Source organism: Microtus oregoni, unplaced genomic scaffold (genome assembly GCF_018167655.1).
Source record: "Microtus oregoni isolate MIOR12 unplaced genomic scaffold, Mior012 000006F_ref0000085, whole genome shotgun sequence".
NCBI lineage: Eukaryota > Metazoa > Chordata > Mammalia > Rodentia > Cricetidae > Microtus > Microtus oregoni.
In genome coordinates, this window is record NW_024543065.1 from 10,864,885 (window position 1) to 11,009,063 (window position 144,179).

Sequence of the window (144,179 nt, forward strand, 5' to 3'; positions counted from 1 at the left end):
ATTCTGAGACTGAGCGTGCAGCACAGAAATTCTTTTCATCCAAGTTACAGCCAAATCCGACACGCAGAGCACTACACAGTGTGAAAACACATCTCTGTATGTCGGCGGGAATCCGCCATGCTCTTCCGCCTGCCTAAGCCTGATTCTGCAGTCTGCCCAGGTGCAGGCGGGGAGCACTGAGCCATCTGCACCATCTCAGAGCACTCTCCTTCCGATCCCAAGCGGGAACACAGACATCCAGTCCCATAAAATCCATTGAAATACCTTAAAGCCAGAGTTCACGCTGGCAGCACAGCCCCAAGAAGCTGCGCTTTAAAATGACACAGCGTTTTTTTCTGCTGCTGTTGCCAAATCAGGAAATCTCTCTACAGCACACCACCAACAAACAGCAAAAATCTGTGTTAAACTCTCTCTCCCTTATTTTTAAACCTTCTCAGGTTTTTAAGTGGATTTAGTCCATCATGTCGGGAGCCACTCTGTTGTAGTAGTAGTAGGAGAGCAGTGGGGCTGCGTCCCCAGCACCTGGCCGCCCACATGGCTAGCTTTAGCTTATGCCCCGAAATAACAACACACAAACTGTATTCATTTAAACACCACTTGACCCATTATATTTAGCCTTTTCTCAGCTAACTCTTGCACCTGGACTAGCCCATTTCTTATAACACCAACTGAAGGTGTAAGTCACAAACAATGCCACACCAGTTTGGAATTATGATTAATAGTGTGGTATTTATTTAAAGGGGAAAAAACTTACAGATCACCGTCCAACAGCCCTCTATGCAACCATGAAGGGAGTCTAGTCACCGGCAGAGCAGGAAGTGAAGAGAGAGAGGAGAGGGAAGTGGCCACTTTTTTAAAGAGAGAGAGACCATGCCCCAATAGGCTGGTATCTCAGTGGCTATAGGCTGGAGGAGTGGGAGGACCTCCCGCAACAACCTAAAAAACAACTTGGGAAGGAAAGGGTTTATTTCATCTTACAATTTCCAGGTCAGAATCCATCACTTAGGGAAGTCAGGGTGGGAGTTCATGGAACAAGCAGGCCTAAATTGAACATATGTCCTTTATACCCATAGATTAGTGCTTCTCTTAGTCCTCATTAGAAAAGTTTCTTTTTGTAGTCAGTGGTGATTATTATAGAGACCTACAGCTGGTCAACATACATAAATTAAAGACTCCAAGTCTAGGGCATTATTGGGAGAGAAGAAAGAATGCGAGAGCAAAAAGTAGAAGATTTCAACAGCAAAACATTATTTTCTGGTCATTGCAAGGCTATTGCACACACTAACTCAAAGAAGCTGTGACTATATATACAAGTCCTACACAAGATTAATCTAGACAAAAATCCATAATGGATAGGGGAGGGAATTGTGAAGCCCCACCCGATCTGAGGAGATATTGGTAAGTGATGCTTGTGAAGGAGGCAGATTCAGTCTTCAGAAATTCAGCTCAGAGAGGCTATCATACTAGATGGTCTTACACTCATGTTCATACAAGCAACAGTAAATGGACTCCATGGTTCTTTTTGAAAAGAATACATGAAATTGGGAGACAACGGTGGTAGGGTGGAGGAAACTGAGGAAAAGGAATAGGAGTAGATTTGATCAAAACACATTATGTGCATGAGCGTAACTCTCATACAATAAAGAAATTGAATCGCCATTTTAAGTAGGGGCTGCTGTTTTATCTTTGAACCACTAGGTGGGATACCTTACATGCAGGAAGAACACAAAATCTAAGGTTACGTAAATCATTAGGACTTCTTTCCTAACAACCCTTGAGTAGCACATCTCATCATCTATCTTAACAAGTGACGGACCAGGGCAACAATTTATAACCAAACAAGGAAATAGTGTTGACATGAGTGATAAGACTAGATGCCATAGAGTTTAAAACATTCATTGCACGGAACTAAGATTGTTGCAAAGAGAGGGCTGCTTATTTGTCCCAACCACCTGGCTAGCTTAGCCCCGAAATAATCACACAGAAATTGTATTAATTAAAACACTGCTTGGCCCATTAGCTCTAGCTTCTTATTGGCTAACTCTTATATTAATTTAACCCATTTCTATTAATCTGTATATTGCCCCATGGCAGTGGCTTACCAGGAAAGATTCTAACTGGAATCTGTCTCAGGCAGAGGATCCATGGCATCTCTCTCCTACTCCACCTTTCTTCCTCTTAGCATTCAGTTCTGTCTTCTCCACCTACCTAAGTTCTGCCCTATCAGTCCAAGGCAGTTTCTTTATTCATTAACCAATACAAGCAACACACAGAGGGGACTCTCACATCATAAGATCCAACTGAAAAACAATGATTTGTTTAAAATAACATATTGGGTTAAAATTAGAACCAGACTCAGGACCTAGCTATTAAAATTGTTTCATCTAACACTTTTCTTTGCAAGGTTGTTGCTCTGTGTCTGTAGGCCAGTTAGGAGGGTAAGCCATAGATTTTGGGCAGATGGAAGAGGTTTTAGAGAACAGTTGGGCCTTGTCCTCCACACAACAGCTGCAGTACTAATGCCACCCCCAGCAGGAGGTGCACAGGAATTTTACTTTATTCCTAAAGTAAAATTTTTGTCAGTCTAGGAAGTTACCAGTAGGTTGCACCTTATCATCCTGTCACCGCCATTGAAATTTAAGCATTTTATAACATTTACAAACTAAAATATTTTCATTTATATAAAAATTAATTTCACTTATGCAAAAATTATAGAATTACTTTAAGATCCTTATCATGCTGTTATGCTTGAAGTTAACATGTGAGCCCCACTTGTCAAGGACCAGATAGCTTCTTGGAAAGCTGGGAGTTTGTAGATGTTAAAAATAGCAACAAAGCCTCCTACGAAAGTATGGTGGCCTGTGCGTTTTGTCTATATAAGCCCAGACAACACACCTCTAAGGACCACTCAGCTGGAAAGGTCCAGGGAGTGATCTTGACCAAATTCCATCCATATGAAATTTTAATATAAACTTGCTTTAATTTGTTCAAAATGCTAGAACTGGTAAAAAAAAAAAATCAATTTTTTTCCCCCTCTGGTAAATGTTAGGATTAACATTACACAGAAACAAGTCTCCCATACAAAATGAAAATTTATGCATAAAGGGTCTGGAGAGATGCTTCAGTTGGTGAAATGCTTTTTATGCAAGCTTTAGACCTGAGCTGGGCTCCCAAGGATGCATATAAAAAGGCCAGGCACAGCAACATGCATATGTAAACTAAGCACTGGGAAGAGAGAGTTGAGGGGTCCCAAGAACTCACTGGTCAGCCAGATAGCCTAGCGGAATTGTCAAGATACACATTCAGTAATACAGAAAGGAAGAAGGAAGAAGATTCAGGATCTGACCTTTCACCGCCCACATGCATGCACATACACACACATTCATTCATAAACTTTCTGGAAGAGAAGTTATTTTCCTTGTTATCTCTTGCCTATGAATTTCATGAAATAGTACAGGATTACCGACCTACCAAAATGTGATTTAAATGAACATGAACTTTGAAAGAAACACACAAAACCTAGTGCTGAAGAACACAGAGTAGCAAACCTTTCAAAAGAAGCATCGATATGCACAAACCTATAATCATTTCTCTGGAAAAGAATTGTTATGCAAAAAAACCAGGAGGATTTTCTTGTTTACTCTTTGATGTGATCTAAAAGTCAGTTGTTCTTCCTTAGGATAACTCTTTATCAACATAACAAAGAAATAATTCAGAATAATTTCAATATTGAGTATTCATTCAGTATTTGTAGCTAGTCTTCATTTCTTTGGAAGGGGACAATATATTTATATTTACAATTTTACTTTAGAAATACTGTTTTTATATAATGTTTACTAAGTGTAGCAGGGTAAAAATTTTAGTGGTTATATGTAAATAGTGGGAGCTGTCTTAATGAGGTATTTCTTACTTCAGAGAGAAGTCACATATGGTTTGATAACAAAATTTGAAATGATAAATTTTAGTTCTAAAATAGTGATTTCATGTTTCAAGTTGGATGACCTAACTTATTAGTCTATTTAAACTCTGTTCAAATTCTAAATAGCTATATAACTTTCAAGAGAATTGAAAGAAGATTCAGTAACTTCTGGAAGACCTGATGTTGATGAGATTAGAGTTGGTAAAGAAGAGCCATCTCTGGAATCACTAGCCCACTGTGACAGTTTTTGGGAAGTTGTGAAAGCACAATGAAGTCCCGCTGAGAAGTGATCATAGGTAAACCTGGATTAAGCCAGAGTAAAAGGTGAGTGAAAAGGGGGAGACTTGTTTTACACATTTAGAGACCACCTGGAGCCTGGCTCTCAGGCCATCATTCTCAAATTGCCCTTGGTACAGATAGTATAGCAGGAACTGAAACCAGCATTAAGCATGACTGAAAAGCACATTCACTTAATTGTTATAGTTGGGGTCATAGAGAATATTATACAAATATATGGATTACACATGATGGGATGGGAACATTACTATTTATTATTTTTTTTCTAAAGCTTTAACCAAGAAAGAGCAAAGAATGGAAGTGCAAGAAAGAAATAACAAAAGAAGGAGAAAAAGTAAGTGTTGTTCTTTTGGTCCCTGCCCTAGTCGCCCACTCCTTTTAACTCCTGACCTCCGCCCCGCCATTGCTCTCTTCCTGTTTCCACACATGGGGCTCTGCCTCTCTCTCTCTCTCTTCCTTTCTTTCTCCTCTCTCTCCCTTCCTTTCTTTGTCCTCTCTCTCTCTCTCTCTCTCTCTCTCTCTCTCTCTCTCTCTTTCTCTCTCTTCCTCCCCCTCTTTAATAAACATTTATGGCTATTTTTGTGTTTGTATGTCTGACCCGCTGCGTGCCTGCCCTCCCGCTGGTGAGAAGCTGTAGCCGCTTGCTCGGGTGCCGGACCCTAGAGCCGGCGCCCGGCACTGCTGGGACCAGCCAGAGTTTGCTGCGGGGCGGGGGACCCCAGGGATATTTTTTAAGAACAAGAGAAAGGAATATAATAGAAAGGAGAAATACGTAGAGCATGACCATAAAAAGACAGTCAAGCTTGTAAGTTACAAGGAACAACACAATTTATACCCCCAAATCCAAGAAAACTAAGTAAAGCACTGTCAGCATGTATGAGAGAGTTTAGAACAGCAATATATTGCTGAAAACAAGGTAGGAGAAGAAAATCAATGTTTTCCAATATTTGAGGAAAAGAGAAATAAGATCAAAGAAAGAAATGTAAAAGTTAAGAAGGCATTTGGCAAGGCAAAGACAACCCTCATCTCTCCAGTATAAAAGAGCCCTACAGTCTAGTTCTCATATGCAGTCAACAACAGTTGCTTCACCATTTTGTGGGCCATTGGTCCCCCCCATCCAATAATTCATAAACAAGTAACCAATCCTGACACTTAGATTCTCATCCAACAGCCTAATGTCCTTCCTTTCCCATCCACACAGGGTGCCTTTGTTGAAACCGTTGCTGTCTTCACTATTCTTTCATATGTCTTTACAAACCTGTAGGGCTCAAAGAAGTTTTCATTGTAACACCCATGTAATGAAGCCCATTTACAGAGAGTAGAGAGGGTCAATGAAGACCCACCAGTGTCCATTCGTCCAGTCCAAGCAAGTATAGGTTTATCTCAAGAATCATCATCAGAGGGTGTAAACGGAGATTCCTTGTTTGTTTCCTGGCCACCCAGACCAGAATAATCACAATAAACTATATTAATTACAACAGTGCTTGACCAATAACTTAGCTGTATTTCTAGCTAGCTCTTGCATCTTAAATTAACTCATTTCTATTAGTCTGTGTCGCACCATAAGGATGTGGGCTGCCGGGTAAGTTCTGGCATCTTCTCCTTCGGCAGCTACATGGTGTCTCCTGACTCTGCCTATTCTCTCCCTATTCTTTCTATACATATCTGTTCAGATTTTCTGCCTGGCTTTACTCTGATAAGCCATTGGCTGAAACAACTTTATTCATCAACCAATAAAACCTGCACATATACTGAAGGACATCCCACATCAAAAGGGTACACTAAAGAAAACACATATAATATCCGATATATCATGTGAAGATTTCATAGCTGTTATAAGTGATTTCCTGAAAGGAGCGATGCTGGGGTGGGTAGAAGGCACCATCTGATCATACTCGGTGTAATTATGTGTTCTGCTTCCTGTTTCTGAGTCAGTTCCATGGGCCTGCTACATCTTTCTTGGCCTGACAGGTTCAATGGAACTGACTCCATCCAAAGACTTGGCCAAGGTCCAAAGGAGAGTGAAGTCATGCTCTTAATTCCTGCTCAAGCTGCTTGGCTCTCGGCCAGCGCAGGAGTTAGTGGCATGGGTTATGTCTCTATTTTAGCCACACCTGGCTTCTCAGAGAGCCCTAGGCTAAGCAAACAATTTCATCCCCAGTACATACTTCTTTATAGAAGAGAACTGTATATATACCACCCTGGGGCCACAATTTTCCATGCCTAAGACAAGGTTAGTTTTTTTCATCTGCATTGATTTTATCAATTGTACCCTCTTTGAACAGTTTTTCAGAGCTGAAATTCTTCCAGAAGCTCATTGGCACAGCATTTGGATTTTGGCCAGTTTGTCCCCTCAGGAACTTTGCAATAAGTCTTGCCACAATTCCTTTTGATTGACACAGATATACCACTTTACGTTTCCTTAATCTCCTCTAGATTACCTTAGCACTTTACAAACTTGATTTATATGACAAACTTGATTTACACACTGGCCAGTAGTCAAATCCTCCACAGCCATTCCTACCTTTTAAATATCATGACCTACCACAAGTTTAAACAAAGCCATTGAAGCTCCATAGCAATCTCCAGGTCCCTATAGAATTAACATTTCCCTTAATTCTCCACTGAACACAGTTATATAGTGTCTGGTAAAATGGACATCAAACACTGTTTCTTGCTTGTCTGTTCAACAAAAGGTTATAAACTATATACATGTTGTAAATACAATGGTGTGGTCTAAACAATGGTATTGTGAATTCATGGTATGGCCTATTAAATCACAGTTAAAGTATAAAGCAAAGCAATATAACTCAGTAAAAGATATCCAACTCAATTTAACTTGAATAAAGCATGAATTGGCATTAAGCATAGGGCATAATGACATGTTATTTTGAATAACACATATTTATAGTACAAATTCATGAGAAAATACAGATTCTAAACTCAGATATGATCACTTTTGCATTAAAAAATGAAGCAAAAAGAAGTCCAAAAGTCAATTTAAAATCTTCGGCATAAATGCTTCTGCATTTTAAAACAGTTTGTTAATCACACGTATAAGTATTATTTGTATTTCCTTAATGTCTCTAAACATTTCCCTCCAAAAAGGAATTCAACTTCCCCTTCATCCACAGTGCTTATATTGACTCCATTTTGTTTTAAATCCAAGGCATAGAAATGTGATTATGTAGGATAATCCCTTTCATAAAGGCACGACTAAAAGATGCTTCATACCCATTCAGAAATAATCTTGGTACCAATAAGATTAAGACTTTATAACAGATTAATCTACCTCTTAAGAACTTCCCAACTTCCCATCATAGCGGTTAAGATGATTTAGTGAGAAAAGGTGCTTACTACCAAGCTTGACCACCTGAGATGAAAAAACAAAATCTGTTCTTGCAAGTTGTTCTCTGACTTACACATGCCTCTCTCTCTCTCTCTCTCTCTCTCTCTCTCTCTCTCTCTGTGTGTGTGTGTATGTGTGTGTGTGTATGTGTGTGTGTGTCTCTTTCACACACACACACACAAATAAATGTCACCAACCAATCAATAAACAATAACAAAAATCATCAATCAACCATTTTTTCCCATTTGGTCTTTGATATCTCAGGATGTGATGACTTTCACCAGAACAGCAAACCTTCTGAGACAGATTGGAGGCCCCCCTTCTCCAGATCATGAAGGGTGGGCATTAAGCATTAATAAAATACCGTTTAAATTACCATGGATATTAACGATACATCCTTCTTGTAAGCACTCCATCAAATGTTTATTTTCCTATAAATATGCAAAGTGTTGGGAGATAAGGTGATTTAACTCCCTCGTGGGCATCTGAGAGTTTCTACTCTGGTACCCTCATTGCTTTGAGCAGTCAGTCAACTGACAGCCCTTGTGACACTACCTGATATTTTGAACAATCCAAGAAAGCCTTAAGGAAGGCACATGAAAACAACTGCTTGTTAAAGCACAGTTCCAGCTCTGGAAAGTGTGGCTCCATTATTACAAACAACTAGAACATAATTTTGTCTTCACAAGTCTTGGGGAAATTTAGATGACCCTTTTCTTTTGCAATGACAAAATACTATGATCAAGTCAAATTATATAAGAAGGCATTTAATTTGGGTCTGATGATTTCAGAGGTTTAGGTAGAGCCCATGACAATGGAGCAAAGGCATTGCTATGGGAACAGTTGTGAGCTCACATCTTGATCCACAAATAGGAGGCAAAGAAAGACTGGAAATGATGCAAGTGTTTTGAAAACTTAAAGCCACCCCCCACCAGTGGCACATCCCTTCCAATAACACCACACATCCTAATCACACAGAGGAGGCTATTGGAGATCTTCTCATTCAAAGCACCACAACTTTACTATCATTTCTACCAAGAAGAGAAGAGGGCCCAGAAGCGCAAGATGGACAATGCCGTATTGACATGAATACAATCCCTCATTTTTACGAAGATCTGTTCTAATACAAACGGCCTTTTACTGACTGTATAAGAAGGCTGTTGGGCTCACTTTGTGTGCTTTTTGTGCTGTCTCTGTGACCGTAGAGCAAACTGTTCCCAAAACCTGAGACTTGCAGGAGATCTGTAATAGAGGTGCCAATTGATGCTTCTAAGAGCTGCTTGCCACTGCTGCTGGCTGCTATCAAAAGTCAAGGGTTATTCAGGCCTGATGGTGCAGGGTTGTAATGCAAACATTCAGGACTGCATGAACAAGGTCATTCTGAACTACAATGTTAGATTCTATTAAAGATAGAGAGCATGGCTTATTAAAAACCTGCCGTGTATTCATATGTCAGTACTGGAAGATGTTCTGCATGCCTATACTTGACACCTACCCTAGCAGAGCAAACATATCCCAGTCAGTTGACAGTGATATTGCCATTATGAGAAGTTAAACTTTAATTTTTGAGCTATGGCGTCTACAATTTTTACTGTTGCATAATCCAAAAAGACTAGACATAAAAATAACTTGCTATATATACAACTGTACCCTGAGTAAATGAGTAGCTGTGAACAAATTTCTGGGATATAGAGTGAAATTTGAACTTCATGTCAAATTCCTTCCTTTTCCTTCCTTCATTTGTTTGTTCTTCCTTTCTCTTCATTCCCACGTCCTATTCTTAGTCCATGTAAAGAAAAGCTTGATAAACCCAAAAGTATATGTTCAAATAGTCCTGACTGCCTCACCAAGTGATAGGTGAGACACTTGCCCTCTTCCTGAAAGTATTTGGGGCCTGCCTATTTAACAGTAAGCTCTGTATAATTTTGGGCCTGTAGTAGTTGCATCAAGTCAACCTCTGAATCTAAATTGATAGCACAAGTCTATTTCATACTCCACTTATAGCACTGAACTGTCTGTTTTATATGACAGTATAAGTCTCATAAGTAGTGAGAATTCTCGAGCCTGCTGGATCCATCAGGTCTGATCTTTTCCCATAATGAGTTTATGTGAACTGATCCCATAACTTTCTTCAGTTTAGGGTTTTCAAAGTACAAAGTAACATGGCAGCATGCCTTATACTTACAAGTGTTGAGATTATAGATCTGCATCACCACCCAGCTTATGATGTTATACCTTGAATATTTTTTTTCATTTTCATGAATTTATGCATTGACTTTAGCACCATTTCTTTTTTACAACATTTAATATTGAGCAAATATACAAAGAAAGTATATATATATACATATATATATATACATATATATATATATACACACACATTTGACATATTGATTTTCAGTAAGATCTTAGCTAGTTTGTGTCTCAGAAAGGAAAATTATGTCATTTTATTTTCAAAAGATGACAACAATAAATGTAAACCATGTACCAAAATTTCCCAGTGAAATATGAAGTAATTCATGATGTTACTCTCTTAGTCTGTTGTGCTCTTTTAAAAAAAAAAACACTAGTTTTTCATGAATGCTAAAAGCTACAGGAGAATGTAGAGAAGGTGAGACAAGGGTCATTAAAATACTTGTGCAGTAAATCTGTTGGTTTTGAATTAACAATCTACTAACAGCATAGGAAAAGTTAATGGTGGTCATAAATATATATAGCATTTATAAAGTAAATACTGGAACTGTTGACATCTTCAACTAAGATGAAGTTTGGATGCAAAACAAGGCTGAGTTGAAACCAGTAATTCCTCCATATTTTGGCTACAATGAATGGTTAAACATAGTTTCGAACTACCAAAATTAATGTTTATAAACATTTATGAAATAAAGCAGTATTTGGTTATATAAGACTTAACTGCAAGCACAGGCAAATCAAGAGCATAAGTAATTAAAGAATTCATGATAATGTCACAGTTTATTGTCTTAATTCAATATACACAACGAAAAGATTAAGTCACAATGCTAAATTGCATCACACATAAATTCAACATGGTGCTGTATGCCTGTTATTCAGATATGGAATACTGAGGAAGGAAGCTCATGCATCTAAGTCTAATCTGGACTACATAGTGAGATTCTTCTTAACAAATAAATATACAATAAAACAAATAATTAACAACCAAATATCAACACTTATCCAAGTGCAGTGGCATAGTTTATAATCCTAGCACATGGGAGATGGAGGCAGGAGGATCAGGAGTTCAAAGTCATTCTTGCCTATAAATAACTAACAACAAAATGAGATATTTATCTAAGCGTGCTGCCACAGTCTATAATCCTAGGACTAGGGAGGTGGAGGTAGGACAAGAGGACTTCAATCATTCTTGACAGTTAAAGCCGGTATGAGCTACATGAGACCCTGTCTCAAAAAGAAAGAAATGAGAACAAACTGTACATTTAACCAGAAAGATTGTAGCAGAACCTTTATCAAGATGTCCAGAATCATGCTGAATTCCATGTATAACATGATTTGAGTAACCAACTTAGACGTAGAAAGATGAATCATGGTGTCTATACACCAAGGACACTGTGATTCATTATTATCTACAGTACAGTCCAGGAAACAAATTTGGTGTGTGACCTCATACACATGCCAGTAAAGGTCAGGAGAATGACACGTTTCCCAGCTAAAGTACTCCTGAAAGAAAGAGACCAAATCCCAGCATAGCAGCCTTTTTCTGGTAGGACCCTTCTAAGTGATTTACATATATCTTTCAGAATAGATAGATTTTACCTTTAGATATTTACCATCTAAATGGACAATCATAAAACACTGTACAATGTTTTCTGTCTAGTGTGTGCTTCATCTCCATAGCATTAATTCTATAGAAATTTAGGAAAGGAAAACTTGTCTAAAGAAACATAGGAGTACTGAAGGTAAAATTGTATACATTGTAGTCACCACTTATCAATAGTTATGACCACTGTGTTCAATGCCCTGTGATAAAAACTTCCTGAATCATTCTACAAAACTACAGCAATAAAAATGCTTGCCATGCAAATATGAGAACCTGGATTCAACCAGCAGAATCCACATAAGAAGTGCTAGGGAAGTAGAAGTGGGCTCTCTGGGCCATCTAGTCGTGCTATGTCCATGCTTTCCAGGTTTAGAAGAGACCTCTTTCAAAACACTAATTTATCTAACATCAACCTTACCCAAATACACACACACACACATGACACACCAAGTATAGCAATATATGTAGTATACATGAACATATAAATAAAAATGCATTTAAGGCTCAGAAAATTGTTAAACAGCTTTATTAGTTAGGGTTCCCTAGACGAACAGAACATACAAAATGACTATATTTTAAAGGGGGTATATTCCATTGGCTTAAAGTCTGACCTAGAAAGGCCAACAATGGATGGCTTTATACCAGAAAGGCTGAGACCCTGGCAGTGGTGACGCCACAAGGCTGAATCCTGCAGCAGTCTCAACCTGGCATGCAAAGCCTGGGGCATTCTTTGAGATACATGGGCCTTTAATCTATGGGTTGCTTTGGGAGCCCAAAGAAACTAGGTTCCAATCTCTACAAAGGAATATTAGCAGCACAGCGCCAGTATGGATACCCGTGGGAAAGGCAGTTGTATGAGTGGCAACAATCGAGCAGAGCTGAAAGTTGGGATTGAAGGCATGGAGGCAAAAAGTGTAAGGCTTTCCTCTCAGACCTCTTTTTGTCTGTGCTTCTACCAGAGGGTGCTACCCTCATTCAGGGTGGGTCATCCTACTTCAAATAACCTGCCTAAGAAAATTCATCAGAGCTGTGTCCCGTGGCTCATCTGTTAGTTGACCTCAGATCCGGTCCAAGTGACAACCAAGACTGACCATCATGATAGACTAAGTACATATTGTGAAGAACGTAAATTTGAACTGTACTTTAAAACATGAACAAAATTGGGTAAAAAATGAGGTAATTGATGACTATGGGGGAAGACAAAGAGGATACAAAAGCAGAAAGGGTTTGAGTGCTTATGTCAAAAGAAACAGTAATCCAGTCTCCTGATAGTCTCCTCTCCTCTGCCTCCCACTCCCATGTTTAAATTTATATTAAAATATTTTTCCTGAATGACTTCCAACTTTGCTATGAAATTTCTTTCTATGTAATACATTAAGACCCCAGCTTCACTGGGGTAGGTGTCTCTGGAAAGATCTCTGATGTTGAATCTATACAACTGGTCAGGTTGAACTGTACCCAATTTTCCTATAAGCATTCTTTATAGGAATCATGTCTTGAATTCTCTAAATCACCACTATCCAAAGGACCTAACTCTTAATCTCAAAGGGTAATATGATGAGAAGAGCTATACTACAAAGACATCTCTTGATATTTTTGACAGAAGAACAAAAGGAAACATTTGACATTTTTAAAGTGGAATGTTTTGTATACATCGCTGACAAGTGGCCAAAGTATTCTTCTTCATTCTTCCAAGTTTATAAAACCAAATTACATCTATGTCAGCGCCTACATCAATAATAAATGACTTGATAAAATTCTGGTTTACAGCACCGTGTGGTGGAAAAGCTTCCTTGGTGCTGACTTTAGGGTTCGGCAAACCAAACCTGCTCTGTCCTAGATTATGCAGTTTGATGTCTAAAGTCAGGCCATATTTTCTTTGAGATTGCCATCATGTAACACGTTCCAGTCTTGAAACTAAAATCTTCTCATATTTTTCTATAGTAAGGAGGATGCTTGTGTGTTCCTGGCTGCCCAGACTCCCAAAATAACCACTCTGAAATTGTATTAATTAAATCACTGCTTGGCCCATTAGCTCTAGCTTCTTACTGGCTACCTCATATCTTAAATTAAACCCATGCCCATTACTCTGAGTATCACCACAAGGCTATAGCTTACTGGGTAAAGTTTTGGCATCTGTCTTGGGTGGGGCTACATGTCTTCTCACTGACCTTGCCTTCTTTCTCCCAGCATTCACTTTAGTTTTCCCTGTCTAGCTCTGTTCTACTCTACCACAGGCCCAAAACATCTTCTTTTTAAACCAATGGTATTCACAGAATACAGAAGGGAATCCCACATCATTTCCCCTAGATAGGACAGGCCAAAGCCCCATATCTGGGTAGGTAAGACATAAAGTTCTGTTTATTAAGGATTAAGCTTCAGATGTTGGACTATTTGCCAACACCGCCAATCCTTAAAGTCATGCACCAAAGTCTCAGAAATAGAAACTGGCAGAACTGAAAAACTAAGTAGATCAAGGGAGCCTGCAGAAAAAAAGGAAACCCTCTCATTTGTGTCCCAGAGACTGAGCATCAAGAATTTTGAGACATCTAACAACTAAAATAACAAAAACAAAACTGTACAGATTGACTGCGTGGAAACAATATTCTGTACCTCTCCTTACAAAAAAAGACATGTCGATAGTGGTTTAAAACAACTAATGAACCATGCTAAAATGAATTTTGCCAATGACTAAGACACACATGATCTTTGATTTACCCATTTATTTTTACTTATCTGTAAACTTGTGAGTTTTTGAGAAAAATCCTGCAAACTGTATTATGAGTAATGTTCGCACCCAGAACAGGTTTTCTGACCAACTTCTGGTCTATAAATAATAAGAGTTCCATTGATCCTCTAAAATTGTTCTTGCTTTTTCAGTCTGCACACTTAAACAATGTACTTTTAAACACAATTCAAGCTGTAAATAGTGAGGCAGCAGGATTTTTGTAAGTTGAAGGCCAGCCTGGACTATGCAATGAGTTCTATTGCAACCTGGAGTATAGTGTAAGACCCTGACAGAAACAAAAAATAAAGAAGACATTTATATTCTCATTTACTAAAGCAGATCCTTCAAATAAAGAAACATATACAACAATAACTTCTACTTAGTCAGAAACCAACAAAATCCTACTTAATAGCCGTCTCTTGCCTCTCTTGAAAATCCCACTCAATCCTGGCATGTACATATAGCTCTCACTGTTCTCTTCTGTCTCTCTCTCCCCCTCCTTCTCTTTCCATACTCACAAAATATTAAAACAGTTTTTAAAAAACTCCATCTCTGTATCATTAAAGGAAGAGACTAAATCTTAGTAGGACAGGAGCACCACTGTAGCTGATTAGGAAGCACTTTTGCTACAGATAAGGTGGATGTACGTTCTTGAAAATCAGAGTTTAAGTATCTGTGGTGACATAAGGAGCATGTTTAATAAAAGCAGGAGCTGAAAGTATTGATAATATCATTTTATTGTGTTTTGGTGTGTGTATATGTGTGTGTGTGCATGTGTGTGTGTGTGTGTGTGTGTGTGTCTGTGTGTGTGTGTGTGTGTGTGTATCAAATGTGTTTTTAAATTCAAGGTCTTACACCACCTCCCGTGACTAGAAATCACTATAGAGCCCAGGCTGGCATTGAAATTATGCCAATCCCTTTTCTTCAGCTGGAATTACAGGTGTAAACTACCATACTCCACTTAAACACCTATAATTTACAATAAGAAATCTTTGCAACAGTCTAAAAGGAATTGTGAATGTCTGGACTTTGATGGTGATTGTAAAAGAAAGAATAAAGGGTTAGTACTATGTTTTTACAAGAATAGCTGCAGATTCAGCACAGAGGTAGAATTAAGGACTAGCATGGATAAGGCCCCAGTGTTGATCCCCAGAACCACACAAACCAAAAAAAAAAATATTTTGAAGACAAGTGGATATATTGAAACAAAGGAATATGACATAGCAATAAAAAAATCAGTATTCATTGAGAAATATATAAAGTTTAACATTTACTAAGATTAAAGTGAATAAAGAATTTAGAATTTCTTTTAGACAAAAAGTAGGATAGAAAAATTTTCACATAGAATGTAAATTAATAGTTTTGCCAAAAAACAGTTTATGCATAGGTAGATTGAGCTGAGATGTGGGGATAAATCAATGCTAGATGTATAGAGTTTTTTTTAAGTTGTGATAATTTCAAGAAGGGTATTTGAGCAAATAAGAAGCATGTTTGGCAATGAAAGATAGAACTTTAAGTTCCATTTATGAAGTTGAGAATGTTGTTTAATTTCTCTGGACTACAGGTATATGACTGTGTTATACTAGAAGAAGAAAAATTTGTGAGAGGTAGATTTTAAAAAGTTGAAAAGGTCTGAGCAATTAAGGGTAAAAGATAAAGATAGTCAGTACTAAAATATTTGAGCCTCATTTAAGTCACAAAATTGAAGATCCCCGTATTTAACTCTGTAGATAAGGGTTTCAATGTTGGAAGTTTAGCTTTCTTCCCTGGACTGAAGATCCATTATCTTGATGTGCATTAGAAAAGATGATTTTCTAGTAAACAATGTTTTCAAGTAAACAATAAAAGGTCAGAGGGTCAGCCTACTTCTGAAACAGCAAAAATAATGCCAAAGCTGTCCAAACACTGATGAAATCTGCATAGTTGTGTTTGATGCTTGTTTTATTGAAGTTTAATTTTTTTCAAATATGTTAATTTTTATGTGTGTTATTTCATTTTATGTATTGCCAACATATATGTATGGATACTGTGCATCTGCAGTTTCATCAGAAGAGGCTCTTGGATCCTCTGCAACTGTACTTACAGCCAGTTGTGAGTTGTCATGTGAGCACCAGGAACTAAATGTTAGTCCTCTATGAGAGCAAGTGACATCAGCAACTCTGGCATCTCTCCAGCCTGACACCAAAGTGTAATTTTATTTCACAAGAAAATACGGGGATAACCAAAATACAATTCTATTTTTTAAAAAAAACTTTATTTGTAAAGATATATCAATATTCTTTCTAGGCATCTGATATGGCTATGGTTTTGGGAGACTGCACACTCCTAAAGTTCTATACAAACTTTCTGGGCACATAAATTCTGATGCAAGCATTCTTGATTTCATTAGACTTTCACGGAATGAAAGTCACTGCATGGAAACAAACACTGAAATGGAGACATCTAAGCAGGTCACTAGCTCTCAGACAAGCTCCCAGATTATTTTATATCAATGTTTTATTTATAAAGATTGATCTAAGAGGTATTTTTATCCATTATTCTAGTTTTCATTAAATGGGAAATGTGGATCTTGCTGTTTCTTATGAATGTTGCAATAATTTAGAGGGCCGGGCATGGTGCTCCACAAACACAATCCCTGCAGCACACAGGAGGCAGATACGTTTGAGGCCAGCCTGGTGTACATAATGAGCTCCAGGCCATCCAGGACTACATTCTGAAACCTGACTCAAAAACAAAGAAAGACACACAATAATAACATTGCAATTTCTATTGGGGTACATGATGAGGAAGTGCTTAACACAAGCTCAAAATAACTTGTGGCTCTATTTTGCTATGCAAATCAACGATTGAATATCTCATCAAAGATATCACAGGAGTCTCCTTTTCAGCTCCCCCATGTTCAAGAATAAGAACATCATCTCAGTTATCTCAACTTTCGCCAATGTATTTGGGCCTTCTTGGCACAGAGACGATTTCTTGATTTTCTTTGTATTGCCAGCACCTTGGACAGTACTGGCCACAAACCAGTTCATAGCATCGGTGGTTTTACAGCCTGAAATGATTTCCTTGTGATACCATATTTGATGTCACTGGAGATATAAATTACTTAGATATAAATCACATGCATTCATTTCATTGTAACAAACTGCTTTTGTGTAAATGACTCCTAAATCATTGTCATTTCCCTCTTAAGACAGGATGCATACTTATTAAATAAAGTCTCCTGCTAGACATGTTGTTGCAAATATCTAAGTCTTAGCCTCCACAAAACCACCACAACAATGTAACAGAGGTTTAACATCTAAAAATGTTCTTTTACTACAAGGTTAATATATTCTCACCTGCAAGCTTACCAAGGGGTTGTTTTGGGTGTAGAAAGGAGGTTCTTGAGCCTGTTCTCTAAAATAAAATTATAAAGGAAAAGGGGGAAAATTCCCTCATATTTTATGAATATTATTACTGTGGAACAATATGGATAAATATAAATCAGAAACACATTTTTCTTAACCCCCTGTTCATCTAATACTTTATAGATACATTTTTCCTGACTCCTATTACTCACGTGCACAAGAGTAAAAAAATGTGAATCTTAGAAGCTAACATCTTGTTTTCATTTGAAGTAACTGGTCTTTGGTGAGGTGAAGGGGAAAAGTGGCCTGTGCTACTTCACCATCATCAGCAACCGTCCCTGAAGCTTGTAAGTATTCGGTTTGCTCTAAATTAGTCGTTTCTTCGTATCTTTTCAAGAACCCTTTGTTTGTGGGACAACCATTGTCTATTCGCGGAAATGCCATCCCAGGACTCCGCCCGAGCTGGGGGTGGGGAAGAAGCCGTGCGTGGAGAGATCGACTGAGAATTAAACTGAGCGAACAAAGAGAACTCCCGGCAGCCCTGCGCCAGCGCCTCTCAGCTGCATCAGGAGACTCCAGAGGGTCAGGCAGAGGGTGCAGGCTGCTCCAACTGGCCTCCCAAGGAAAAGAGCTCAAGTAAATAATTGATGGAGATTGATCGGACCCGAGACAAAGCTTTGCTGGAAACCAATACATCCGATTTTAAGCGGTTTCGGAGTCTTCTGCCAAATACAGGAAATGGGAGTAGGGCAGGGATTTTGATGAGCCAGGCTGATAATTCTCCATCTCGGGCGTGGCTCTGGCCTTTTTTGTCTTCTTGCCTCCCATCAGCTACCCCTGTTCCCCATCCTCACTTACTCTTTCCTCTTTAAGCCACCACTCCCGTTACTTCTCTCCTGCCCTCCCTCCAATCCCGCCCTCTTTCCAGCCCAGTCCGGTGAGGTCAGCTCATGAATACTGCTGTACTTCCTGGGGGAGCGTCTGGCACAGCTTGGTACCCGGAGCATTGGGCTGCTGCAGTTGCAATTCCAGCCCAGCTAAGCACCCGCCGGCTAGGAACCCGCTCCCAGAGTTCCGCGTCTTTGTAGTTACCGCCTTTGTTTGGCGAACCCGAGTGGGTGTGGATCCCATGCAAGCAAGCCTGCTCAGCAAGAAAGTCTTCTAGAACACTATGAAGTTGAACACTCTCTGAAAGATAGAAAAATAACCTCGAGGACTCCGAAATATCAGGAAGAAAGCGGTGTTGATTTCCATCAACTTCCTGGAAGCGACGCCTCTGCAGAGAAGTGAGAACTTCTGGATTTTTAAGGAGATGAGGATGAGAAACGGGGTGGGTCCTGGGATAGATAGGATTTGAGATGGAAAGGGTTGATTTAGTCCTTACTTAAATTGCTTGGATGATGATTTCTACTGTAGAAAGTCTTGGGATGCCGTACCTTTTTATTGCTAGTGACAGTTGCCAGGTGCCTTAGATTGTCTGAGTTAGTTACTGAAACCCAAGTTTTCTCTGAGGTTAAAGTTGTCTGGGACCAGGCTTCAGTTCATGACTTCTCAGCTCCTGTGTATTTTGCTTAGTTAAATATAACTTTGTATTGCCAGTATAATTAAGTTGGTTGGCCCACATTAGTCTGACCCATGGTAAAGTAGGCCAGACATTCTAGCAGTGGCTAACTTTGTTTTCCCCTCTGATGTAGTCTTTGCTTTAATCTCTGTATTACAAAGTGAGCTGAAAGGAGATTGCAGAGGCAGAAAAGGAGGTGGGGTATTTGGCTGCTAGAAATGATTATATTCTCAAGATACAACAGATAATAACAGTAATAATGTAAGAACGTTCCTGGGAAATCATCTCTCCTAAACGATGTGTGTGTAAGAGAAGTTTGTGTGTAGTTGTGGCCTTTCTGTGTTTTATAGATAAAAAATGTTCTCCTGAAAAGTTGGCCAAATGAACTAATTGACTGGGTCACCAGACAGGAACACAGGGCAGAAGCTTGTTTTCCAGTTTAAAGTGGTCTGTTTATTTTGGGAAGATAACCACCTATCTTACACCATAAAGGAAGATGAATAGCTTTCTGGGTATAGAATCTTCTGTTTCAAAATCTGGCTCTGAGTGAACATTCTAACATTTTTTAAATTTAAATTTAATTTTATGTGTATGGTATTTTGCCTGCATGTATATTTGTGTAACATATATAGACCTGATGCCCAGGGAGGCCAGGTCCCATGGAACTGGAGTTTCAGACAGTTGTGAGCTTCCATGTGGGTGTTGGGAATAGAACGTGGGTCTTCTGGAATAGCAGTCAGTGCTATTAACTGCTGAGCCACTTCTCCAGGCACATGACTGGGCATTTTAGGGTTTCAGCTTAGTTTATTATATACCATCTAGGGGGATGGTCAACACCGAAACTCTTTTCTGCATTGCACTTACAACTCAGCGCTTCATAAGCACAGAAAAGTGAGTGTGGACAAATCCGTCACTGAAAACTTCACAGCCTGCTTATCAGATTTCCCAAAAAGTATTTTTGAGCTAAAAAAAAATAATCTCTTTGAGATTTCCAATGGCTGAATCTTATTTCTGATGCTACCATTTTTTTTTAAATCTTGTAACTGGGGTTTATTTATAGTCACTCTTTGCATTTTCTTTTGTGTTCTGTTCTAAAGAAAATTGGCTGTAATTATCTAAAGACAACATTAGGGGATGGAGCGGAATCAGAAAAATGTCATTTATCTACAGTAGATATTCTCTAGGATCTTACATCATAACAGTGTTTCTTTCATTGACACCTGGGGATACTAATTAAATTAAAAATTTCCCCACTAAACTGTGTTTTAAATACAGATTTGAAGCTGAAGAAAGCTGTGTGACAACTATAATGTGTAAACATTTCCTTTGCCTTCCGAAGTCTCTTCGGGACCTTATTCTTCGCCCCCTCCACCATTTCCTCTCCCATTCATTTTCTTTCTGAACCCCTGTCTAACCCTTTCCAAAACCTGCTACCTAAGGAACACAAGCTTCATCTGCCTTTGACTGAGATGGAGTAAGATGGAAACAGCGCCACGTTGGGCAAAGTGAGAAGTTACAGCCTTGTACCCTTTTCTTAGTCAAGGGTTTCATTAAACGCTGGATTTCCAAGTCTCCCTTTTTCTCTGTCCAGCAAATTCACCTTTAACTCTGCAACGATGTAAACATACTGTATATTTCTCTTCTTTTTTTTTTCCGTCCCAGCTTAGAAAGGAAGGTTGGTGGCAAAAAGGAAAGAAGAGGATGGTGTAGAGATGAACGGTTCCAAGTCACATCCGGTAGGTTCTCCCTAGACTGCCATGAGTCAGCCAACGTCCGGGGGCGCTGCCCCAGTCGCAACCTCAGCTTCTGCCGCCACCGCAGCCACGGAGGCTCGCCTGCACCCGGAGGGCAGTAGCAGAAAGCAGCAACGAGCTCAATCACCTGCTAGGCCTAGGGACAATTCTTTCCGACAGACCGCCGCGGCCACGCGGTCCCCTCTTGGCATTGGCACTAAACTCAATTCCGTTCGGCAGCAGCAGCTGCAGCAACAACAGCAGCAGCAGGGTAACAAGATAACCGGTCGTGGCGCCTCTGGAGCCGGCTCCAGAGGATGCGGAGGCGGGGCGGAGAAGGCAACGCCCGTGGTACCCAAAGGGGCTGCTCCAGGAGCTGTCCAGCCCGCGCCTGGTGCTGAAGGGCCCCCCGGGGCGATCCTGGCCTCTGTGAGCTCCAGGAGGCCCGGGCCGCCAGAGGAGCCATCCCGGGAGATAGAATCAGTGCCCTCGAAAGTCGGGGAACCCCCTCCGCTAGGGGGAGGAGGAGGGGGCGGGGAAGGAGGAGGAGCCGGCGGCGGCCCGGGGGACCGGGAGGGGGGCGCTCCGCAGCCGCCGCCGCCCAGGGTTTGGCGAGGAAAAGGCGTCCGCGCATCTCACAGGGGTAGTAGCGGCGGGGAGGGGGTCTCCCCTTCGCCACCCACCGCTGCTGCAAGCAGAGCCCCCGGCCCGGGCAGCAGAAACTCTGGAAGCGGCGTCGCAGGGGGCGGCAGCGGAGGTGGAGGGAGCTACTGGAAGGAGGGATGTCTGCAGTCTGAGCTCATCCAGTTCCATCTCAAGAAGGAGCGGGCGGCAGCGGCTGCGGCCGCGGCTCAGATGCACACTAAAAACGGTGGCGGTGGCAGCCGCAGCTCCCCTGTCGCCGGCGCCCCTGCCATCTGTGAGCCCCTTGTGGTCCCCTCCTCCTCCCCAATGGCGGCCGCCGCCGAAGGCCCCCAGCAGAGCGCAGAGAGCAGCGGCAACGGCGGGGCCATGCAGGCGGCGGCTCCCCCTGCGCCGCAGTCGCTCCCGCAGCAGCTCCAGGAGCAGGAAGATATGCAGGAGGAGATGGAGAAGCTTCGGGAAGAGAACGAAACTCTCAAGGTGAGGAGGATAGGGGGTGGGGACCGAATGGGGGAGGGGAAGCGTGGGGCCTCCGAGGATTAGGGCGTGTCCCTGTAGGGTTGGAAGGTTGCTAACCTGTTAGGGCTACAGTGAGGGAGGGAAACTGGGAAGGAGGGGGGATGTCCATGGCCTACTCCCAATTTGAAATGGAACCTAATATTAGTGCCGTTGCGTTTCATTTAAAACCAAATCCAGGCCTTCATTTATCCAATTATCATGATTTGCCCCACTTTCTCATGGGCAGAGAGTGCTAGAGTAACAGAAAGAAAGAAGGAGGCCTAAACTGGGCCTGGTTTTCTAGTTTCTGCTTTCAACCTCATTTCAGTCCTGTCTCCCAGAGGAGGAGGCAGTAAACCTGGGTACTGGGAGTAACCATGGGATGTATGCGGTGCGCATCTGAGGGATTCCAAGGAAGACTGATTGTGACCCATGATGTGTCACTGTCTCAGAACGAGATCGACGAGCTGAGGACCGAGATGGACGAGATGAGGGATACTTTCTTCGAGGAGGACGCCTGTCAACTGCAGGAGATGCGCCATGAGTTGGAGAGAGCCAACAAAAACTGCCGGATCCTGCAGTACCGCCTCCGCAAAGCAGAGCGCAAAAGGCTCCGCTACGCACAGACCGGGGAAATTGATGGCGAGCTGTTGCGCAGCCTGGAGCAGGACCTCAAGGTCTGCAGCTGTGGGGGAGGGGAACGAGGGCGCGCCGGGGTCAGTGGGTGGAGACTTTGGTGAGAGCTCTTTACTTTGAAATGGCCTTCATTGATGACTGGCAAAGGGTATTAGGTTGCTAGCGTTCACCACAAAATGTCAGCATCCCGGAAGCGGAAGGAAATGTTCAGTTTAGTTTGTGTGTGAGTGTGCGTGTGCGTGTGCGTGTGTGTGTGTGTGTGTGTGTGTGTGTGTGAAGGGGCCATTTCCTGGGAGTAGCTCAGAAGTAATGGGAAGAGAGTTCCTCTCGCCTGGGCTGAAATAAGGCCATCCATGGTTATGGTTAAGCACAGACTGTACATGGCCTGGACTCCAGTGATTTGGCTTCTAATGATGGATTCCCACCGAAGGCCAGATGGAATCAGGCATTCAAGAGTAGCATTGTGGGTTTCTGTGGAGCACTGACATCCAGAATAGCATTGAGAAAATAGTTAAAGGGGGTGGGGAAAAAAAAGAAGAAAAAAAAAAGAAAAAGAGAAAATAGTTAAGGTCTCCCCTTACACTCTAAACAGCAACCCATTTGAAGAAGGAGAATGAAGCAAAAGAAAATATCTCAATTTGTAATGAAATTGCCCATCCAGAATATATCCCAGAAGACAGGCTTTGAGACAGCTCAAAGCTTGCAGTACGCGTTTTCGTTGGGTGTTCTTTCTTCAGTACAGTTTGACAGGAGGCAAATTTATTTTCAAGGCAAACTGAATGTTAAACTCATCACTACTGACAACCAAATCTACCTTTATCTATATTAACTTCATCAATAGGAAAGTGAAGTCAATTAACCTAGAGGTGTTTTAAGGAAGCTCTGAGTAAGTCCTTGCTTCGTTCATTTTGTTTCCTTTGGGACACAAAGCGACTCATAGGGAGCTGTAACATTATTATGTATGTTATTGATTGATTTTGAAGAAAAATCTGTGAATTAGAGTTTATTAATGGAACCACTCTGGAGAGGCACCATTGGCACTTTAACGCACGCACACGCGCGCACACACACACACACACACACACACACATATATTGTGTTTTGCCTGCATGTATGTTTGTGCCCCAGATGTATGTCTGCTGCCCTTAAATGCCAGAAGAAGGCGTAGCATCTGGGAACTGAATACAGAGTCCTCTAGACAAGCATCCAGTGCTCTTAATCAAAAGCACTTTTTTCATAGGTTCGATGCATGCAGTGCACCTGGGCCTTATAGCAAGCTTGACGGTAGTCACACTCCCTTTATTTAGTCTAAACCAGGACTGGCTGTGTCCTGAGACTCTACACTAAATGTTAAGTATCCCTTCAAAGCGCTAGAATTTTCAAGATATTCTCAAAAGTTAGGGTAAAACTATATACTAGTATTAAAACAGAAAAGAATCTCAAGTAGTAGAATGCTTGCTAATCTTAAGTACTTGAAACTAGTTGGAGATATAAGGGGGAAAAATCAAGTCCCAATACCCAGTCGTTAAAAATGTCTTTTTCTCCATGTCTCAGTGGGGGCAAGAGTGGAATCATGTGGCCCATGGTTTTACTGTCAAATTAAAGCAGATATGTTAAATCTATCGTATTGCTCTGATGTAGTGAGGTGAAAGGAACAAAGTTGAGCCTGCCACCTGGCTACCTGTTAATTGTGCAGTCATGCACATAGTACGGAATATTTCCCGCCTCAATAAAGCCGACACAATCATAGCATCTATCCTATGGGATTTTGGTGAGGATTATGTGATCGATATATGAAAGGCACATAGATGAGGTATTGGAAACACTGCCACATAGTAAGTGCTATGGAAATATTGGTTTTTAATGCCTTCAGTATGAGTCAAATTATATTTCCTTGCTACAAACACATCATTGTAGGTTGCAAAGGATGTATCTGTGAGACTTCACCATGAACTGGAAAATGTGGAAGAAAAGAGAACAACAACAGAAGATGAAAATGAGAAGCTGCGGCAGCAACTTATAGAAGTTGAAATTGCGAAGCAAGCCTTACAAAATGAACTGGAGAAAATGAAGGAGGTTAGTGTCTGACTTCATGATTGACTGTGTATGTTTGTTTAGCCTAATATCACTGCTTAGAATTTTTCTTTCATGATTATAACTTTCCAGTCTACTCAATATAGTAAGAACTAAAAGATTGCCTTGAGTGGAATAGCAAGGAAAATACTCTAGCCTGAACTCCTAGTTTAACTTGCTATGAACTACAAACCGATGTTTATGTTTCTGTTGTTAGAATGCATGTCAATTAAATACATTACTAGCAAACCACACACGCATGATATCAAGTTAAGAAGGGATAAAGTGACGTCTGTGTTAGCTGAGGCAAACAGTTTTATAAGATTGTTGCTGTGTTCATAGAACAGTAAGCTTCTATAGTGGGCAGAGTCATAAATCCCATTCAATCCCGTCCAACCAAGTTTTCTCTATAACAATGTTTCCCAAATTGTTTAATGTTCAGAATATAATCCCAAAGATCTTTCACAGCAGCCAAGTCAATCCCATCAGAGCTCTGATGAAAGGGTTTGTTTGTTTCCAGTTGGTATCTACCCAATTGTACCTCAAAGTAATCCACCTTAGTTCTGTCTTTTAGGGTAGAAGATTCAAAGTTCTCTTTCCCATGTCCATTCTGTGAACATCCAATATTCCAAAAGAATAATGATCACAGAAAATATTCAGAGAAGAAAACAAAATGTCTATCAATAAGTAACTAGAGTCATGATAAACATTTTCACTGTACTATAATATTTTTAAGCTACTTTGAATTATTGTCAGTGTAATGTATGAAAACTATGAGCAAAAAAATAGGCAAAAGAAGAAATGGACTCCTGATCAATTTTCTCTGTTTGGAATAAGAAAATTCCAAAAATATTCATCTTTGCAAGGACTGAGTATTGAGGCACTTGTATCTGTTATTAACAGTGAAAACATCAGCAGCACAATCAAGAGTCCGTAAATAGAAGGACTTTGAAATGCTCTTTTGTAGAGCAGACTATTTTTTGTGATCTTTGTTCCCAGGTTTTCTAATATTATCCTAACTTTAAAACCTTTTTATTTTATTTTTAGTATTTCATATATTAACTAATTAATTTTTGAGATAGGATCTCTCGGTGTAAGTCAGGAATTTTTTATATAGTCTAGGATGGGCTCAGGCTTGAGGTGTCCCTCTGTCTCTGCCTCCCAAGGTCTGCAATTGCAGATGTGTAACACTCACATTTTACCTAAGCATCCTTTCAACATGGCAAAATAAGAAAAACACCGTGGTTGAAATATGTTTCTTGATCAGAAGTCCAGAGTGTCTCTGTGTTACTGTCGAAAAATACAAAGATTGAGAATCACATATTACACCTTCATCCAGAACTAATGAAGTGACCTTGAAAAGCCCATAACTTCTACTTTTCTTTATTTATTCTAAACTGTAAAGGTTGATTCAAAGGATTTTCAGTGTCTTCTCCTATGACATAGTTTATCTTGCAGTTCAGGACACTGCCATTTAGAGAACAAATCATATTTTTCCCTAAAGTTTTGAAATTAAACACAAAGTTATTGTATGCATATGATCTTCAGAATAGTGTACAATTGAAGAGTTTCAAATTTAGTGTTTCTGGTGGGGGAGGGAGTGGAGAAGATAGCTGGTCAGTTTGCAAGGATCGCTATCACCAAGTACTAGATAGTTTACTGTCTCACAATCCTAGAGGCCAGAGGCCCAAGAACAAAGTTTCAGCAAAGTTGGTCCCTTCAGAGGGCTTTGAGAGAATGGTCTGCCCCAGACCTCCCTCCTCAACTTGTTGCTGGTCACCTTCATGTTTCTAAGACAGGTTCCCTGTGGCTACCTGCTTAGAAACTTCTGAGTTGACCTCCATTCTGTGCATGTGTGTGTGTGTGTGTGTGTGTGCGTGTGCGTGTGCGTGTCTGTACACTGTGTGGATGTTTGTGGAGGGCAGAGGTCAGCCTCAGGTGGTGTTTCTTGGGAACTGTCCACCTTGTTTGTTGAGATAGGGTTTCTCACCAGCATCTGTGGCTTAAGGATTAGGCTAGATTGGCTGGCCACAAAGCCCTGGGGATCCATCTACTCTTATTTCTTCAGTGAATGCTTACAAGCATACACCACCATGCCCAGACTTCTTCTTCTTCTTCTTTTTTTTTTATTTCAAGACAGGTTTTCTTTGTGTAGCTTTGAAGCCTATTCTGGAACTCTCTTTGTAGACCAGGCTAGCCTTGAACTCACAGAGATCTGCCTGCCTCTTCCTCCCGAGTACTGGAATTAAATGCATGCACCACCATGACCTGGCCAACACTCAGTCTTTTTATGTGGTGCGAACTAAGAATGCAACTCAAGCACTTGAGCTTACAAAGTAAGCATCTTGTTGTCTGGCATATTTCTCCAACACCCAACACTTCCTGTTTGTAAGCACACAAGTCATATTAGCCGATGATCTTCCCCAATGGATTTACTTTCAATTGATTATCTTTGTAAAGAAATTATTTCCAGGTAATTTTCTCCTGCCTGGATAACATCTCCTAAGTGGGGATTAGGATTTTAACATGAGTTTGAAGAAAAGGGTAAAGGAAAATCACTCAATGACTTAGTGTGGGAAAATGAGAAAGTCCATTTTTCACATGAGGCTTCTCCCCTGTTCATGTGTGATTTTGTTTTGGTCTTGGCCTTTGTTTATGCCATTTAAAAACCGTCAAGCAACAGCATACCTTACTTGGTTGCCAGAGATAAAAAGAGAACTACCTTGTAATTTGGCATCGTGTGGATATTTCTCAAGTGAATACGTAGAAACTTGTGCTTAAGAATGGCTTAAGCTGAGGAATTGGGAGACAGCTCAGTTCATGAAATATTTACAGAGCATTCATGAGGCTATGAGTTTAGATTCCCAACACTCTTGTGAAGCCAAGTAGGCCGTGAAATGCATTGTGCATCTGTAACCCTGGTCCTGGGGAGATAAGGGGACAAAGACAGGCAGATTTTAGGGCCTCTCCGTCCAGAAAGCCTAGTTGATATGGTGAAATCCAGATTCAGTAAAAGGCCATGCTCCCCCTCCACAGGAGGAAAGTGTAGAAAAAGAACCCTAACACTAACCTCTAATCTCTACATGTTTATACACATACACATATACATACCTGCAAGGAAAGAATCCTGTGTCCTGAAAAGAGGAAAATGCTCTTAGACCCATCCACTAGCCATACCGATGGGCCTTCCTCCATCTTAAAATAAAAATCACTTCCCTGGAATGCTTTCTTTCTTAAGGACTCTGGCTCTCAATTAGGAAAACATGGGTACCACACTAATAAGTGGGGACCTAAAGATAATTCATGTTTACCTAGGTGTAATCAAACCCTTAACTTAAACTCTGACTAAATAAGACAGCCATGGAAGTCCAGGGAAATTTAGCAGCATTTATGCAAGACATCAGCTTTCTGTGTTTGCTATATGTGGGATTCATATATTTATGTTCATGCGTATACAGGTGCACTCAGCTGCATTTGCACATGCATGGAGGTCAGAGGTCAACATCAGATATTTGCTCTTATTGATCTTCACCCTAATTTGTTTGGAATAGTGTCTCTCACAGAATCTGGACGGAATTCACTATTTTGGCCAGATTGTCAGGGGCAGGAGGGCTTCACACCGCTGCTATTCCTCCCACAGGTGCTGAGATTGCAATTACATCCTGCCTTGCTGGACTTCCATGTCATTGTGGGAGATTTGAACTCAAGATCTTGTGCTTATTCAGCAGGAACTTTCCTCACTGAACAATGTCCCCATCCCAGGACATTAGCTTTTAAAAAGTAACTTTTTACTACGAAAAATAAAATTAGGAAATGTGTGATGGGAGGAGGGAAGAAAAGTAGAAGTTTGAGAAGTCTGGCATGTGGACATGTAAAAATTACTAAATGTGATGAAGAAAATTGAAAACCAATCCAACAGGTATAACCATATGCCCAAGACTGACTCCATAGGATCAGAAAACCACATGTAGGAAACAGTCTAAAAATCAGAAGTATCCCACTGAAATAAGGTATCATGGAGTGATCATGTTGTTCTAAGAGAATGATGCTAAAACTGAGCTCAGGCTACTGAGGTGTCTTGGGAGGTCAAGGCTCTTGCCTTCAAGTGTGACACAATCTGAGTTCAACTCCCAGAACCCCTATCGTGAAAGGAGAGGACGGAGTCCTTAAAATTGACCTCTGAGTTCCATATGTGGGCTATGGTATCCCTCAAATAAATCAAAAAAATATATATAACAATAATGAAAATAAGATGAGCTGCCATAGTAGCTAGGTTACTTGGTAGGGTGGGGTTCTTAACCATCGGCTGTCTCATTTGTAAAGTGCAGACTTGCTCATGGAGTAAAATAGAACCATGTCAAATTCTGAAGAAGAAAAGACACTAGTTATAAAGTCATGAAATATTAAATAAAAGCAGACTGCTAATCTTAAGATTTTAGCTGCATATATGGATCCATATAGATGTTGAACAGTGCCCTTGAGACCAATAGACCATCTGCTAGAGTTAGGAACCATTTACTAACACTTTAACTAGCTTCAAGGGTATTGACCAATTGCTCTCAGAGTTGGTGACTGCACAGAGTCCTGTGCACCTGCACACATCCATCTGCTTATTGTCTTCCTCTGGGAGGATGGAGTAGGCACTTGGGAGGAAGTACTGAGTAGAAGCAGGATGGGGTAATTAGTTTAGGCTTTTGCAATTTGTCCCTTATATTGAAAGAGCTGATATGCTGCCAACTGCAAACAAGAGGGACCTCTTAAATCGCTGCCTTCGGACCTTAATAGCATTTTCATCCCCATTATGAAACATTGATTTGCTAGCAGCACTATGTCTTCTTCCTGGAGAGAAATGCTTTTACCTTTCTATACCTCAGAGAAAGTGGCCATCTGGCTTTGGGCATCATAATGGATCAGGGCAATAGAGAGTTCTGTGAAAGTTACTGTACCCAAACAAGGAGCTCTTTGGATGTCAGGGTAGGTTTATGCACCAATCAGATAAAGTTAGGGTTTTGTGGGAGGCTCTGGGTTGAGTGAGGTTTTTCCCCTATAAAATCGGTCACTGCTGTTCATAGACTTCTGCTCTAATAAGAGGAAGCATCGTTTTTGAATGCTTCAAAGTTTCTTATGCTTATCCTGGGGAGGGAATCTTCATAAGTCATTTAAATGTTTGTAAAACAGTTCATGATAGATAATTGATCAAAAATCATTAAAATAAGACCAAAGAGAATGATCTGATGATGGGAACTATTCAGGGGACCTCTTTCAGCATCTCTATTATCTTTGCTATTTCTTCCCTCCGCCTTACATAAAAAGCTTAGAGAAAATAATTTTCTTAAAATTTTCCAGTCTTGGCTCTAGAGAACTCTTAACTGTCCAGCTGCAATAGCATCATCTGCCTTGGGACTTTTATTTTCTCTGTATGTTTGGTTTATATGTCCCATCTATTACAATGAGCTTTCATTTTAGAACACAGAAATAATTAGTACTATAAATTTTAGCAGTAGCGTCACTGTTCTTTAATTGCCTTGTGATCATATCAATACATCTGGAGACTTACACACAGGACATTTTAATAGATAAATCTATGTACTTTATGTTCACGATTTTATATGTATTTTCTTATGTAAAATTATGTACTGTTACTAACTGTACTTGGTTTGTATAGGTCATGTTTATGTAAGTAATAAGGTGCAAAAAGGCAATTCTGAGTGATATATCACTGACAGGATAAGCCCACAATGCAGTTTTAATGGGGAATTCTTCAACATGTAAGTATTTTATCCTGCTTCTCATAGCTCATTAAAATGTGGAAAATGGGGACTTCAGAAATGGCTCATTGGTGAAGAGCACTTGCTTCTTTTACAGAGTACCTGAGTTCATTCCCAGTACCCACATGGGATCCCACAACCACCTCTAACTCCAGTTGCAAGGGTTCTGTGTCCTCTACTGACATCCTTGGCCTCCTGTGCATGGTGCACAGACATACACTTACTCACACGTCCATGCACATACACCTAAAAATAAATACTCTTAATGCTCATTGCTGTTTAGATGACCAGTATTATTGAACACTTAAGAATTATTTTTCTAGTCATAGCCAACGGTTTGCCAAATAACATAGAAAGGAGTAATAGAGTAAAGATGGCTGTCTCGTAAGCATTGCGAAGCTTGTCTTCCCCAAAGTTGCAGTTGGTGCTCAACACCTTTTTGCTGAACTTTTATTTATTTATTTTGTCTTCTTATGTGTGTTCATGCACATATATCACAGCATCCATAGACAGGTCAGAGGACAACTTGTGGGAATTGATTTTCTCTTTCTAGCTTGTGGGTCCCAGGAATTCAACTTGGCAGCAGGTGCCTTTGCCTACAAAGAAAGTTCCCACACTAGTAAATACATTTTCAGAAATATTTTGAAATATTGTTTGTTTCAAACAAAAATGTTTCTTTGAACATATTTGTTTGCTTAGGAATTGCAAATCTTTTTTTTTATTTCTGAATTCTTTTTATTTATTTATTTATTTTTATTGAGAAAAAAAAATTCTGCCTCCTCTCAGCCTCCCACTCCTCCCCCCTCCCTCCACTCCTCTCCCCCTCCCTCTCCAGTCTGAAGAGCAGTCAGGGTTCCCTGCCCTGTGGAAAGTCCAAGGTCCTCCCCACTCCATCCAGGTCTAGGAAGGTGAACATCCAAACTGGCTAGGCTCCCATAAAGCCAGAACATGAAGTAGGATCAAAACCCAGTGCCATTGTCCTTGGCTTCTCAGCAGCCCTCATTGTTCGCCATATTCAGAGAGTCCGGCTTTATCCCATGCTTTTTCAGTCACAGTCCAGCTGGTGAGCTCCAATAGATCAGCCCCACTGTCTCCGTGGGTGGGTGCACCCCTTGTGATCCTGACTTCTTTGCTCATGTTCTCCCTCCTTTTGTTCCTCATTGGGACTTTGGGAGCTCAGTCCAGTGCTCCAGTGTGGGTCTCTGTCTCTATCTCCATCCATCGCCAGATGAAGGTTCTATGGTGATATGCAAAATATTCATCAGTATGGCTATAGGATAGGGTCATTTCAGGTTCCCTATCCTCATCTGCCCCAGGAACTAACTGGGGACCTCGCCTTGGGCACCTGGAAGCCCCTCTAGGTCCAAGTCTCTTGCCAACCCTAAGATGGCTCCCTTAATTAAGATATGTGCTTCCCTGCTCCCCTATCCAACCTTCCTTTATCCCAATCATCCCATTGCCCCAAGTTCTCCCCATCCTACCCTTCTCACTTTTCTCTCCCCATCTCCCCTTACCCCCATCCCACCACACCCTTAAGATCCCGAATTTTGCCTGGCAATCTTGTCTACTCCCCATACCCAGGAGGATAGCTATATGTTTTTCTTTTGGTTCACCTTCTTATCTAGCTTCTTTAGGATAACAAATTATAGACTCACTGACCTTTATTTATGGCTAGAACCCAATTATGAGTGAGTATATCCCTTGTTCATCTTTTTGGGTCTGGGTTACCTCACTCAGGATACTATTTTCTATTTCCATCCATTTGCATGCAAAATTTGAGAAGTCATTGTTTTTTTACTGCTGAGTAGTACTCTAATGTGTATATATTCCACACTTTCTCCATCCATTCTTCCATTGAAGGACATCTAGGTTGTTTCCAGGTTCTGGCTATTACAAATAATGCTGCTATGAACATAGTTGAACAAATGCCCTTGTCATATGATCAGGCATCTCTTGGGTATATTCCCAAGAGTGGTATTGCTGGGTCCAGGGGTAGGTTGATCCTGAATTTCCTCAGAAACCGAAACACTGCTTTCCAAAGTGGTTGCACAAGTTTGCATTCCCACCAGCAATGGATGAGGGTACCTCTTCCTCCACAACGTCTTCAGCAGAGGCTATCATTGGTGTTTTTGATTTTAGCCATTCTGACAGGTGTAAGATGATATCTCAAAGTTGTTTTGATTTGCATTTCCCTGATCGCTAAGGAGGTTGAGCATGACCTTAAGTGTCTTTGGCCATTTGAACTTCTTCTGTTGAGAATTCTCTATTCAGTTCAGTGCCCCATTTTTTTAATTGGGTTAATTAGCATTTTAAAGTCTAGTTTCTTGAGTTCTTTATATATTTTGGAGATCAGACCTTTGTCTGTTGCGGGGTTGGTGAAGATCTTCTCTTAGTCAGTGGGTTGCCTTTTTGTCTTAGTGACAGTGTCCTTTGCTTTACAGAAGCTTCTCAGTTTCAGTAGGGCCCATTTATTCAATGTTGCCCTTAATGTCTGTGCTGCTGGGGTTATACCTAGGAAGTGATCGCCTGTGCCCATCTGTTGTAGGGTACCTCCCAATTTCTCTTCTATCAGGTTCAGTGTGTTTGGACTGATATTGAGGTCTTTGATCCATTTGGACTTGAGTTTTGTGCATGGTGATAGATATGGGTCAATTTTCATTCTTCTACAGGTTGACATCCAGTTGTGCCAGCACCATTTGTTGAAGATGCTTTCTTTCTCCATTGTATACTTTTAGCTCCTTTATCGAAAATGAGGTGTTCATAGGTTTGTGGGTTAAAGTCTGGGTTTTCTATGCGATTCCATTGGTCGACTTCTCTGTTTTTATGCCAATACCAAGCTGTTTTCAATACTGTAGCTCTGTAGTAGAGTTTGAAGTCAGGGATGGTAATGCCTCCAGAAGTTCCTTTATTATATAAGACTGTTTTGGCTATCCTGGGTTTTTTGTTTTTCCATATAAAGTTGATTATTGTCCTCTCAAGATCTGTGAAGAATTTTGATGGGACCTTGATGGGGATTGCATTGAATCTATAAATTGCCTTTGGTAGAATTGCCATTTTTACTATGTTGATCCTCCCAATCCAAGAGCAAGGGAGATCCTTCCACTTTCTGGTATCCTCTTCAATTTCTTTCTTCAATTCCTTAAAGTTCTTGTCAAATAGATCTTTCACTTCCTTGGTTAGAGTTACCCCAAGATATTTTATGCTATTTGTGGCTATCGTGAAAGGTGATGCTTCTCTGATTTCCCTCTCTGCTTCCATATCCTTTGTGTATAGGAGGGCGACTGATTTTTTGGAGTTGAACTTGTATCCTGCCACAATACTAAAGGTGTTTATCAGCTTTAGGAGTTCTTTGGTAGAGTTTTTGGGGTCGCTTATGTACACTATCATATCATCTGCAAATAATGAAAGTTTAACCTCTTCCTTCCCAATTCGAATCCCCTTGATCCCCGTATGTTGTCTTATTGCTATTGCTAAAACTTCAAGCACTATATTGAAGAGGTATGGAGAGAGTGGACAGCCTTGCCGTGTTCCTGATTTTAGTGGGATGGCTTTGAGTTTCTCTCCGTTTAGTTTGATGTTAGCTGTCGGTTTGCTGTAAATAGCTTTTATTATATTTAGGTATGACTCTTGTATCCCTAATCTCTCCAAGACTTTTATCATAAAGGGATGTTGAATTTTGTCAAAAGCTTTTTCAGCATTTAATGAAATGATCATATGATTTTTTTCTTTCAGTTTATTTATATGATGGATTACATTGATAGATTTTCGTATGTTGAACCAGCCCTGCATCCCTGGGATGAAGCCTACTTGATCATAATGGATAATTTTTCTAATGTGCTCTTGGATACGGTTTGCCAGTATTTTGTTGAGGATTTTTGCGTCGATGTTCATGAGTGAGATTGGCCTGTAATTCCCTTTCTTGGTTGAGTCTTTGTGTGGTTTTGGTATCAGGGTAACTGTAGCTTCATAAAAGGAATTTGGCAATGACTCTTCTGTTTCTATATTGTGAAATACATTAAGGAGTATAGGTATAAGCTCTTCTTGGAAGTTCTGGTAGAATTCCGCATTGAAACCATCTGGTCCTGGGCTTTTTTTGTTAGGGAGGTTTTTGATGACAGCTTCTAATTCTTCGCGACTAACAGGTCTATTTAGATTGTTCACCTGGTCCTGCTGTAACTTTGGTATATGGTATTTATCTAAGAATGTGTCCATTTCTTTTACATTTTCCAGTTTTGTGGTATACAGGCTTTTGTAGTAAGATCTAGTGATTCTTTGAATTTCCTCTGTGTCTGTGGTTATGTCCCCCTTTTCATTTCTGATCTTATTAATTTGCATATTCTCTCTGCCGTTTGATTAGTTTGGATAGGGGTTTATCAATCTTTTTGATTTTCTCCAGGAACCAGCTTTTTGTTTCATGGATTCCTTGGATTGTTTTCTGTGTTTCTATTTTGTTGATTTCAGCCCTCAGTTTGATTATTTCCAGTCTTCTACTCCTCCTAGGTGAGTCTGCTTCTTTTTTTTTTTTTCTAGAGCTTTCAGGTGGGCTGTTAAGTCTCCAATGTGTGCTTTCTCTGTTTTCTTTAAGTGGGCACTTAGTGCTATGAACTTTCCTCTCAGGACTGTTTCATAGTGTCCTGTAAGTTTGAGTAGGTTGTTTCTTTATTTTCATTGAATTCAAGGAAGACTTTGATTTCTTTCTTTATTTCTTCCTTGATCCAGGTGTGGTTCAGAATTTGACTGTTCAGTTTCCATGAGTTTGTAGGCTTTCTGGGGGTAGCATTGTTGTTGAATTCTAACTTTAATCCATGGTGGTCTGATAAGACACAGGAAGTTACAAATATTTTTTTGTAACTGTGGAGGTTTGCTTTGTTACCGAGTATGTGGTCAATATTCGAGAAGGTTCCATGAGCTGCAGAGAAGAAGGTATATTCTTTCCTATTTGGGTGGAATATGTTCTATAGATGGCTGTTAAGTCCAATTGATTCTTTACCTCCATTAATTCTCTAATTTCTCTGTTAGGTTTCTGTCTGATTGACCTGTCCATTGGTGAGAGAGGAGTGTTGAAGTCTCCTACTATTAGTGTGTGCGGTTTGATAGCTGCCTTGAGTTTTAGTAATGTTTCTTTTATGTATGTGGGTGCTTTTATATTAGGGGCATAGATATTCAGGATTGAGACTTCATCCTGATGAATTGTTTCTGTTATGAGTATAAAATGTCCCTCTCTATCTTTTCTGATTGATTTAAGTTTGAAGTCCAGTTTGTTAGAAATTAGTATGGCCACACCTGCTTGTTTCTTGGGTCCATTTGCTTGATAAGCCTTTTTCCAGCCCTTTACTCTGAGTAGGTGCCTGTCTTTGTGGTTGAGGTGTGTTTCTTGTAAACAGCAGAATGTTGGATCCTGTTTTCGTATCCAATCTTTTAGCCTGTGCCTTTTTATAGGTGAGTGGAGTCCATTGACATTAAGTGATATTAATGACCAGTGGTTGTTAACTCCAGTCACTTTTTTAGTAGTAGAGTTTGTGTGTTTCCCTTCTTTGAGTTGTGCTGGTGAAGGGTCTCTAGATGTTTGAGTTATTGTGGTCATTGTTGGACTCCTTGGTTTGTGATTTTCCTTCTATTACTTTCTGTAAGGCTGGATTTGTGGCTACGTATTGTCTAAATTTGTTTTTATCCTGGAAAATTTTGTTTTCTCCATTTATAGTGAACGAAAACTTGGCTGGGTATAGTAGTCTGGGCTTGCATCCATGGTCTCTTAGTTTCTGAAGTACATCTATCCAGGACCTTCTGGCTTTCATGGTTTCCATAAGAAGTCAGGTGTAAGTCTGATAGGTTTACCCTTATAAGTAACTTGACCCTTTTCCTTTGCAGCTCTTCATGTCTTTCTTTATTCTGTATGTTTTGTGTTTTGATTATTATATGGCGAGGAGATTTTTTTTTTGGTCCAGTCTATTCGGTGTTCTGTATGCTTCTTGAACCTTCAAAGGAATATCTTTCTTTAGGTTGGGAAAGTTTTCTTCTATAATTTTATTAAATATATTTTCTGGACCGTTGAGCTGTACTTCTTCTCCTTCTTCTATCCCAATTATTCTTAGGTTTGGTCTTTTTATTGTGTCCCAGATTTCCTGAATGTTTTGTGATGAGAATTTGTTGGTTTTGCTGTTTTCTTTGATCAGTGTGTTTATTTTCTCTATGGTATCTTCAGTGTCTGACCTTCTTTCTTCTATCTCTTGTAATCTGTTGTTAGTACTTGTCTCTGTAGTTCCTGTTCGTTTACCCAGATTTTCCATCTCCATCCTTCCCTCGGTTTGTGTTTTCTTCATTGCTTCCATTTCATTCTTCAAGTCTTGAACCGATTCCCTAACCTGTTTGATTGCTTTTTCTTGTTTCTCTTGGTTTTCTTGCGTGTCTTTGTGCGATTTATTCATTTCCTCTACCTTTTTGTTTGTAATCTCTAATTGTTTATGGCAGTTTTTCACCTCCTGTTTAAGGTCTTCTTTTATTTTCATATAGTTCACTTTTGAGTCGATTTCTTCTAATTCTTCTGGAGTAGGGTGTACAATTCTTCTTATTTCGGGATCTCTGGATTCTGGTGATGTTATGTTGCCTTTCAGGTTGTTGGAGTAATTCTTGCATTGGCGCCTTCCCATTTCTTCCTTCAAATGGAGCCAGGAGAGGCCTGGTGTCTTGGTCCAGTCTTTGCTGTGACTGACTCTCTGGGTGTATCTCTTCAGTGTAGAAGCAGAAACTGTTCCCGTCCAGATGAACTCCTCAGCACCAAAACATGGACGCCTGGTAGTCCAATGACCCGAGGACAAAAGGGGGAAGTTGAGGGGCAGGGTGGGGACGAGTAGAACACAGGACACCCTGCCGCACAGGCTGAAGGTGCATGTGCTCCCTTACAGGGGGTCCTTGAGACCTGCCCCGTGGGTAGGCTCTCACCGCTCTGGGTGGGTAGCCTTAGTGTAGGAGCAGAAAACTGTTCCTGAGCAAAGGAACTTGCAGAAAACGAAGACTTGGGGGGGGGGGGGGGTCGTGTGTAAGAAAGACAGCCCTGCAGAAGGAGCTGGGGGAGGGGGGTTTGTGCTCTCTTCCGGGACAATCCGCCCCTGGATAGCACACACTCACCGGTCCAGATGGAATTCCTCAGCACCTAAACAGGGTCGCCTGGTAGCCCGATGATCCGGGGACAAAAGGATGAACGGAGCATGGGGGGACGGTATCCAGAAGAGCACAGGAGAGCCTGGCGCAGGAGCTGAAGGTGCCCGGGCTCCCTTACAGGGGACCCTGAGGCCTGCCAGGTAGGCAGGCACTCACTGCTCTGGGTGGGTCGCCTTAGTGTAGGAGCTTAAAACTGTTCTTGAGCACTGGTCCTAGCATACAGCAGGGCAGGGTTGGGGAGGAGTGCTGGGGGGCTGGGTCGTGCGAAAGAAAGACAGCCCTGCAGAAGGAGCTGGGGGAGGGGGGTTTGTGCTCTCTTCCGGGACAATCTGCCCCTGGATAGCACACACTCACCGGTCCAGATGGGATTCCTCAGCAACTAAACAGGGCCGCCTGGTAGCCCAATGATCCGGGGACAAAAGGAGGAATTGCAAATCTTTCTAGATCTTTTAAAGGAAATTTTCTATGTAGTGGCATATACTCAGAAGTAATTCCCAAATTTTATGTCAGGCAAGTGGCTCTTTTCCCAATTGTCAAGCAGAAGCAAAGTAGCTATGCTGAGTAAATTGGGAGCATGGGGATCTTGAGGAAGGGTTGAAGAGGGGAGGGGAGAGGCAGGGAGGGGAGCAGAGAAAAATGTAGAGCTCAATAAAAGTCTATAAAAAACACAAAAAGCAAAGTAGCTCTTAGATAAGAAATTGGGTATTGTTTGTGAAATATACTGAGTACCGATTACAGAACATATGTATAAAATTTATGATTATTTGCATTAAAAGACAGATCAGTACTAACCCTCTCCCCCAAAACACACAGAGTTGATCAGATCCCAGCTCCTTTCTTGGTTGCAATTTTTAAGCTCATATTCAAACACCACAGGAAAGGGAAGGGATTGGAAGGGAAAAGAAGGGAAGAGAGGATAATCACATATGTTTAAACACACTCTGTAAGCATCTTTCTACTTCCTATCTATCATCCCTATCGACCTTAATGCTTAAAACATAATGGGCACCACTATTCAATAGTTGTGTCTGAAGGTCTGTTTAATTTGCTGTTCAGACATATTTATGAGAGCTGAGTTTTCATCCCTGGTTTCTGCTTTGGTCTAAGGACTCTGAGCTGAGCTTTGAATGACCCACCCCCTGAGAGGGCAAGTCAGCAGTTTACCTATGGAAAACTCTCCATTATAAGACCTAATATAGTCATTGAAAACGATTTACCTCTCTGACTTCTGTATCCAGCATGTTTCAAAAAGTGACTTAGAAACTTCACACTAAAACTAGTCCCACAGCTGAAGCAAAGGTTTAAAAATTAAGTCAAGTAAAAGTTCTGAGAAGATGAAAGTGAGCTTAATCTAAAGGATGTGCATTGCTGTGGGATGGTTCTGAGTTTAGCAGAAATCAAAGCGGCGGGGAGATATTGAAAGAACTTTCCCAGCCATGGCCAGATATGGAGGCAATGCTCAGTTTCTGGGACGTGTTGACTGATTCAAACAGACCCTATGACAGCCAGCATGATTGTATGAACGTTCAAAGCAATGTTTGCTTTTCATCTACACAGTTAGCAAATTAGGAAGTAAAAGTTTTCAGAAAATAAAGTTAGATATTTTGTTATGACCCGTGAACTTGATTGTGATTTATTAGAAAGCGCTTATGCTCTAGAGTCTGGAAACTACATAAGGCCTCACCTGTCATTTGAAATGTGTAGTGCCAAGTTTATTTATAAGGGCATAAGTTAAACATTATTTTCAAAGGTTCTTATAAAAAGCACATATTCTATTTTGTCAGCTGTCCATTGATATTCTTTAAGTTCTATAATCATCGGGAAAACTGAATTTGACTACTGAGTTAGTTGTCCTGCTGTGAGAAAACACCTGACAGAAGCAATGCAAGGAAGAATGGCTTGTTTCTAGCTTGCAGTTCAAGGGGATACAGTATGTGGTGGCAGCTAGAGTTGAAAGTAACAGGTCACCAGGCATCCACAACCAGAGAGAAGTGAGTGATGGTTACTTGTGCTCATCTCAGTTTCTCCTTTCTGTTTACCCCAGAACACCAGCCACCATAGTTAAGGTGGGTCTTCTCACCCCAACCTGCTCTGAATAATCCTTCACAGGCATGTCCCGAGACTTGGGCAATCTGTCTAATTAACAATCAGTATTAGCAATCTAAATCACCATCATTTAGTCTTTATGATTCCTTTTTTTCATGTTCTTTACCATAGTGGGATTATATAGATAAGGCAAAGAAGAGAAAAGATATCGGGGGTGGGGGGGGACTTGTTAAACTGTAGGTCAGGATCTAGTTTTACGCTATAAGAGCCAGAACTCAAGTTGTTATATGTATGACTGAGGACAAAGTAGAGCCTTCTTCATACTCTGAGCCTACAGCTTTCTTATGCAGCCTTAGGGATCAGTTCTAGGAAGCCACAAAAATCCATGTAGTAAACAAAAACTTCACTGTCTTTACAACAAACAAACCAGAAAATTAAATGATGGTATCATAATTGAGGTGGGCGCTTTAGCAATTAAAACCACTAGGGTGATATCCGTCCTTGCTAACTGCCTATTAACTGCTAGTTTCTCAGTACTGCGGGTACGTATGGTTCATGACTTAATGAGCATTGGTCCTTGGTTACACATTCAAACATTTTTAGTTCTTCATTACTGTCATTTAATTGATTAATCCTCCACAACTTTGACTGTTTTGGAAGTTGGCTGTATGTTACCAAAGGCATAATAAAATTCTCTAATTTTGCTTAGGTTTGTATGTGTGACAGATAATAAACCTCTTAAATTAACCCTAGTAAGAATCTCTAGTTCTCATCTTTAAAAATTCCAAGTCTACATAGCTGAGATATACATACTATAGGTAGTGCCTTCAGACTTAAGGCCAATATTATGGTTTGAAAATAAATGCTCCCAGTATCATGCCTGAATACTTGACCCTTAACTGACAGTGTTTTAGAGGAGATTCTGGATGTTTCAGAGGTAAAGCTTAGCAGGAAGAATTAGGTCAGTGAGGACAGTATCTTTGAAGGTGATGCTTGGTTTCTAGTCTCCTCCTCACATGCTGCTTTCTGTCTACATAAGATCAACAGCCTCCTAAGTCACATAATTTCACTGCCATGATGTTTCCCAAACACCTGGGCAAAGCAACCACGAATCAAGCATTTGGAACCCGTAAGTGCAAATAAATCTGTCCTCTCTTGGCCTGTTTCAGTTGGGCATTTTGTCACAGCAACAGGAAAAGCAAATAACAGTCACATGTTGTGGGATTTCCCTCTGTGTGCTGTGATTACCATTAATGAATAAAGACACTGCTTTCTTTGGACCTATGGCAGGTCAGGACTTAGGTAGGTGGGGAAAACTAAACTGAATTCTGGAAGAATGAAAGGCAAAGTCAGGGAAAAGCCAGGGAGCCACCAGAGACAGACGCCGATTGGAATCTTGCTCGTAAGCCACAGCCACGTCGCGATACACAGATTAATAGAAATTAATATAAGAGCCAATAAGAAGCTAGAGCTAATGGGCCAAGCAGTGATTTAAATAATACAGTTTCCATGTGATTATTTTGGGGCTGAGCAGTGGGGAAACAACAAGCGGCTTCCCCTCCTCCTACAGTCAAAATTGACACTGTTCTTGTCTACTGCTTCCTTCTACCATAATCAGTCTTGGCACCAGAGAAGTGCCTTTGTCTACTACTAGAATTGTCAGAATGTAACATCTTGTATCACTATAATCCTTTGGCATGTAGCTAAAAACCCATAAAATTTTGACATTAAGTTAGCAAGTATGATTTCCTACTGTGTATATGTATATATACATATATATATAGAAATATATATCTTTAGGTCTATCTGATACTGTAGTCATGGAGATAGTCTGTGCACTCAAGTTAATGATTTGATGTTCATGATGTCAGAAGGTTTTCATAAGAACATTCAGGCTGAGTTCTCTGAGGTTTGGGCTCAGATCTGCTTTCATCCCTGTAGATTCCTCAACACCAAGTGTGTTGTTAGGAAACAATTTGACCATCTACATTGATAATATAGTAACTTCTACTTCATAATGAATATTTCTTTTTTGTTTTGGTCCTGTTGTTTTCATATAGCCTTAGCTGCCTTTGAACTTACTATGTAGCTGAGCTTGCCCTTGAAGTTCTGATCCTTCTGCCTTCAACTCTCAAGTGCTAGAATTACAAACATGTACTATCATGCCTGCTTATACTTAATTTGAACACATACTTTCCACATGCTATACTAAAAATTCCCACCAGACTTCCACATGCTATACTATAAATCTCCCCAGACTTGACTGAGTCCACCTTCCTCATTTGCATAGCAACCAGAGGACAACCTAACACAAAGCTGATGAGCAATAAGAGAGTCTGAAAAACAAAAATTATAAAATTGTAAATAAGAAAGATGTTTTATCTGAGAATTAAAAACAAAACAAAAGCTCACCCGAACTGGAACTCAAAATCTAGACAACTTTTTCAGTGGTGTTTAATACAATATAAACACAATGAGGAGGGAGCAGGTGAACAAATGCTGCCTCATCTGCTTCACTCTCCTGCCTCACTGCTCTAGACATGCTAAAGAATAGAGGAAGGCTTTATTCATCAAGTGGGCTAAAGTACAAAATGTGGTAGGTTGTTTTGTAGCTTTATTGATGCCCCAGCTAACACCCTTACTCTCTCAGTTTAAGAGCTGTATTTCTACTGAACTTGTGCATACGTACCACACATGTAAAAACTGGACCTGATGAAGAGGGTTTCAAGAAGATGAGTTTGCTGTCATAGGAGCATCCTATTAGCTGTCTAGATCAGAATTTACTAGGTTCCTTTGTGACATAACACTCACACTGCTTTGGAATAGATATCACACAATATCATTGCACATTGGGAAGTGTTTTCTGAATTAAACATCTGATTGTTTGGGTGAGTTTTAAGATTTTACTGTATTTTAATAGACATACAATTATTTATTTGATTTTTGATATAATTCCACTTTTACATTCCATAGTCATCTAAACTGATCTTTATACAGTTGGTAAATGGCATTTGAAGACGACATTTGAAGATGTCATTAAGCTTCCCTCCTGACATTTTCCATTTTATACTTAAATACTTCACTTAATAGGGCCATCTATATTCAGCACAGTTTAACTTAGAAGCACTTAAAATAAAAAATTTAAAGTAATCGGCATTTCTCTGCTGCCTAGCTCAGTTATTTCCAACTGTCCAATCAATTAATCATAGAAATAAATGTTTCATAAAATTAGCTCTGTTATCTTTTCTTTCTTCACAAAAGTTCTTATCATCCTATTAGCCAAGAACCTTAAATTGCAGCATAAATAATTAGATAGCTCAGTGTCTTATTGTGTTGCTAAATATTGATAGGTAATGTGGTACTATGCAGGTATACCATCTACCTTATTGTGGATAAAAGAAAAAATTCAGATCATGTTCTATCCATTAAACTTAGGAAAAGCTCACATGGAAGGTATTCTCTTCCAGAGATACATATAGCTATTAGATTCATTTGTAAGACTGGTTAAGTATAAGTTAGAATAATTGTATTCTCTAAGAACTCTAAAGGTAGTTATCTTGTTTCTAATTCTATTGTTGTAAACTCCAAGAATTTAGAGATAGGATAGGATAGATAGAATAGAGATGATAGAATAGATGATAGACAGATGAAAGATGATAGATAGATAGATAGATAGATAGATAGATAGATAGATAGATGATAGATTGATGGTGATGGGTGGATGGATGGATGGATGGATGGATGGATGGATGAATGGATGGATGGACATAGAGCATTACAGATTCAGTGGCAGCTGTACTTTGGAGCTTGGAGTATGTTTACTAGGTGGTGTCTCTTAGTTGTTGACTGACTGAAGGAGACTTGGCTACTACATTTTAATGTAGTGTTGAAAGAAAGAAGACATGAGACCTACATCACTCCCTCCTGACCCACATCACTCCTTTCTTCTTACCTCAGCATTCCTGCCGGTGTCTTTTGTTGGTCAAATACAAGTATGAGTCAAGTAGTGGCTGAGCCTAACTACTAAGTGAACTCTCCCCAATCCTTTATGTCTTCCAGTAAACAGTATTTAGATTGTCTTGTAGCACAGAGCAATTCAGAGAAAGGGCGAGAAAGACTCTTGGTAGCTACAAAGAGAATAACAACTCAGGGATTAATGCCTAGCCATGTTCAGGTAATAATCTTTGCATATAATATGTCCAAACTTTGTAAATCCTAAATCAAGAAAGCATTTTCTCATCAAAAAAGAAACCCTTACTTACTGTATTATATAGATTTAACCATCACAGATGATCTCTGTGGACTAATGAGCAGGAGACTGAGCTGGGAAGGCTAGGTCACTGCTGGGAATAAGAAAATTCAGACACTGAAATTCAACACGAGTTAAATATCCATGATGTATTTGAAATACAGATTTGACATGGCAAAGAGCTGATATAATGATTATGAGACATTTCTGAGGGATACAGAGGAGAAGGATCAAAAACAAAAGGATGAGAGATCAGCTACCCAGAGTAACTGAAATAAATCCTAAGAAGAACAAAATAGAGCACCCCAAGGAAAGTTATCATCTTTAGTACACATAAAAATCCACATTGTTTCTATTTAGCATTATGTCCTGCGAACAAATCCTAGATTGTAAGTGTCAGTCAATTTCCAAGACCGATTTCATGGGGAAGAGTTCGTGGTGCTTTTCTTTTGCTTCTTTCTCCATGCTCTTTGTCTTTTGCTTTTGTCTTTCTTGACTCTCAGTGGCGTGTTGTCAAGCCTAATCCTAGGGTTTCTTGGGCAAGCACTCTTTGCATTTGCCTTCATGTTTCAACTCTGACTTAGTAGGTAGGGAGTCTTGTGAAAATCATCCCTTTGCCATTTGGTATCAATTGTAGATAACTTCTTAATTAGGGGCGAAAGCTTTATCCACTTCTCCCTTCAATTGCTGGGACCCTATCTGTCTTGAACCTGTGCAAGTCTTGGGCATTTTGCTATATTCTCTGTGAGTTTTTATGTGCTGCAATACTGTTGTGTCTTGAAGAGAGTGTTTCTTTGGAGTCAACCATCACCCCTGACCCCCGAAAATATTTCTTTTCTCATAGATTATTGAACCTTGAGAGGAGGGATTTGATAAAGATTTCCATTTAAGAGTGAGTGCTCCGATGTCTCTTGCACTCCCTAACCTGTTCAGGGGTTGACAGATATTAATTAGAAGTTTAGATCTGGGAAGGAGTCATTATAAAATGTGCATATAACCTATTTCTGAAAATGAAGAATAAAAACAAAGTTTAAATAAAAGAAACATTTGTGATATTATCCAAGCCTAGTAATATATGTGAATGCTAATAAATTCATTCCCTCTTAACTCAGATCACACCTCTGTGCTAGTTGAAACATGTTTATTAAAAAGCCACATTTGCAATTTAGTGCTGAAAGGTGAGCTTTTGAAATAAAGTTTCATTTTAAAAAATCTTTTCTGGAGTCAAAATATTGGCAAATGCACCAGAAAAGTACACTCACGAGAATGTTTTTAAATGCCAGATGTGGTGGTTGAAGCCTATAATGCCAGCACTCAGGAGGATGAGAAAAGGGATCACCATGAACCTGAAACCATTATTCATAGATCATAGAGTGAGACCTTATGCAATATTCTTAGGATAAACATATTATAGAATCAAGAGCTGGTAAAGTATGCCCCCTGAGAATAGGCAAGATGGAAAGCCACTGGAGATTTCGTGCAGAATGGACTGGCCTAACCACACTGGCTTCTCTGCCTCTCTTACCCGTATTCTTCTTTAGATACAAGGTCATGCCTTGGTATAAATCTTGGAAACCTATCTTGCCCTTTTAGGCTGAGAATGGACACGGTGTGCTGAGTAGAGTCTGGGTACACTTGTCTTTCAAGGCTTTCTCATATCTGTGAAGAAAAGGATGAGTTTAGAGACAAGAGGCCCTTTTGTGCCCTTCTAAGGCCTAGTAATTTGTTAGGTTTTTTGTTTTGTTTTATTTTGTTTTGAGACATGGTTGCATGTAACCTATGATAGTCTAAAATCTGCTATTTAGTTAAGTTGGCGATGTTGAATTGCTTATCCTATTGCCTCCTTCAGGAACAAGTAGGAGAAGAGGTGTGTGCTACTGTGCCCAGTTTACAAGACTTAATTGACACAGGGTTCCTGCTTCTTTTTCTTTCCCTCCAGTGTTTTGGGGTATATCCCAGGATATACCCCAATGTTGACATGACATGATAGGTACTTCAGATGATGAGAACCGGTGTATATTTCACTTTTGTTCTATATAATATGCAAAGACACATTACACATGTGTACTATATGTAAACGAGATTTCCAGGCTTGTGCTGCCATACTCTGAAATTATAGAGAAGAGTAGGTAGGCTTAGAAATAATAAAGCTGGTTGCTAGACTGTACCTTTGCTTCTGTGGGTCACAGTAAAATATAGATATTCAGATCTAGAGCTCTGAAACATCCAATGTGAATGCTGGTTAAAAATTTGTCAGCTGGGAAGTTTGTCCAGGTACAATGACATCATACTATGATGTCAAACTCATAAAGCAGTGGCCAGATTCAAAGAGGAGATATACACAAAGTGTTTAGAAAAGAACGTAGCTATATTTATTGCTCTATAAAGATCACAGGCATTAATATAGTTAGTTCATTGATTTAATCACTGCACAAATAGATCTCATTTATATTATGATATGCATAATAGATGTTTTGGTGGAATTTGGGCAAACTTTTCTCGGTTCTTAAACTATTGAAAAGATACAGATGCTACAAATACAGAAGATCAAAGTCTGTTCTGGGGCTCACATGTAATCCCAGCACTCAAGAGCTTGTGCAGGAGGATTGGAGCTAGTCAACCCCAGGGTAGGGAGCATAGTGAGTATTAAGCCAGTTAGGACTTCATAGCAAGACTCTCTGTTAAAATAACCAAAAACATGGAATGAATGCTTCATGATTTTTTATGCTATCCTTGATGAGGATGAAATACTGTTCTAACTTTAGTATATATGGCCTACCACTGTCCGTTCTCTGACTCACATACCATATACTGTTGTGGAATATTAAACTAAGGTCTATTAAATTTGTTTATGCTGTTTGGAATATTTGTTTAATGATACAAAGATGTGCTACTAGTTAAATACAAAGAAATAACCAAAAACAACAAAACAAAAGAAGCTGAAGTAGACCCAATTTCAATTAGAAAAAGCAATCTACTAACACTTTTGGAACATAAACAGTTCATTTTGTATAATTGCTGTGCACACATAATTATTGGCAACACTCTACTTCCTGGCCCTCATGACAGCCTCTTTTGGACAAATTGGGGATGGGAATGCAAAGAAGAAACCGAATAAGAAATATTTCCCACGAACATCTCTAGAGAGCCAAGTGCCTGAGCTGCAAACAGAGAAGAGATGAGATGCTATCACCACCTCCCAAATTGATTCTCACTCCCAACCCACCACACTCACATAGAGGCTTGCAGGTTGAGTGAGTGAAGGTTGAGCAGAATACTAACGGAAGTGGTGGGGAGAAGTCACTGCTCTCTCTAACTTCCTCTACCTTTCTTAGTTCCCCATCTTTGTTCATTAGAAGTCAGAAAGCATACTGAAATATGAATAGATGACTAAATATCCATTGAAAAATTAAATTCAACCCTTAAATGTATTCTAGTCCTGTAGTCTTATTAAAAGCAATATACTTTTATTTCAAGGGGAAGGATTTGGCAAAGGACTTTATTTTAACACCCCCCCCCCACACTTAAATGCTATTTAAATGAGAGTAAAACACAACACCCCTCCTGGGAAAGCATGCCCTAGTTTCAGCGTTTCTCAAGGACTAATTCATAGGTCTTGCATTGACATTTCCTACAGGACAAAATGTAAAGTGCTTAGCTCTGAAAACAGATCCATCCAGATAGTGTTTCCCTCTATCCCGTCTCTTCAAGGTCCCTGCCACCACTATTTCTCCTCTGAGGTTAATGCGTCTAGGGATACACTCATTTCTTTCTTCCTGTTGTTTATGTGGTTTAATTTTGCAGGGATACTTCAAAAGTCAAGCATCCTCGATAACTTTCTATAATTCTGCCATTCTGGAATAACAGTTTCTTCCATTATGTTCCATCTTTCATACGTTATTCATTTGTTGCCTTGAGATGACTCTGCTTCCTGTTTTGAATAATTTCATTCTGTTTTTAATCAAACAACTTTAGAGGAAAAAATATTTTTAGTAGCTTAGGGTTTCTATTGTTGTGGAGAGACACCATGTCCATGGCAACTCTTATAAGGAAAACATTCACTGAGGTGGCAGCTTGCAGTTTCAGAGGTTCAGTCCATTATCATCATGGCAGGGAGCATAGCAGGATGCATGCAGACATGGTGCAATGCACTTCTCGATCAGAAGGCAAAAGAAAGGGGACTGAGACACTGGGTGGTATCCTGAGCATCGGAAACATCAAGGTCACCCCACAATGATATACTTCCTCCAACAAGGCCATACCAACTTCAACAAGGCCACACTTCTAAATAGTGCCACTCCTTATGAGATTATAAGGGCCGATTGCATTCAAATTACCAAAGTAACTTTTGTTTACAGCATTTCTTGTTGCTGTGGTAAAATACCCCAACAAAGGCAACTGAAGGGAGAAAGTTTAGGTTAGCTCCCCGTTCCCAGTTACAGTCTGTCACTGTGGGGAAGTCAAGACAACAAAAAGTTGAAGCAACAAGAAGAGACCAAAGACAAGAGAATGAATGCATGAGGGCCTGTACTGGTGCCCTTCCTTCCACTCACCCAGTTCAAGATTCCCTGCCTAGAGAATGATGCCTCACAAGCTGGGCACGTTTTCCTGGCTCAATAAACACCGTCAGGATACCTTTCTGCCACACGAATGCCCACATGCTAGCCTAATTTGACAATCTAACATTGATAGTCTCTTCCCTGGGTGCTTCTAAACTGTTTCAAGTTGACAGTTAAAACTAGCATCACATTGTATACGTGCAATGGATGGACACAAAGGACGAACAGTATTTTCAGAATGAGAATATGCTTTCCTGCCTCACCCTTGCACATGTGCCCTTTGGACTGCCATCTGTGTGTCCTTGTGTTTCTCAATTGTGATGGTCTAATGACACATTTTTTCTTAAACTGTACCATGCTTCTAATTAAAGCAATTATTCGCCACAAATGAGATAGAATCCAGACCTCTTCCATTTTTTTTCCAGATCTGACTTAGATCACCAAGAATCTCATGCCATACTTCTTTTCTGCCACATCCATACTAAATTTTTGTTTCTCAGGAATAGATTTTATTTCTATACAAAAGCTTTACAATTCCTTCTCTTTCTTTATTTCTTTCTACCATGACCTGACTGCTTATACATCACATTCAATATGAGATGTAGCTTTTCCCACCAGGTCTAGCAAGAGACTGGATTAATCCTTTCTCCTTTGTGATCTAACTGATAACAATAAAAGATCACAGACTTGGGCTGGAATATCATTCAACTCCATACCAAGTTGTAACTTGTTTGTTTTTTCTCCCCTACGTTTATTTGTTTATTTATTGGGAATGACTTGTGGCTTGTGCCTGCCTAGGCAGGCATGTAGGGGTTTATATATAGAAGTATGATGTTTATGTATACGAATCAGATCTATTCCACCATGAGAGTCAAGGGAACCCACATCAGCATGCATGACTTAAGCAATCTTACTGGCATCCTAGTAGTAACTTTAGACCACGGCAGATTTAACAGCAGAATCACTGGCTGAGCCTAGGTGAGTTGCCTCCATCTGTAATCTGGGCACTCAGGGAGGTGAAGCAGGGGTATGGCTAGTTCTAGCTAGCTTGATCTACATAGTTGAAACTGTGTCTCAAGAAAAAAGAGAAGAAAAACGTACAGGTTTTATTGGGTTGTAGATAAGTCCCAGTGTTTCCAATTCACTGGATCTAGAATGTGTCTCAAGAAGCTGCTTTTCTAACAGCTTCCTAATGACATTAGTGTTGTTGATTTAATGACTGACGTTAGGGAAAAAACATTTGTGTATCTATTTTGCTACATTCTTGGTTCAGCAACTTCAAAGTGATTAGTTATTGTACGTATAGAGTGTTGACATGAATTAGTGCATAATCAAGGCCAGTTAATCATTGTTTTACATTATAAATGCTTTTGTGGCATTTTTGAATTGTCCAGTGAACTGGCTGTGTCAAGCAAACTGGGAACTCTTCAAATAATGATGCTTGCATTTGGTTTCTTTACAACTGTGGCACAGTATGAAGTGAGCTGTAAAAAATAATAGAATGCATTCTTTATAAAATATATTCAGTCAATATTCAGTGAAAACAAATATAAGTCTTCCTTTAGATAATAGCCTCTATATAAAAATATTCCAGATTTCCCAGCACACCCCCCTAGATTTTTGGTATTCTCGGAAAATGTGAACAGAAAGGTATTTCTTGACAACTGCTGAGTCAGAACCCACAGCTTCCAATTCTAAGAAAATTTCTGTAGTGGCTCCAAAGATGGAAAGCCTCTGTCCTTAGACAGATGGGACCACATCCGTTGGTAGACAAGGTGAACAGGCATAATATCACTCACCTGGGTGGTTGAGAATGTCTCATTCCACAAAGGTGGATGAGAACACCTGAGGAAAAATATGGCTACATATTTTAGAAGGGCAGAAATGACTGAACCATGTTTTCTCCCCCTGTTCTCTTTTCTTTTTGCCTTGACAAAAAGGAAGCTGGGAAGTATAGTCTTTTAGCAGGAAACTATCATTTCAAACTTTCAGGAGATAGGGAACAATGGAGATACAGAAAATGGGGGCATAGATTCTCTCTTAGTCATTTCCTGCTGTGGAGGGTCATTGTTGGAGGGGTATAGTTCTGGGTCTGTTGAAGAGAGAGGTCCTCTGGTCACTTAGCTTAAGGGAAGTTTTAACTTGATTGGCTATGATGGGTTGTGTAAATGCCGTTCTCTACTTCTGGGAAGTCTTACTGAAAAAATAATCACTGAGCAGACGATTTGGTTACAGAGTAAAATGGAGTTTTCCCAGGGAGGTGGAGGGAGAGGGAGGAAAAGACATGGAAGAGATGGAGGAAGTGGAGTCAGAGTTGACTAATAGTGACAGTGGCTAGTTCCACTGCCGAGTGCTGCATCAAAATGAGCTAGTAGAAGCAACTAGGACCTACAGAACACCAAAAGAAAGGAACAGGAGAAAAAAGATGACCAAAGTAAAGAACTGTATATGGCCTAGGGTGAAATCTAAAGGTCCCTTGCAGCCAGAATTTCTCCACAGTGTCTAAAAGGGTCTTTTGTAGATGTATCGGGAAACAAATAGGACAAATGGAGCTACTGTAGGGTGAGAGCCATTGGGGTAACTTATGTGGAGCATTTTGTTTGGTTATAGGGTGAAGTTCAGGAACAGAACAGATTAAAAGACAGGGTAAAACCATAAGAAAGAAGATCGAGGGTAGGAGCCAGAGTGGGAGGGAGCAGAAGTCCTTCCTTAGGAGGCCTGTGGTTGACTTTTTGTCTGTTACCTGTATCTAGTGCCCCAGCACAAACTAGGTAGAATGCATTGCTGTGGAAGAAGCATCATTTGTGGAGGAGGATACAAATCCCATCATTAGCGATAATCAGATCTAGTCCCTTTTCATGTAGCATAGTACCGACCAAGGAATTCAATGGGTTCTGATGGATATTATGCCGATCTGACATTTCTCTAAGGATTTTTTTCTGAGGGTTGATAGGACTGAGAGGTTAGTTGATTCAAGGAATGTTGTCAGAGGACGCTTGTTCATTCCCAGCTGCCCAGTATTTTCAATACTGTTTGGCCAATAGCTTGAGTGTATTGATAGCTAGCTCTTACATCTAGAATTAACACATTTCCATTATGCTGTATTTTACTACAAGGCTCATGGCCTACCGGTAAGGTTCTGGCTAGCCACTTGTGTCTGTTTCCGGTGGTGACTCCATAGCTTCTCCCTGACTCCGCCTTCTTTCTCCCAGCATTCTGTTTTAGTTTTCCCCATCTAACTCTATTCTGCCCTATCACAGCCCAAGCCAGCTTCTTTATTCATTAACCAATGAAAGCAACACATATGCAGAAGGACTTCCCACACCAAGGAAGACTTCAGTCTAGCAGTTTTAATTCTGAGTCCTGACTGGCAAGAAGAGGAGTAAGTGGGGTGGCCCATGTTTCATTAGGCACCCAAGCTGTTTTATGAGGTTTGGGGGTGCCAGTCTTTTTAACTACTTCAAGCTGACATAGCTTGACCATAAATGGAGGCAGGGCTTTTCTTTTGTCTCAACAGTCCGGTCCCAAACAAACATACAAAAACTTATATTAATGATACAAATGATCAGCCTATAGCTCAGACTTTTTACTAACTAGCTCTTACAACTAAATTAACCCATTTCTATTCATCTATATTTTGCCACATGGCTCATAGTTTTACCTGTCTAGCATCTTGCTTCCCCAATGGCTGCTTGCATCTCTTCTTTCTCTGTCTCTGCTTTCTTTCCTTTCTGTATTTTCAGTTTGGTATTCCTGCCTGGACTCATTCTGTCTTGCTATAAGCCAAAGCAGCTTCTTTATAAACCCATGAGAGTAAAACATATTTGTAACATACAAAAGGATTATCCCACAGCATTTTGCCCTTTCTGCTTAATCCAAAAAGGAAAGCTTTAGCTTTAACATGGTAAAACTATATACAATGAAACAGTTATCAAGTAATAATTATAGTTACAATATCTAATCTATTTTATTTTACAAAATTAGAGAAAATATTTAATTATCTATCCTATCTTGGTGAGCTTAAACTTTTATATCTAATTTATCTTTTATCATAATTAAAATATTGCAACTATAATAATCTAGTATTTAATTCCATCAAAGATTTGAGAAGGGAATAATATTACCTGAGTAAGCAGGAAATACAGGCAAGCAACTTTCAAAAAAATGTGAGAAAGGACAGAAATAGCTGGCTTACTAGACAAGCAACCAAAGTTCCTCTGTAACATTAGGGCATTCATCTTTGTCCTACAGGTCTTGCATATCTGATAGACTTTCCTTTGAAGCAGGGAATTTTGTAGGACTGTTCTACCTTCTTTTGGCAAAGCTTGGAAATCACCTTTCTTATGTCTTATTGGTTCAATTTAGACAGTTGCTTTCAGCAATTCAGGCAAAGACAGTTTCTTTGCCCACATAGCTAGCTTTTGCCATAAAGAAAATAAACCCTTTATGGAATTTTTTTGATGCCCTTTGTCTTCTCTGAAGTATATTGATGTTGCCAGTAAAAGACATATCTTACTATCATAAAAAGCCTGTTATTAATTTGATAGTTTGATTTTAAATATCATATTATCTAGGTCTTTGAAGTGTTTGAAGATTATCTATTTGAAATATATCTTTGTATATCTACAAAACCTAACAAAACTATAAGTTTGACTATTATAGATGACTAGCTGTATTTTTTATAAATCTCTGTCTCTTAATTATACATTAAATTTTTAGTTGAGCTGTATAAATACAATACCTTTAAACAAGAGTAAAAATATACATATGACATAACAACATTAATCTTAAATTTAAAATAATCTTAAATCAATAAACTAAAATCCTCACCAATATAAAATATTTTGAGATTAACAGTTGTTTTTTAGATTCAAGTAGATTTAATAATCTATCCCTTTCCCCATCATTTCTGTATCATATTCTTCTTTCATCTTTTATAAAGACATTGACTGTGACCAGTAACAATTTTCTAACCAACACTTCTTAAATGACTGCTTTTATTTCATTGAGGTTACCAGTTAAGATGGTGGCGAACCACATGTTTGCTTATATCCTGCTGAGGTCATTGGTCAAGATGTCAGCAAGTCACATGGTTTTTATTTACTCAAAGGTGAACCTACCTCCTTGGTAAGGTAATCCGTTCAAGCACACCCCCTTTTGTCTTCCAAAACATCTATTTTCCTAAGCAACTTATTTGTATGATATGCTACAGGAAATTAAGATTACTTACACATAGACTTTTAACTGTTAATTCCTTTTATGGTAGATTTTAATCTAGCCATTCTTACTGTAATTTTACAGACTTTTAAACCATGCACCCAATGCTAATATAGATCCTGAGATAAATAAAATTTGCATTTCAGCAAAACCTTCAAAGATATCTATAACCGTCAACATTTTAGTGAACAAAACCAAGAAGGGGGGCTAGTATTGAGAGAACTAAAAAGACATATCCAGGTTTGGAAGGACAGAAACAAAGGCAGGCCAAAGGCAAAAATCCTATCCCCACTCAGGGATTACAAAGATACAAGTTTAGCGGCCTTGCAGAAGGGGCAGGCATTCTGGTCTGGGCAGAGTTGCAAACCAGAACTGAGTAGTAGAGATGAGAAAGACTAAAATGAACTGGGTGCTTTATGGGTGAGGGACCTCAGACCACTCTCACCATTCTGTTTTATGAAGTTATCGTAAATCAGTCTGCATATTAAAATCAAAAGTTCCAAATTCTGGGTAATGATTGTGATTGTTCTGTATATACTGAGGCCAGATTTGCATAGAGAGACAAAAGAGAGTTTCTGGTTTCAGTTCTCTTAATTGCAGCTCCTTTTAGCCAGCAAACAAGCTAGGAGTGTCTTTTGGAACAGATAATTTTGACCCTACAATGGGTATGGAACCAAAGCAAAAACAGAGAGATCAATATCCTGCTATTCAGAGTGTCCCCCAAGTTTTGTATTGAGCAAATGTGTCTGGAAAATAGGTTAGGTATACCCCCGGACCCTGTGATTCCTGAGTCAAGAAACTGTACTAAAAGCCCTGAAAGGTTTCAGGGTGTTCTACTGACGAGTGGCAGATTAATAGAAAATTTCTGAGATTCTCTGCCAAATTTTCTCACAGCCAGTGGAAATTCCCCAGTGCCTTTGGCTGAGCAAATCTCAAGTCTAGACTGAAGGGGTTGGGGGTCCCATGAGCTTTAAGACCTAACCTAATTCTATGAATTACTTTGTTCCGGCATTTTGGGGTATGCTGCAAATGTGTTCTTGTTGAATGGCACTTAGCTTCCCAATTAGAAGGTCAGAGTGTGTCAGGGGAAGGCAGAGGAAAGAGAGAGGAGAAAGCACTGAGATGGCTGAGTGAGAAGAAGCAGTCACCTGAGAGCAGCAGGCAGCCCTGCCAGGCCTAGGGCCGGTAAGCCTAGGAGAGCAACGGAGGTTGGTGCTGCCTTGGAGGGCTTGAGCAGCTGGTGGCCTCCAGTTTCCTATCTGGAGTTTTGGCACCATGTCTTAGATCTCTGAGGTGGTTTAAATGAGATGGAAGGCAGAAAAAGAGAGGTATCTGACCTCAGACAGGTAGGGCTGTGTTCCCTGGCAGACAAGGCAAAGGAGCATAATTTCACCCACATGCACAGTTGAGAAGACTTGAGGATAAAAGATGGCTATAATCCTTTGGAGGGACAGAAAGGTCTGTGGCGTATTTTCTCATGTAGCCCTCTCCTTCTGAAGTTGCCTCAGCTAGCTGCACAGGAAGCAGGGAGGGGTAGAGTTTTAGCAGGAAACCATCATCACATAAACAACTTAGTGTATGGGTGCTAGAACATTGGTTCTCAACTTGTGGGTCATACCCTCACAGGGTCATATATTAGATAATTACATTGCAATTCATAAGAGTAGCAAACTTGCAGTTGTGAAGTAGTAGTGAAATAATTTTATGGATGGAGGTCACCACAGCATGGACAACTGTATTACATCATCACAGCATTAGGAAGGTTGAGAACTACTGTTCTAAACAATTCCATTCTCTACCCATTGACCTGTGTAGCTTGAATTTCATCCTGAATAAGAACAGTTACAGCCGTATATTTCCCCAAACATCTATGCGGTTACTTTCCTTTACCATTGACTGGCGAATGAGAAATTGACATATGAAGGATTTAATTTTCAGTTCTTTATATTCACACAAGGCTTCTTGTTTCAAGAAGCTATTTCTGTTTCTATTGTACCTCTCTACTCTTGTTCTTCTCATAGGCTGGAGAACTTTGTGTTTTATATTTACTCATTTGTTCAGAAAATATTTTCCACACTCTGCCCAGTGGTAGGCTTTTTTGTCATGGAGGTGATGCTGTACAAAGAAAAATATAATCCATGCTTTGTACAGCCCAAGGCATTGCATTTCCCACCATGCACTGTAATTATTGGCATCCTCTCTCCCTTATCTAATTTGAGTCTCTAGTGAAATGTGTGGTACCTAATTGAACTTTGATTCTGTAGCTCAGTACCTAGTGGCATATGATAGATGGCCACTCGTGGGTACTTAGTATTTATACGTAGTATTTACACAGGTCATTATTAGGAGAGTGAGAACCGGAAGTGAGGGCCAGTGATTATAGAGTACTAGTCCATGACATGGACACACGTTACTATTCTGTGAGCTGGTGTTTGTTTCGTTTTAGTTTTGACCAGTTCACCAAATATAGGAGAGTTTACATAATGATCTAGACTCTAAGCCTCTCTGGGAAAAGTCCACATTCCTGAGGCTTCCAGGCACCTGCTCATCTCACCACCCACTCCCCACTTCCCATTGCATCACAGTGGGGTTTGAAGGGTGTGTGGAGTAAGAGGGTGAAGTTCTCTACATTCTGCATGAGTCCACTGAAAATGTCTTGGTAAGTTTGTTGCAACCAAATCAGCAAAGCAACAACAACTTAATCTTTTTTTTTCTTAGTGGTAAAGAATGCTAACAGACACTGGCTTACATGTAAGCTCTATAGCATGTTGAATCTGAGTTGTTTTTCTGCATTTCACAGTTAATTGCTAGCTACATTCTACTGTGATTTACATCTCTGGTTCCAGGAACATTGTATCTTTATCTGTGTGTCTTGGGAATTCTTACTTCCTTAGGAACTCCTTTTATTTGTCTTGGTTTTATCATGAGACTAGGACACTTAAAAACAATCGAGTTAAAAGCTATAATTTACAAACTAATCATGTTCTTGTTTTGTTCCAGCTATCCTTAAAAAGAAGAGGAAGTAAAGATTTGCCAAAATCTGAAAAAAAGGCTCAACAGACACCCACAGAGGTATGTCAAAATAAAAATTTAAAGCACCTATCAAGCACCTCCAAATGTACATGTTAATAAGCTAAAAACCACTGGAACGAGAGAGTAATGAATGAAAGGTAAACTAGTATTAACACAGTCTAGGGCTCTAGATCAAATTTGATTTTTTTTTACGAGTTAAACAATGAAAAGACAGAAAAAGCAGCTGAAGGAAGGTACTTACTGGAGGATTGGGGGAAACACATGCATGCAGCAGACGCACAGGGAAAAAGAGCCTCTGCAAAGCAGAGACAGAAGCTGAAAAATCCAATTTTTTCTTGGGGCCTGGAGTTTTAATGTCTTTGAAGCAATTTTCCCTCCTGATTTTAGGGTGTTGATCAGCCCACAACTGTTGCATAATGTGTCCTGATCTGGCCTATGAACTTTTTGAGGCAGTCCATTGAAAGGCAAAAAAACAACAAAGACTTTGTTTTAAGCATTAAGACTTTTGTTTCCAGTCAGGAGGCTGAGGAAGAATCCGGCCATGGTGAAAATTTTACCACCTTTATTTCATATCATGCCCACCCCCAATATGTCTGTCAGAGAGTCCATCTATCTCCTAGTGCATTAGTATCACATAATGTTTCTCATATGTGGAACACTGATTTAATTTAATTGCATAAATATGTGACGTGAGAACAAAAGTCAAACTATTTTGAGAGGAAGGTAGCCAGTGAGAAGGAGAAATGGAGAGAAGAGGGGATTATGGGGTCAACTATGGTCAAAAAACAATAGCTAGGTGGTGGTGGCACACACTTTTAATCCCAGCTCTTGGGAGGCAGAGGCAGGTGGATCTCTGTGAGTTTGAGGCCATCCTGATCTATAAGAGCTAGTTCCAGGACAGGATCCAAAGCTATAAAAACAGTCTGTCTAGAAAAACAAAAACAAAAAACAAACAAACAAAAAACTACAATGATATATATGTATGAAAATGTCATAATGAAACTCAATATTCTGCACCCTAACTAAAAAATACTTTGGAAAAAATCATTAGAAATACATTATAATAAAATCTGGGTCTTATACTAGTGTGGGCTAATGTGTGTGTTAGATTTTAAAATAGAAAAGTAAATATACATTTGAGACAGAAGTGACATTATGATGTTCCCCAAACACTTAGCCAGATACTAGCTTCAAGTGTGCAAGTTGTAAAATACAGATGCATACATTTTAATAATTATTATTAAAAGCTTTCTCTCTAGGTAGCTTTAAGCAAAGTGATAATGCCTGCATGGTCAAAATTTGATACATTATCTAAATCCTTTAAACTGAAGCATTTTAAAATATACATTGTTTTCCCCTTTTGCTCTCTCTTTCCACACTGTTTTTGGTCAGTTTTCTTCCTGTTACTTTCTAGGATCTCAGAGGTTCATTCTGAGATAGTAAAACCCTGTTCTCTGTCTGTAAGCACTGTCTCTGCCTGATTTTTAGCCACCTCACTCCAAATTATCTGTGGTGGATCATTTTACATGATGCCAGGAGCCCTCATCCTTCCCATCTTCAGTGATTAGAAGATGCCATGCACTTCCCATCCTGAAATTACTAGTTAGCTTTAACCAGTAATTTATCTTTCAAACCTTGCTTTTCAATATTATACTTACTATGTTATAGTGGATTCATTTTCTCAGGAATCCCCACCTTTGTTCCTGGTTGCATAGAGCTTCTCCTTCAGGAGCATGCAGGAATCTTCCTGCAAAACACATCATAGCTTCCACCACTTTCTCACGGCGTCCTGGTACCTTACAAATGTCAAGATGCCTCGTAGTCCACAACCTTCTGATTTCTGGATATTAACTTCTTGGGAAGTATGTAAGTGTAGTGCTGTGATATTGCAGATGATGCTAGCATTCCTAACACACTGATTCTCAGACTATGACGTATTAAGTCTTTAAAACCCATCTTAGGAAGCTGATTGGGTGGAAACTGCCAGTAAAAAATTATTCAAGTTTTATAAAATTATAAGATGATTTGTTTCTTAGCCATTTTATCATCTGTATATATGAGCGCTACACATTATTTTGAGTTATACTTGTATCTTGCTACATTGCTGAAGGTGTTTATCAGCTATAAGAGTTCCCAGGTAGAATTTTTGGGGTTACTTATGTATACTATTTTATCATCTGGAAATAGTGAAGGTTTGATTTCTTCCTTTCAATTTTTATCCCTTTTATCTCCTTTGGTTGTCTTATTGCTCTATCTAGAACCTCAAGAACTATATTGAACAGATATGGGGAGAGTGGACAATCTTGTCTTGTTTAGTGTTTAGTGAAATCACTTTTGAGTTTCTCTCCATTTTGTTTGATGTTGGCTGCTGGCTTGCTGTATGTTGGTGACTAGCCTCAACATAAAATACTTCTCATCAGGGTAGATGCATGGGAAAAAACACAAACCAGGAGACAGTATTGGGAGGGAGTTTCAGGGATTATTCAGATCCCCAAATCCTTGCATTTATTTTTCCAACAGCTTTTATACCAAAGGTAAACGGAGGGAGAAGGTAACAGGCTTCATTAACATTATACAAGAGGTGAACTCATACAGTCATTCTGTTGCCTAGGTAGCCAGTGACTCAAGTCACATTTTACTCACATCCACTTCATCACATAGGCAGAAAACACCTCTTCTCCAGGTGACCTTAAGGTTACAATGGAAGGAGCAGAATCACATTAGCATATCCTGACCATCTCAGGATAGCACAGAGTTTACTTCAAAAAGGCCAGGTGAAAAGAGGTTGTGGAGAAAGGGGTACACTCATTCATGCAAACTTGTGCAACCACTTTGGAAAGCAGTGTGGTGGTTTCTCAGGAAATTCGGGATCAACCTACCCCTGGACCCAGCAATACCACTCTTGGGAATATACCCAAGAGAGGCCCTATCATACAACAAAAGTATATGCTCAACTATGTTCATAGCAGCATTGTTTGTAATAGCCAGAACCTGGAAACAACCTAGATGTCCTTCAATGGAAGAATGGATGAAGAAAGTATGAAATAAATACATATTAAAGTACTACTCAGCTTTAAAAAACAATGACTTCTTGAATTTTACATGCAAATGGATGGAAATAGAAAACACTATCCTAAGTGAAGTAAGCCAGACCCAAAAAGAGGAACATGGGATGTTCTCACTCATATTTGGTTTCTAGCCATAAATAAAGGACATTGAGCCTATAATTCGTGATCCTAGTGAAGCTAAATAAGAAGGTGAACCCAAAAAAACAACATATAGGCATCCTCCTGAATATTAACCTTCATCAGGCGATGAAAGGAGACAGAGACAGAGACCCACATTGGAGCACCAGACTGAAATCTCAAGGTCCAAATCAGGAGCAGATGGAGAGAGAACATGAGCAAAGAACTCAGGACTACGAGGGGTGCACCCACATACTGAGACAATGGGGATGTTCTATCGGGAACTCACCAAGGCCAGCTGGCCTGGGTCTGAAAAAGCCTGGGATAAAACCTGACTCGCTGAACATAGCAGACAATGAGGACTGCTGAGAAGTCAAGAACAATGGCAATGGGTTTTTGATCCTACTGCACGTACTGGCTTTGTGGGAGCCTAGGCAGTTTGGATGCTCACCTTACTAGACCTGGATGGAGGTGGGTGGTCCTTGGACTTCCCACAGGACAGGGAACCCTGATTGCTCTTTGGGCTGACGAGGGAGGGGGACTTGATTGGGGGAGAGGAAGGGAAATGGTAGGCGGTGGCAGGGAGGAGGCAGAAATCTTTAATAAATATATATATATATATATATATATATATATATATATATATATATTTATGGGAAAAAAGGCCAGGTGACCACTTCCTGCATTGGAAGGTGCAAGATGTACCTGTTAGTCTCTCAAATTCTCTGACTTTACCAGACAATGTGGGAAATAGGCCTGTATTTCTCGGCTCCCTCAGCTATATATCACTTTTATTTTGCTCAGGTATGTTCCTTATATCCCTGATCTCTTCAAGACCTTTATGATAACAGAGTGTTGGATTTTGTTGAAGGCTTTTTTTTTAGCATCTAATGAAATGATCATTTGATTTTTTTTCTTCCAGTTTGCTTATATTGTGGATTATGTTGACAGATTTTTATATGTTGAATCATCCCTGAATCTCTGGGAAGAAGCCTACTTGATCATGGTGGATGATTTTTCTGATATGTTCTTGGATTCACTTTGCCAGTATTTTATGTTCATGAAGGAGATTGGTTTGTAATTTTTTTTGGGGGGCGGTTGGGTCTTTGTGAGGTTTGGGTATCAGTAACTGTAGACTCATAAAAAGAGTATGGCAATGTCTCTTCTCTTTCAATTGTGTGGAACAATTTGAAGAGTATTAGTATTAGCTCTTCTTTGAAATTCTGCTAGAATTCTATCATGAAACCATCTGTCCCTGAGCTTGTTTTGGATGGGACACTTTTGATAACAGCTTCTATTTCTTTAGGAGTTATAGATCTATTTAAATTGTTTATCTGGTCTTGATTAAATTTTGGTATTTAGTTCCTATCCATATTGCTGTTCATTTCCTTAAATTTTCCAATTTTGTAGAGTATAGGTTTTTGAAGTATGACTTGATTCTCTAGATTTCCTCAGTGTCTGTTGTTATATCCCTCATTTCATTTCTGATTTTGTTGGTTTGGATATTATCTCTCAGTCTTTTGATTAATTTGGATAAAAGTTTGTCTACCTCGTTGATTTTCTTGAAGAACAAATTTTCTGTCTCATTGATTCTTTTTATTGTTTTCTTTATTTCTATTTTATTGATTACAGCCCTCAATTTGATTATTTCCTTGCATCTACTTCTCCTGGATAAGTTTGCTTCTCTTTGTTTTAGAGCTTTCAGGTGTGCTGTTTAGTCACTAGTGTGAGATTTCTCTAGGTTCTTTATGTAGGCACATTGTGCTATGAACTTTCCTTTTAGCACTGCTTTCAAAGTGTCCCATAAGTTTGGGTATGTTTTGCATTCATTTTCATTGAATATTAGGAAGTGTTTAGTTTTTTTCTTTATTTCTTCCTTGACCCAGCGGTGATTTACTTGAGCACTGTTCAATTTCCATGAGTTTGTGGGCTTTCTGTAATTAGTGTTGTTGAATTCTAACTTTAAACCATGGTGATCCAATAAAATACAAGGAGGTATTCCTTTTTTTTTTTTTTTGTATCTGTTGAGGTTTGCTTTGGTGCCAGGTATGTGGTTGATTTTAGAGAAGGTTCCATGGGGTGCTGAGAAGAAGGTATATTCTTTTGTGTTTGGGTGGAATGTTCTATAGATGTCTGTTAAACCCATCTGAGTTATAACATCTATTAGCTTCTTTATTTCTCTGTTAAGTTTCTGTCTGGCAGTCCTGTCCAGTGGTAAGAGTAGGGTGTTGAAGTCTCTTCCTATTAGTGTGTGGGGTTTGATGTGTGATTTAAGCTTTAATAACGTTTCTTTTAGAAATGTAGGTGTCCTTGAATTTGGGTCATAGATGTTCAGAATTGAAACTTCATCTTGATGGATTTTTCCTGTGATGAATATGAAATGTCTTTCTTTATTTCTTTTAATAACTTTATTTTGAAGTCTATTTTGTTAAGATAGCTACACCCACTTCTTTCTTAGGTCCATTTGATTAGAAAATCTTTTCCTAACCCTTTACTCTGAGGTAATGTCTGTCTTTGAAGTTGGGGTATATTTCATGTATACAACAGAAGGATAGATCCTGTTTTTATACCCATTCTGTTAGCCTTTATCTTTGTATAGATGAATTGAGTCTATTGATATTAAGAGATATTAATGATCAATGATTGTTATTTCCTGTTATTTGGGGTTTTGGTGGTGGTGATGCTATTGCGTAGGTCCCTTTTTGGGCTTTTGCTTGTGTGGGGTTATCTATTGCCTGTGTTTTTGTGGGTGTAGGTAACTTCTTTAAGTGGGAGTTTTCATTCTAGTACTTTCTGTAGGACTGGGTTTGTGAATAGGTATTGTTTAAATCTGGTTTTGTCAAGGAATATCTTGTTTTCTCCATGTACAGTAATTGAAAGCTTTGCTGGGTATAGTAGTATCACCTTCTGCTGTGGGAACTCCTTCAGCTAATAGTCTCTAAGATGCTGGCCCACTTTGGGCATGGTCAAATGTACTATATATTCACATGTAAGAGCATGTGTGGCCTCTTGGATGCTGGATTTGGTTCTTGTTTCTCGCTCATGCAGAGGACTGTGTGTCCACCCCTAAATAAAGAAACCTTTATTATTCTCTATTCTGAGCTAGTGTATGACTATTTTATTATAAACTACAACAGACAGGCACTTAACATAGAGTGTCTGTGGTAGATTATAATAAAATAGTCTGGCATCTGTGGTCTCTTAATGTCTGCAGAATGTCTACTCAGGACCTTCTGGCTTCCAGAGTTTTTATTGAGAAGTCAGGTATAATTTTAATAGGTCTGCCTTTATATGTTACTTGGCTTTTTTCCTTAATATTCCTTCTTTATTCTGTATGTTTAATGTCTCTATTATTATGTGACAAAGGGACGTTGTCTTCATCCAGTCTATTCGGTGTTTTGTAAGTTTCTTGTACATTCATAGGTGTATTCTTCTTTAGGTTGGAAAGTTTTCTTCTATAATTTTGTTAAATATTTTTTTTGTGCTGGACTTCTTTTTCTTTTCTATCCTTATTATTCTTGGATTTGGTCTTTTCATGGTGTCCCGGATTTTCTGAATATGTTGTATTAATAATTTTTTGGATTTTACATTTTCTTTGACTGATAAATCTATTTCCTCCATCTTATTTTTAACAGTTGAGAGTCTTTCTTCCATCTCTTGTATTATGTTGGTTATGCTTGCATTTGTAGTTCCTGATTATTTACCCAGATTTTCCATTTCCAGAATTCCCTCGGTTTGTATTTTCTTTCTTTCTTTCTTTCTTTCTTTCCTTCCTTCCTTCCTTCCTTTCTATTCCATAGTTTATTGTACATAATAAATGAAGGCTGTCATAGTACATAATTTTAACTATGCTGTATAATTTTAAAACTTGAGTTTTAACCTGAATGAAAACTAAGTCATTCTTCTATATGTCGATCATAGTATCTTCTGTATTTGCATTTTATTTTTTTTATTTTAAAATAATCTTTTCTCATTTTACATACCAATCCCAGTTCACTCCCCTGCTCCCACCACTCCCACATTCCTCCCACCTCATCCACTCCTGAGAGAGGGTAAGCCCTCCCAGGGGGAGTTAGCAAAGTTGGCACATCACTTTGAGACAGGACCAAGACCCTCCCCTCTATATTTAGGCTGAGCAAAGTATCCCTCCAAAGAGAATGGGCTTCAAAAATCCAGTTCAAACACGAGAGATTTCAGGGATGCAGCTAATTTGAGTTGTCTCTCCCCATGGAAATGATCTCTCACCCATACTCCTGCTAGTAAACTCAATAAAACTCCTCAGTTTATTAAGCTGGACTTTGGTAGAACATTGATTTGTTGTGGGTTCCCTTTCTGGGTGAACAAATCGTATGTGTTGCATTTCCCCTTGAAAGTCTCTTAGATTTTATAAGTTCTGGTCACACTGCCAGTGACCCCCCAGAGATTGCCCCTTTGATACACTGTTACCCATATTCAGAGGGCCTCGTTTGATCCTATACAAGTTCCCCTGCTGTCAGTCCAGAGTCAGTGAGCTCCCATTAGCTCGGGTCATTTGTTTCTGTGGGTATCTCCATCATAGTCTTGAACTTTTGAATCATACAATTGCCTTTCCCTGTCTATGATGGGACTCCAGGAAGTTGGCCCAGTGCTTACAGTTCATGTTTTCTTTATTGCCTCTATTTCAGTTTTCAAGTCTTGAACCATTTCCTTTACCTGTATGATTGTTTTTCTTGACTTTCTTTAAGGGATTTATTAATTTTTTTTCCATTTTTTGTTTTCTTTTCTTCTTCTTCTTTAAAGGAATTTTTCATTTCCTCTTTAAGGGCCTCTGTCATCTTCATAAAGTTATTTTTAAGGTCATTTTCTTCATCTGCATTGGGATATTCAGGCCTTGCTAGTGTAGAATCATACTAGTTTCTGGTGGCACTGTATTACTCTTTATGTTGTTGAATGTCTTTCTTTCTTTCTTTTTCTCTTTCTTTCCTTTTTTCTTTCTTTCTTTGAGACAGGGTTTCTCTGTGTCATTACCCTAGCTATCTGGGAACTAGCTCTTGTAGACCAGGCTGGTCTCGAACTCACAGAGATCTACCTACCTCTGCCTTCCAAGTGCTGGGATTAAAGGCATGATCACCACTGCCCAGCTGTTAAATGTATTCTTACAAGGTTGTCTACCCATCTCTTCCTCCAATGGGTGCAAGTGGGGTCTGTGATTCTGGGAGTCCCTCTTCCTCCAATTGGTACAGGTGAGGCCTGTGGGTTAGGTGATTGCTCTTCCTCCAAGTGAAGACAGGGGTATGCCTCTGGTGGTGTCTGATATTACTCTGGGACTCTTCTAGTTGCTGGTAGGTCCAAGGTTGGTGGTTGGTTCTTCAGGTGTGGGTAGGGCCAAGGCTCTGGTGGTCACAGATGCAGTGGAGGATAGTTTGGAGGAGTGAAAAGGCTACTCCCAGGTCTCTGAGGCTTTGGTGGGTTGGGGTAGGGCACAGGATGGGGGCAGGCCTCCATCTGGGAACCCAGAAACTCACCTCTCCTGGTGGAGTCAGGTCCAAGGCTCTGGTCTCTAAATTTCTCCTGTTTCACTAGGAACACTAGAGAGGGAAGCATTATGCCCAGTTTTAAATGCGGTCCATAAAGTAGGTTATAAGATAAGAGACAGAAAGAAAATTGGCACTCAGAGTTCTTAAACTCTCAAAGTTGCATAAGGTAGTACCCTTTGCATCTTGAAAAGACTTAGCGTCTAATAAGCAAATGAATTTTTGTGCCTTCCTCCTCTTACTACATCTCCTTTAACATGACTTAGTCACATGTAGGATATTTTCAAGTCTTAAATGTGTTTTATTCCTTTGGATGGGAGAGCTGATGTACATACACATCAGACATGCTTCTACCTTTGGTTTGCTTGGCACAACGCAGTGCAGAATTGTTCTGCTCCACTCTGTGGTTTGTATCACACCACTGTTGTACTAATTAAATTAAAACTATGCCATATGTCAATAGAAGAAAGGTTTTTCTGTGAAAGAAAATAAAGTCACCATAGAGGTGACTCTACCCAGCTATTGAGTCTCACCTAAGTACACTTTCCAGCAAAACTTGTCTATGTGAAAGCACATTTGTTATTGACTAGTCAGATATCCTCTCTGATCATTGGACGGCTATGTACCAAGGCTTTCTCTGTCCTACCAGCTCCCAAATAATGACACAGAGACTTCATCCTAATTGCAAAAATTCTGCCTATTGCTTATGTTTGTTCCTAACTAGGTCTTATTACTAAAATTAACCCGTTTATATTAATCTATGTTCTGTCACGTGGTTCATGGCTGTTCCCTTTCTTCTTTTACATTTTGTTTGCTTTGTGTCTTCTGGTGTCTCTGCCACTCTTCTTCCCAGATTCCTCTTTGTCCCTGGAAGTCCTACCTATACCTAATGCCTAACTATGGGCATTCAGCTCTTAATTACACCAATCACAGAAATACATCTTCATATACTGTACAAATATCCCAAACATTTCCCCATTTTTGTCTAAATAAAAAGGAAAGATGTTAATAATAACATAGTAAAAAATATATATACAATAAGAACAATTAACAGCTAAGAATTAAATTTACAGTGTCCAGTCTATTTGAATTTGGCAAATTCAGAAAAAAACTCCATTATCTATCCTATCTTGGTGAGTCCAGAGTTATATACATAACTTGTTTTCTACTCTAAATTGTATTACCAACTCAAAACTATCTTTTTAGACCTCAAAAACATTTTTGTAGATAAACAACTTAAGCATTTATATCCCATAACTTTATACACTTTATAAATCTTTTGTGAGTTTATTTTTTGAATTTAGTAACAAGAAAAACTATAATAATTTTCCTCATCTTTAACTCCATCAGAGGTATGAGAAGGACATAATATTATCTGAGTAAACAGGAAGTGCAGAGCAAGCAACTTCCAGAACTGTAGAAACAGTTGGCTGTCTAGACAGTTATTCAAGTCTCCTCTGCAACATTGGAGCATCCATCGCCTGCCTACAGGCCTTGAATATCTGATAAACTTTTTTGTGAAGCAAGAATTTAGGGCAATCTTACCTTGTCTTAGCAAAGTTTGGATATCACTTTCTTTTGTATCCTGCTTATCCACTTTGGAGGCATACTGTCAACAATCAAGGCAAAGGCAGGTTTTTTCCCAGATAGCTAGCTTTGCCACAGTGAAAGCAAACTCTGTATGGAGTTTCTTCAATGCCCTTCATATTTTTTGAAGGAAATTGATGCTTCCAGGAGCAGGCACATCTCACTGTTATGAAAAGCTTTATATTGTTAAAATATCTTAAATGCCATATTATATAGGTCTCTAAAGTGTTTGAAAACCACCTGTTTACCTAAGCTATATCTCTTTAACCTTGAAAGTGTACCTAACATGACTACAGCTTTGATAGTTATAGATGATTAACTGCTAATCTGCATTTCTTAATTATACAGTACAGTTTAAAATGAGCTGTATAGGTATAATACCTTAAGCAAGAGTAGAAACATATATTGTGTAACAAAAATAACCTTAAAATTTTATTATTTATATAAAAATACATACCAATGTAAAATATTTAAGATTAATAGTTGTATTTTAATTTAAAATTTGATACAATATTCTACCTTTTTTTTTTTTGATTTTTCAAGACAGGGTTTCTCCGTAGCTTTTGACTCCTGTCCTGGAACTAGCTCTTGTAGACCAGGCTGGCCTCGAACTCAAGAGAACCGCTTGCCTCTGCCTCCCGAGTGCTGGGATTAAAGGCGTAATCTACCCTTTTTTTTTTTTTTTACCATTCTTATATTCCCCCTTTTTCCTTTTAGAATAAGATCCTAGAATCTAATCCCCTTTGTTTAGGTTCCTCCTTTGCGATGACTAATAACAACTTGTAATCAACCCCTTTAAAAGATGACAAACATCCACCAAATGACCAAAAATCCACCCTCCCCACCGGTTGGGAATTTTGGTGTAATGTTCTTAAAAGTACTTCCTGCTGTTTGGGCACAATGGCATCTTTAGGGGACTCTGAGAAAATTGTGATAATGGTCAAGTCCTGGGAAAACTAGCTGTAACATTTGTTGTACAGGGCTTGCCTGAAGTCCTGGCTGGAGTAGTCTGTGAAGTTGGACCATCTTAGCAGTTTTCAAGTTGTTCTCAAACCAGAATTTTAAGAAAACTACAGCAGAGGCATTCTGAGAGGCTAGATCACCTGGTCTACTTTTTTTTTTTTTTTTTTTTTGGTATCAGGTCCTTTATTTTCTGAAAAGATGCAAACTTTTAAAGGAAACATACATATTTGTATTAACATAAATATGGAAAGTGAAGTATGCATAAGTCAGTTAAGATTTTCTTTTTTATGTTTGCACAGGTAAAAGCTATCTGTCAATTCTGTATGTAGGTTTGGACTATATAGCCAAGCCTGTATCCATGCCATGTGATAGGATGGCATGTAGTAATATGTCATGAAGACTCTGTAGCCAACAAGATCTCTCATGTCGTATCCAGTCTAAGAGCTGTTCCCGTATTTGAGGGATCATCATATAGGTTACCTCTCTTACAGATTTTGTTTTTTTTCTTTATTCCTTTAGCCACGATTTTTAGGAGGTCATCGTAGATCAAGTATGGTTTGTACTAAATTTGAAGGAATCCACAGCTTTCTGTTTCCTGTGAAACAAAATCATGACCTTTCCCCCAACACAACATATTTTCCACTCTGAATTTCCATTTTAAAGCCAAGACCTCCCTAAGTATATAGGCTGGTTTAATTTAGCAGTCCCTTTTATAATACAATGTCTCTCAGCAACTATCATCAGTGAAGCACTGTATAAGGTCCAAACTCTTTGTGTTATTCTATTTCTCATCCTTATATGTCTAATTTTTAATATTGTTTTACTCTTTCCTTATAAACCTTATTATTTTAAACTGTTTTCTATGACTGTCTATACCCAATTTCTTTTCTTTAGCTCCTAATCACCTTTTTAAGTATAGTGTAACCTGCAGAGGACTTTTCAGCATGGACCTGAACTTAGTAAACGCCTGTAGTGTTTTTTGAGCACTTGAGTCAAGCTTTAAACTTGCCATAAAGCTATGCACATGGTGCTGGCTGGCTCAAGCTTGCAAGCAGCAGCAGGGAGCTGTGTCTCTGTGCATTGAAACCCACCTGACAGACTGTAGGACTAGGAAGCCACATCTGACTCTATGTTTGTGTGTTTCAAGCTTTTTTTAATACTTTCTCAGGTCCTGTGTGGAAATACATGCCCCCATTTTGGAGGCCATATTTAACAAAACTTTCTCCATTCTGCCAGCTCCCAAATAATAACACAGAGAGTTCTTATTAATCATGGGAGCTTGGCCTATAGCCTATTGCTTAGGCTTCTTCCTAATTATCTCTTATAACTAAAATTAACCCATTTATACTAACCTAGATTTTGCCATATGTCTCATGGTTGTTACCTCTCCTCTTTCACATCCTGCTTGCTCTGCACTTCCTGGAATCTCCACCTTAATTCTTCTCAGAATCCTCTATGTTTCATGAATTCCTGCCTATGCTTTCTTCCTAGCCATTGGCTATACAGTTCTTTATTAGACCAATCACAGCAACACTTCTTCCGACAGTGTACAAATAACCCAGAACACTACATGATTTGCCAAACCTTTGAGCATTTCTTATCCTTGTGTCTTTATTTTCTTCTCTTGTTTGGTTGCATCCATAACTGTTGCAATAGTTTCAGTCATCACATCAAGTCATGTTGTTCTTATATCCTTTGATCAAATATAAGATTTCTCTATGTCTCAGTGTAAATATTCATGATCTCAGCCCTGAGATTCCACATGCTTATTAGTAGATGTTTATATAGTCTCCATTCAGTGCTGTCCTACAAAGACAGCATTATAAATACCTAAATCCACATTCATCACCCAAAATTTGTTCTTCTTTTTTTTCTTTCTGTCCCTGAAGTCATCAGTAGAATCTACCAAGACTCTAAAGTTCAGAACTTCCAAGTTATTTTTCATCTTCAGCTTCTGTGATCTTAAATGTCGTAATGTGTCATTGATCTCAAGAGCCTCCTGCAAGGCTGCTTCTCTCTCCTTTTGTGGAATGAATTCCCCCATGGAAGCTTTCTGTGATGTATCTTTTTAGCATCCACTTTGTGCATGTTTCCCCTCAGCTATCTGTGCTCATACATGGTTTCTCAAGGAAAACAGAGGGCACCACATCCTATTTCTTCAACTTTACCCTACTGCCCTACTTTCCTTATTTGCACTTCTGTTCTAGAAACAGCTCAAATAATATCACTTTTGCAATCAGCCTGAATATAGATTCTGCTCTGCCTCTTTCTAACTTGTGCTTTGCCATGATAAGCCTTCTCATCCGTGAAGAGGTGAAAGTTTCAGCTGCTCTGATGGCTGGAGTGAGACCAGGTAGGCAGAAGGAATGCAGTCTTCAATATCTGTATCACTACCAGCTCTCCAACCTTTCCTCCTCTCGTTAGTTATTAGGAGGGAAAAGATCTGTACCCTTTCACCATTTCTTTAACAGAAGTCCATCCTCCCTAGTTCTTTATCAGATTGTCTCTCAGACATCAATTCTCAGAAGTCTAAATAAAGAAGGGATGTTTAATTCAACATTTAAAAGAAGGATTAAGGATTCTGCTTGTTGGCAGAATGCTTGCATAGTATTGCCAGGCCCTGGGATCCACCCATGACGGGCAAAACATCTATCTATCTATCTATCTATCTATCTATCTATCTATCTATCTCTATCTGTCCATCCATCCATCCATCCATCCATCTATCTTTCTACTATCTGCCTATCTACTAATCTATCTGTTCATCTAAATAAGAGAACCAAAGTAAATTTTGAGAAATGATCATTGAAAGAAATGTTCTATCTATCTATCTATCTATCTATCTATCTATCTATCTCTATCTATCTATCTATCTCTATCTATCTATCTATCTATCCATCCATCCATCTTTCTACTATCTGCCTATCTACTAATCTATCTGTTCATCTAAATAAGAGAACCAAAGTAAATTTTGAGAAATGATCATTGAAAGAAATGTTCTTGAACATTGTATTAGTTACTTTTCTATTGCTGTGATAAAATACCATGACCAAGGCACCTTGTACAGGAAAGACTTTAACTGAGCTTTCAATTTTAGAAGATTAGAGATCATGATAGCAGGGCAACGTCATGACATCAGGAATAGCTGTGAGCTCACATCTCGATCCACAACCAGAAGGCAGAGAAAGAACACTGGTAATGACCTAAGACTTCTGAAACTCCAAAGCTAAGTCTTAGTAACAGTGCCCTTCTAACAAGGATCCACAACTTAATCCTTCCCAAATAGTTCTACCCCTGTTGATGAAGTGTTCAGCCTTGTGAGCCTATGGGACCATTTTTCAAATCACTACAGACATAATAACTTCTATAAAAGTTCTTAAAAGAGATTTCTATTTCTTTCCTAGTACTTCAGTTTAGTTGATGATTAGGCTTCTGAGGCCTGAGTAAGAACGTGTGAGAGAGTCGTCACCAGATCTACTACTCAGCAGACAGAATCAGTTCTACCCATTTTAGCAGATGGCAGAACAACTTATTTCAAAAATCCATGCAAATAGACTGCTTGCCAGTTTCACTTTGCATAGCTCATTCTAGTCTGACACATTCCTTTCTTCATGGGCTTTGAAACCATTTTCCTTCAAATAATGGTCGATGGAAGTTTGTTCCCTGACAATGCTCGGGAGCCATAGCTCCAGTGAGAAGTGAAGTCATATACCATTTCTTCTTCTTTTTTATTTTTTGTAAAGAGCCGAAGAGCATCTGGTTCACACTCATGCTCAGGAAATGGTGCTGAGTGAGTGCAAAGTAGCTACATGTTTCTTAGGGCAAATGGGTTTTATACTTACGGCATTTTGGGGGGAGCTCAAAATGAAAAGAACACTGATGAGAGGACCATGAAATGGTTGGAACAATTAGCACATATTATCATTCATGAATAGTGGTGACCAAATTTTCCCACTTTTCTTATCCTCTTTTCTTTTGGTTTCCAAAACACACTAGCTTAATTTTTAATTGGGCAAAGAATGTAAGTGATGTGGAGAAACAAAACACATCTCTCTTTGTGACATTAAGTGGTAATTGCAAGGCAAAGAAATTATTTTTGCAGATGTCGTCTCCTGGTTGTTTTTTCTATTTGCATAGAAATGACCTCCTGTCCTTTCCCCACTTTTCCCCTAATGAGGAGGACAATGAGGATCTGAAGTGCCAGTTGCAGTTCGTTAAGGAAGAAGCTGCCCTGATGAGAAAGAAAATGGCCAAGATTGATAAAGAAAAAGACCGATTTGAGCACGAACTCCAAAAGTACAGATCTTTCTATGGGGACCTGGACAGCCCTCTACCCAAAGGAGAAGCTGGGGGACCTCCAAGCACGAGGGAGGCGGAGCTCAAGCTGCGGCTGCGGCTGGTGGAGGAAGAGGCTAACATCTTGGGCAGGAAAATAGTGGAACTCGAAGTGGAGAACCGTGGGCTGAAGGCGGAACTGGACGACCTGCGGGGCGACGACTTCAATGGCTCGGCCAACCCTCTCATGAGGGAGCAGAGCGAGTCCTTGTCAGAGCTGCGGCAGCACCTGCAGCTGGTGGAAGACGAGACCGAGTTGCTGCGGAGGAACGTGGCTGACCTGGAGGAGCAGAACAAACGCATCACTGCGGAGCTCAACAAGTACAAGTACAAGTCCAGCGGCCATGACAGCTCCAGGCACCACGACAGCGCCAAGACGGAGGCCCTGCAGGAGGAGCTGAAGGCAGCGCGCCTGCAGATCAATGAGCTGAGCGGCAAGGTCATGCAGCTGCAGTACGAGAACCGCGTGCTCATGTCCAACATGCAGCGCTACGACCTGGCCTCACACCTGGGTATCCGTGGAAGCCCCCGTGACAGTGATGCAGAGAGCGATGCGGGCAAGAAGGAGAGCGACGATGACTCCCGACCACCCCATCGTAAGCGAGAAGGGCCTATTGGTGGCGAGAGCGACTCGGAGGAAGTGCGGAACATCCGCTCGCTCACGCCCACCCGCTCCTTCTACCCCACACCCGGGCCCTGGCCCAAGAGCTTCTCGGATCGACAGCAGATGAAGGACATCCGCTCCGAGGCCGAGCGCCTGGGAAAGACCATCGATCGGCTCATCGCAGACACGAGCACCATCATCACTGAGGCGCGCATCTACGTGGCCAACGGGGACCTATTCGGACTGATGGACGAGGAGGACGACGGCAGCCGCATCCGGGAACACGAGCTGCTCTACCGCATCAACGCTCAGATGAAGGCTTTCCGCAAGGAGCTGCAGACCTTCATCGACCGCCTGGAGGTGCCCAAGTCTGCGGATGACCGCGGCGCCGAGGAGCCCATATCCGTGAGTCAGGTACAGTTCTGCCTTTTGCGAGCCATGGCGATGGCGAGGCTGGCCTGTGGAGCTGCAGTCCCTCGTGGGGCATCTCCAACTCCGACTTCCACATCTCACCATAGGGAAGTTCCATCTCATAGCCTTGCTGGGCTTTGAAACCCAGAAAGGCACCTCTATTTTCACACTGTGTTCTACCAGGAAGAGGGTCCCAAGAACCAATAGATCATTAACTATTATTTTTTCCTGTTTTATCTGAAGGGGATATGCAACAATGACACAATCAGGTTTTGTGTAATGACTTACAGATTTTTTAATGCATATTATTATTAGTTTAAAAGGTCAACATTCTTCAGTATTTCCCTGACATAAAGGTCCTCAATATTTGAGGTTTGTGAGCAAGGTCCAAATTGAGTTTAAGATTATATATATATATATATATATATATATATATATATATATATATATGGCTAAATAAACCAGGGGAAGTGTTGAACACCTTAAATCTCAGGACTTGAGTGAAGTAGAAGCTGGTGGATCTCTGTGATTCTAAGCCCACAGGGCTGATAGTGAGATCCTGTCTAAAAGAAAATTTTCTGATTGAACAAAACTAATGGATACCACTGATAAATGTACAAATTGGTAGTAAGGAGACACGATCTTGTTTGTGCCCAGAGCTCTATGGATGAGACAAATACAAGTTATCCCCTTACCTAAGTTGAAGTAACACGGTGCTTATTTCTAGTTGAATATCATCAGTTCAGTAGTGGAGATCCCACAGTGAGAAGTTTGCAGCATAGCTTTAAGGCAATACTAATTCAAAGAAATAATAATAAGTATTCCAGCACAGGGGAAAGCAGCATTTCCCTCCTGGCTTGTAGAGGCTTACCGGATGAATGGGACCCAGCAGCTTTGGCCAGGTATGGTGGCCACTGAAAGATCAATGCATTTTGTTCACGTTAACCACATAAAAGATATGGAGCCAAGCAGGCAGTACCGTCCCTTGCAGCATCCTGATGTCCTATATCCATTGGAGAACCCACCGAAGTACAACAGCATGCATGGCTTTGAACACACTCGAGACACTGATATTTAAAACCCAGTTTCTGCGCAGCAGCATGTCAGTAGATTACTTGCCTGCTGACCACAGCTAGAGAACTTGCAGCCCACCCGCTTACCTTGCATGTTGCTATGCTTTGCTGCAGGGGGAGTGGGGGTGGGGGGTGGGGGGGGATGGGGGCCGGGGGATTATAATGGAATCTATAGGCTTTCAGAATGTTAAATGTTACTCTCTCTTTCTATTTAGTATGCTTTGTTATAGCTTTGGTTTTCATTTGGCAGGTTTTTGAATACCAAGCATGTGGTGTTATCAGCTACACTGTGGGGAGGGAGGATATAGAATTATATATCAGAAGGAGAGAGAGTGCTGTTTATAATAAAGTATTTTAAAGAACTTGCAGATATAGGACTAATGGGGGAGTATCTTTATTTTTAGGTCGAGTCAGTGCTTTGATAAGTTGATATGAAGATAAGGTTGAAAACGATTATTAATTAGCTCTTCTCCTTGTCTCCACATTTGCCTTCCCAGATGTTCCAGCCCATCATTTTACTTATTCTCATCCTTGTGTTATTTTCATCACTTTCCTACACAACAATATTTAAGCTTGTCTTCCTCTTCACACTGTTTTTTGTACTGTAAATCTCTCCCCATTTATCATTCGCTGTCGTGTTTTCAGTTGTTTTCTTTTGTCCACTCTTCAAGACAAGACATACGAGAAGTATCATTTCTGTAGTAACCGATGCTGTAAAAACACTGAAGACTGCATATCTCTGTAAAAAGCCACAACTCATCTTACACTGTCAAATTCAATAGAACACCCCAGCAACCAAAAGATTTCAGGTAAGGAAAGGGAAGTGTTGCAGATTTTTGTATAAATCATTTTCTCTTTCTTTTATATATTCTTTTTTTCTTTTAATTCATAATTGACTCTAAAAAAATGGGTTGTCTATAATTAATTCTTAGGAAGTGAGTATTAATTCAAACCTGTAAATGTTTAAGTTGGTCACATTTTCAAAAATAATGGAGTCATTAAGTATAAGTAAATGTAGGTGTTTTATAAATGATCTGATAAAGATTATATGGATCTATGAGTGCACTGTTATTTGTGTTAGACCAAAAAGAAAATGTCTTTGTCCAATAAATATCTGTAAAAACAATATGGTAAATGGTGAACTGTAGCTCTCTTGGAAAGTAAATAATATGTTTTGAAACTGTCACGTTTTGTCTTCAGCGATGTGTTTGGAAGCATGAGTCAAACTGATCTTTTAGTTTAACAGGTAACTAAATAGCCACCCCCATTCAATTTACCCTACTTTCCTTTAAATTAGCTATCTCTCCATGATGATACTGCTGACCTTGTCCTTTCTTCTATGACAAACTGTCTCCACAGCAGAAAATATGCTAGCAACATGGCATGAGGGACAGCTTAAGAAGGGAAATAAATACAGTGTCTAGAATTTTCTTGAGTTACAATCTTAACCCAGAGGCATAGTTCCAGCGGAGCTACTCTGTAAACTTTACTGTAAAGTATACTGTGGTGAACCCTAGCATTCCTGTCTTCCTGTCTATACATACTAAGGTCACCTGGATGGACTCTGTGTATCAAAGATTCTACACTGCCCATCTTGTTGGTAGTTTACACACTGGAATCCTGGAATACCTAGAAATTCCAGCACTCCACACAAGGTGATACATCCTTGTGACATCAATACTGCGGAAGCTAAGACAAATGGATTGTGAGTTCAAGGTCAGCCTGTGCTATCTAGCCAGACCTCAAGAAAAAAGAATAAGAAAAATCATATATTCTTCTCAGTTCACATATTGGTCAGTGGATGTGGAAATCTGTGATACAAGTGGAAAGTTTTCCAGTTAAAGATGTATGTTCCAAGGACTTCATCTGCAGAAGAGTGTTTTACTTCACCCCTACAGCTCCATTTCCCCTTAAATATTAGCTTTGGGAATTTTTTGCTAGGCTTCAGTTAGTAAGAAAATTTGCTACAAAAATTTAAGAACTTCAGTTCAATCCCCCAGAGCCCACATGAGGTAATAAAGTGTTAGAGGAGCACATTCTCCATCTTCCTCTGGCCTCTACGTGTGCATGTAACTGCATACTCACATTCATACAGTACCTACACATGCCACTACTACCACACACACACGCGCACACACATACATACACACTACACATACACACACACAACATTCCCCTCTGAACTCCATAAATACAAGTAACTGCACACTCTCATGCATGCAGAACCTGCGTACACCACATACCACACACACACATGCACACATACATACACACTCACACACACTGCACATACATGCACACAACATTCCCCTCTGAACTCCATAAGTACAAGTACCTGCACACTCTGATGCATACAGTACCTGTACACCCACCACAGATACACACCATATCCACAACACACTACACATGCTTAAATTTAGAAAAATTTACAGTAGTCAAAAAGTTTCATTTAACTGATATTAATGTCTATTGTCTTTGCTTGGGATTCTTTTTTTGTACTTTGTTTTGTTATAATTGTCTCTGAAGAAGGGGAAAAGGCATGTCTGATGAATGGCTTACTAGCAGTTGGAATCAGATTTTGTTTGATTGGGTGTTTTCCCATTGGTTTTTCAGTGTTAGTAGTGGAACCCAGAGTCTTCTATCTGGCAGACAAATGCTCTACCATAGAAATATATGTCCAGCCACATTTGGCTTTTAATCTTGAAATTCAGAAGTCTAAGTTTTGGGTAGGCTTTCATGAGAAAGAATAAAGAAAGGAGAAGAATTATATGCTTGGTTAAATTGGTGGCACAAGCCTGCAGTCATAGCAGTTGGGAGATGGAGGCACATGCAATAGCAAATTTGAAGTCAGCTTGGTTTACACTTTGAGAGTCTGACTCAAAATGTATGGCAACACACACCTCAAAAATCCAAATCTGCCTGCTAAATTCTTGATAATTTTCTGAGCTTCAACCTCAATGAAACTGAACATAAATGTTTACGTGTTGAAATTGAAATGTGTCAGAAATGTTTATGGCACCTGGAGTGTGAGACCCCATAGCCAAGCAGGGGTTCTTAGCTAATTGTGGAGCCTCTGGAAATGCATGAGAGTGCTTCAAGATGTCCCAATGACTGAGAAGTTCTCTACAATGCTGTTACCACTTTTAAAAGATGGGGATGGATCTAGAGGTGGGGTATGCCTTTAACCCCAGCACTTGGGAGGCAGAGGCAGGTGGATCTCTGTGAGTACGAGGCCAGCCTGGTCTGCAAAGTGAGTTCTAGGACAGCCAGAGCTATATAGAGAAACCCTGTCTCAGAAGAAAAGAAAAAAGAAAAAAAAAAGATAAGACTGAGACTGGAGAAAAGACTTAAAGCACTCAGTGCTCTTGCAGAGAACCTATGCTCTGTTCCCATCCCCAAAATGGCATCTCACAACTGTCTTTCTGCAATTCCAGCTCCAGGGACCCCGATGCCCTCTTCAGGCCTCTCCCAACACTACAAGCATATGGTGCATATATAGATATAAAGGCAAACAATCATACACATAAAATATGAATTTTCAGAAAGAAAAACTCTCTTCACTAATGCAGTTTCTCAAAACTAACAAAATCAAAGAAGACATAAGAAATAATAATGTAATGGAAAGGAGAACCAAGAAGAACAGAATGTGAATACATAGTCAGGAACACTCACAGATAGCTAGATGTGTACAGTAAAACAAACCCTCACAATGATTCAACATGCTGTAACAAAAAAAAAATCTGTAAGCTTTTCTTTAAGTTACTAGAAATACCTGTGGTGGTAGTGAAAGTACTTCAGCAATGACTTGTGCTAACTGACATAGCCAAATAGCATTGTCTCTAGATATCTTTTTGGCAGTCATGCTTATCCCGGCCACACCAGCATTGATATGAATGCCTTACACTGATATTTTTTTAGAAAGATTTTATTTATTAGCTACTCAGTGCTCTGCCTGCTTGTAACCTTGAAGGCCAGAAGAGGGCACCAGATCTCATTATAGATGGTTGTGAGCCACCATGTGGTTGGTGAGAATTGAACTCAGATCCTCTGGAAGGGTAGTCAGTGCTCTTTTCCTCCGAGCCATCTCTCTGTCCCCTCTTGGACTGCTTTTTATACAAGAAATTTATGTAATCATTACTTCCCAGTCACACCTTCTATAGATAGAACTTTCATAACATGCTGGGGGGGGGGGCAGCAGACTGAAACAGGACAGGTATGATTACTCCTGCATATTCTGGGGGCTTTGCATTCCTTCTGACAGCATCCCTAAACTTGAGGATGCAGATTTACTGTACCAGTGAGTTCTAAGAAAGTTATTTCTATCTCCGGCCTATCGACTGTCCAGCTAGTTTTCTACTTGTGCTTTAGAAATATACACACACATCACATACACACATACACACGCACGCACATGTGTGCACACACAGATCACCCACATGCACACACAGTCAAGCTGATGTGTAAAGAGTGGGTCAAACAGTGAGCATCATGCTGGTGAGCTAGAGAGAGGAAGACTGCCTCAGAAAACTACCAATGAAAGGGCCTTTCTCTGATCTTCTTATAAATTGAAGCTCTTCTGTGGGAACCTCGTACCTAGAGTTTGGAAGAGAATGAGAAAGATGGTGCCCCAGACCTGTGAGGAGTTCCTAGTTCCCCCTTCTCCTCGGCATCTCCCTTCACTACCACAAACTCTTCCTTACTCATGCCTTTGACCTCATTGCTGTACTATTTTTGTTACTTTGTTCAGTGAACAATTATTTTATTTTTGCTAATTTTAAATGATCAACATTGCAAAATCTCACAGATGTTGAGACAAAGAATAGTCTATTCTCATGTTCAGAGCTATGCTATTTAAATGTAATGCTGGAAATCATTTCTAAAGCAAAATTTATTGAAAAGATTCCCTTCTATGGCATATTCTTGGGCCCAGTAACAAGAGTCTTAGTTAATTTAGCCTAGGTTTGAGAAAAACAGAAATCTGCTCAGTTATTTTTAAATAAAAATGACTGAAACTCATTAAATAATGAAAATCCTGGTGCTGATCCAGGAATGTGCACTTTATGTGGATGGGCTGGGATGTGGCTATTTAATTATCTGCCACTTAAGTTTGGAATGTCAGCCTGGCAGCTTAGCCTTAACCCCCAAAATCTGTGCCGTGTTCTAGCTAACTTCTCATAGCGCTACAGCCCAGTCTCACCTGGTGCAATCCGGTGCCCTAATTGATTGTAAGGAGTGAACAGAAAGAGGCGAAGGGCTAAGCTGAAATGTGAGAAAAGTTGACTGTTCATTAAAATAATGGATTTTGGTACAATTAAAAAGCAGTATCCATAAAGATGTCTTCTAGAATCCTCGTTACAAGTCAGAAGGTAGAGTGAGATAGGCTGTTCTGTGTCTGTTTGCCGTCTGCGTTGGGGTAGGTGAGATGGTTCCATACATGTGTTGGCGAAACTAGCGCCTTATCAGTGTGTCCCAATATTCTCATGACACTTGTAAGAATTCAGAGAGACACAGCAAAAGAACAAGTCACGTCCCGTATGCCTTGCGACAAATGCAGTAGCTTCCCACATGCTTTTAAATAGTGCTTTTATGTCACTAGTTAGGAGGTGGGAGGTAACGGTGGCTCCTATTCATGATGGCCATTCTGAAACGTTATAGAGTCATAGACTCAGATGATTCTTGCTAATACATTCCCTCCATGCCTTCTCTGACTGAAAGTTTATGTCTGTCTATCTTTCTATCCATCCATCATCTATCTATCTATACACACACACATATATATATATACATAAATATGCATACACAGAGAGATTTACACATAATAAGGCCTTTTGTATATTAATCCAAAAACTCAGTTTTATGTATAGTTTGTCATTCTTTTTCATGACTATCTATAGTTTTTGCTGTTATTTTCTAAAACATCTTCTGCCATTTCATATAGTATTACTCCTGAACAGAAAAATGCCACACTTTTAAAATATATTAGTTATTTAGAATTTCCAAAGTAGAGTTTTAACATGGCAATGTTCCAAAACTAATTTATTCTGGAGTTCAGTTGACCCCTCAGAATCTCAGCACTTTTATTTGGAGGTATATCTTCTACTGGGGTCAGGGCTACTGCACGGAGGGCCTTCGATTGTTCTCACTTGCTTGAATTCCTTCTTGAAGAAAAGCTATAGTGAACAGGAAAAGGAGAGAGTTGGAGAGAAGCGAGCATCTCCCCAATCTGGGATATCACAGTTTTGCTGTGAGAAGACACTATAAGAGATAGAGTTGTGTCTTTAATAATACTCCTGACTTTTTCTGACAGAATGAAATTGATTCCAAAATTGCACCTTGTTTGAAATTACTGAGTTTTTAGGAATCAAGTAGTTTCAAAATATTACAGTGGGTTTCAAATAACTGCATTAGAAAAAGCAAAGCTATCGGAATATGTTTGTGCAAATTATTTCAAAGGCATGAAAAACCATGGTATACTACAAGAATCAGACACGGACTCTTTGGCAGGTTTACTAAGTTTACTAAGGTCATTCCCTGAATGACCTGTCTGAACCAGGCATGTCCTCCAAACTTTCTAGCAAAGAGAAGCGACTCAGGGTAGCCCTCTTGTGGTGAACACTGAACAGATAACTTTAACAGAGTCCATTATTTTGCTTCTCCAGTCACAATAAGTCACAAATCTATAAATAATATGATGGAGATGCTAAAAACAAAATTGAAAGTTAAAGGAAGGCCTTTTCCTAATTTTGAGTAGCACATATTTCTCAAATGTTGCTTTTTTTTTTTTACTCAGAATTTAGACCAACACTTAAAATCTGATAGTTAAAGGTGTTTCTTTGAACTATTTCTTATATCTGGAAGTGCCTATATAGAAGCCCCGTGACAGATCTGCTTGGCTAAAATATCTATTGACATGTCACCAGACCTCAGAATAGAGGAAACAGCCAGTATCCCGTGACTCTAGGGGAAAACACCCAACACTGGAAAAACAGTGCACTTGATGAAATGTAATATTCTAAGTGTGGAACTTTGAAGGGAAAAATATCCTTGGTGTAGCTGTCCTGACTTGTACTCAGAATCAGAGCCCCATATGCATCAGAGTCATTTGTATTTTGTTAACACACACTTAAAGCTCTGTCCTTCTGTGATTCAGAGAGCTTAAGACTACACTTGACAGGGGGGACATAAGCAAAAGCCTGGCATCCACTCTGGATGATCAGATTGAAAAAAATCAAAATAGGGGAGTGTTCCAGCTTTCATGTGAAGTTGATTATAAATTTCTGAGCAGCGTGAGCTCTAGCTGGCTGTAAAACTCAACTGAACCTCTTGGGTGGACCGCTGTCCCTAACTACGTGGGAGAGAAGGCTCCCACATCTGTCTTTTTGTTCATTTCCCAGATGTGAAGAGTCACGCTGCAGACCCCACTTCTGGGACTCTTCTCAGGGTGACAGTTTCTGAAGTGCATGGACTTGTCTTATTCTTCAAGTCCCCATAGCCTGAGCTGGGACGTTGTGGTTTCTTATCAGTGTTTTGGGTTTTTTTTTTAAAGTGAAATTTTAGCTGAAATATATCCCAGTTCTCTCTTCCTTACAAACTAGAAATATAATTTAAGACTGAAGAGCTCTGCTGAACAACGGAGGTCATGTACCTTAAGAAATTGTACAAGGCCGGGCGATGGTGGCACACGCCTTTAATCCCAGCAATCGGGAGGCAGAGGCAGGCAGATCTCTATGAGTTCGAGACCAGCCTGGTCTACAGAGCGAGTTCCAGGACAGGCTCCAAAGCTACAGAGAAACCCTGTCTCGAAAAACTAAAAAAAAAAAAAAAGAAAGAAAGAAAGAAAGAAAGAAATTGTACAAGGCAGATTGTTTTGAAGGAATAACTACCTAACACACATTACTTATGGTGTGACCTCTAACGTTAGCATGAAAAGAGTGATCTCATTCTTTTTTCCAAAGCCATTCTGTGCTCCAGTCATTTTCATGTCATTTCTAAAAAAAAAAAAAACAGAAACACAGTGCCTTTACTATTAAATATGATTGAATGATAAATAAGGAAGGGAAAAAAGGCTATACAGCCATAAACTCAGTCACTCCCCAGTCCTATAACAGCCAGAATTGTCCTGACTCAGAGTAAATAAATAATTATTTGAGGAAGCGTAAAGACCATCCAGCAGGCAGAAAAACTATCGGTTGCTTCATGTCATATTTAAAGCCATACTGCTGTGTCTATGCCCAGATGTTTTAAGCTACAGTGCTAGAATTCTTATGTCTTTGAATTTTGGTATAGATTTATTTTTAGTAACTGAGGACCCAAGCTTCTTTAACATTTTATTTACTACTCATTTCATGTGGCCCCCCTACAGTGTGTGTGTGTGTGTGTGTGTGTGTGTGTGTGTGCTTGCTCAAGAAGGCACAGTATGCTACAGCATAGGAGTAGAGGTCAGAGTACAACACTGAGAAGTCCGTTCTCACATTCCACCTTGTTAGCATGGGGTATCTAGTTTTGGCTGCTATGCTGTGTTTTATAGCTTCAGGACAATTCTTTTAACTCTGCCTCCCATCTCTCCATGGGAGTGCTAGGGTTACAGATTCATACCAGCTCATCCAGGTTTTTACATTGATTTCAGAGATTTAACTAGGCCTGCTAGGCTTACATGGCTAACACTTTTGCCCATGGAGCCATCTTCCTAGGCTTTAAGCCTTGTTACCAAAATAAACATTTAACTATATGACTTTCATGTCATACTCGGTTGAGAGGCTGTTACCTCCCTTGATTCAACATAGAAGAAAACAGTATTTGACAAAGCCAGAAACCAACATGTGTTTCTCCGGTCACAACCAATGGCCTTGTCCCTGATGTTGGTTCTTGCCTCTTGAATGGGTTAGAATTTTAAATTTCATGGCAACGCACTGGGAATGAGAGGTCCTGGATTCTATTCCTGGCTTCATTAGTATTGTGACCTTGAGCAGATGACTTCACATGTGAGCCTCTTCCTTCACTGTAAGATGAGAAGGTTAACTAGATGTCTTCAGAGGATCATTTTGGCTCAATTCTGTAACTCTGGAAGCACCTGTTGGTGCCATTTAAGTGTTCAGTATCCGCCTTAAACTTTTCCAAAATGTTCTAGTTTGTGGAAAATGTACAAATGCTTTTAAATCCTTTTTATAATTTGCTGTTCTTTTTTAATAGCAGTTGGTGTTTCTCCATTTGCTCTTATTACAATATTTGTGTATATTCTGTTACACTTAGAAATTGGATTAGCAATTGTGAGTGTATGATTATTTCTAAAATGAGAGCAATAACTTGGGTGTGTCTCTTATTTTAAGATGAAATCAAGTACTCAAATGGCTTACAAATCAATCATCTAAACTACGCAATAAATCGCATGTTTTCCATAAGAATATTCCATTATTCTAACACCCACTTAAAACTGTCAATCAGCTTAATAAATAAAAGTATAACCATTACTGTGGGACTGAGGACACCATCATTAGTCTTTTAAATTCATGGATTTTGTGTAGAGAACAATAGCTATTCATCTAAAAATGGAATTGTTTGGAAACCCCTGAAATTTGTTTTGAACAGTTGTTGCCTTTTTATCTTATGAGTTAACTTCCATACCCATGCCAGAGAGAAAGAGGCAGAGAAAGAGAGAGGCAAAGAGACACACACAGAGAGAGATCACACACACACATATATATACACACAAAATTATTCAACAGAAGGCTACTAGTCACATGATTGTTCAACTTGAAGTGAATGCTTGCTCAAAGTGTACATACAATACAATTACCTGACAAGAAGCTAATAAAAAGTACTACAAGTCCCTTTACCTGTAAAACACACACACACACACACACACACACACACACACACACACAAAAGTGCTACCTGTAGTCCTTTTTATTAGCACAGAAAGAGGGACACTAAAATAGCACTGAAAGAGACTGAAGTCCAAAGCCTGTAAGCCAGCCAGATGCTATCTGATAGAAATTTGGGAAGAGTCCTTTTTCTTTCTTTTATTTTGTTTGTTTGGAGAACAGGGTTACATGGAGCAGAGACTGGCCTAAATGTCCTCATTCTCTGAGATTGGCCTTGAATTCCTGATGTCCCTGCCTTCATCTCTGACATTCTGAGACTCCTGGCTTATGCTGACATGCCCAGATGTGAAGTCTTAAACTGATCTACAGAAAATGCACAAAAACTGAGTGCTTTGAAATGAGAGTCCCCAGAAGCAATATTTGATAGCTCCAGGTGATGGTTTGAGCAAAGTCCCTCCTTCACCCTCCTATTTGCCTTAGCACCAAGGCAGATGGGAGCAACTGTCTGTCCCTCCACGTATCCTCTTGTCTTATAACCTTCTGAAGTGTGTGTGTGTGTGTGTGTGTGTGTGTGTGTGTGTTTGCTTGTTTGTTTAAGGCAGAGACAGAGGCTATAGACTCACACAGTTAAACGATGGCAGAAGAACTGAAACCTAGATCCCTGTGGCAAAATTCCAGGCTCCCCAAATAGGGAAAGTACTTCCAAGTCTTACTTCTCCTCACAGGCGTTTTTTGAGCTTTGTCAAGATGCTTTAGCTCGCTAATCCACGGATATAAGTAAGATCAGGTTAATAATAACTACAGAGACAGTTGCTAAGGGAAGTAAACTAACACAAAGATCCTTTTGGAGTCCTTAGCACAGAGCCTCGCAGAAGGCTGCTCACAATGAAAAACTACTGTTACTACTGTAACTATTATGATTGTTGTTGCTGTTAGAATTATGAAGCTTGACTTTCTAACCACGGGCAAGCATTTCCTTCCGTTATTCTGCATGCATTAAAGTCCTACAATGGAGAAAAGAAGTCTAAGTATGAGCTGACCGTGGTGACTTTTGACCATAATTCTCGGACTTGAAAGGCTATGACAGGGGGACTATACTAAGTTGAGACCAATCAGGGCTTTGATAGTGAGTTTCAGGCTATCCTGTGTTACAAAATTAAAACATATTGTATAAATAAATTAGTGGTAAAATTAAATAAGTTTATTTATGCTATGAGCAGATTAGCATTCTCTTAAACAGTTTAGCTACCTACGAGATGGAACCTGGAAATAGACCAATAAAAAAAAATACAAAATTATTTCAAGCTTCAGATAGTATGGTATACAAATGGAAACTTCAATTTGAAAGTGCAATCTTTTTACTTGAAATTTAGTGTAGGTTATTTGCTGAATTTTCTTCAAAATTATCTTAGAGACGTTAATGTCTAAATTAAACTGTGTATACACACACACATATATACATGTATATATATGGCCAAATATAAATGTACACACTCTGAGACACGCATACAACAAAGCCAACCAACCAACCATACAGCAGAGAAAGATGTGAGGAGACAAAGTTGTCTTACATCTGCAAGACAGGCCTATTCGATCTGGTTTACAGAACTTACTCTCAGCCTACTCTTATGGTTTCTCCATATTTGGGCGGCAGCATACTTCAGCTGGGGTCAAGTATATGGTCATCCCACTGCTGATATTTCCCTTGCCCTCCTCTAATAAGAAGCATCACCTTTTCCCATGGGTTCTATTCCCTCTGTTTAAAAACATCACTATACTACAGATGCAGGCATAATGCTTTCGTAGAACCACAGAGACGCAAGGCTGCTCTTTATATACGGCCCATTTCTATTTTATATATAAATCAGACATTCAGTATATTTTCACATAATTTTTTGACTCATGTTTGTGTGTGTATGTGTGTGTTTTAGATTCTTTTTCTCACTTCATTTGATATATTTTTCCACTTTATGCCAGGCCAGACTTACAAAGGCACTGAGGATTACTTCCTGTTACTAGCTAAGGGGAGAGAGGGGCTGGAGAAAGAGGATAGTTCTTGTGCCTAAGAAATGAGTTTACTTTCCAAATAAAAGAAATCTAAATATGGCCATTATCATCATGTGCCATTAACAAGCAGCTCTCTCTCTTGGCAAGTTTGAAATTGCTGGGCTCCATTATAAAAGTTAAAAATGTCTTGGGCCTGGAGTTGTTTACCCAGAGTGCGAACACTGCTCTAAAGTTACAGAGCTCTGGTTGGAAGCAGGGACCTGAAGGCCGCCTCTAAGTCCCTGACGTCACAGTAGCCCCAGCTGCTATTGTGACACTGAGCTGAGTGGCCCTTTGATGGTGCAGTTTGCAAAGGGGCTGTGGGAATGCACGGACTCCGTTTTGAAAAGGAGTCATTGAGACTGTTCCGTAAGACAGCTAGCAGCTCTCGGCCCCGCTTCCTCCGTTGCTAGACTGAGCACACAGAAACTGACCCGCTGCAGGATTGCCCCCCAAGTACAAGAAGGTATGTTTCTTTCTGGCGAATTTGAAAGCTAGACACTGATCGTGGCAGGACACAGAGGGGCTGCAGTTGGTGCCTTTTAGACTATGGATGAGGTTTAAGTATCGTGGGATGTCAGCATCTCCCGTGCTGATGGATGTCTGTGTCCGGTGATTTAGGACAGTGGGCGGGGTGCATAACGGACTCCACTGACTGGGGAAAAAGTTGTTCTGCTGCTGAGGGTGGATTTTGCAAGCCCGGACTCGGTACCATCCTTACCCTGAGACCGTGTTTCTCACTAATCCTTAGAGGTTCACAAAAACTTGGCTCAGCTCAATTATTAGAATGCAATTTGTGGCAGGGTGGAATTAATTTTGTTATCTGCAAAATAAAATTCACAGCCCCTGAGTTTGCTGTTATTTGAAATTCGCAATTTTAAAAAAAATATAGTTTAATCTAAGATGACTATTATACTTCTGGGTAAATGTTTCTGCATAGTGAGCTCGGAGACACTGGAGTCTTTAAGAAATGGCAATAGTACACCCTCTCCTCAAGGTTATTACTCTTAGATCTTTGCTTCCCCAAGACAAAGGTTGCTGTTTTTAATCAAGCCCTGTATTTTGCCAGTTAAGGGAACTAAACTTGATGTGCCTATAGCTTCAATTGAAAGTATGAATAAAAAATTGGAGAGCCAAGAATAAACGATGATAATCAAATGAGTAAACAAAATTGATTTATTTGGTATTGAATGTGCTGTATCTCTTTGGCCTTGCTAGAAAACGAGGAGCAGGCAGAAGTGGTGATGAACAGCAGGGATTTTTTTTTTATATATATTATCTCCTTAGAAAGTCAAGTTGGGAGGTCTCTCGATAGGTTCATTTTCTGATGAACAGCACAAGGGAAATGGAATTCCTTAATTGTCTGAAATGATATCAGTGGTTGATAAGAACCTGGAAAATGAGATGCAGAGTTTTGGTGACAAGTGGTGCTGTACTTTGAGGTCCAGGCATGGTGTTTTCTAGTCCTTCCAAATTCATCAGGAGCAAAGCATTGTCAGGCCAAATGATTTCTTCTAGGAATTGTGAAATTGGCAGGATATGCTGCCTCTGCCCTTCTTTCTGGAGTATGCATCCTCCTGTGTGTGTGAAGTACTTGAAGCTTATGAAGAGCAATCTACTTGGAAACAGAAGAAAAAGGTCACAGAACAAATACTCAGAGCAGACAGAAGTAACAGTAGAGTAACCTCTCTACATAGAGTTTACTTGGCTAAAATTCAGCTTTCAGTGGACAAGATGGAGTTTGAAATGGTCATAACCGGGACACAGAAAGAACTGAGCATGCCTCAGGTCAAGAAGTGTGGCCATCACCACACTGAGGCAGATCTGGGAATAAAATGGCAGCAGGACATCTTCTGCTCAAGGCTGTTACTTCGATGTCTTTGCTTCTCCAAGCCAAAAGTTGTTTTTAGTCAGAGTTTGTATTTTATCATTTATCCCCTGTGAGACACTTTGGCTACTCCTAAATTTTGCTCCCTAGCAGGGCTGAACCATCATCAGCTGAACCGTTTTGCCTCCCATCAGCACACTTGCGCAACCACTCTCAATCGTTCAGAATCTTGGCTTCTGGCGTTGAGGAGAAGTAGGTTAAAAGGGATTACACAATGCCAGTTTGGTGCTGCTGGGGGAGGGACTCATGCATGACTAACAAATGCAGCTACATCTGTCCTTCCACATTTCCTCCGTAAACTTCTCTTCTGAATGAACTTGGGGAAAGCTGAAATAAAACAGAAAGCAAGGAAATATGAGAAAGACGATGCAGGACGCAAAAGATCCTTTCTTCTTTCCCCCATAGATGCCAGAATCTGAGGGAGGGAAAGAGTGACAGCTAAGAACAAAGAGAACTTTTATATTTGCTTCAGTGGAGAGAACTACATCTGAGCTTTTGAATGTGCTGATCCACTTGACCCTGAAACTTCTCATCACAGAACATGCTGTCCCTACAAAATGGACCCTTTAGCTTGGCATCTTAAAAACTTAATTGAGAATAATAGCAAAAAAAAAAAGAGTTTTATGTTATTTATTCAGCATTTTGCTAGCAACGAATGGTTTTGCACTACGTACTTGGCTTGGCAAACAACCTTAAGAAAGTTGAAAAATACTGAGGCAAGACGTAGTCAAAGGGAATAGAAAAGTTTCCACAGTTAGACTTGCTTCCAAGGAAGTAGAATTCAAAATAATCAGCTTTACTTTAGGAAGTGGGTTACATGGAAATGGGCGAAGGAAAGGATGAAGGTAAAGAGGGAATGAAACACAAGAGGGAAGAAATAATCACTTCTCAAGGATTCATTATGATAGCAGCAGTGTTTAGATTCTTACTACACATTCTCTCACTTGGTCACTTATGTCTCAGAATGTTTCTATGCCTACCCTCTAATAGTTGGTTTTTAGAGAACAATGCAATATCTCTTTCTGTGTTACAGTAGATATTTATATGTATATGAATACAAGACTGAGATGCTAGCAAAGCTAAAGAAATCCCTGTACAAAAAAAAAATTGGCAAACATTGCTGTAAATAGACCTTTTGGTCAAACCTTCTTTTTGATATGAAACCATTTGTTTTCAACAGTAGCCATCACCTTTCATGAACTAGGTTTTCCTTTGGCTCTGGAAAGGGGAGGCTGTGTAGATAGATCAGCCCTGAAACACTAGCTCAGTTTGATGCTATGCAGGGAGCCTTCACAACTGTCTTCTGGGCTGACATACTCCTATTATTAGAGATAAAACTGATCTAGAGTATTTCTGGATGATCTTCATGTAGATAAAAATAGAAGGGCTTTAAACTCTGAGGTGCCCATGGTTTGGTAGGAATTAAAATGAAAGAAAAGTTGCACCCATTGGTACATGGCTGTAGTAAATCCTTGTGAGAACAATTTCTGAGTATTTGCAGTTTTTAAACACAGTTGGGACAAACCATGGGATATCATAAAATCTTTTTTCTATCTTGCCATTATCCCAGCCCCTCTGCATAATGTCTTTAGTTAAATTTATAGTTTCCTCTTGATGTCTCAGACCTCCCTAATTTTCCTACGACCTCCCAGGGGCAATTCTTTATAGCCACTGAAATACTTTCAGGTCACAGTTTGTTACAGATAACTTTGAAGCAGTCTCTCATTCTTAAAACAAGCCTGGTCTGTGTTTCCTGGGAATGGGTTTTAGATGGACCTGAAATATCACCAGATAATTAACAATAGTAAAGGTTATGTCAGTCGAAACAAAAACCCCAATTCTGCAAATTCTTTACTTTGTTTTGTTAGATCTTCATGGTTTATAGGTGCAAATAGTAGCAAAAGCAAAACCAGTAATATTGGGGAAGAAAATGAGGTTAGAAACAGAGTGACTAACACAGGGTTCATGACAGCAAGTTTGTAACTAAATTGGGAACTGTTTACTTTTCTCGAATGACTTGATAATGATACAGTGAGTGCCAAGGAAACATGCAAAAACTATCCAAGTGTCATTGGTAAATGCTTTTTGAGAAAATATAGATCTCAACATCAGTAGGGGTTTTTTTTGTTATTTGTTTTGTTTTGTTTTATTTTTTGCTTTTTTTTAAAGAAGCAGAGCCTGCACAAAAAGTTATGCTTTCAATTCCTTCAAGTCTATAACAATTTATTCCTATCTTGACTGGAGAGGCCTGACAAAAACAAAGTTATCTTTCATGGTCATCTAATATATGGGGTGTGAAATATGCAGTTCTCTTTGGTGAATACAAAATTGTTTTTCCTACATAATCATACAGACTTTATTCTGTCAGAAACACCACAACATTGACTGTTGGTAGATTTGTGCATGAGTAACAGGTTAAAGCAATATGGCCATGAGTTACTAAGCTGGTAAATATGGTTTTGGTTTTTGTTTGGTTTTCTTTTTTTTTTTTTTTTTTTTTTTGGTTTTTCGAGACAGGGTTTTCGTTTTTTCTTTCTGGTGTGTGTGTGTGTGTGTGTGTGTGTGTGTGTGTGTGTGTGTGCCTGCGCATGTGCGTGCATGAACACGTGCTTGTACACATGTATGTTCTGGAGATCTGCTCAGGACCTTGACAAGCTAAACATGTGAACCTGCTGAGTTACACATAACTGATGTGGGATTCCCCTCTGTATGCTGTAAATACCATTGTTAAATAAACAAACTGTCTTGGGCCTGTGAAGAACAGAATAGAGGTAGGCAGGAAAAACTAAACTGAATGCTGGGAGAAAGGAGGTGGAGTCAGAAAGAAGCCATGGAGCTACTGTTGGAGACAGACATGCTGAAACCTTGTTGATAGGCCACAATCCTCATGGTAAAATATAAAATAATGAAGATGGGTTAATTCTAGATGTAAGAGCTAGCTAGCAATATGCTTAAGTAATTGGCCAAGCAGTGATTTAATTAAGACAGTGTCTGTGTGGTTATTTCAGGAGTTTGGGCAGCCGGGAAACGAACAAGTGGCTTCTCTACAACACATAACTCTATGTTCCTTACTGGCATAATTATTTTAAGTAAAATCATTTATTATTAATAAACTTTTCTATTCACTACAAACATACATGCTTTTATTTTTATTAATAAAATGTTCTTCAAATAAAATAAGAATTTTAAAGTCCAAAGTTTTTTAATTTCTCAAATTGCTGTACATGTATAATACTATCTAAAGTTCATAATAATGCTATGAATATCCTTACTTTAATATAAATAAAATATCAACTTTTATAACAAAATTATGTATCTGGTATTTTAAGGTTAATTTTTAAGTATGTGTATATGTGGGGATGGAGTATGTACATGTATCATTGGAAGTGTGCACAGAATTCAGAAAAAGCTATTGAATTCCCTGAAACTGGAATTACAGAGGATTAGAAGTCATTTAATAAGCGGGCTGAGAACCAAACATGGGTTCTCTGTAAGGGCAATATGCAATCTAAACCTCTGAGCTATCTTTCTAGTCCCTATTTTTGGTATTTTAAAATGTCTCATCAAACCATAAAAGTTCATTTCCTGAATGTTAGAAATCAGGTCATTTTGGTCACTACTTAGTGTAATGTAAGAAAGTTTTTCTCCAGTTTCCTATAGTTATAATTCTAGACATGTAGACATATATAGTCCCAATGAAAGAAAAGAGACCATGAGTAAGTTTTAAAATGTGTCTCACAGAATAGTAATGATACTTGAGATCTTATTTGAGAAAGTAAAATAATGACCCTTTTCATTTTTAAGGTTGGTATGGTTTCTTACTAAGACATGGAGTTCCACAGTGACTACCGGGCTTTGGGTCTTGGTACAGTCTTCCCACTTGACATGGGGGAGATCTTGCTTCTTTTGTGTTTCGTTTTCTATAGTTTAATTATGTCATTGACTCTTGTCAAAATGATGTTTCCAGAAAGCACATGAATTTGAGACTCTATCTTCTTGTATCTTTATTTTATAAAGGCAAGTGAGACCACTTCAATTCAAACACTTCCACACTTCCAAGAAACAGTTAAAGGAAGGCAGAGATGAGCAGAAACCCCTTGTCTGACACTCACACAGTTGCCATGGACCTGCAAAAGCAGTGGGAGAACACAGACACCAACTGGCATAAGGGAAAGATGGAGTTACTGGACCAGTTTGATAATGAAAGAAAAGAATGGGAAAGTCAGTGGAAGGTCATGCAGAAGAAGATCGAAGAGGTATGGTTTGATTTAGTTTAAACATACTGTAAACTCCAATCTAGAAAAAAGTCAGTACAACCTCACCTAGTGGTGTCTCTGAGACTGCTTTTATTTTGTACCCTTACGTTAAAACGAAAACTTAGAATTGGTTTTCAACTTTGTTTATGCTGTCAACCTTTTAATATAGCTCCTCATGTTGTGGTGACCCCCCCCACCAAAAAATTATTGTGTTGCTACTGTATAACTGTAATTTTGTTGCTTCTATGAATCATAATGTAAATATCTTATATATATATATATACTAATGATGAATACATACATACGTATGTATGTGTGTATACATACATATATATATATATATATATATATATATATATGGTCTACAGTGTACAAAGCTAGGATAAAAAGGTTGAGAAAAACACAAGGAAAGCCGGGCGATGGTGGCGCACGCCTTTAATCCCAGCACTCGGGAGGCAGAGGCAGGCGGATCTCTGTGAGTTCGAGGCCAGTCTGGTCTACAGAGCTAGTCCCAGGACAGGCTCCAAAGCCACGGAGAAACCCTGTCTCGAAAAACCAAAAAAAAAAAAACAACAACAACAACAAAAAAAAAAACACAAGGAAATATTCTCTCAGGCTATAGAGAATCAACCCTGGTTTTTAAAAATAAAACAAAAAAATCCAGTACTTGGAAATATTATGATTATGTAAACATAACAAGTGTTTTTTGTTTAACAAATATATTGTTCAAAAAATACAGGACGCTTATTAAAAGTTACTTGGATCTAGTATTAAAATTTTCAGGTTATTGAACTGTGTGCTAGAAAAGTGAAGACTCCTGAGTGTACATATCTAACATCAGTAATGTTAAATAAGATCACTGAGTGAAAGCATTCGGCATCCGGCATCTGGTATCCGGCATCCAGCACCTGGTATGAAGATGCTTGTATGTCTCTGCTGAGCTCCTGTCCACATTCATTGCAATTGCTCTTGAAGAGTCAAGCTATACGCACTCAGACCATTTGAACATAATCCACATATGAACTATGATTATGGCTACATTGAGTTGATAGAAATCTTGAACTCTTTTTATTTACTTTGCAATCTTTTCTGTTTGTGTCCTTTGAAAGAACGGTCTTTCAAGGACTGAGTATCAGATAGGACAGATTCCCTATGCCAAACAAAATGTTCTCCATTCATTACAGTATACTAGCCTGGGGGGGGGGGAGAGTGTAGTTGTTCTTTTAACTTGTCAACTACGTTGAGAAGTTATGGGAAGTTATAATGGCAAAGAATTACACATAAGTTAAATAATATCAAGGCAAATTTGAAGGATGTGATGAATACAGAAGGAATTGGATATAGTACACAAGAATGGGACTTTCTCAGACCCAATATATTTAGCATGCAAAATGAAAGGTCATGTGTATGATGAGCACAATTTCCTTTGAGATTGAAAATACAGCAATTGTCCTTCTACTCAGGAATTTTTTGTTTTGTTTTGTTTTAAGAGAGAGGGTTTTTGTTGTTGTTGTTGTTGTTGTTGTTAATGGCCCCAGATATTGGGAAACTTGCTTTATAGACCAGACTGGCTTCAAACTCACAGAGATCCTCCTGCCTCTGCCTTCCAGGTGCTGGGTTTAAAGGTGAGTACCACCACAGCAAGCCTATTCAAGAGTTCTTAAATGGGGACAACACTACCAATGACACCTTCAAATTTAACATGGTACTTTTGAGAGTTGTTCCTTCAATAATATATGTTGAACAGCAGTTCAATACAGATAACTTTGTAAGCATCAAAACCATCCATTTATTGCTGTAGTTTGGTGACAACCTTGCTTCAGTGAGGTGAGTGACTAAAACTTTAATCAACATTGGGTAACTAAAAGCACCACGTATTCTTAATATATTAGTTATGTACATTCTCTCAAATGAAGTTATGGTTCATTATCAAGTATGTTATTATTAAAGACATTTATTGCATTTGTGAAATGAAGTTTTAAAGCTTTAAAGTTATTTGATGGTCTGTTTTGAAAAATGACATGCTTTTGCAAGATACAAGTCTCAAGAGAATGCCACTTCCTTCTTCCCTTTAGGGGTGAGTTGACAGAGTATCTGCTGATCTCACTGAGGTAGCCTCCTTAGGAAATAATTTAGGATTGTCTTTAACAGAGTCAATAGATGGCCCAAGCTTTCAAGCTCTGTTTTATCATGTGGAACACTTATGCACTCATTTTAATCTGCACAAAAACAAACAACATTCTTAAAGAATGTGTATCACTGTGTCATTAGAAATATCACTATAATATCTACCCCTCAATAATGCAGTTGATGAGCTAAAGGGGATGATTAATAAGGGCTTACTTAGAGGGAAGAATATGTCGATTTACTATATGATGTTGTCAGCTATTTGGATAATTAATGTTGCTATATGAGATCATATGTTTAAAATATTTTACTTTACTAATGTTAAACTCTTATTATATCAGAAAGTGGTTAGGGAGAATAGCCAGTAATTGATTCAGGTCAGTGTAATTTTGTTATTGTGCTTCTGTATTCTGTACAGATCCAGACTTCCTTTATTTTTTATATGCGTATTTTTTTTAATTTTTATTCATTTACATACCAACCACAGTTTCCCCTCCCTTCCCTCCTTATTCTTCTCCCCCACCTCCCATCCACTCCTTAGAGAGAGTAAGGTCTCCTATGGGGAGTCAACAAAGGTTTGTGTATCAAGTTGAGTCAGGACCAAATCCTTCCCTACTGTATCAAGACTGAGCATGGTATCCCAAAATAGGGAATGGGCTCCAGAAAGCCAGTTCATGCAACAGGGATAAATCCTGGTCCCACTACCAGGGGCCCCACAAAAGGACCAAGCCACACAACTGTCGCTCACATTCAGAGGGCCTAATTTGAACCCATGCAAGCTTCTCAGCTATCAGACAGAGTTCATGAGCTCCCACTAGCATGTGTCAGTTATCTCTGTGGGTTTCCCAATCGTGATCTTGAACCACCCTACCCCTTGCTCATGTAATACCACCACCTTCTCTTCCACTGATCTCTAGGAGTTCAGCCCAGTGCTTGGCTGTGTATCTCTGCATCTACTTCCATCTGTTACTGGATGAAGGTTCTATGATGATAATTAGAGTAGTCACCATTCTGATTAGAGGAGAAGGCCTGTTCAGGCACCCTCTCCACTATTACTAAGAGTCTTAGCTGGGGTCACGCTTATGGGTTCCTGGAAATTTGCCATGCTCTGCTCTCTGTCCCTCTCACAACTCGACCCTTCTTTTCTCTCATGCTCTTATCCCACTTCCCCTCTCTTTGTTCCCCCCCAACCCTAGTTTACCCAGAAGATTTCTATTTTTGCTTCCTACGGTGATCCATGTATGTCCCTCTTAGGGTCCTCTTTGTTACCTAGCTTTTCTAGGACTCTTTGTTGTAGTCTGGTTATCATTTGCTTTACATTAAATATCCACTTACAAGTGAGTATATACTGTGTATGTCTTTCTAGGTCTGGTTACCTCTCTTGAGATTATTTTGTCTAGTTCCATCCATTTGCCTGCATATTTCATGATTTCATTGTTTTTTACCCCTAAGTAATGTGGAAAGGAGGCTGCTTGTTGGTTCCCAGCTTTTCAGCCCCAAAATAATCACAGAGAAACTGTATTAATTAAAACATTGCTTAGCCCAATAGCTCTAGCTTCTTTTTGGCTAACTCTTACATCTTCATTTAACCCATCTTTATTAATCTGTGCATCACCAGGAGGTCATGACCTACCGGCTAAAGTTCTGGCGTCTGTCTCCATCTGGGCTACATGGCTTCTCTCTGACTGCCTCCTTTCTCCCAGTATTCAGTTTAGTTTTCCCTGTTTATCTAAGTTCTGCCCTATCAACAGTCCAAAGAAGTTTTCTTAATTAATTAACCAATCTTATTCACAGCATAGAGAGGGGAATCCCACATCAGAGTAATACTCCATTGTCCAAATGTACCACATTTTTTACCCACTCTTTGGTTGAGGGGCATCTAGGATGTTTCCAGGTTTTGGCTGTTATCAATAATACTACTATGAAAATAGTAGAGCAAGTGTCCTTGTGGTATGATTGCACATCCTTTGGGTACATGCCTAAGAGTGGTATAGCTGAGTTTTGAGGTAGATTGATTCTAAGTTTTCTGAGAAACTGCCATACTGATTTCCAAAGTTGCTGTACAAGTTTGTACCCCACCAGCAATGGAGGAATGTGCCCATTACTCTGCATCTTACCTAGCATAAGTTATCATCAGCGTTTTTGATCTTAGCCATTCTGAATGGTCATCTCAAATTCATTTTGATTTGCATTTGATGGCTAAAGTTGTTAAGCAATTCCTTAAATGTTTTTCAGCCATTTGAGAGTCTTCTATTGAGAATTCTGTTTAGATCTGTAACCCATCTTTTTAATTTGATTTCTTATCAAAAAAAACAGAATCCTTACTTTGCCCTACTAAAAACTAGTCTTTATGGTTCACCACAATTTTTCTAGCTCATTCTTGTTTTATAGGCATTCTCTATACGCACAAGCATAAATACCCATGGTAGTACATAGTAATATTGCAAAGAGAACTCAAAATAATTTGCTCAGTATCAATAATATGGATCAAAGCTAGGCACACCAGCACACACCTTTATTTCCACTGCTCAGAGGCAGAAGCTGGTAGATATTTGAGAGTTTGAAGTCATTCTGATCTTCAGAATGAGGTTCGATTCAAGACTATGTAGTGAGATTCTACTTTTAAATATATATACATATATATTGATCAAATAAACTAGCAAAAGTAAATTTTTAATTTTTATTTCTTACAGCTTTGCCAGGAAGTAAAGCTGAGGAGGAAAATGAACATGAATGAACATTCTAAGGTCATTAATCTTGATCATGTTCGAGATAAAATGGAATTTCCTCCAAATCTCCCCAGTTCAAGACAATGTGAATTCAGAGTGACAAATCACCAAGATGGTCTGGTAAAGGAAAACAAAGTAGAAAGAGACTTCCTCAGGGAAGGAAATCAAGTGTACAGAAAACAAAATGTACCCCCGGAAAGTAAAGTCGGGCTTCTGAATCTGATGGCCACAGAAGAGAAGGCGTGTGATGTGTGGGCTGACAGGAGGCCTTCTGAGGAGGAGAGTACAAACTGTTCTGTTGCCCTTAACACAGTAAGTAAGATAGGACCAGCCAGAAACTGTTTCTAAAGAAGTGTGAACACTCTGAGTTCTAACAAAGGTTCTTTTTTATGTGTTATGTGTGTGAAGGCTCTTGACGAACTCGCAAAAGTTAGTGAAGAACTGTGTACCTTTCAAGAGGAAATCCGAAAGCGCTCTAACCACAGAAGGTAGGCTGGCACACATGCGATCGTTGTAATCCGGGAAATCAAAAAAGAATTCTGTTTATAGTCAGTGAATCTAAACTGCCTCTTAATGTATACCTTATTTCATGAATTCTTAAAAGTAATCTTCCAATCCATTTCATTACTTAAATATTAGGAATATGATATTCCTTTTGGTGTTTAGTTAAGATAGACTGTAATAAATGATTATGTATCCTCGACTGTAGTTCTTTCTCATTGTGTGTCAGCAGGAGGAAAAATATACAAATGGACAGATCCAGTTAAATCAGTTATTAAACATGACAAAGTTAACAATGTGGTGTTTGAACAGTACAAGATGTTCTGTTTAAATATTTTAATACTGGATCATTTATTTCTCAACAGTTAGGTATATAATAAAAGAATATGTACTTCCAAGTAACACATTATATGTCTATATGGCACCAGCTCTGGTTTTATGTCAGAATCATAATGTAATTTTACAAATTATATAGAATCTCAAGCTGTCATGGTGAAAAAAGCTGTCATGGTGAAAAAGAACATGAAGTTGAGTGATTAGGTAGGTAGAGAGGATCTTGGAGGAGTTAAAGGAAGATGAAAAACATGATCAAAATATATTTATGAAATTCCCCAAAAAACAAAAACCACTAAAAAGTGAAGCTTCCATGGTCATTCCATGACCTTGAGAAATGACTTTAAAGCCTCAAGGTGTGAGCTAACATTGTTCTAAGATTTGGCATAACCTATCTTTCATCATCTCTCACTCTGCTATAAGTCTATGCAGGATGCTCTTCATTCTCTCAGTGGGCACACTTTGCTAGAGTTTATTTCTTCTTACTACCTTTCTTTGATTCATAAAATACAATCTTACCTTCTTTTCAAGTTCAAATGACACCTTCCATTTGGAATTACCTAGTGTTCATGACACTCCACTCAGACTGACACTATTCCCAATGTTATTGAAAATCCAAGGAGAAAAGTGAAGGCTGAATAGGAACTATTTAATAGAAAATAGAACTTGCATTGGAAAATGAGGAAAAGGATATGATAGGAAAAATACTATAGAAATGGGAACATCAAGAGCAGAAACCCAAGAGACTACATTGCATAGTTTGAATCTAGCATGAGGTTTCATGCTAGGAAAAGTAAGGGATGACACTGACTAAAATTTGGGTTAGAACCATGAGTATAACACTGAAGACTTTACCCTACAAGAAAGCAATAAATAGGTCTTATAATAAATTAATTTAGTATACATATATACACATATATATCACATTATGTATATAATCACATTATATATATGTACACATACATACGCACACATATATAACTACACACATAATATTTTAGCAAATTGTGACTTTTTCTAATAGCATAAATACATTTTTAAACTATGACTTCTTTTAAAAGCTCATTTTGAAAAAAAATGTCATTAATATACCTTGATTTATAATTGTTTAGGATGAAGTCTGATTCTGTTCTCCAGGAAATGCCAAATGAAATCAGTGTACCTCATGGGAACCACTTGATCAGTAATGGCCAGGGCATCCTTCCAACCAATAGGGAGAAAGAAAAACAGAAAAAGAATCTGAGCTGTGCCAATGGACTCCAAAATAATTCTATGAAAAACTGTGGAATTGGTTTAATTGACTTACAAAGAAGTGAAACTCCTCCAGTTCCTCCTCCAAGAAGTACCTCTCGAAATTTCCCCAGCTTATATTCTGAACAAGCCCAAGAAAGACTGAAGGAAAGTTTATATCACAGGTGGGTGGCCCATGAGAGTCAAAACAAATCTAACTGCAATTCTCATCTCCTTCTGAGGCGGTCTCCACTGTTTCCACAAGAAGAGAGAAATTTGAAAGATAGTACCGTGGTTTCCTCTTTGACACCAGAAGTCAAAATAGACAGCAAGCCTCCAGGTAATGAAGAGATTGGACTTAATATGTGGTTATGTGACTCTGTATCAGGTACAAAGGAGAGCCCTTCTGTGCAGTCCCAAAAAACTGGTTTTACACCCAATAAAGCAAAATTTGAAAAGGTGATTCCAGATAATCCTAATAAATCTCAGCTTGATCTTCATGTGAAAAATGACTTTCTTCCCTCAGTGACACAGAGAGATCCACTTAGAAGCTACAGCAGCAGTTATGAACAGATTCCAAGGAATGAAAAGCTGGCAGCAAAGATTGATGAATTTAACAGAACCGTCTTCAGAACGGACAGAAATTGTCAAGCAATACAGCAGAGTCAAAACGATTCAAAATCACCTGATGATCTCAACCTTCTTGATGTCTCTCTTGCTCATAGATGTGACATGCCAGAACATGACAGTGGGACTAGTGGTTTGAAAGTTAGTGACCACACACCTGGACCCACAGAAAATGTGTTCAGTAATTCTGCAAAAGTCCCTGCAACAGGCCCGGTCAAACAAATACAGGCATGTACGAGTCCCAGCAGCTATCAGCTCATGTTCCATGAGCATGACTGGAGACCAAGCAATTTTTCTAGCCGGCCAAGGTCAGCTGATCCCAGATCAAATTACGGTGTTGTGGAAAAGCTGCTGAAAACCTATGAGACAGAGACAAGGCCTGCGCAGCAAAATTCAAGATGTTTCAGAGATAACTGGACCAAATGTGGTTCTGATGTAAGTGGTGGTATCATGTCAATGTTTAGAATTGTGTCAAATGGAACACTTGGTTTAGTGTGGGATTCAGCAAGTGGAGCAAGGACTAGATTCAACTAAGATAACACAGTTGAGAAATCAGGGACTACATCTGTCTTGAGCAATAGCTCTGAAGTCAAGTTTAGTTTCTAGTACGATGTCAGCCTGTGTTGGGATCTTCTTAACGTCTTGGCCCTCTGTGAGGCAATATCTTAATATGCGCTGAGGGTATAGTTTTAAAAACTTCATCTAGTACATTACTTACAAATAAATAATATTAAGGACACGAGTGATGATTGTGCTTTTAATTTCAACACTTAGGAGGCAGAAATGGGTAGATCTCTGTGAGTTTGAGACTGGAGTGACTTTTCAAAGTTAGCTCCAGGCTATCTGGGACTAAGTAGTGATACTCTGCCTCAAAAATAAGTAAATAATAAATACATAAATAATACATAAATACATAAATAAATAAATGACAAAAGATACTTTCGAAAACCTAGGGAAAGCTGTTTGTTTCCTTTTAAAAAAATCATAATACATATCTGTTGACTTACAGTTTTACTCTAAAGTTTTATTGTTTCAGTAAATTAATTTTTAATAGCTTCCTCTTTCTTGATTATGATTGATTCAGACTTTCCCATTTCGTGACCTGTGGCCTCATAGGGTTTGCAACATGAATGTACGTGAAGGCAAAGCAATCATTCAAAACAACGTCTCCTTTTAAATGCTTAAAATTTTAAAACAAACAAAAACAAATCTTTGTTTTTGCCACTAAAAGACTATCTACAAACTACAGCTAGTCATAGATACTTTTCACATGAAAATTAACAAAAAGAATGGGTATTTAAATAAACTTTTCTTCTCTCTTTTTTTTGTCCATTTAAAAGAGTACTGTCTTCATTAATTGTAAAAGGAGAGGTCAAGAAAATTGGTATTTACTATGAAGACTTATACAAAATGCCCTTTATGTAAATATGCAATTTAAATAAGATGACTTACTATCATTAGTCAGCATTTCAAATAATCCCTTGGCTTTTGTACTTTACTTCATTTTAGTTGAAACCATAACTCTGTAGGTTCTATGTCCAGAGACACACAAACACGTACATTAACAAATTTCTCATTAACTAAGAATAGATGCTGAATGTTTCCTCTTTTTCATTGATCAGATTGCTTTGCCTGTTAAGAGCACTGCCTGCTCTTCGAAAGTTCCTGAGTTCAATTCCCAGCAACCACATGGTGGCTCACAACCATCTGTAATGAGATCTGGTGCCCTCTTGAGGAAGAGACCTGGTCAGTTGTTCTCATCAACTTTGACCATGAAACCCTATATGAACAAGTTCAACAGAACCGCCATATACGTGCTGCCCATGCATGCTTCAGCATTGCCAGGACATAAGTTTCATTCATTCAATTTCATTCTACTGTAGATCCTTAGGAACATATTGTATTGCTTTGCTTCATTTTTTTTAAAGAAAAACTTGAATTAAATTTACATATCCAAAGGGACAATTTTAAAAATGAGGCTATTGCTTGGCTATGAAGGAAAATAGCACAAAATCTTATGAACATTTTTATTATTGTTGTTATGGTGGTGGTGATGATGATCCTTTTGATGTTTTTGTGTGTGTGTGTGTGTGTGTGTGTGTGTGTATAAAGGTGGCATGTGTAAAGATATCATGGCCTTTATTTGTGTTATAGGAATCCATAGCAGTGAAAGCCTCGAATGGAAAAGGATTTTCCCGACCTGCCAGACCAGCTAATCGCCGACTCCCATCCAGATGGGCATCCAGATCGCCATCCGCACCCCCAGCCTTACGGAGGACTGCCTACAGCTATAAAGTCTCTCTGCAAACTGAAGCCCAGATGGTCTAGATCTAGCCTGGATTGCTGGATTATACAAGTTCTCATCCCTTTTGCCAAACTGAATATTCAGAGTGTTTGCAAACAATCCTGTTCTCTTCTGCAACTTTCAAGATCACTGGGACAAGCAATCTAACCCTAACTTTCCATCGGTCTTCAGTGTTTTTAATCTGTGGGATAATTATCTCCTTGTACTTTAATTTTTTAGATTAGATTTTTTTTATTGCCATCCTCATTGACTTTCCAAAATGATTTAAGTTGAAACAATGTACAATATTGTATAGTCTAACTTTCTTGCAAATGCAGAAAACAAGATTCTGTGCATGGCCATGTGTTTGTAGGTGCATGTATTGTCATAGGAATGTATTTAGGTAAAAAATTATGTGCTAGTGTTGACCTTAAATTATAACATGTAGACCTATATATTCTTTGTGTTCATTTTAAAGTTTTGAAAATATACAATCCTATTTATATTTTGCATACCTTTGAATAGGTACCTAAGGCATTTGACATTCATATATTATTTAAACACTTCCTTGGCCACTAACTACATTGAAAAATGAGAATTATACATGAACCAAACATTAGAAGTTTTCCAGAAATCAATTTTAAACAGCATCTTAACCCATATGGAGGTAACTGATACTATTGATTTTTTGTTTAAATGAAAACATCACAAGTATAACATATCAGTCTTCTAAAACAGGTATAAGATGCTCATCCGTGTTTTTGTATATCATCTGGTAGTCTCACTTGGCTTTAACTGTATACTTGATTCTTGGAGCCAGTATCGTAAGACTGCCTTAATAATAACAGGATAAAATAATGAATTCCTTTTGTTGATTTCAGTAACAAACCTTCCTTAAATGAGATGCAGAAAAAAATTAAATTGTGCTGAATTTTACTTTTTGTTAAAATTGTGGTAAGTTTTTAAGTTTAGCTACTTTATTTGGAGTTCTTTCTCTGCGGAGGTAAGTCACTTGTTTTGATTTTTCCTTTTTCTAAGTTTTTCCCAATAATTAGAAGATAAAAGACTAATTCCTATTTTTTATAAGGAGGATGATCAGGAACAACCTTTCATTGATAGCTAAACTATATTGCATTTCTTATCCTGTGTAAAAAGGCCTTAAACTAAATTTGGGCATTGGTTGTCAATGAGACTACCAATATATATCACGGCTACAATTTGCTCACACCAGATGCATGAAATCTATATTGATAAGTGACATAGGAGAAGTAGGAAAGTTGAGATCCTCAGACTCTTACATGGCCGATCTTAAAACAACTTTGTTGTAAATTGTTCTCCTTTAAGAGCAATTGTGTTACATGGTTAGTATTAATCTACTTCACCCAAAAAGAAATTCTCATGCCTGGCAAATTCAGTGGGCTTTCTCCTTATGATACTGTAGCCACTAAAAGGAATCCACCTTATTATTCCATTCCCTGAAGTAAAATAGTAATTTATAAATCACAGATTGCCTTAAAAGGCTTGAGACTGTGGCGTGGTGACGGCTAGATTCGTGGTTTACAGTAAAAGGTTTCCAGGGCTTAAGAGGAATTAAGTGTCTAGAGTGTGAGTTTGGCACACGTAGTGAAGGTTATAGATCCACTCTCTCACTCTTAAAGGACTTTTTCCTATCACAGGAGAGCAACCAAGAAACTGGGTGTTAATTGCTCTATACTTTAAACCCTAGAGAAGAGAAAATCCTGGAAAAGTGGTTCCTTGGGTTGAAATGATAAGCTAAAGCTATTGCTGTCTTCACGTCTGTTTCCCTACACCCCTGTATCCCAGGCAGCACCTCTGTGTCCCAGGCAGCACCCCTGTATACCAGGCAGCACCCCTGTATACCAGGCAGCACCCCAGTATCCCAGGCATTCTGGGATTGATCAGCAGCCCCCTGTCTCTGCTGTGTTCATGTCTGTTTCCCTGCACCCCTGTGTCCCAGGTAGTGTCTCAGGCAGCACCCCTGTATCCCAGGCAGTCTGGGATTGATCGGTAGCCCCCTGTTTCTATGCTCAAGCCAGAATTCTGAGCTCTCCTTTAAAAATGGGAAGGCCTAAAAATAATAAAAATAGATTTCTAGCAGTGGGGACCTGGGATTCCTGGAATCTTTAATAAAACAAAACAATGTAATATATTTGATGGCCAGGCTGATTTGGAAACTGGGGTACTGACTAGAAACTGAGAGGATTCAAACTTTGGATAATATCTTTCATCACTTAATACTTTTCTTTGTTATCAAAAAAAATAATTACATTGCCAGCCTTTGTAAGTTTAAGCCCGCCTTTTCTATTATCGTTTGAATAAACCAATGGGACCATTTTAATATCTTATATTAGCTTGAATCATAGACTCCTACAACTGAAAAATTAGCATTTAGTCCAACTCCTTGATTAGAAGACTGAATAAACTAAAACAAATTGATTAGTCTATGTTCTCTTTTAAAGCTATTTATAAATTTTATGAAAAAAAACAGATAAATGGAAATTATTATTGTTGCAAATTTTTTATTTTGAATTATTGTGATTTGTAACTGGTTCTTTTTCTATTCTGGGTAGACGTTTTCTTCCCTAAAGCATAACCTTTCATTATGCCACCATCCCTAGGTTTAAGGATATGTGTAAACATTTACAGGAATATTTCGTTAGGAATAACTACTTAGAAATGTTTTCCCTAGTAGCTTTTGAAAAAAATGAAAAAAAAGTCTTATTTTTCCTTTTTTATAAAGGATTATTGAAACTTCTAACTGATCTTCTAGCAGCATCCTTGAGGTCATCTCTCTCTCTCTCTCTCTCTTTCGTGTGCGTGTGTGTGAATGTGTTTGCACTTTCATGTACATTTTTAATATGCCTTATATCCCCAAACCAAATAGAAAAAGATAAGTGATAATTTGTCTTATTTATCATTTCAAACATGACCAAGAGCTTTCTTTTGTCCATATAAGAAATGAAGACTATGTTTTATTTTGCTAACATTTCCCCAAAGCCTGATTTACTGCTACATAAATGATTTAACCAGGTACCACAAAGTCCCAAAAACAAAATATCCAAAACATCTGGTCCCCATAAAGAGTATTAAGTGTCCTAAAAACATCCTTCAATTTATTTTAGGTACATTTTCTGATAAAAAATTATTTGATATGGAAATCTTCAGCCATTGGAAGCTATTAAATAAAATAAGTTTGGAAACACCTACTGTTTTAAGCACAAGAATGTCTTTATTTTCTTCCTTTCAATACTGGACTCCAGTGGAGCTTTGAGTCCAAACTCAGATCCATACATTGTTCAATGCAGCTTCCCTAGAAATAACCACAGAGTTGAAGACAATCCTCATTGCAAACACTGTTCCTGTCTAAACGGTATGAAGTTTGAAGAAAGTTTTCTTTGAAGAGAGCTTTCTGCTCTGAGATTTGCACTTATGTGATGAGATTAAATTCTTTTAGGTAGATACAAATTTCTAGTCTATTGTTCTATTAATTCAAATGTTAATGTTTTTCTTAATCAGAATTTATAAGTGAAAAAATGCACTTGTTTTTTAAAAAAATTAACATAATAAGGCAAAAAATAAATAAGGAAAGTCATCCTTGGGAAAACTTCAGAGATGACTGCTCCTGAGTCTCTTTTCTTGATGTAGGAAGTGATTTTTATATTAGTAAAATAATATTAGTAAAATAAAACACATGGCCTAAAATGGAGTCCATTTTGGTGAACTTATGAATCCAATAGACTGGAGAAGCCTGTTAAATTAGGAAAAAAATCCAGACTTGGAAGCAACTTAAAAGTCTTCTTAGAGGAAGAGAGCACACAAGATGAATATATACTAAGAAAAGATTTGTAGATTGTCTGGCATGATGCACTCTGGGTAGTCCTACAATGGCTAGCCGCATGCTGGAGAGGCTAAGAGTCTGGCAACTACTCATCCATAAGGTTGTACTCTCAGCATTGAAACCTGATAAAGAAGGCCTGGAGGATCATTACAAGCCCCTGGTTTTCAGTTCACATTGGAAGGCTGAGGTAACTGAGTGCTGATGTCAAAAGGGGATAGAGGGAGAAGCAATGGCAGACAGTGCACTTACAAGCAAGGGAGTAAGGTGTGTAAGCATGGAGCAATAGCCTTTTCCTTGAACTTTTATGTATGAGGGGTACCATTGGGAAGTGCTGTTTACTTTGAAGAAGTGCCTTTTCCTTCCAAAGATTAGGAAGTTTCCCCCTCCAGGAAATACCTGCACAGACCTGCCCAGTGCCATGTTGCTTTGTTGAATCCAGATCTAATTGTGTTGACAACCAAGATCATCAGGATTCTTGACAACCTTTCAGATCTGTGAAACCTCTGATAGCTACAGACATCCCAGGAAGAGAAGCCAAGCCTCATCCTCACTACCCACAATCTGATTTCTGTATAAATTGTTGCCTGTGTGATTTACAGTTGGCAAAATACATTCACAGTCTATTGTTTCTTTCTAGCTCATAGCTAATTTCAGGATGGACTTTTTGCAAATTCTAATCACAGAAGGAAATCGAGTAGAATAATAAATAGAATAAATATTTCTCAAGATGGTGGTTGGAAATGGGAACAGCTCCTGAATAAGCCTCCTCAAACCCTATCTTCTTGTATAAAAAAAGGGGGGGAGAGAAGAGGAAAGAAGAGAGTGAACAGTTCTCATTGGGAGTTTGATTGAGTCTTTCAGTGACTGGCCTGCGGTGCTCCTGGTTTGTATGTGTTTACAGCTTCAAGATGTTACAACCAACACTCACTTTAGAGAATTCTGTTCTACTTTTTATGCTTATGCTGGTTTTCCAAGGATTTTGGATGGAGAGTATGAGAAGGTAAAGTACGCAGCTAATGAGTACAACACTAGCTGAAAGTTTCCAGCTCAACATACCCCAGAATAAATGATGACACTTTCCCTGGAGCCCTGTTTTAATAATCTGTCCTATTGTAACAAAATCCCCATAAGCAAGTTATCTGAGGAGAAGAAATGTAGTTTCTATAATTCTGGCAGCTGTTGCTAGGCAACTGGATGAGTGGTGAGAATGGTCCTTCCGTCTAAGACAGGATCTGGTTGCTGGGCTTTACTTAGCATGTGAGTTGGTATCCTTCCAGAGTAGAATACGAAAGCTTCCAATGGTAGATAAAGCTAACATTTCTTTTGTGTGTGTGTGTGTGTGTGTGTGTGTATCACCTCCAGTTTTATTAAGTATAACGTTCACAATGAAGTTTCGATACGAAATCAATATTTTTACATATACACCAACAAATTTCTTTAACAAGTCTAGAGATATGTCCATTCATGAGAGGGCCTTGTGATGCTATAACTGGAAATATCCCATCTCTTAGCAGTGTTGCCATGAGATTAAATTTCAATGTGAATTTTGGAAGAATGCATTCAGAGCGTAGCAATCAAGTAGTTACTTTAGATTTCAAGATCACTTAAATTTGTTCTCTGAAGGCTGTTTATTTTTGAAGCCTATTTCCCAATCTGGACTTGAGGACAGAATTACATATGAGAACCCAGAGCTACAGTGTTCAAAGATCTGACAAGTGGTCACCATTCCAATTTCTTCAAAAAACAACTCTGGATCCTTCTTTGTCTAGAGCCCAAGTAGAGCCGAGTAATCTCAGGAAAGAAATTGGCAGATACAAGATCTGTAACCAAGAAGCACAGACCTAGAAAACAGAAGTAGGAAGTGAAGCCTATTTGTAGGCATCTAGAACAATAAACACACCGTGCTGAAACAAATGGTGAGTCAGTACACCTTGGACTAATACGGGCAGCATTAGAAGTTGGAAATGGCAGGATGCCATCTGAGGACATCAGTTAGAAAGACCAGGAAGGACACAAAGGGAATGAGATGCTACAGCCCTTTTTCTCTCTCCTCTACTGTTATTTACTTTTGATGTATTTTCTGGAACATAAATGTTTCTTGGGCGTGCTATGAAGTAGTCCATTCATATCTTCATATAACAGACAAAAGAAAATTATATAACCCAGAGACTACAAGTTTATATCTAATATACATAAACAGACTGTTCTAGTAAGAACAGACTTCAATCTCAAAAACAAATGTAATGTGGTATGTGAAGGAGGTGAGACGTCAATCATTCTGATCCTTATCTGAGTAGAAGGGAACTGGGATGACAGTAACCTACCCAAAGTGATGTCAAGTGCAAGAATGTTCTGTTTTGATCCACTGTTGTCCAGTGGGAAGAACAAGGGACAGGGAACAGAAACTTTCTAGCTTTACAGTTAATCCATGCAGAAGCAAGAAGCTTCCTGAGGCAGATCTGGGTCACAAGAATGACTGATGCCACACAGGTCCAAGTTACTTATCCCAAATTCATCCAGAAGTCCTCAGACTTTTTTGTCATGCTCCACACTATGAACGGCACCATTCTCTAGGATTGTACTCTAGGATTATATAAAATGGGAAGAGTTAGGGATTGAAGAGATGGCTCATTGGGTGGGATCAGTCTACCAGCCATGTGGCACATTGGGCACTGACAGTCCTGCCCGGGGCTTGTAGGCTGCTGCTGAGTGATCCCCAGCTCAGGACCCACAGGCTGCCTCTCTGTGCTTTGTATGCAGGCCACATGCTGCTGCCTACAATCTCCATGGTGCACATAGTCCACAACTCAAACTGACAGAAAACTTCAGGTTTTCTCATAATCCTGGGCTCCAACTCTCAAAATCATTCAATCACCTTAATAACTGCTCTTAATTTGTTAAACAAAGCATATTTTTCAAAGTAAGCAACACATACTGGTCACTGCTGCTAACATCTCTCAGTCACATGGTTGCAACTGCAAGATGTGCTGGCCAATAACAATTAGCACACCTACTATAATTCATTATAAGTGCCTTATGACAGGTAATATCTGAGAAACAACAAAAAAAATTACTGATAGCATCCAGGAGTTCAATAATTATTTAGCTTATACAATGGAAGGTATTCTGCAAGGCTTACGTGACTTTCCTTCTACATCCCTTTATTTGATTCTAGGAATTAGTTTGGTTTTCAACATTATCTCATTTAAAAAATAGTTCAATACTACAGAATGGGATAGCATCAATTTGACAAAATTATCTGAATGAATTTGTGCTGTTGAGTTTAAATATTGGAATCTATTGAAAAGCTATGATAGATTAATGGATAAGATATCTCTTCAGAAAGTTAATACGCACACAGTCAAAATTATTTCCAAGGATGAGACATTATCTTTACTGAACAACTGTCATATCTTGGAATCCTCAGTGAGGGCATTAGAACAGAACACTGGACAGGATATTCAGACTTTACAAAAGGCAGTAGTAAAAACACATGAAAAGATTGAGGAATTTATTGAAATTGATGAGCATGGACAGAAGGTACAAGGACAGGATTTAGCCTCATTAGTACATACCAGACCATGGGATGACTTAGAGTTTCAAACACACATCTGGTAATTTCCTAGGAAAGGCCAGCTGGCACAAAGTATGCTAGTTAATCAAAGATTATGCATGGGAATCAATACATATGAGCAATCTAAAAGAAATAAAACAAGCAATAGTTAATTATGGGCAACGTTCAGCATTTGTCAGGGAAATGGTGATCCAATGTGACCAGCTGCTTCAGCCTCTCTTTGCTGTGACTTTTCTGTTATGGTAAACTGCAACTTCAAACTGAGCTGCAATTAAACTTTTTCTGCCTTATGTATGCACCTTTTCTGGGGGGGGGGTTATCATGCCAGCAGAAAAATTAATTAATTAGTTATTTAATCAATTAACTGAGATAGTCCTGTATTATGCCCAGAAAAAACATGTTGTCACTGAAATAATAACACTTTATTTATCAAGCCCAAAGTATAGTTTTCTCAGCAACTACACATAAAAATATTGTGTTCTGTGGTTGAATGAAAGAAACAAAAATATTTGTCAACAACAGCAACAAAATAATCAAAATAGTTTTAAATGCTCACTAAGTTGGCACATACCAACACGTCTTGAAAAAATGTCGGCATGAATTGATAATAGGCTTATAGAAGCTTGGACAATTTCCATATTAAACAAAAACAAAAACCTAACAAATAAAAATCAAACAACAGCAACAAAACAAAGAAGCATGGCTCGCTCACCGACTTCTGTATATCTTCTATTTGTATGATGTAGAATTAGTTACTGTTCTCACTGCAGAGATAGAACCAAGGAAAAAAAGCAACTTAAAAGAAGGCTCACAGTTCTAATTTCAGTTCATCATGACAAAAAAGCCATGCCAGGGTCCACGGTGGCAGGAATGTGCAGGGCAGGCTCCTTATATGGCAGGGAACCTGGAAACGGACGCCCTGCTGAAAGCCAGGCCAAGATCTCACTCCCAAGACCTAGTACTACTGAACATTTTTATTCCTATTTTCTCCTTTTTCCTATTTTTGATCATTATACTGTTGCTCAGATGCATTTTAGGAATCTGCTTTTGTTTATCTTACCATTAAAAAGATCTCTCAAGATCCATCCTTACATTTCTGGAAAATTACATGTCATTTCTTCATGGTGTGTGTATGTGTATCTGTGTGCATGTGTGAGTGTAAATTCAGTTTGCTAGTGTTTTCCTCTGAATATTGATATGTAAGTTTATGAGAGACACTAACCAATCTTTCCTCTTTTTATGCTGTCTTTCGTTTTTAGCAGTAAGATGTTACTGGGCTCAGGCTTTGATTTTTTTCTCCTTTTCTATTTTCTCTAAGAGATTATTATATAGAGATTAACAATAATTATTTGGAAGAATTTCCAGGAAAATCAACCAGAGGCTGAGAATTTTTTTTCAAGATTTTAAACTATGGATTCACTTTCTCTTAGATTTATCAGCTAAATCAAGCCATTCGGTTCACAGGTGGTTTTGAAAAGATTCGATCCATTACATCTAATTCTTTTATGCAATGTTCCGTTCATGTGATCATTAAAATGACTGAAGAATCTATAGAAATTTGCCTGTTATTTAATTTCATTGCTGATTAGTTCCCCATTTCCCTTCTCCTGCTCTGCTCTCTTCTTGCAGTGCTGCAGGTTGTATTACAGCCGCACACATGCTAGGCAAATGTTCTACTACTGAATTGTATCCCTGACCTTCCTTTCTCATCTAAATGTGTCATTTTTATTGCAAGTTGATAAGTTTTATTTGTCTTTCTAGATAATAACTTTTGCCTTTATTTTGTTCCCATCATTTTTATTTATACCTGCTCTTACCTTCCCTATTCTCTTATGTTTTTTTTTGTGTGTCTATTTTTGTGATTTTTCCCAGTTCTTTTGATTGGAAGCTCAGATAACTAATTTGATAATTCTCTCCTTTTCTAATGAAAGCATTTGAAGTTTTAAATGTACCTGCTAGCACTGCTTTAAGGGCCTTGCACAAATTTCTATTTGTTTTTTTTTTTTACCACATAGTTCAGTTCTACTTTTGAAAAATATTTTCCCTAAGACTTCCTCTTTTTTGCTAGATTGACTATATCGGGCTTTTAAATTAAGTTAATTTTTTTAACCATTTCAAATATGCAGGTATACAATGCACTGCAGGTAGTTTCCCCATCCCTGTTCATTTATCTCACTGCCTCCTGCTGACCCTACTTATCCTCCTTCTGTTTCCCTCCCTTTTCATGTGTCCATGTACGTAGTCACAGCTGCCTTGTGACTGTGACTGAAATGACCATGTCAGATACAGATGATAACATTTCTGGAAGTACCCTACTTTCTCTACGTTTCTACTTCCTCTTCCACAGGGCTCCCTAGGCCTTTTAAGGAGTGATGTTAATATTCCATTTAGGGCTGAGAACTCAACAATTACTCAGTTCTCTGTACTGGACCAGTTAGGAATCACTGCTTCAACTGTCACTACAAAAAGAGGTTCTCTTCAACACTGAGAGGAGCACTAATCTAGAATAAAAACATAAATATACAGAAGGCAGTTTAAAGACCTGTTTATCTTGTTTATTTAATAATGCACTGGTAGGTACTATATATAGTCCCACTAGGACCCGTGGCATCCCAACCATACCTTTTTTTTTTTTAATCAGGGGTATAATATTCTCTCTCATGGAATAGGACTCAATTCCAATTAGAACACTGTAGGTTTTCTCTAGGACATCCAAACCACTTTGCGATGGTCAGTATATATTACATGATAAGTATTATAGGATTCATAGTCCACAACTGGGACAAACCTTGATGACCTTTGTCCCATAGCAGCTACATAGCACTTTCCAGTGTTATCAACATATATCTATATGACACATACCATTATTATTAGTAATATAATCTGGTACTATGAACATGTACCTATATGACAGGTACGAAGCTTCTGGCTCAGTTCCAGCTCGATTTCTATGTCTAAAACATTCTCCTTAACTGATGGCTTATTTAGAAGATGATCACCTGAACTCTAAATATTTTATAGACTTACTGTTATTTTTCAGTTATTGATTTCTAACTTGAGTTCAATATGGTCAGAGTGTGCATTCATTCAATATGATTTCAACTACTTTAAAACTGTTGAAGCTAGCTTTATTCCTTGGTATATGGCCTTTTCCTGAGCTACGTGACCTGGGAAGAGCTTAGCGTACAAGACTAAACAGGAATGGTAAAAGTAATCCTCATGTTTTATAAAGATATATTCTGCTTTTGGTTATGTGGACAGTGTGTGTGTGTGTGTGTGTGTGTGTGTGTGTGTGTGTGTGTGTGTGCGTGAACTCGATTTGGGAAATAACCAGGCCGGCTTAAAGATAAACAAATGGTGTAGGAGTTCCTTCTGTTTGTGTGTTGCTTTCATTGTTTAATGAATAAAGAAACTGACTTGGCTTAGTTGAAAAAGCGGAACTTAGGTAGGCAGAGAAAACAGAAATAAATGCTGGGAAGAAGGGCAGAGAGAGAGAAGCCATGGATTCTCTGCCTGAGATGGATGCCAGTTAGAATCTCTAGTAAGCCACAGCCACATAGCGATACACAGATTAATGGAGATGGGTTAAACTAATATGTAAGAGTTAGACAATAAGAAGTTAGAGCTAATGGCCAAGCAGTGTTTTAATAAGTACAGTTTCTGTGTGGTTATTTTGGGTGTAAGCTATATGGGTGGCCAGGACAAACAAGGGACCCTCTCCATGTAACATTTGGTGGCCCAAGGTGGCCAACTAATTCCACATAAAACCTAAGAGGGGTTAAAAAGGAATCCTAGACCAAAAAAAAAAATACAGAGTTTAAAACAGCTTCTTACTGTTTGTTGGCTCCTTTAAGAAAGATTTTCCTGACTCAGCAGCCATAGCAGGAAAAAAGCTATGCAGGTTTAAAACACAGCTTCCTGGGATGTGCCACCAGCGCAAACTCTGGCTATGAAGCATTTCAATGGCATTTGTGGGCCTGGGTGTTTCAGTGCCCACTAGGGTTGGGAGGGAAGTGGCTGAAATCATGCCTGTGGCTCGGCGCTCCCTGACTGGGCAGGTGGTAGGGTCTGGACTACTAGCATGCACAAAACAGGAGTGCATGGTGGATTTCTGTCGCCATACACAGAGATGTTTCAGGCTGTGCAATGCTCTCCCTGGCAGATTTGGCTGTAACTCAGATAAAAAAGGTTTATGTGCTATATGCTCATTCTTAGGGTTAGACTGCTGAGTGCTGCTCCTGCTTGATGGCACTGGTGGTGCTTCCACCATTTTAAAATTGGAGAGAGGCAGAGCCAACATACAGAGCAGCTACAACCAAGCTTCCTAGCATTTTAAAAAGCTCTTCAACACAGTAGAGAATTACAGACAATGCAATAAGGACAGATTCAGACATAAAAGACCTAAAAATGGGTCACAGTGTTGGATAAATGTACATAGGCTTGGGAGAGAAAAGAAAAAGATTGTAGAGAGTCATAAAATAAAGTTAATACTTTAAAAAAAAGGGTAAAGTCTTTAAAGAGACAGAGTACAGATAGTGATAGATTAAAAGAAGTAAAGAAAAATAAGCCACATAAAAATGGAGAATCACAGAGAGTCTGGATTCTATATATTATTGTGTTTTCTTTTAATTTTTTGACTGTGAAGGAGCTAAGTACAGACAGACATTTCATTGTATGGGCTGATATGCTAAACCAGCATGTATGTTATAAAGGTATCATGACTTCAGAATTTGGGTCTAAGGACATGTTGCTTGGTAAAAGAGGTTCTTCTTCTGTTTTCACAGAAGATAAGAACCTATGGATTGCCTCCGGCAAATAGGGTTTCATGGCCCAAGGCCTCCTGAGAGGTTGCTATGAACACCCTCAATAACTTACTTTGCCCAAACAAGGGACCCTCTTCATGTAAGATGTGTGTGTGTGTGTGTGTGTGTGTGTGTGTGTGTGTGTGTGTATGTGTGTGTGTTGGAAGAGAGGTATGTCTTGGCATATGCATTATATATATATAATGGATGAGAGGTATGTGTTAGTTAATGCATGTTGTAGAATTCCTGTCAAATGATAACTTGTAGGTCTCAGGTCTCAGTTCTTGCCTTCTAGCAAGTAGGTCCTGGAAACCAAACTCAGATCACCAGGATAGGTGGGCAGAGCCTTTACCAACTGAGCCAACTTGCAGGGTCAATGCCAAGATTTTTATTTATTTATTAAAGATTTCTGTCTCTTCCCCGCCACCACCTCCCATTTCCCTCCCCCTCCCCCAATCAAGTCCCCCTCCCTCGAAAGCCCAAAGAGCAATCAGGGTTCCCTGCTCTGTGGGAAGTCCAAGGATCTCCCACCTCAATTAATTAATTTTTAAAATGTGATCTTTTCTCATTTTACACACCTATCACAGTTCCCACTCCCTCTCTTCCTCCCACTTCCCTCCACCCCCCACCCACTCCTCAGAGAGAGTAAGGCTTCCTATGGGGAGTCAACAAGGTCTGTCACATCAATTTGAGGCAGAACTAAGGCCTTTGCTCCTTTATTTAGGCTGAGCAAGATATCCCTCCAAAAATAATAGGCTCTGAAAAGCCAGTTCAAACACTAGGGATAAATCCTGGTCCCACTTCCACTGGTTCCACAGACTGTCCAAGCCATACAACTGTCACCCACATTCAGAGGGCCTAGTCCTATGAAATTTCCCCCACACTCAGTCCAGAGTCAGTGAGTTCCCACTAGCTCAGGTCAGGTGTTTCTGTGGGTATGTATCTACCATGTCTTAACCCCTTTGCTTATATTATTGCTCCTTCCTCTCTTGGACTGGTCTCCAGAAGCCTGGTCCAGTGCTTAGCTCTGAATCTCTGCATCTGCTTCCACCAGTTGCTGGATGAAGGTTCTATGATGACAATTAAGGTAGTCATCAATCTGATTACAGGGGAAGGGCTGTTCAGGCACCCTCTCCATTATTGCTTAGGGTCTTAGCTGCGGTTATCCTTACAAATTCCTGGGAATTTCCAAGTGGCAGGTTTTATACTAGTCTCATAATTGCTCCCACAATCAAGATATATCTTTCCTTTCTTTCCCTCTCTGAACTCACATTTTAACCATCCAGTTCCCTCTTGTTCTCCTCCTCCTTACCCTTCTTCACTCTCTCTCCCATTCTGCCCTTCCTTCTCCCTCACCACCTGCACACTCACAATTTTCTCAGGAGATCTTGTCTATTTTCCCTTCACAGGGTGATTAATACATACCTCTCTTAGAATTCTTCTTGTTATCTAGCTTCTCTGGGGTTGTGGACTACAGGTTGGTAATTCTTTGCTTTACATCTAATATCCACTTGTGAGTGAGTACATACCATGTTTGTCTTTGTGGGCCTGAGTTACCTCACTCAGGATGGTTTTATTTTCATGCAAATTTCAAGATGCCATTGCTTTTTACCGCTGAGAAATACTCCATTGTGTAAATTACCATGCTTTCTTTATCCATTCTTTGGTTGAGGGGCATCTAGGTTGTTACCAGGTTCTGACTCTTGTGAAAATAGTTTTGAGCAAATGTCCTTGTAGTAGTATGCTTGAGCATCCTTTGGATATATCTGCAAGAGTGGTATTGCTGGTTATTGAGATAGATTGATTCCCAATTTTCCTGAGAAACTGTTATACTGATTTCCAAAGTGGCTGTACAAATTTCTACTTCCATGAGTAGTGAGTGAGTATTCCCCTTACTCTGCATTCTCTCCAGCATAAGCTGTCATTGATGTTTTTGATCTTAGTTATTCTGACTGGGTGTAAGATGATGTCTCAAAATCATTTTGATTTGCATTTCCCTGATCACTAAGGATGTTGAGCAATTCCTTAAATATCTTTCAGCCATTTGAGATTCTTTTGTTGGAAATTCTCTGCTTAGATCTGTTCCCCACTTTTAAATGGATTATTTGGTATTTTGATGTCTAGTTTCTTGAGTTCTTTATAAATTTTGGAGATCAGTCCTCTGTGCAATGTAGAGTTGGTGAAGATCTTTTCCCTTTCTATAGGCTGCCATTTTATCTTCTTGGCTGTGTCCTTTGCCTTACAGAAGCTTCTCAGTTTCAGCAGGTCCCATTTATTAATTGTTGCTCTCAGTGTCTGTGTTGCCAGTGTTATATTTAGGAAGTAGTTTACTGTGCCCATGTGTTCAAGGCTACTTCCCATTTTCTCTTCTGTGCAGTTCAGAGTTTTTGTGGCTGGGGAAGCACGAGGAAGACATGAATCTATTTGCATTCTTCTACATTTTGACATTCACTTATTTGACAGGGAACATGGGAGCAAGCAAGCAGATATGGTGCTGTAGTAATAGCTTGCATCTGATCCCCAAGAATGTGGTGTAAAAAGAAAAAAACACTGGGAATGGCATGGAATTTTGAAACATGAAAGTCCACACCCAGTGACACATCTTCAACAAGGCCATGTCTCCTAATCCTTCTCAAACAGTTCCACCAAGAGGGAGCCAAGTATTCAAATATATGAAACTATAGAGGTTATGCTACATAACTTTTATGACAACTTGATACAAACTAGTCATTTGAGAGGAAGAAGCCTCAATTAAAAACATGCCTCCACAGTTTATAGGGCATTTTCTTAAATTAGTGATTGATGGGTAGAGGCACAGCCCATCAAAGCTGATGCTCTCACTGGGCTAGTAGTCCTGGGGTTCTATAAGAAAGCAGAAAGAGCAAGTCATGGGGAACAACCCAGTAAGCATCACATCTCCACGGCCTCTGCAACAGCTCCTGCCTCCAGGTTCCTGCCCTATTTCAATTCCTATCCTGACTTCAAGAGTGTTTTGGAAGCGTTAGCTGAAATAACACTTTTCTCCCAAAGTTTCTTTGGTCATGGTATTTTAACATAGTAAAAGTAACCCCAAACTAAGACAGAGGCCATCCTCATTCAGACCATTATATTGGATTAGCCTGTCTTAGAGCTAAATTAACATAGGTTCTAGCCTTTTTTCATAGGTTCTAGTCTTTTATGACCACAGGGAAGAGACATTTGTGTATGGGATGGGGATAAGGAATTACATTTTTTAACATCACACAATCCATGTGGATCACCATACTATACATGTATTTTTTTTCCAGAATACAGGGAAACTGAGCAAGTGAGATTATATACCTAGGTGGCCAATAACTTTGGTAGATTTTTTTTCTTTTCTTCTTTTTTTCCCTGGAAACTACATATATCCAGTTTTATCTAGAAGAATTCTGATTGGAGAATGGCTTCTTAGTAATTATTAATTTTGCTTCTCACTCTCAAAGTAACTGGTTTGAACAATAAAGTATATGCCACTTCTATAAGCATCCTATGCTCCCAGAGGACTCTTTGTTGATTAAAGAAAGAAAAAGAAATATTTTAAAACCAAAACACAGAAACCAAAGGAAATTATAGTCAAGACTACTGATGGAAGTTTTATTGATAGTTGATAGGAGTCTAGCCCAGAAGTTATATGTGATAGTGACATGTTTCCCAGGTCTAAAAGCCTACCACCTGTACCTAAGAAAAAAATGAAACAACACACATATCTAAAGACTTTAGGACAATGAGGGAGGAGCTGGTTGTTTCAACAATTAATGAATAAATAAATAAATTAATAAATAATAAAATTTCTATGAAATTATTTCAGACCAAAGCATAAAGAAATTTTAAGCCAGGCAGTGGTGGCATGCACCTTTAATTCCAGGACTTGGGAGATAGAAGATGAATTTTTGTTTTTGAGCCCATTCTGGTTTACAGAGTAAGTTCCAGGACAGCCAAGGCTACAAAGAGAAACCCTGTCTCAAAAAACAAACAAACAAAAACGCATAAATTGCTAATCTATAGGAAAATTGATAGTCGTTATACAGATTTTCCACTACACAATTAAGCTTATTGTGTAATTTTGAAAGTATTGTTTGACAATTATAATTAGAGTCAAAATCTCTCAACTCAGAATCCTCTGCAAAAAGGTAATAGAGAGGAAGTACTGATTTTTAATTATCATTGAACTAAAATGTAATATTAGATAATCCACTGACCAATCCCAAAGATAGAAAGGGTTCTCACACTTCATAATTATTATGCAAAAACAAGCCAATGCAGATATTTCAAGTGAACTATTACTCAGGAAAAGGAACATGATAGCACTGTTTGTCACACACAGTTCATTTTTAGCTCTATCTGGTAACTGAGAGACATTCCTTCTACCAAATGACCTTATTTGGGGAGGAGGGAATTTTATGCTTTTAGAATAGCAGGCAGTTTTGCAGTTTAGAGGCACATAAACCCTGAGGATAGACGCCTGTCCTCCCACAGGAGCTGGGGGTGGGGTGGCTACCAACCAGTCTCATGTTTGTGTTTCAAAGAGATGGTTCCAAGGATCTGGAAGAAACTCTCCATGACTGAAAGACCTGTTTACTTTTCAGAAGATTTATATGAATCTGTAAAAACAAGGGAAAGTACTTACAGTTATAAGCCTTCTAAAGTAACTGTTCTGATAAGAAAAAGGGAGAGCTTTTCCCTTAATTTTGACAGGAATAATTAAGCCTTTTATTTTATTTGTTCTTACAAAATCTACAGAAATGTTAGAGGGCTTGTTACTGTCTTTTCTCAGTATCATATTTACATTTTGCTTTATTTCTTTATATATTATATTTCATTTGTTTTGTTTTTAGCTTTTACAGTACATTCCAAATATATCTGGCTTTTGTTAACCCATGTTATAAACGTGCTATATAATGATAGAGTTTTAATTGAAACATTATGTCTCATTTTCTACTCTACATATCCTAATAACTGATTTGTTTCCTTTTTTTTAGTTATTTATTTTTACTTATGAGACATCACCAGGACAGGAATTCTGAACAAACTAAAAATTAGCAATTTAAAGCTCTTACTAGATATCATGAATTACTATGCCTTACTTTTGTAAATCTCCATGATTTACATGCTGGGAATTGTGCTGTCAGAATCCTGCTCTGGCAGCCTTTTAGCTCCAGGTTCTTATGGAGCTATCAAATTAATCTGGAAGTGGTATAGGTGTAGCTTATAAGACAGGCAGGGATAATTAGAGAACAACTTGAGGTCCTCTCGAAGGTCAAAGTGGCCAGTAGCCAGAGGAGTCACAGTGGAGGAAAATGTTCTTATGAAATGAAAGTGGACAATGACAGAGACCATTGTGTCAACCAGCATGCTTTAGGCTATGCATTATCTCTTACAGACTGTAGAAGAGCCAGCTCTTCTCAGAGCTCTAAATCTTATCATATGGACCTGTCCAAGTGACTGATGCACTCATTTAGATTACTTCTTGTGTGAAAAGAGGGGGGCATTTGTAGAAGATCTCCATGTTTCTATTAGGACAAGAGATATAACTCAGATATTTCTCTCTGTCTCTGTCTCTCTCTCCCTTTCTCTGTCTCTCTCTCTGTCTCTCTCTCTGTCTCTCTCTCTCTCTCTCTCTCTCTCTCTCTCTCTCTCTAGTCCTGCAGTATTGGTTACTGGTTTTTATACATTCTTGTATAAAACTGCTGATTATGAGGTAGGGATCCATTTTCAGTTACCTTCAAGTCTGTTAATGTATCTGACTAGCTACCTGATACTTGTACTCTTTCTATGATTTTTAAAGTCCTACAAATTCTCCTCTTATTTCAACGATATACTCTAAAACAGTTGAACGCATTAAGAAGAATGACTGCACCGTTTGTTGTCCCCTTTCTACAGCACATCCTTTTCTTCCCTTTGGGAACACAAATATCCATGTCTAGTAACTACACAGAAGTTACCAACAATCAAAGCCAGGATAAATGGTGAGGGTCAAGCTGCCCTAATTGTTTTTGGAAGCCTTAATGTTTACCTATGAAAATTTCCTGCTTATTAAAAACATAGATTGCTCAGTCACATGTAAATAAGATAACGGCTTGTGAAACAGTCTAGCTTCTTATCTTACACACTTTTCCTGTTTTGTTTCAGACTGACATTTTTCTCCTGGATTCCTACTAAAGTACCCAAGAAGACTCCTGCCTCAAGTCCCCCAAAAGAGTCCAGGGAGCAAGAAATAAAAAGCAGGCCTCTAAAGCTATGTGTCTTACTTCTTTCCATACTCCATCTCCAGATTTTCTACTTTTGAATCTGTTAGCAGGTTCCAATTAAAATCACAGTGTTTTAATATACACCTAGCACCCAGTAAGCAGATTGATCTGGAGTCACTCTGCAACTAGAAATTTGAATCATAGTCTAACTTGTTGTCCATTTGATCCAGTTAAGTCAACATTGACAGTCTAGGAGAAAGATGAAGTAATGTATATTTTTTGCCTTTAAAATTGCTTTATTTATTTAGTGTGTGTGCACATAGATGTGCCACAGCACACAGGAGAAGACAAACCACAGGACTCAGTTCTCTTCTTCCACCATTTGAATCCCAAAGATCAAATTCAGCTCAGTAGTTTTGACTGCACTTTTATACATTGAGCCATCTCATTGCCCTGACCCTTTCTTAATTTATAGAAAAATAACTCTTCTTACTCAGGATGATTCTGTTTCAAAAGATTGTTCCTCAAAATTGACAGCAACAATAAAGTGAACTAGGCACCATCTTCACATATGACTGACCAATGAGTATGATGTCAAACATGGAATAATCTAGAAATACTCAGAAGGATGAAAAGTGTCCTATGAAGTCATTGAAATCAATAATTCTTAAAATATTTTTAATTGAAATAGAATTATATCACTTCCACACTCCATTTTTTTCTTTAGCTCATTCCTGTTACTCCCCATTTGAGGTCCTCCCAGGTCCCTTCAAGTTGACAGCCCATTTCTTTGATAATCCTGTGACATACCTATATACATATATGTGCACAAATATATACAAATAGAACCTGCTGAGTCTATTTTTTTTGTTTGTGTGTATATGGTTTCAAGACTGACCACTCTGCCTTAGATAACAATAAGGGGGTTCAACCTTGGAAGAGACTAATTCTCCATCTTCTAACAATTAAGTTTCCTATAATTTTTTATGTAAGGGTGGAACAGTAGGAAATTTCCCCCATGTAACATGAGGGCCGGCTTGTTGGGGTTTCTGCCCCGCCCAGTACCCCACAGCCAGCCAGCCCCAAAGAAAATCACACAGAGATCTCCATAAGTAATAAAACTGATTGGCCCATTAGCTCACTCTTCTTATTAGCTTATATTTGAAGGCGTAAATCACAAACAATGCCACACCAGTTTGGAATCATGATCAATAGGGTAGTATTTATTTAAAGGGGAAAAAACTTACAGATCACCGTCCCAGACACAGGAAGGGAGTCTAGTCGCCAGCGGAGCAGGAAGTGTAGAGAGAGAGGAGAGGGAAGTGGCCGCTTTTTTAAAGGGAGAGAAACCACGCCCCAATGGGCTAGTATCTCAGTGGCTAAAGGCTGGAGGAGCGGAAGGATCTCCCGCAACACCTCCCCCTTTTGTTTAAGTAAGAGAGTTCTAAACCTACTACGAAATTATATACAATAAGTACAAATATCCTATTCTAACTAGCTTAGGTCTTATATAATAAATAACTTGGCCAAGTCATGAGAGAAAAGTAACTACATTTATAAAGTCTTCAACCCCATCGAAGATCTGAAAAGGGAAATAATGTTACCTGGGTAATTAGGAAGTTCAGTAAAACAACTTCCAAAACATGCAACAAATCAGAGAGACAACTGGCTACCTGGGCAATCACCCAAAGTCACGTTTGCAGCGTTGAAGCAACCAACTTTGGCTAAGGCCTAACATAACTGACATACCATTTTCAAAGGCAGGCAACTTTTCAAAACTATCTTACCCTGTCTTGGCAGGATATGACAGTCCTGTTTTATCCATTGGTGCACGCTCTGTATCTTTGTCAGTGGTTGAGGAATGGGTATTTCTTTGCCCCAAGGCCAGTTCTGCCAAAAAGAAAGGCTCCAGGTGGAGTGTCTTTGGTGCTCAACATTCTCTCAGGAATAGAGTGGTGTTGCCAGGAGCAATTGCGTCTCACTATCACGAAACTCTGAGTTAGATTAAAGGCCATTTTCTGCAGCTCTTTGAAGAGGTTGAAGATTATCTATCTATACTGAGTATAATCTCTATATATCTAAAGAACCTGATTAGTCTAATTATAAATGACAAACTTAGATGACTATTAATCTATATAATTCTCAATATCTATCTAACTTAAAGACTAAGACAATAAACAACTGTGTAACAAATGAGGATAATGACCTCCAAATATAAACACTGTACAAATATACATTGCAATATGGTAAATATATATCAATACACAAACATTATATAAGTATCTTAATCAGAGGTAGAAATGTACACTGCAATATGGTAAATATATACAATATATATCAATACAATATATGTCAATACACAAAAAATATTTTAAACAGAGGTAGAAACATGCATGCATACAATCGTCAATATAATTTAACTTTGTATCAATATACCAGAATCGATACCAATATATTTGTCTAAAAACAGTAACTCACAATTATAAATCTATTATCCCATCATCCCTCTTTTTTTTTTCCAAAATGATCCCTTAGCTTATAAAATTCCTCCCCCAACCTCCCAACCCCTAAATGATGTCCCTAAACCCAGGGGCAAACTTCACTGGGAGAGGGGACTTCGCCCTCTAGAATTACTTCCAGCTGTCATGGGGGAGACGTTCTTTCTGGGGGATCCTGTGAAAGTAAAATGATGGTTAAATTTCAAGATCAATGTCTTTTAAAATTGCAAATAGTCTCTGAGTATTTTGTGGAGGTCTGGCCAGAATGTTGTACAAGATGTGCACCATTTCAGCCAACCAAGTTGGGATCGTCTTGTGCAGCTGGTACCCAAAACAGGTCTTGTAGTAGTGCTATCAGTATCATGACGTCATATCATCCAGGTAGAGTTGTTGTTGTGGGGCCCCATCTTCTTCCTGAAAACTTCAAATGTCACTTCAGGAAAAACTCATTGTTCATTGTGAAAAGCTTAAACATTAATCATATAGACATATATAGACATGCACATATATATTCAATGAAAGGCATGATAGATATATTCAATGAAAAGTATGATAGATATGAAGAAAAGCAAAGATGTTTTCTAAACTCATATTTCTTTCTGTCCCATATCATGGCTCTTGACATGAGACAGAAACTCTAGAAACTCTGGGTTTTTCTACTACTAACAGGCTTGGAATTGGAGAGGGACTGAGCCAGAGTCCAACTTCAAAACCAGCTCTATAAATTTAGAAATATGATTTAATATATTTTACTTACACAACCCATTCAGTTTTCTTGATATTTCCTATTGGGCAGGTATTTTTCCATATGTCAGTATCCAAACATCCAGGGTCCCTTGAATTTTTCAAAGATGAGTGTTTTCCTGCAGAGATAAGAACAGAACCCTGCCCCCATTCTATATGTTTTTCTTACCACCTGTATGAATATCATCATTGTGGATGAGTTGTCATTTCTCCTTTCCAAGAGGTTTCTCCTCTTCAAATCGAAACTTTATTAATTTTGATGGTATCCACAATTTTTCTTCTCCTGTGGAAACAAGAGCAAAACCCCTTCCCCAACGTAGCACATCTCCTGGCTTCCATTGAGAGGTCAGCACATCTTTGAAATAAATCGGTTGATTTAGTTCAGCAGACTTTTCCATTATCCAATGTCTTTCTGCTGCTGTCATTCCTTTCTCATTAGCGTTAAGATAATTCAAGGTTAATAACGCATTATGTAATCTATTTCTGGGGGTATTTTCAATCCCTTTCTGTTTGTTCAGCATATCCTTTATAGTATGATTTCTCCTACATATCAATCTAACCCATTTCTAATATCCCTGTAACACCACGAGGTGTCTTACCAGGGAAGATCTTAACCTGCGTCTGTGTCCGGTAGGAGAATCATGGCGACTCCTTGACTCAGCTTCCTTTTCCCAGCATTCTGTTCTGCTTACTCCGCCTACCTAATTTTATGTCCTATTAAAGGGCCAAGGCAGTCTCTTTATTTAACCAATGAAGTTAACACAAGCCAGAAGACTCTCCCCCATCATTTCCCCTTTTTCTGTTTAAACAAAAAAGAAAGGCTTTCACTTTAACATAGTAAGATTACATATAACTAAACAGTTATCAAGCAAGAATTACAGTTACAATATTTATATCTATTTTATCTTTTATCATAACTAAGGAAAACTATAACTATAACAAACCATTCTTCAACTCCATCAAAGATTCCAGAAGGATATAATATTACCTAAGCAAACAAGAAATTCAAAGCTCTAGAAATGACAGAGACATCTCACTGCCTGGACAGTCACCCAAAGTTCCTCTGTACCATTGGGGCATCCATCTTCAGCCTTCAGGCCCATAGTATCCAGCAGATATTTCCATGAAGCAGGAAATTTCAAAGACAGTTCAGTCACTATCTGCTGTGTCCTACAGAATGTCCCACAGACTCTTTCATGAGTCATGAACCCCAAAAGACCGTCTCACCTTTAGGCAAGTTCAGCAGTCCTCTCTCTGTGGGTTTTCTGTGTCCATTTTATGCAACAGTCCAGGCAAGAGCAGTTTCTTGCCCAAATGGCTATCAAACTCCATAACAAGCCTCTTCGATGCCCATCTTCCTCTTGAAGTAGATTGGTGCTGCCAGGAGCAGACGTGTCTCATTGTCATGAAAAGCCCTAAGTTATTAAAACATTTAAAATGCCATATTCTGCAGTCTTTGAAAGATATGAAGAATGCCTATCTAACTGAAATATATCTCTATATAGCTAGAAAATCTAACTAACATGACTCCAAGCTTTACTATCATCGATGATTATCCATTAGCAACCTATATTTCCTAATTATACATTACATTTTAAATGAACTACGCAATCACAATACCTTAATCAATATCAGAAATACATATACATATAACAAAATTGACCTTAAAATCCATACCAATGTAAATTATTCATATCTATATCATATCCCCCTTTAAATGTAAAAGAACTTTTATAAACAATATTTGGGAACATGGGCACAGTTTTTTCTCTCCAAACTGCTTCCTGCTGAATGGGGGCTCTGTTATTCAGGTCTTTTATGGGATAACCTGTCTGCTAGGTTCATCTCAGTCAGCAGTTGAGCAAAGTAATTTTTTGAGGGTGTTCACAGCAACCTTTCAGGAGGGCGAGGTCTATCATACCATATTGGAATAGAAGAAATCCACAGGGTCTCATCCTCTGTGAAAACAAAATAAGACTCTTTCCAAAGCATCATATCCTTAGACCCAAATTCTGAAGTCATAACCTCATGATATCCATTCTGGTTCTACTTGGCAGCCCATGTAATGAAATGTCTCTCTGTACTTAGCTCCTTCACAGTCAAAAATTTTAAAGAAAACACAATAATACAAAGAATCCAGACTCTTTGTGAATTTTTCATTTTTACGTGCCTTATTTTTACTTTATTTCTCTTAATCTATAACTATCTGTACTCTGTCTCTTTAAAGACTTTACCTTTAAAAAAAAAACCATTAACTTTATTCTCTATATTCTTTTTCTTCTCTCTCTCAAGCCTACGTACATTCATCCAACAGTGTGGTCTTTTATGTCTGAATCTGTTTTATTGTGAATCTGTAACATTTTTTTACTATCCAGGAGCATTTCTTAAAATGTTAAGCAGTTCTTAAAAACTTAAGTTGCACCATGTACAGGTAATACAGTACCGTCTGTGTCCTGCCCAGTCGAAACCTTAACTGCGCTGTTATTACAGTAATTACAGTAGTTCCTGCAGACCAGCACAGTACCTCATGGAGCAGCTGCTCCTGCCTCAGATCCATTTGGTGCCCCTGAGCTGTGCACAGTTCCAGGCACACAGCAAGTCCACATTGGAGCCGCACTCAGCAGTTTAATTCTGAGACTGAGCGTGCAGCACAGAAACTCTTTTCATCCAAGTTACAACCAAATCTGACACGCAGAGCACTGCGCAGTCTGAAAACACGTCTCTGTATGGCAGCAGGAATCCGCCATGCTCTTCTGCCTGTCTAAGCCTGATTCTGCCGTCTGCCCAGGTGCAGGCCGGGAGCACTGAGCCATCAGCACAGTCTCAGAGCACTCTCCTTCCAATCCCAAGCGGGAACACAAACATCCAGTCCCATAAAAGCCATTGAAATGCTTTAAAGCATTTAAAGAGTTCATGCTGGTAGCAGCATAGCCCCAAGAAGCTGCGCTTTAAAATGGCATAGCGTTTTTTTCTGATGCTGTTGTCGAATCAGGAAACCTCTCTACAGCATGTCACTAACAAACAGCAAAATTCTGTGTTAAACTCTCTCTCCCTTATTTTTAAGCCTTCTCAGGTTTTTAAGTGGATTTAGTCCATCACGTCGGGTGCCACTCTGTTGTATTAATATCAGCGGGCTACTTTCCCGGCACCCGGCCACCCACATGGCTAGCTTATGCCCCAAAATAATTACACGGAAACTGTATTCTTTTAAACACTGCCTGGCCCATTAGTTCCAGCCTCTTCTTGGCTAGCTCCTACATATCTATCTAATCCATTTCTAATATCCCTGTAACATCACGAGGTGTCTTACCAGGGAAGATCTTAACCTGCGTCTGTGTCCAGTAGGAGAATCATGGCGACTCCTTGACTCAGCTTCTTTCTCCCAGCATTCTGTTCTGCTTACTCCACCTACCTAATTTTATGTCCTATTAAAGGGCCGAGGCAAGCCGGGCGGTGGTGGCACACGCCTTTAATCCCAGCACTCGGGAGGCAGAGGCAGGCGGATCTCTGTGAGTTCGAGACCAGCCTGGTCTACAAGAGCTAGTGCCAGGACAGGCTCCAAAGCCACAGAGAAACCCTGTCTCAAAAAACCAAAAAAAAAAAAAAAATAAATAAATAAATAAAGGGCCAAGGCAGTCTCTTTATTTAACCAATGAAATTGACACAAGCCAGAAGACTCTCCCCCATCATATATTAACCAATTATTCTTATCTATGTTAGCCACGTGGCTTGGTACCTTTCAGACAGGCAGGTTACATCTTGCTTCTCTGTGGTCTGGGCTGGAAAGGGGAGGAATGGGCTTCCTCCTTTCCAGCATTCTCCTGTTCTCATCACCCAGCCTCTACTTTCTGTCTGGTTGGCCCACCTATACTTCCTGCCTGGCCAATCAGTGTTTTATTAAAATACATGATTGATAAAATACAGATAATTGTCCCACACCCTCCCATCCATGTTATCATGCTCATTGATATTGCTATTGTTCTGATCTTGAAGATGGGGCAGAAATTCTAAGAACCAGAATATCAGAAAATTGGCATGAAACAGTTTCTCCTAGAAATGATTGAAATCAGTAGATATTTTTTCCTAACAAACCAAAATATACAATGAAGTATTATATTCAGTTATTGGAAAATTCCAAAATTCACATATTTAATTCAGCAAGTATTTGTTGAGCAATGTCATATGTTGGACACTGTCTTTGGTCTTGGCAGATTCAACTGTGAGCCAAATAGACAAAACCCCTTCCTTTGATTCTTACATGCTAGTGCAAAAAGAAAATAAAAAGAAGTACATAAATAAAAAATACAGTTAGAACTCCTAGTAATGGAGGATACGCACCTTGATCCATCTCTCTTCTGTAACCAGGTAAGACTCCCAATTATGGGATTGGGACACCAACTGTGGTGGTTTGAAAGAATATGGGTCCCAAATGGAGTAGCACTATTAGGCAGCACGACTATTCCTCCAGCCCCACATTTGCCTATATGCCGTCATGTTCCCCACCATGCTGACAATGAACTGAAGCTCTGAAGCTGTAAGCAAGCCCTCTCAACTAAATGTTTCATCTAAAAGAACTGCTGTGATCATGCTGTCTGTTCACAGCATTAGAAAACCCTACTAAAACACCAGCCCAGCCATAAAAACCTTCGACCTCCAATTGCACAGGAGCAATTGGAGGTTCAGAACTTGGTGAGTGACCAACCAGTGACTGGTGTAACTTAAGACCCCAGTCACGAGAGGGAGTTCATTTCCAATGTTGCTTGAATGACCAGGAATCAGGAACTGGATCACTCAGAGACATATGATAGAAATAAATGTAACTGACCCCCCCCCAATAAGTAATGATTCCTAATGATATTCTGTAATATTCATAAATCAGTGCCTACTTCAGTCCTCATCAGAGAGACTTCCTCGAGAAACCCATATGAGCAGATTCAGAGATTTGGGGAGCCAGCTGAGTCCAGCTCTACTGACTTCCTGTCAAGGTTCAGATCTGTTGCCTTAGAATAGCAAAAAGGACTTAGAAAATTTCTATTCTGAGAGACAACAGAATGAACTCACACACTGTAACGCAACGCATGCTCTACGTGCTATAGTATGGTTCACAAGGAAAGAGGCAGGAGGTTGAAACACACACAGAGACACAGATAATCCTTAAAATAAGAACGCTCCCTTTTATTGTGTTCCAGGGCAGCTTATATAAGGTCTTCTTGACTAATGGCCACACCCTAACTCTCAGCAGCAACCCACCACAAACCACTCCCCGGATATCAGGAATTCCTGAGGATCTCCTGTCAGAGCAGCTGCAAAACAAGTTGTTTGCTCAGAGCAGCTGCAAGCATAGGAAAACAAGTTGTTTACTCCGGCAGGCAGGGGGTCAGAGCAAATTCAGGGCCTGGGGTCCACAGTCCCCAACAACACATGTGCTGTTTGAGTCATGCTCTTTATTCTTCTGCCATTACAAATTCCCAAGCATATGTAAATCCACTCATTAACAACTTGTTAATAATAAAAATAAAACCACATGGAAAATCTCAAGGACAGAGGCATTCTTTGAAGATGCATAGCAAAACTTATCAGCTAGCTTATATCTTACTGCAGCTGTAGCTGTGGTGAGGTTCCAGCTGTCTCTTAAAGGAGACCACTGCAGGTTACAAAGGGAGAAAACTAAACCAATGCAAGATCTAAGGAAAAGGCAATTTTTTACATTTTACATTTCTTAAGTGTGATTAATAATATCTGGACATGGTTAGTCAATAAACAGCCTCTTTTTTATCACCTGAATCTCAGGACCTAAACAAAAACAGTCTACTGCCTCAAAAGCTGGTACAAAGTGTTAATTGCTATTTTGAATCAGAGCAGGGAGGTGCTAATAAAGGAAGCTCAGGGAGACATAGGTACTATTGATCTCCTGAAGTACTATGATATAGCAAGATCAGACACCTTTAATACCACCCTAATTTGTCATATATCTTTAAAGGACTTAAATCTAGCAAGGCTAGACACTTTCCATTCTGTGAAAGTTCCTCCTGTAATCACTCCACAAGGACTTCTCTCTGGTCAAATCATACTGTCAGGAGTTAATTATAGAAAATAGGCTTCTAAGTTTTGTTTGTTTGTTTTATTGCAGGGTGGGACAAAAAGTTTGACTCTCTTATTATTTGAAAAATTACACAGTTTAGGGGGAAATTCCTCCTACTAACAGAACACAGGAAAATTATCCCTAAACTATGAAGAATACACTGCTTAAGAGTCCCAAAGCTGAGCTGGAAAAGAAGCATGTTATCACACATGAGAATTTGCAGTTAGAGACATCCAGCTATTCAAAAGGCAGTACTTTTCTCGGACTGTGCCAAAATGAATTTAACCTCCATCAGATGTGTAAATCTCTGATGGGCTGGTCTTTCAAATGTCTGCTGTTCTACTTTGTAACCTTGTGAATCTCATGTCAGAGACCCACAACCAAACATTAAGCAGAGCTTGGGGAACCTCGCTAAAGATGGAGAGGAAGGATTGTAGGATCTAGAGGGTCCAAGACACCAGGAGAAAATGTCCCATAGAATGAACTAAGCAGCGCTCATAGGGGCTCACAGAGATTTGAAACAGCAATTATGGAGCCTACATGGGTTTGTGCTAGGCCTCTGCATACATGCTTGATTGTTTAGTTTTGGGTTTGTGGGGTTGTCTCTAATTCTCTCCACTGCTTTTGGGACCCTTTTCCTCTTACTTGGTTATCTTGTTGAGCCTAGTATGAGGGTTTGTACCCAGTCTTACTGCTGTGAGTCACAGGATCATTCAGTAATTAATCAACCTCATTTCCCAAGGTCATCCCATTAGAGCCAAGGCCTTTGTTTTGAGGATTAGGCCAGGGTGAAGGGAACTTTGGAATTATTGCCTTGTGAATAAAGAAAGCGACTGTCCCTTACTTCAGAGTTCTCTGTAGTTTATCCCCAACTGTTACGAATTTGGAATTTATTTCCTACAGTTCAACACTATTTGATCTGAGCACAATTTTCCCTATGCATTTTTTTGTTTATTGATTACATCGCCTAACTATGTGTGAAAATAGTCACACAGTCAAGAAACCTGCTTTCCACTGCTAGGTCTCTGTTCTTTTCTTCAATATAAGCTTAGAGATAGCCTTCCTGCAATTATCTTTATTAACAGGCATTCGGTAAGTGTTTAGGTTCCTGGAAAAAGTACTCCATTTTAGACATTCCCAGATATCCCAGAATAGAATTACTATATGCCCAAAGCTGTTGATTCATAGTGGAAAAAGATAAGCATGCCTTGATTTTACCTCACTTATAGATAAGGAAAGCAATGACCTAAAACTAACCATGAATTAAAAAATTCCTTACTCCTCATGCTCACCTTCACCTCAATTTACTGATGATTTTAGTTCAGGAGCTTTGCAGCTTGTGTTTTGCTATCAGGAAAACTAATTTACCATCTACCCACACCCCTGAAAAAGGCAAATCTCCATTGGTGCCTCTAATAGGCATCATTGTTTCAACTACTTAGAGCAATAGGTGTAAACTTCAAATCAAATAATTCCTCAGATCTTGCTACATTTGGAAGAATGTGCTAATGGATCAAGAGCCATAAACTTCTCTTGTCTGTTTACATAGATTTCCTGGTTATTTTCTTTGCAAGATTGTATAGGCCTTTATAGCTAGGTGAGAACAAAATGAGTTAACAGAATCTGGAGCAGAAAGTCCCAGAAATTTGCAGAGAAAGGACAATGAAAAAGAAAGAACAGGAGAAGGAGGAAGAGAAGAAGAATGTAGCTGGTACTAATGGTGAAGTCCCAAGAACTGGTACAGATGCTTTGTTGTTGTCCTGGGAGTGCTTTGTAGGTTGCTCTTGACTTAGGCAGCAGGAGTAACCTGCAAAATATGCTTAGGGAATTGAAACAGATTATATTTCTTGGTATCATAGCAACAGGCTATTGCTTTAGGTTAGAAGGAAACCTGTTAATCCTGGACTATAAAGTCTGTTAAAGAACAGTACCTTGAGTTGTCAAATACCTTTAGACAGATCTTGCAGTAATAAATGAGCATAAAAACACAAGACAGCTTTTGGCTAGCAGGTAATTCCAAGTTTTCTCCTTGTCCTTGGAGAATATCAGTCTTAGAAGCAATATTTGCCATTAGCTGTTGAGTGCTAGAGACCCAAAGATTCTTCCTGTGAGGGGAAAGATTTAGTCTACCTGTCTTGGCAGGAAGAGCAGATAGACTCCCCAGTGTGACCTCCAAATATTAGGAATATTTTCTAACAAGAGCCGCTACACGGGCACAAAGAAATTAGATTAAAACAGATTAAACCAAATAAAATGCCCATGTTTTATTAAGCACAGCGCCCTCTGGTGGCCGACAGCATGCCAGGGGTGACAGCAAATGCAAACCCAGAACCATGGGTTCCTCCTCTAGGAACCCACTTAAATACCCTGTGGGACCTGGCATGCTGGGATTTGAAGTCCAAACCAATGCAACTCCCAGGCCAGGGATCTTGGATGGATGCCAGGGTCTGGGGTTACACTCCCAACTTAACAACTACCATATTGCTTTTTATTACAATGGTCCTGCAATGTACCTTCAGGTCTATAACTGTAATACTTCAATATTGCTCTATTTGTTCTGGATTGCTTGGCTATCCTGGATGTTTGTGGTTCCAGATATATTTTAATTGTTTTTTGTTTGGGAGTTTTTGTTTGTCTGTTTGTTTTCTATTTCTGCAGAGGATGAGAAAGGGATTTTAACTGGAATTGCATTTGATCTTAAATGGTTTTCCTAGGATGATAATTTCACAATAATTCTAAAAATCCATGAGCATGGGATAGCTTTACATTTTATACTGCCTTTATCTCTTTCTTAAGAAAGTTAAAGGTTTCTTTGTAGAGGTCTTTCATCTCTTTGGTTAGTTTATTTCTAGATATTTTCTTTCAGTCGATCGTGAAGTAGAGTGTATGTCCATGATCTCTTTCTCTGTATTCACACTGTCAGAGGAAAAGCGACTGATTTTTACAAATAGATTTTGTGTTGTCCATGTTGCCGAAATTTTTAGAATATTTCTGGTAGAGCTGTTTTGGAATTTCTTATGTATGATATGATTTCTTCTACAAATAGGGACAGTGTAGCATCTTCTTTACCTATTTTCATCTCTTTAATCTTCTTTGCTTGCATTTATTGCTCCAGCTAGTACTTTGAAGGTAATGTTGATAGGAGCAGGAATACTGGACATCCCTTTCTTTTTCCTAATTTCAGCAGGATTGTTTCAAGTTTTTCTCTATTTATAATTACATTAGCAATAGGTTTCTCATCTCAAGCTTTTCAAGCACTGAAGCATGTCTGCGCCCTCCCTAGTCTGTTCAGGGGTTTATTTTCAAGACACAATAGCTTTCCTCAAAGGTTTTTTCTGCATTTATTAAGATCTGTGATTTTTGTGAATAAGTCCATTTTGTGGTTTATTACATTTATTGAATTGTGTGGCTTGAACCATTTCTGTAGCTTTATCAGAGATAAAGCAAAGTTAGTCATGGTCAATAATCTTTATAATGTATATCTGCATACAGTTTATATTTTATTGGGCATTTTGGAATGTATGCTAATGAGGAAACTTGGCTTGTAGTTTTTCTGTTGTTGTGTGTTTATCTTTTGGGTATTAGGATGATACGTTTCACAGGAAGAGTCTAGAAGTGCTCCTTCTGTTTCTGGGTTTGGGTTTCTTGTTGCTTGTTTGTTTTAATATTTTAAAAATAATTGACAGTAGATATTCAAAAATCTGATAGAATTTCTCTGTGAGTCCATGAGGGACTGTGTTTTGTTTTTTTTTTTAAGCTGGAAGGCTTTTGTGTGGTTAAAATGTCCTGGTTTGTTATTCATTTGTTTGGGTTGTTTATCCCTTCTCGATTTAATTTTAGTGATTTATATTAATCTAAATGAAATTATATGAAATTAATTCATTTATTTTAGGTTTCAAACTTAATGTGGTACAGGTTTTTAAAGTATCCACTTATAGCTCAATATGGTAGCATATTTAATCTTAGCACTAGGGAGGCAAAGGCAGGCAGATCTCTGTGTGTTTGAGGCTAGTCTGATCTACACAGTGAGTGTCAGGTTAGTCTGGGCTACACAGTGAGACAGTGTCTCAAATAAATGAACCAACAAACATATTCCCCTATAATATCCCAAATCTATTGGGTGTCTGTTGTGTACATTCTCTGTTAATTTCTCATTTAGTTAACTTGGGTCTCTTTACCTTTTGGTTAGTTGAATCAAGGGTCTGTTGATTTTATTTTCTCAAACATCAATATTAGATTAATTGATTCCTAGTAATGTTTTCTTTTTTTTATATTTTGTTAATTTTGTCTCTGTTTTTATTATTTCTTACTGGCAACTGAATCTGAATTTGATCTGTTCTTATTTTTTCTGAAACTTTTGGTTCTACCATGAAATCATGTATTTGTGCTCTTTCTGATTTTTTTTAAATGCAGACAGAGCTGTGGAATTGCTGATATAAGACTGATTTCACTATGTAAAAGTAGCTTTGTTGTGTTTTGTTTTCATTTTCAGTTAGTTACAGGAAATTCTTTTTTATTATTTTTATTGCGCTATCCATTTTTCACCATTCCCACCCTTTCCTTCCCTCTCGCCTTCTAGCTTCTCCTGTGATTCCCACACTCCAAATTTACTCAGGAGATCTTGTCTTTCTCTCTTTCCTATTTGGATTCATTTATGTCTCTCTTAGGGTCTCCTTGTTGTCCAGGTTCTCTGAGGTTGTTGATTTTAGGCTTTACTTTGCTTTCTGAAAGCCACTCATTAGTGACCACATGTTATATTTGTCTTTATGGGACTGGATTACCTCACTCAATATGGGTTTTTGCCCTGACCAGCGGGACACGAAGGAAGATCTTGAACCGTGGAGGGAAGAGGAATGAAAGGGACAAGAGACACGAGAAATGGAGAGCAAGTCTATATTCTGATCAAGCTGCCAACTTTATTTTTTCTCAGGAGCATTATATAGCAAATAGGCAGGGGGCAGGGTAGGATGCTGGAATGTCAGGTCTGGAGATGCCTCTAGCTGATTGAAAGAGATTAAGGAGATATTGAGGGTCTGTAACTGCTAACTAACAAAGGGAATGTTAATTACTTCTGAAGCCTGGGGCCTGGAGGTCACACAGGGAGATAAAACACTGGGTTATTTTCCTAGGCCCAGAACTTGCCCTACAGAGGCTTCTGAATAGCTTACTTAACTTGTGACTAAAATGGCTATAACCAAAATACAGGTCTTTGCTTCTGGCAGTTTCTTCTAGATCCATCTATTTGCCTGCAAAATTCAGGATGTCATTTTTTTTTTAACCGCTGAGTAGTACTCCATTGTGTAAACATACCACATTTTCTTAATTCTTCATTTGAGGAACATCCAGGTTATTTCCAGGTTTGGGATATTATAACCAATGATGTTATAAACATAATTGAGCACAAGTCCTTGTGGTATGATTGAGCTTCCTTTGGCTATATAATCAAAAGTGGTATTACTGGGTCTTAAAGTAAATTGTTTCCTAATTTTCTGAGAAATCACCATACTGATTTCCAAAGTGGTTGCACAAGTTTGCACTCTCACCAGAAATGGAAGAGTGTTCCCCTTACACCACATGTTGAACATTTCTGTGGGTGTCTTTTATTGGATTATTTGTTCTTTTGATGTCAAGTTTCATGAGTTCATTTTTTTTTTCTGGAGTTCAGTCATCTGTCTAATGTGGAGTTGATGAAGATCTTTTCCCATTCTGTAGGCTGCCGTTTTGTCTTGTTGACCATGTTCCTTGCTTTACAGAAGCTTCTCAGTTTCAGAAGGTCCCATTTAGAAAATGGAAAGATCTCCCATGCTCTTGCATAGGTACAATAAACATAGTAAAAATGGCAATCTTAACAAAAGCAATCTATAGATTCAGTACAATTCCCATCAAAATCTGAGGAAAATTATTCACAGATATTGAAAGAACAATATTCAACCTCATATGGAAGAAAAAAACAGGATAGTCAAAGCAATCCTGTACAATAAAGGAACTTCTGGAGGCATCATCATCCCTATCTTCAAACTCTACTACAGAGCTAAAGTAATGAAAACAGCCTGGTATTGGCATAAAAAGACAGGAGGACAGATGGAATAGAATCAAAGACACAGATATCAATCCACACACCTATGAATACCTGATTTTTTTTTTTACAAAGAAGCTAAAAACGTAAAATGGAAAAAAGAAAGCATATTCAACAAATGGTGCTGGTATAACTGGATATCAACATGTAGAAGAAGCAAATAGATCCATATCTATTACTATGTACAAAACTCAAGTTCAAATGGATTAATGACCTCAACATAAAACCAATCCCACAAAACCTCACAGAAGAGAAAGTGGGGAGTACGCTTGAATGTGTTGGCATAGAAGACCACTTCCTAAATATAACCCCAGTAAAATTCTTGTTTCTACCTTGATTTCTTCTTTGACTCATTATCACTCATTAATGAGATGTTTAATCTCCATCAGTTTGTGTATGTTAGGACATATAGAACTACTTCAATCTTTCTGAATTTGTTAATTTTATTTTATGCCCCATGATGAGGCCTATTTTAGAGATGTTTCCATGGGCTGCTGAGTAGAATATATATTCTTTGGTATTTGGTGGAATATTCTGTAGATATCTGTTAAGTACATTTGAGTCATGATGTCTTAATTTGGATGCTTCTCTATTTATGTTTTACATAGAGGACCTTCCTATTGGAGAAAATGGGGCATTTAGATCACCTACTCCTAATGGTTTAACTTTAATTCCAGTAGTACACTTTTTATGAGATTAGAGGCAAGCTAATTTTGCACCAGAGTTTGGTGCATTTATGTTTAGAACAGTAGTATATTATCTGGGAATGGAAAATAGAATAGATTGTATAGGAGTAGCAGGAGTGAATAGGGATGGGAAATGAGTAATAGAAATGGAAGGAGAGAATACTGGGAGAGACAATCGGAATTGGAGGACTTACAGGAGAGCAATGTGGAAACAAACCTAATGCAGTAGAAACTCCCAAGAGCACATGATAGTGACTCTAGTAAGGGATCCTTGTACTGGGGACTATGGAGCACAAACCAGCCATTTTATATAACCAGGCAACTTCCAGGGGTGAAACTGTGACACCAACGCAGTCATAAAACTTTAGACCTACAATATATCCTGCCTTCAAGATGAGCTGCGGTGCAGAACTTATAGGAATGGCCAATCAGTGATGTGTCTAATTAGAGGCACATGCTCCAAGAAAGAGCCCATGCCTGACACTGCTTGGATGAGCAGGAACTGGAGGCTGGATAGTGTAAAGACCTAGGTTAGAAACAAAACTGTCTTGATTATTATTATTATTCTGTAAAGAGGCACATGATCACAGCAACACTTATCAAGACAAACATTTAACTGGGGTGGCTCACCTACAGTTTCAGAAGTTCAATTCATTATCATCATGCAGGGCTATGGCAGTGTGCAGGCAGACACGTGTGCTGCAGAAGTAGCTGAGATCCCTGCATCTCACAGGCAACAGGGAATAGGCTACGGCACTGAGCTGTATCTTGAGCATAGAAGACCTCAAAGCCTACCCCCAGAATGACACACTTCTTCCAACAAGGCGTACCTACTCCATCAAAGTCACACCTCCCAATAAATCCCCCCTTTGGGGGCCATTTTTTTTTCAAACCACCACAAAAAAAAAAAAAAACAATAAAATGATTGCTACTGATATTCTGCTATAGTCATGGATGGGTGTCTAGCACAATCATCATCAGATAGGCTTCCTTCAGCAGCTGATGGGAGCAGATGAAGAGACCTACAGGTAAACATTGGAAGGGCAGAGATCCCAAATTGGAGATATCAATTGAGTCCTGCTCCCAGACTTGAGAAACCTTTCAGAAGCGGTTGCGGGGGAGGAACTATAGAACCAGAGGAATTGAGAACACGAGAAGTACACGGCTCCACAAAACCAACTCAGCAGAGCTCACAGGGCCTCACAGAGATTGAAGTGGCAATCATGAAACCATCATGAGTCTGTGCTATATCAGTGTGTTTTCTAGTCATCATCAGAAAGGCTTCTTTTGGCAACAGAAGAGAGCAAGTGCAAAGGCTCACTACCAGACATTATACAGAGGAGAGAGTCTGAATTGGAGGTATCTATCAGGAACCCCATAGAAGATGGCGGGGGGAATGATTGCAGGAGTCAGAAAGGAAAGAGGACTCCAAGAGAATATGTTCCTCTGAATCAATCAAGCAGGGTTCACACGGACTCAGAAAAACTGAAGTAGCAAGAACAGGGCCTGCGTGGGGATGCGACAGGTCCACTGGATATGTTATGACTGTTAGCTTGGTGTTTTTGTGGGTGTTGTTCTTTTTTTAAAAATGCTGCAAGATCCCCGCGGCAGTAGACAGCAGAAATGCTGTAAGTCCCAAATGGTGGTGGCAGGCCATGTGGTGGCAGGCAGCGGGCTCTGGGAGCAGCCAGTCCCAGGCAGAAATGGCTGCTGGTCCCAGAGCAGTGGTGGCGGGCCATGTGGCAGCAGGCAGTGGGCCCCAGGCAGAGAAGGCTGCTGGTCCTAGGGCAATGGCTGGTTCCAGGCAGGGAGACACATGGCGGGCGGGCAGGCAGAAGACAGAAACATGGATAGACACGACATGCAGGGTGAGGTTGTTTATTCAGGTGGTTATGGAGGAGGAAGGGTGAAGGGGGGGACAAAGAGAGAGGGAGAGAGAGAGAGAGAGAGAGAGGAAGAGAAAGAGGCGAAAGAGACAGAGAAGGGGGGAAGAGAGAAGTGGGGAGAGAGGCAGCTTTCCTCTCCGAGAGGAAGATGGAAAAGAGAGCAAGCTCAGGCCGGAATCTGAAGATCAGCCTGCCTCAGAAGATGGGGAGGGGAATGGGTGTGGCTTGTCTCTTAAAGGGACCAAAACCATAACAGTGGGAGTTCAAAAGTTCTGTAAACACACCTATCTCTGACTCTTGCCTGCTAGTTGCTGCAGCCAGCGCATCCTGGATAGCCAAGACTGGTGTGTGTGTGGGGGGGGGGGGGGGGGTGCCAGGATTGAGACACAGAGGCTTCTTTTCAGGTGGGGAACAACAACCTTTATTTTGCCCAGCAACCTTTTATACCTCTACTCCTTCTGTGGCCACCCACCAGCCAGAAAGAACACAAACATCCTTGTCAATTACAGACCACAAGGAAGTTCCCCTGTGGGTCAGGGGGAGTGAGGGCAGCTGGATCACACCACCAGTGAAACTCTTTCCCTCCTGTTGCGTTGCCCTGTCCAGTCTTTATATGAGGGCTTTTGCCTTTTCTCATTGTATCCTGTTTTGCCTCATCTGGTTGTTGCCTTTTGGAGGCCTGCTCTTTTCTGAAGAGGAAATGGAGGGGGAGTGGATCTGAAGGAGAGAAGAGGTGGGTGGGGTGTCGGGAGGGGTATTCACCAGAGAAGGCTGTTTGGATGTAGGTTTAAACCAATAGAAAGTCTTTATTAGCTGGTCAGTGACTATACTGGTTGTTCAGGACCCTGGCTTAGGTCTGAGCCTTTCTTAGAGTGATCTTGTAAGCACAAAAAACATGATTTGGGTTGATATACTTTAACAAAAACAATAAGTCAGAGTATAAATACAGAAAATATAAAACAAGGTGGCATTTTGAGACGTTCCCAGAACTATACGGATTTTAATTGATTTGGGTCTTTTTTTTTTTTTTAAGTTTTGGTAGGTGATGCTGAATTTTACTGCCTGAGTGGTACTTCCATCATAGAGTCTGTTGTACAATGGTCTGGGACACTGATACAGGGGGAAGCTAGAAGGAATAGAAGGAGGGAAAACTGTGATCTGGATATAATGGATAAGAGAAGAATTTATTTTCAATTTTAAAAAAGATTTAATTATAAAAGAAGAAAGGAAAAGAAATGTGTTGCTCTAGGCCAGTGGTGCTCAACTTGTACATTGTGACCCTTTTGGAGTCAAATGATCCCTTCACAAGGGTCTCCTAAAACCATCAGAAAACACAGATATTCTGGTCCCACTGCCACTGCCCTCCTCACATAGCTGTCACCTACATTCAGAGGGCCTAGTTTGAGACTACAAAGGTTCAGCTCAGAGTCAGTGACCTCCCAAAGGAGGGGAGGAAGAAAGGGAGAGGGTACTGGGATTGGCATGTAAAATGAGAAAAGATTGTGTTAAAAAATAAATTAAAAAAGGAAACACTGATATTTGCATTACAATTCATAATAGTAGCAAAATCACAGTTATGAAGTAGCAACAAAAATGATTTTATGGTTGGAGGTCACCACAGCATGAGGGTCATAGCATTAGGAAGGGTGAGAACCACTGCTCTCTGCTTTTCTGGCTTTCAAAGTTTTTATTGACAAATCGGCTGTTATTCTGATACATTTTCTGTGACCCATGTGGATTTTTATATGTGACCTATGTGGGTTTTTATATATGACCTATGTGCATGTCTTCCCTCTGTTGCAGTTTTCAGCACTGATTCTTTGCTCTGTATGCTTAGTGTTTTAACTATGATATGCCAAGGGAGTTTCTTTTCTGATCCTGTCTATTCGGTGCTCTGTGTGCTGTGCTTATCTGTATAGATGTCCACTTTCATGGTTTGATGAAGTCTTCTTTTATGATCTTGTTAAAGATCTTGCTTGACTTGTTAAAGACCACTGAATTAAGATTCTTTATGCTCATCTATTTCTATAATTTGAAGGTTTGGTCTTCTCATGCTGTCTCACATTTCTTGTATGTTTCCCACTCCCGTATGTGTGTATGGTGTGTGTGAGTGTGTGTGTGTGTGTATACTAACTTTTCACATTGTTTGTTTATCTGGTCTGGATTCTTTATTTTTATCTTTGAGTCCTTATATTCTGTCTTCTGCTGATTCATTTTACGTGTAAGGCTCTTACTTGAGTTTTTTAGTTGTATTCCATCTTCATTTCTGCTTGAATTCTCTTCATTGTTTCTATCTCTTTATTGAATTCTGTTTTCAGGTCCTATATTGTCTGTTATTTACATCAGCTTTTGTGCTTGTTTTGTTGTTGTTGTTGTTGATCACTGAGGCATTTATTCCCTTTAAGTTCATTGGGCTTAAGTTTCTTTGTATCATCTTTACATTTCTCCAGTTCTTTAATGAAGTTTATGCTTGTAATATTAAATTCTGTGTCCTGTGTTTCATCTTGGTAATTCTTCCTGGAGAGCATTTATATAGGGTTCGTGGGTTTTGCAGGGGACATGCTGCCTTGGAGTGTGGACAGAAGCTGTTTGCTGGAGCACAGGGGGGTTAAAGGCAGCTATATCGCCAAAGTGATGACTCACAAAAGTGCTTCTTTGGAGCTCCCTGCTTTACTGTTCAGCTTATCTGGTTAGAGGCAGTGGGCCAGTCTCCCATGCAATTCAGCAACTATCCAACTTAAGGGCAAAGGAATTAGGGAGTGAAGGGGAACATGTTTGGTTTCCCCTGGAGACACATGAATGGAAGAGAGAATTTTGACTGGTACTCTGATAAAGCAATCTTTGTCTCAGTCTCTTATCATGTCTAGAAAAGGAAAGAGAAATAGGTTAAGCTCTATGATGCAAATTTCATATTGACAAACCTGAGGTGATGATATTGATGTCAAACCTTCCAGAAATGAACTGTCTCTACAGTAAGCCTGTACTGGACACTCTGTTGCCTAAAAACTTTCAAAAACACTCATTGAAACAAGAAGTTATATCAGCACCTTTTTATTTTTGATTCATCTACCATACATTATGTGGGCTAAGATTGCTTAGGAAAAATACATACTGAATTCATAATCACATAGATTGTTAAATTATACTTTTTAAATACTATGAAGAAAGGAAAAATATGGGGTGGTATAGCAATGTCTGGCTTTAAGGGAAATCTATAGTAAAGGCTTTATGTCTGAAATTTATAGAAACTATTCAGTAAAGCCTTTGCTACATTTGTGCTGATCAGTAGAAGCTGCGAAATTGTTTTAAGACTGTTTAAACATTGGAGAAATGTTTCTCTGGAGTCTGCTCTTGGTGCTATGGAAGAGCTTGCAGCTGCACCAACCTTGATCCTAGTACACTCCTGGAAAACCTGGAATTCTTACTTTTGATTATGACTTGCTATAATCAAAAATGGACTGAGATTTGTATAGATTGTCTGTTCTCACAGGCAGCAAGAGCAAGATAACTTTGATGGTTTGGAACCTTTCCCAGCCCCAATTAACCTTGTAATTGTTTGAATAAAGTTACTGGAGTGAGACAGCTGGGAGTCAGTCTTTGCCAAGAAGTCTGTACCTCTCGGTTCCTTCAGAAAGTAAAGGTTTAGCATCTTGGTGAGCTTCTCTCTCTACTGTGGCACCTATGACCTAACATCACCGCCCTATTGTTTACAATTGTATACAAGGAGAAATCTTGCCTAAAGGGTATCAGGAAAAGTTTCCCTGAGGAAAATATAGGCTGAAAGGTAGAAAATGTGTAAGAGTGAGAAGTATTCCATGGTGAAATAATTCATGAGGTAAAAGGGTAGAAGACTACCTTTCATATTGCCCTGCAGCTTTCTAAACTAAGAACTGAAAGCAAGTCAATGTGACTTGAGGTGATTAGAGAGATGAGCTAATGAAGACAGGGATAGTGGGAATAGATGCTGCTGGATCTTGCTCAGTCCGAAGTTTTAGCTCACTATTTATGCTCTTGTTTTGGATCTAATTATTTTATTCCCCAAACTGCCCACTTTTGCCTTATAGTATGATCGTATTAAGATTACTGATTATTGATGGATATCCAATATTTTTCTGTGAGAAGAAAAAAGTTCTTACTGGATAATGTGATTTTCTTTTATAAAAAAAGATTAAAGAAAGGGATAGAGAAAACTAATACATTGTAGATAAAATTATGTAGAAGTCCATGATGAAAGCAAGATTTTACAGGTGACAACTGAAATATGCAAAGAGATATGTGTGTCGCCATAATTAATATCTATACCATGAGTGGTAGCTATTGGGTGGACAGAGACAGATTTTCCAATTGTTTCTGTCACTTCTGTGACATTAATTATACAGTTTGCACTCAATTTCTTGTTAACATGCCTTAGAGGCTGAAAAAAAATCTGATCTAGCATAATAATCATTGATTTACAATTTTTATTACTAATCATTTAGTATTCAGTTCAGTTTTTTAAACATACAAGCTACTTACAAAAAAAAGAACATTCTAACCTTTTTCAACAGCACATCTGGAATATATAAGAATTCTAAAGTAAATTTGCAAGATATACCTTTAAGGTTAAAAAAAAATCTTTCAAATAGCTCCATAAAGGCTCAGTTTCAGTTTCCCATGGTGAAACATTAGTGTGAGTAATTTTAATGTCTTGCTTTGGTTTGGTCTTCCAGAGTCTAGTAAAAAAAAAAGCTAAGTCCAAAACAATAGCCTCCTAACTATTTTCTTTAGCAAAAGAGATACCAATAAGTGTGCAGAAATGAATGAAACAATGAAAGAAAAACACACAACTGGATGAAAAGTCACAGAATGAAATTTGAAAACTAATCTTCATTGGATGAATAGCAGAAATTTTCAGAAACTGGATTTAAGAAGAAATTTACCAAGTATCAACATACAGACAAATATTGGCATTTTTGGATGGAAATTCTATGGTTTCAAAAAACAAGTTTAGATCAAACTTAGCAGTAGCTAAAATTAATGATCAAAACTATACTGGAGATCCTTGTTTTTGAAGTGAAAGAGGGAAGTGGGTTTCCTGCCGATCACTATCATGGAATATATTTCACTTTATGGAACTATAGTGTTGTGATTTTTTTTAAAAAATAAAGAGCTGGATGGCCAATAGCTAGGAGGGAGGTACAGACAAGACTTCCAGGCAGAGAGAGTGTGTGTCGCACTCTCTCTACACTCTCTTGGTCTTCATAATAAAATTAGTTTTAATAGTAAAAACCCAGCGGCAGATATTAGGGGATGAAATGTGAAAAATCAGAGAAGCAGAGCAGCCAGCCATTAGTTCTTACTTCTAAAAAAATCCTCAGACAGAATGGAATATCCTGTCTCTACAAGTTCTCAGAATGAATGCTTTGAGCGCCTATCTCCTCCTGCCTCATGTTCCTCTCTCCACCTAGCTATATCCCTTCCTGTCTCAACCTCCCTAGAATTGGAATTAAACACATGTGACTTCCAAGTACTGAGATTAAAGGTATCAGCTGCCACCACCAGGTTCTATTTCTTTTTGAGACTGAACCAATCTAGTGTAACCAAGGGTGGCCTTGAACGCAGAGATCCATCTGCCTCTGCCTCCTGAGTGCTGGGATTA

At 39.1% G+C, this 144,179-nt stretch overlaps 2 protein-coding genes across 4 annotated transcripts; both read left to right on the forward strand.

Annotated features, from left to right (window-relative positions):
- The first annotated feature begins 17,918 nt into the window (after positions 1-17,918).
- On the forward strand, positions 17,919-74,922 carry Soga3 (SOGA family member 3). Of its 2 annotated transcripts, none has more exons than XM_041653462.1 (7): positions 17,919-18,725; positions 20,663-21,855; positions 22,326-22,550; positions 24,427-24,585; positions 56,580-56,651; positions 72,038-73,204; positions 74,781-74,922. In XM_041653462.1, exons 2-7 carry the CDS (start codon positions 20,758-20,760, stop codon positions 74,889-74,891), a joined length of 2,832 nt encoding a protein of 943 aa, XP_041509396.1. In that variant the 5' UTR covers positions 17,919-18,725; positions 20,663-20,757; the 3' UTR covers positions 74,892-74,922. The 2 variants fall into 2 exon arrangements, with proteins under 2 accessions (XP_041509396.1, XP_041509395.1); XM_041653461.1 differs by having other exon boundaries at positions 17,920-18,725; positions 72,038-73,213; positions 74,781-74,915.
- Positions 74,923-74,957: 35 nt separating this feature from the next.
- On the forward strand, positions 74,958-102,326 carry Kiaa0408 (KIAA0408 ortholog). Of its 2 annotated transcripts, none has more exons than XM_041653464.1 (6): positions 74,958-75,092; positions 92,056-92,294; positions 97,115-97,462; positions 97,559-97,638; positions 99,097-100,276; positions 101,996-102,326. In XM_041653464.1, exons 2-6 carry the CDS (start codon positions 92,121-92,123, stop codon positions 102,167-102,169), a joined length of 1,956 nt encoding a protein of 651 aa, XP_041509398.1. In that variant the 5' UTR covers positions 74,958-75,092; positions 92,056-92,120; the 3' UTR covers positions 102,170-102,326. The 2 variants fall into 2 exon arrangements, with proteins under 2 accessions (XP_041509398.1, XP_041509399.1); XM_041653465.1 differs by lacking the exon at positions 74,958-75,092 and adding an exon at positions 86,470-86,616.
- The last annotated feature ends 41,853 nt before the right edge of the window (positions 102,327-144,179 follow it).

Bases quoted from the DNA above. Each gene is read 5' to 3' on its own strand.
- Kiaa0408 (XM_041653464.1), top strand. From the start codon at position 92,121: ATGAGCAGAAACCCCTTGTCTGACACTCACACAGTTGCCATGGACCTG. The intron at 92,295-97,114 runs GTATGGTTTGAT...TATTTCTTACAG, and splicing joins TGCAGAAGAAGATCGAAGAG to CTTTGCCAGGAAGTAAAGCT. The intron at 97,639-99,096 runs GTAGGCTGGCAC...ATAATTGTTTAG, and splicing joins AAGCGCTCTAACCACAGAAG to GATGAAGTCTGATTCTGTTC.
- Soga3 (XM_041653461.1), top strand. From the start codon at position 20,758: ATGAGTCAGCCAACGTCCGGGGGCGCTGCCCCAGTCGCAACCTCAGCT. The intron at 22,551-24,426 runs GTCTGCAGCTGT...ACATCATTGTAG, and splicing joins GCCTGGAGCAGGACCTCAAG to GTTGCAAAGGATGTATCTGT. The intron at 73,214-74,780 runs GTACAGTTCTGC...TTGCCTTCCCAG, and splicing joins AGCCCATATCCGTGAGTCAG to ATGTTCCAGCCCATCATTTT.